Genomic DNA, 117616 nt, shown 5'->3' with positions numbered 1-117616 from the left:
TTATTATTATTATTTTTTTTTTTCTAAAATCCTGTCAAACGTGCACAAACTACTAGCTACTACTAAATATTGTAGAAACATAATTTTCTGTAAAGTTGCTTTGTAACGATTTGTATTGTAAAAAGCGCTATACAAATAAACTTGAATTGAATTGAATTGAATTGTCTGCTAGGCTATATATTTGCTTCTTATTTATTAAATACGGGATTGATAAAACATTGATCAAAATTAAGATACAATTTATACAAAACGAAAATCTTTTAAAAATAGTTTTCTATAAACAAAACTTAATGAAGTCGTCAAAATCTTGTTTTAACAAAAACAGCGCTGTTGCTCCCCATGCAGTCTTTTTTATCCCCTCCATCTCTACGCGCAGATTGAGCTCTTGCGTCATCTTCATGCCAGTTATTCAGCCAATAAAGTGTAGGCCTATGTAGGCTTTTCTTAAAAATGTGTCTAGTACTATATAAATGACAAAAGTTTAATTGGCATTTTTATTTCAAAGGACCCGACCGACCGCGACCTGAATATCATTAAAAACATTTTGCGATGACTCGTAACCGCGGGCAACCGCAGGCACCCGCTCATTTTGGATCAACCCGCGCATCACTGATACACACACACACACACACACACACGTGTGTATATATATATATATATATATATATATATATATATATATATATTATATATTATATATATATATATAATTATTATAATAAATATTCAAATTTTTATGTGTAGCCTATAGTAAAGCCCATTTAAGATTTGTTTTATGAGAATTAAGTCCATTTTAATAATGACCTAAAATAAGCACAACAAAAAATATCCTGATCATGAAAAATAAAATAATAAATAGAGTAAAATCGCAAATAGTAACCAAAAAAAATAAAAAAAAATAAAATAAAAAAAAAATATATATATAAAAATATATATATAAATAACTTATTTTTTTCTTTTCTTTTTTTGGTTTTGGGGTAAATGTCCCTTGATCATTTTCATATGGTTTACCCATGATGAACACTGTTGTTAATTAAATAAAATGTAGAATAATCATGACTTTGTGTGCTGGGACAAAAGTTTATAAACATGGATGTGTTGTTGAGTGTGTTTGTGTTCATGCATGAAGATGAACGTTTGCACTGAAGAGGCTTTTATTTTTACACAGGTAGTTCTGACGGCATGTTGTATGTGAGTAGTTTGATAGTAAAGGACTGTTAAAGACTGGAATGTTAGAATATGTAGATGTACCTGTTGAATGCCACATTAACCTCAGATCAGCGATCCAGTGATCGTGCTTGTAATGTATTACAAAAAAAAACTATTATTATTTTTATTATTATTATTTCTATTTTTCTTTTTTAACTTTTTATTTTATTGCTTTCCATATCATTAACTATTATTTCTAACTTTTCTGTAATTTCTTAAGCATTTATTACAATCTGAAAAATAATTTTGGAGGGTACACATGCAATGTCAGAAAAGGTTGATTATTAAAAAAAAATGCATTAAATAAAAACCAGCAACTGCAAAAAAGAATTTACAAAATAAGATAAATGTCTGTATTTTTGTTCAAAAGTGTGCTAAATCCTTTCCTATGCAAAATATATTGGTGGTTTAGCGAGTTGAGCTTGTTGTGGGCCATGTTGTGTGTTTTTGATACTGACTGAATTTCTCATGCACTGTGTTCTGGTGCATGAGTGTTCTGTCCATGAATGTGTCAATAAACCAGTGGAATTATGGGAGATTATGATGGATGTGGTGTGTCTTGCCTCGCATGTTTGTAGTTCATTCGTTTTTAAATGTTCATGATATGTAATTGTTGTTTGTTTTTGCAAGTTGTTGAAATGATTTTCTGTGGTGGAGGAATGCATATCATAGATTATGCATAGAGTTAACATGAATGGAACCTGATGCCTTTGACGCTTTTCCTGTCAGTTCATGTCTCTGGTCTTCTCATATCTGACTCGAGCATGAGGACCGTAGAGAATCAATTGAGCAGGTTTGGTAAGTGGAGCAATAGGTTGTGACCACTGATGACACTCTTCAGTTTGTCTGGAGAGCTTGTTTCACCGCCTGATCTCATGTGTTTCAGATTGTTTGTGTTGGGAATGGATAGGTTCCTTCAGAATGGACCAGATAACACCAAGAACATGAAGCAACAGTCAACACCTGTATGTAAGTATAAAGTTTGGGACTACTGGTTTATTTCTATTTTGATGTCACTATAAATGTTCACCATTTGTACATTTTTAAAACATGTCCATATGTTTTCATGGCATTAAATGATGATATGTTCATTTGGTGAAAAAATTGCAATAATATCTCACAAGATTACGTTTTTTTATTTATTTATTTATTTATTTATTTTTTTTTTATTTTACACTTTTATCAAAAATTAAATATTACAAAATTTTGACTGTAATTATATGGAAATTTATTAATTTTTATTTTTTTTTTGCCAATTTTTGGTAAAATATTAAAATTTTAACATACAAAAAAAGAAAAACAAAATGTTTTGAGTTGAATGCATAATGTACAGACATTTGAAAACATCATAAAATTTGCCAAAAGACTTCATAAACAAGTGTTTAATGCAGTGAGGGATTTGTCTCTAGTCAAAAAATCCTAAAGGAATGCTAATGGAATCAATCAATATCCTACTGTCAGATACTTATTTGATTCCTTTAGGATTGATACTGAATTAAGATGGGCAAAATTCCGAAAGCCTTTCTGTCAGGCATTGGAATGCAGAATTCCATTGGTTCAGATTCTAAACGAGCCTGATAACAATAATATAATTTTCATACGTCAATCCAGATAAACAACGGCTATTGATTTTATCAAATATTCCTTATAGTGGTTTAAATGTAAATACATATGTACCTTTAAATGTTGGGGTCAGATGCTGTTGAGTGGATAATCTTGGGACCGTTGAGTCTGACCTCAGTGCCTGATAGCATCATTGTTCTGTCTGTCACGCGCCGCAGCAGATCGGCTGTGCAATGGAGGCCAAACAACAGGACAATAGAGAGTGACATATGCTAATAAAAACATATGACATAAACCTGGGCCTCACATCCACACCCAGACTGGAAGAGTCCACAATGAATTTAACACTTAAATCACTCTCAATGTATGCATGTCATTGCATTAGATAAGAGAATGGCAAAAAAAGGGCATGCATTTTACAAAAGAGAACTCACGGGCACACTTTTCAGGAAAAGCAATTCAGAAAAACATGTTGGAAATACTCAAACAATAGATCTAGTTTTGACTCCATGGGCCCTCATTCAAGGTCCCTCAGAACTAGGAACATTAATGTTAATACTTTTCAGAAAAGTTTAATTCATTACCATTAGTTAATGCATTGAGTATCATGAACTAATTTACAGCATTTATTAAAAAGGATCATCTTAATTTAAAAATATACTATTGTTCATTGTTAATTAAATGTTAATATATAATATATTTGAATAATAAAATTGTATTATTTTATTTATTAACTTAGGGTAATGTTAATTTACTTTTAATATATGATAATAATAATACTTTTAATATATGAAAGAAAATTTTTTATGTATAATTAAAAAAAAGTTATGTTAGTAATATTTAATATATTATTTATATATCAAAATAAAAAGCTATTATGTATATCCTTAATAAAATAAATAATAATTTAATAAAATGTGACCCTGGACCACAAAACCGAAATTGATTAATATATCATCTGAAAGCTGAATAAATGCACCTTCCATTGATGTGTGGTTTATTTGGCCGAGATCCAACTATTTGAAAATCTGACTTTTTTTTCTAGATTACACATTCATATTTAACATCTAACCATGCAGAAGCCAATAATGCAGACAGATGTAGGTCACGTGAGCGTTTGGCTTCATTTGCATTTATTCATTTAGCTGACGCTTTTATCCAAAGCAACTTACAATTGCTATATATGTCAGAGGTCACACGCCTCTGGAGCAACTAGAGGTTAAGTGTCTTGCGCAGGGACACATTGGTGTCACACAGTGGATTTGAACCTGGGTCTCTCACACCAAAGTCATGCGTCTTATCCACTGCGTCAACGCCATTACAGAATGAATTCTGTAATCTGACAGAATTCATTCTGTCAGATTACAAATCCATAAACAGCCTTAAATGAGTTCAAATCCAGTTCAGCTCTGTTTTTCTTTCTAGATCTGTCTCTGTATTTTCTCTCTCTGCTTTTGTCATTCATTATTGATGCTCGTTTTTGTGTGAACAGTTTAAAACAAAGCCTTCTGAATGAGTTTTCTCCAAGCGAGAACACAGGGTTAAGTGTCTCAAGCTGTTGGAGTCACAGATGAGATGGTCGTTTTAGCAGAAAGACATATTAAGACGAACACACACATTAACAGACAGGTACAGAAACACTCATGGCAGCTGTGCTGATTTCACAAAGAGGTCAGAGGTCAAGCGACTGAGACTCCCACTCTCTCCATGTCCCCAAAATAACCAAAAGAATCTCTCTCACTTGGATGTATGAAGTCAAATCAACTCAAGTTCACAGGTGTTCAGTCACAGGTGCAGCTCAGCAGTTTACAGAACAACACTTTTGCCATCCTTTTTTCTTCCTTTAAAATAAAGGTCATTTGCTTTCGGATCTTCTACTGATTTTAGGTTTTATTTAAGACAACATCTGAAGCCCATCCAGAACTAGAAGAATTAATGGTAAGTTAAAATCATTAACATTAGTTAATACATTGGATACATAATTGGAATAATTTTTTACAACATTTATTAATCTAGTTCATCTTAATTTAAAAAATATTAAATGCACTGCTGTTCTCTGAAAATTCATAGATGTATTATTCATTTATTACTATATTGTTAATTATATATATATATATATATATAGTTTTTTTAGGATAGTTTTAATTCATAAATTCACACTTCTGCAATTTTGTGTTTGTGCATTTATTGTTATTTTTTTAAATATTGATATTTTAATAAAGTATTTCGTTTTTATTTACAATAATGTTTACAATAATAATTAAAACAAGGTTCATTTCTAAATAAACTGTTGTTTATTGCTAATTTAATTCACAGTTCTATTATTTTTGTTAATCATATATATTATTATTTATATTTTAATAATAAAATATTATTGTTTTATTCTTAGTTATCTATTATTATTATTAGTCATTAATCTAGATGTAAGTTTATTTCTAAATATATTATATTTTATTAATATTTTTTTATTTGATATAATGTTTTTAAGGTGATATTTTATAAATTTGTATAATAACATTACACTGTTCAATTTATTGTTTATATTGTGTGTTTTAATAAAAATATAAAATAGTTTTATTTAGTCATTTACAGTAATGTTCATTTATAAATATACTGTTGTTCATTGCTAATTTACAGTTCTAGTATTTTTGTTAGTATAATTTAATAATGCTATTTTTATTATTAGTTATTAATCTAGGGTAATGTTAATTTATAAATATATATTTTATTAACTTTTTTGTTTTTTTGTATTATCAGTTCTTTGAACTGTCAGTAACTGGACCTAGATTAAACAGAGTACAATTCAGAGTGGAAGCATGTAGAATGAAATTAACTGCACTGTGTTTTAATTAAGTTAGATGATTTTATTAAAACTTATTTTAAGTAATTTTGGAAGCGTATTGACGCCGGCCCCTGATTGAGAACCACTGATCCATCCCGATCCAACATAAGAGTCTCTTCTCTACCTGAAAGTGAAGTTGTGATCATAACTGTGATGGATCTGCCACTAGAGGGATCTGCAGCGTCTGAAGAAACAGACAGTGATTCACTGAGCACTGCTGACAGTGAAGGATGTAATAATACAAATGAATTGATAAAATACATCACTCTGATTTCAAAGATTTCCAGCCAGTACGCTGAGGCTCTGAACTGCCCTTCATTCATTCCGCGTGTGAGTGTGTGTTTTTGCTTTGCAGTGATGGCAGCTGTGTGTGAGACTCCAGTGTGAAGGGAGATGAGCTCTTCAGTTCTTATCAGGCTTTAGTGAAATTCCTCACTCAGCAAATGTGAATGAGACACTCTCAGTGACGCGTCCTCACAGGAATCTCTCTCTCTTTCTCTCTCACACACACACACACACACACACACACACTAACCTACATGGACTGAAGTGTGGAAACACATCACTGATGTTTTACTCACCCACAATCTACAAAGAACAACATTTGTCCACTAAAAGGTCAGTTATTGTTTGCTACGTTACAGAGGTTTTTAAACAAGCTAATATTTACCACAAGCATCAAAATGCATTCTATTCTATTCTACAAGAAAATAAAAACGGAAAGTCGTCAAATGTGAAGTTGTCATGGGGGTGTCTAAAGTCTAGATATGTCAAGTCGGGGCAGGTTGTCACATTTTATATGTTGTGATGTTATACAATTAATGACAGTTTCCATTAACCAGAATAATGTTTTAATATTTTTATTTTACCTTTGTGTTCTTGCTTTTACAAATTTCTTTGGATTATAGTTTTGTTTATTGGTTCATTTGTTATTCGTATAATTTTACTGTTTAAATTTTTCTAAAATGCAATATAATATAAGCCAGACTTTAAATCAATAGTGGGCCCAGCAATTATGGTTTGATCTTGTTTGTAAATTGAAAATATGCATTAAAGAAAAATAAAAATTAAGTTTAGAACTTCAACCAAAACTTCTTTTAAACATCATTGTCCCTTCCATTTTAAAATGTATTAACCTGTTAACTGTCACCCCTACATTTACTTCACTAGATTACAATTAAATCTAATCTAATCTTGACAATCTATATATCGTTGGAAAGGTCTAAGACTCCCAAATATATATATATTACCAATGTTTTTTGTTAAAAATTATGTAGGAAAAGTAATCGATTAATTTATGACAAGAGTGCACCCTCAAAAATCTAAATTATAACTGGAGTTTTGACCTTTGTTTAAAAAAAAAGACTTTGTTGCCTTTTTCTCTTAAAATCTCAAAATTCATCCTTTAAAACCCATTTTAAAATCAGACATTGCATTACCATGTAAATGGTACATCAATATCATGTTACAAAATATTTTCATTCATAAATGAGAAAAATGTAAGTTTGGATCGTGCACTACAAAGTCAATGTTCAAAAATGTGAGTGACAGTTAAGGGGTTAAGTAAAATAAAATAAAAAGATTATAAATGTATAACTCAGTGTATTGTACAAAACAAAAGTGTTCATTAAATGCAATTTAAATATTCATATAAGATTACATGCTAACACATTAAAAAAGCTTACAATTAGAAACATTGCCTTATCAACAAAATAATAATTTTATGGGAATAAAGTCAAAGCATTGGGAGATTAAAGTCTTAAAAAAGTCAAAATTACCAGAACAAAGTAATAGCAATACGAGAAAAGTTAATAATTTAAGACTTTTTACTTTATTCTCAAAGTATTATAACTCTATCACAATGCTATGACTTCTGACATTCTCATATCTGACTTTGAAAAACATCTGTCTGTCTGTCTGTCTGTCTCGTGAATGAAAAGCGGTTGTTCCGGATCCAGTTGTCGCCGTACTCCACTCCAGGTTTTCGCTCCGTCTTTCCTTAAAAGCATTCGGAGTTTAAAGCTGAGAAAAGCACGCCAGTGAGTGGAAGCGGGATCAGAGCGGCAGAGGCGGATCTCAGTGCGGTTCAGCGGGTGTGTGTGTGTGTGTGTGTGTGTCCGGCCAAACGGAGGATGGAGGACGAGCCACGAGAGACCCTGGCCTGACGGAGGAGGAGGAGGGGGTCTTGCTTATTACATGGAACCTGTTTGCGTTTTCCTCCGAAGGTGGATATTATACCTAAACACTACATGACAAAATGCCATTTGCCAAGCGGATCGTGGAGCCCCAGTGGCTGTGCAGACGCACGGACGCGGATGAGGAGGGTCTCCTGCTCCAGGACCTGTGCGCCTTCAGTAATGTGGCTCTGTCCCGGACCCTGCGCCAGCTGTCGGATCTGGCCAAACACGCCTGCTCGCTCTTCCAGGAGCTGGAGCACGAGCTGCTCGCCACAAACCGGCGCGTCTGTGCGCTCCGGGAGAAGATGAGCAGGATCCAGGAGAGCACCGGCGCGCTCGACCCCAAACAGGAGGCAGTGCGTGAGTACCCCGCTCCTGGAGTGCCTTTTGTATCCAAAAATTGATGAAGAGTTCGTTTTCGCAAGGTTTAGTCCTGCGCAGTGGTGATCGATTGCACTTGCGATCTTTGGGCCAGCAGTCCAGATGTTTTACCAATCGGATACATCACACAAACAGCCCTTAAAAAGTTATGTAATGCAAGTAGTTGTTTACCTTGTCTCCTCCAGCGCGCGCGACTGATAGTCTAAAGATGGTTAAAGATCTGGACTTGATTCATGGACTATTCACTTGATCAAAAGTCTCAAAACACGCAGGTTACTCTAAAGGGAGCATGTGGTTATATGGTTTCTAGGTAGACCATCTTGATCAAGCTGTTTTCAACAAGTTCCCAAACACAGCTACTGTAGGGCTGTGAGTCACTGCGGAGATTGTGGTGAAAGTTGGTTTATAGTGAAGGACAGCAGAAGGGGTGTGTGCTCTTCACACCAGATGACACTGGGAAAACATGATTCTTGTTACAGAGTACATCATTTCCATGTTGCATAAGAACAGATTCTGTCATTCAAAAGTGAAACAAGCCTGATGTCTGTGATCCGTGATGACTCGAGGCAGAGCGTGTGCTTCTGTTGGAAGCTGCGCTTAGTTTTGTGTGATATGATGAGATTAATAAGGTTAGGTTGTTTTGTGTATTTGCTGATTTCAAATGGACCTGCAAAAGTGAAAGAGAAAGTCTTTTGTTTTGTTTTGTTTTGAGAGTGTCTTAAAAAGCCTTTTGGATTTATTATAATAATAATATTTATTATTAATATTAATCATGATAGTGTTTTCATAATATTTAATTATAATAATAATTAATTATTATGTTTTAAGTTTTGTATAATTTTATTTATATTTTATTATTTCTTATTTATTTGAAATATATAACAATTTAATAATATTACAACTAATATTAATAATAAGTATGCAATATTTATAATTAAAATATAAAATCGAAAATCTGAAATGATAAAATATTAATGAAATAATACAAAATCTAAAACAATGAAATTAGGTACTACTTATAATTATGATAATAATAATCTTCTTATTCTTCTTATATTTTTTGTTTTGTATTATTGTTTCATATTAATTTTAAATATTTTATATAATAATATATATTTATATTTTGCTTAAGTATGTTTTTTTATAATAATAACAGCAGCAGCAATAACAACAATAATAATAGTAAATATTTTGTATAATATGAAAACCATATTAAACAAAATATTTAACTAAGATAATGCAAAATAAAATTGATATTGTTGTTTTTGTTGTTGTGGTGAAAACATCTGGCACTGTAGAAAAGTCCATAATGTTCTCTTGAAGAGACACCTGATTTTTTAGTTGACAGGATTGAAATAAATATTTCAGAAGAACTGAAAGATTCTATCAAATTATTGTTGTTATTTTTATTGTATTATTTGATTATTTATATAATGTTCAAGATAAATTTAATTGTAATGGATATTTGTTACGGATGTTCTGTCTCATGCTTTTGAATCTCCTGATCTTCAGGGTCATTTTCGGGGAATGTGGTGTTTATGGAATAACACCCAACCTGGCGTGTCCTTCCAGCCCTCCTTCCTTCCCCGTCCCGTCTTTCTTTAGCCACTAATAGTTTGTTTTGCTCTGGGAGGTCTCATTTAAACACTTTCCTCATGAGATCCGTCTCTGTTTTTGACTCATTCAGGGAAGTCTGGCCCAACTGAGAGGATACTGAGCAAAGTTCACAACAATTCATCTTGTGTAATCCAGCTCCCTTTAGACAATCCATAAGGCTGGTATCTCTGCTCCAGCAGTCTGCTTAAATAACTGAATAAGTGCCTGTTTTCAGCCTCTTGTTCCTGTTTAACCTGTCATTTGGAGGTCAAAGGTCACTAATGCACTTCGTCCAGCACTAGTCTGTGGTACCTGTGGGTCATTATGGGTCAGACAGATGGATTCTGTCATTAACCAAATAGATTGGGATCTTTTGTTTGTGTCAGTCTGCTTAAACATGACATCATAATTATGGTTAATCATCAAACCAACCCCATAAAGATTTTTGTCTTGAAAGCTGTCATTTTTGCCAGCAGTTACAACAGACATGATCAGAGAGGAGGCAGAATCATGCAAAAGTTTTAGTTACAATGCCATTTCAAATAATAAAAAATAATAAAATAATAATCCAGACACATTTGTCATGCATTATCAATCAAAAATGTGCAAAATATGCGATTATCAAACTGAAGTGAATAGTATTCAGTAGGTGCACGTTCAGTCAAAATAAAACCAAAATCACAATATGGTTTGGTGTGATTATCAAATCATATTCAAATTTAGTTAAATAAATATATGGCTACGTGTTTCAGAGTAAAACGTGGCACTGAAGAGAAACTTTAAGGACTTGGCTGCAGTTATTCATCAAAATAAAAGTTATTATTATTATAATTATTATTTAGCCATAATGATTGATACATCATCACAAAATTTAAGCCAAATTGTGCAGCCCTACAAACCTGCACTTAAAAAAAACTGCACTTTTTTATTATTCTTATTTGATTTCTTTGTACTTGGTGCACCTTCATGTGTATTTTTTATATTGATTTATCATTGCTCATACTCAAGGTTATAGCTCTGTTTAAATCCTAAGTATTCAACTATAGTGTTTAACTTGAGCCTGTAAGCAGCCGCCCAGATCGTCCTAAAAAACACTAAATCACTCTGACCTTAGCAACGTCCTGGGATCCATCCAAACAGTCTAGCATTGTGGCAATGTTTTATGTTGGCAGTCTCAGCTCATATTTTCTTCAGAAAATGTCAAACTGGTTTCTGAGCTAACAGCTGGTATTGTGAGTATGATGTTGGTTTCTCATATCAGAGGAGCTTTTGAAGTCGGTGTTATTGTTGTGGTAATGATATATTGAATAGATTTATGTACACCCTCTCCCAGCACCATAATTACCCTCCATCAACCCTTTCATAGTGATTGTCTCTTGTGCGCTTTAACAACAGAGCAGCTAATATGAATCTGAATCAGTGCAAATGTGAGTGAGTGTGTGAGTGTGGGTGGAGGGGTGGGGCTTTGGAAGGGCTTGTGGTACTATTGAGAATCAGCATGGCCACATTAGGACCTGTTTACGTTGCTTCTGCTGCACATGCCATGTACGCGAACACAAACATGTGTGTGTGTGTGTGTGTGTGTGTTCATCTCTGTGATATCAGGCATGTTTCTGACACAATTAGGTCAAACACTGTAAACAGTGTATTGCACATGCTCTCTAAGCCCCATTCCTGTTCAACACACTCTTTCTCATAAACGTAAACATGCTCTCATGGTTTCCGCTTATATTGTCTAAATGCTAATAATGGTCCAGTATTGAAAAATTGCAAAGTGGTTAACATGAAACCGCATTTACAATGCATTTAACTTCTCTAATGAGGGTTATTTTTGATGGAAATGTACATACTGAATCATGAGAAGTAGGCTATTTTTTTTCTTTTTTTATGTCATGTGAGAGGGGGAGAACATTTGACAAACATATAATGTTATAATGTGTGATCTGTGTCTGTTTTTTTTTTGTTTAACACACACACATACACACAAACACAATATCTTTATATTTTATTCAAAAAAACGTGCACACACTTTTTTTTTGGAGGAATGGCTGTAAAAATGTCTGAAGTGTCTGTCTGTGTGTGTGTGTGTGTGTGTGTGTGTGTGTGTGAGAGAGAGAGAGAGAGAGAGAGAGAGAAAGAGAGAGAGAGAGAGAATGTTTGTTAGCGTAATAGAAAGACGCATGACTGTGAGGCACTGAAGTGTGTCTGGCTCTTTCAGATTATCATTTCCGTGGTAACGGGACAAAAACTCTAAATGTGGCAGCTCATCCATGACTGTTCACTTCTCAGTTCACTAAAACCTCCTCAGGACATCTAAAACTCCTAATCAGTTTGATTTCAGGGCTAGCTGTTAATAGGGTGCATGTCTTTAACCTTGATGTGCTGTTTGGGGTCTGACAGAGGACCTTGCTGAGAGCCTAGCAGCACTTCGTACTCTGTTTGTGGTATATTTGATAAAATTATCACTTATATGTAATATTTTTTTATTTTTTTTATGTTATAGTATTTTCAGTACTTCCTTTATTTCTTTAATATTATTAATAAACAATGTATTTGTCACAAGGTGACGATCTTTAGGGGCGGAACCAAAATTCGGGAAGTTTGGTTCCGCCCGGAAGTGTTTCCGCCCGGACCGGAAAAACAGAACACCGGAACTTCCGGTAGCGCCGTAAGAAGGAAAATCAGGGAATTCGATGCACCTGTGCCTAGTTAGGGACAGCGGTTGGTGATTGGAGGATACGCTGGACAAGGCAGTACTTAAGGCCAAGTTATTTTACAGTCTGGAAAGCTCTCTTTGGTGTGTGTGAAGCACTGGGTTGTGCCCGTCTTGGTACGCTGCTGGTAGCTGTCTAACTCTCTCTCTCCCTCAGGCTGGAATTGTATGATTGTGAAGACATCGCGAACCTTAAAGGTTGAGAAGTGAACAGATTATACGGCGAACTGAGACGACGTGAAAAAGGGGATTGGAAGTGGCATTGATGTGAGTACTAAGAGCCAGTCGAAAGTGCCCTGTATATTGACCTGGCGTTGTGTAGATCTCTCCAGGAGGAGGAGGGTGGCCCTACCCCTAATATAGTGTGGTGGGAGAGCCGAAGGAATACTTATTGAAGTAGTCGCAACGACGACATCACTAGCTAGGCCGCATATTCCATCGCCAGATCCGAACCAAGCGAAGTGAAGGAAGACGGGTGTCCTTTCCGTACACTGAGTGTGGTGGGTGAGTCTTCGTGCTGTGAAAACCTATAATTTTGACGTGGTGTTGTATATTGCTGTGGGCTGCTGTGTATTGCCGTGTGTCCTGTCAGATAAACCCCCGCCTTCACGCACTTCGGCGTGGGAGGACAAGGAGATTGCTGGTCCTGGCCTAGTTCAGTACAGTATATGTTGTGAGCGTGCTTCAGATCTCCGGAGATAGCACGGTACGCTGTGTCCAGCCCAGAGGTGAAAGCCATCCAAAGCAGAGTAACTGTGTTTTGTGTCTAAGTTGATACCTGTGGAGAGGAAAGGAAAGAGAGTGAGTAACACAAGGAGAAACAGAGGAAACCTGTACTTACAGTGCGCTGTGTTCAGCCCAGAGGTGAGAGCCATTCAAAGCAAACTAACGGTGCTATTGTGCCCAAGTTGATATCTGTGGAGAGAAAAGGAGAGAGAGGGAATAACACGAGGAGGAATAGAGCGAACCCTGTACTTACAGTACGCTGTGTCCAGCCCAGAGGTGAGAGCCATTCAAAGCAAACTAACTGTGCTATTGTGCCCAAGTTGATACCTGTGGAGAGAAAAGGAGAGAGAGTGAATAACACGAGGAGGAATAGAGCGAACCCTGTACTTACAGTACGCTGTGTCCAGCCCAGAGGTGAGAGCCATTCAAAGCAAACTAACTGTGCTATTGTGCCCAAGTTGATACCTGTGGAGAGAAAAGGAGAGAGAGTGGGTAACACGAGGAGAGACTGAGGGAACCTGTACTTACGCCGCTGCCTGTGGAGAAAGAGAAAGCGAGTGAGCACCCAAGGAACGAACTGTGTGAACCAGTACTTACTGTGAGCTGTAATCAGCGAAGAGGTGAGAGCAAAACCAAGCTGAACTAACTGTGCCTGTGTGTCCCAGCCGCTGCCTGTGGAGAAAGAGAAAGCGAGTGAGCACCCAAGGAACGAACTGTGTGAACCAGTACTTACTGTGAGCTGTAATCAGCGAAGAGGTGAGAGCAAAACCAAGCTGAACTAACTGTGCCTGTGTGTCCCAGCCGTTGCCTGTGGAGAAAGAGAAAGAGCGTGAGCACCCAAGGAACGAACTGGGTGAATCAGTACTTACTGTGAGCTGTAATCAGCGAAGAGCTGTTGCCTGTGGAGGAAGAGAAAGAGAGTGGGCACCTCGAGAACGAACTGAGTGAACCAGTACTTACCGTGAGCTGTATTCAGCGAAGAGGAGGAAGAAGGAGGGCGCTACGGATACCTAAGACTCAGGCCGGGGCCCGAGCCCCACGCCCCGGATCCCCGTGGCCCCCTTGCTCCCTGACCTCTTCCCGGCCATAGCCCATCTGGAGGGCCGAGTCAGAGTTTAGTTTTAATTGCCCTTTCCCTATTCCCTAAGCTATTTTTAAATATTTAAATAAAGATTGTTTTATCACTTACTTGTTCTCGTGTTGCTTGGCCATTGGGTCGGGTTTGGGGACCTCCTCGAGGTGGAAGTTGAGAAGGGGTGTGGCTTAGTTAAAGCATAGCCAGCCCCTGGGTGTGACAGATTTGGCGTAGTCGGCAGGGTTTCCACCTCGAGTTGAGTAACCAAGGTCGTCCAATGACCGACAACGCGGGGCTTTCAGCCCAACCCCGTGCCATGCCCGTTTTTATGGGGAGCCCCTGGATTCAAAAATATGGGGGGACAGAATCCGAGGTACGATTGTCTGAATGGAAGGCTCAACTAGAGTACTTGGCCGACCTACAGGGCCTTAGTGCAGCCCAGCGGCTTCAATTTGTGTTAAACTCCCTGGATGGAGAAGCGCGGCGAGAGGTGCATGCCGCCCCCGAAGCCGTTAGAGCCAACGCCCAAACCGTGTTCCAGTTCCTCACTGAACAGTATGGTGACCACACCCCCGTAGCTGTCCTTCGCTCCCAGTTCTTCAATTGTAAGCAGGGCCCCCGCCAACCGATTAGAGCTTTCGCCCTGAGGTTGCGAGAGCAATTCGCCCGACTACAGACCCGTCGGGACCACGGGTTGGGAGATGGAGAGACTCTATTGCGGGACCAGTTTCTTCTGGGGTTGAAGGAGGGTCCGGTGAGACAGAGCCTACGTATCCAGTTTCGAAGGGACCCGGGTCTTACGTTCGAAGATCTGAAGAAAGAGGCACTGGCCCTGGAAGGTGATGAGACTGAGGTGAGTGGTTCCCCAGTGTGTGCGGTTGTCAGTGAAGTAGCACCAGCACAACCCGGAGGCCCTGACTGGAAGCAAGCACTGAAGGCTGAACTTTTGAAAGATGTCCGCGATCAGATGTCTGAACTGTCTAAAGCCCTCGTAGGAGAATTGCGCCAAGGACGGGCGCGGGAGGAACCACGGCCGGCGCCCCGAGACCGAGTGTACTCAGAGGGAGGCCGAGAGCCGTTCAGGCGCCCGAACCACTTTAACCGGCCCCGTTTCGAATGGGACGAGCAAGGGCGACCCATCTGCAACCGCTGTGGCAAACCAGGTCACTATAGCCGCCAGTGTGGGCCCCGCAGGGCGTCAGAAGGGGGTTTTTAGGTCGGCCGGCCACTGTGGGTCGTGTGGCCGGGACCCCTCGAGAAGACCCTGGAAGAGGATATGGCTCTAGGAGCCAGATGATTGGGCGTAGCCCCGTGGCGAAGGTGAGAGTGTGCGGCAAGGAGATTCAATGCCTGGTAGACACAGGCTCCCAAGTGACGTTGTTTGCTGAGAGTTTATCCGAAGAAGTGTTTGGGAAACAAGGGGCACCAGGGGCGGAGGCCCCCTGGCTTACTCTGAAGGGCGCAAACGGCCTCGACATCCCATATATTGGCTACCGATTGACGGACCTAGAGGTTCACGGAGTGATGGTCCCCCAGAAAGGTGTGATTATCGTGCAAGACCATTGTCTGGGTGCACATCGAGCCCTGTTGGGCATGAATGTCCTCGCTGATTGCTGGGAAGAGCTATTTCGGGCTAGGCCCGTATCGAAGATACCACCTGCAGAGAGGCCCAAGTGGGAGTGTGTGGTAGCTGACTGTCGAAGGGTGCAAATGAGCCAAGTCCGCAGGGAACAGGAAGAGGTAGGAAGAGTGATGTGTCGTTTTGCTTTGTCTGTCCCCGCAAAAAGTGAGGCTGTTGTGTGGGCGCGAGTACCGCCCCGAAGAGCGGGCCCAGAAGAGTGGGTGCTGGTGGAGCCCCATGTGGATTGTCCACAAGTGGAAGTGGCACGAGGACTATCGACGGTCCGGCGGGGGAGAGTCCCCGTGAGGATACGGAATGTACATCCATACGCGGTGCAACTACATCGGCACCAACGATTAGCCCGTCTGACAACGGTTACATCCCACCAAGTAAGGGAAGAGAGGGATATTAGTTTTCGTCAGGTGTGCCCCACTGTCATCGAGGTGGCCCTGACACAAGTAGACACCCCATGGGGTGGTATGGAGAGGAGTGTGCCGAGCCACCTGGCGGGTGAGTCGTTACAAGGGGAGGATTTAGAGCAGGCACAGACACAGAAGTTACAGGCCCTCCTTCGGAGATGGCAGCATGTGTTCGCCACCCACGATGAAGACTACGGATGCACCCAGGTGGTACAACATCATATACCTACCGGGGATGCAGGGCCCAGCCGGGAGAGGTATCGCCCAATTCCGCCCACTTTGTATACCGAGGTACGTACACTCCTGCAAGGCATGCTGAAGCAAGGAGTTGTTAGGGAAAGCAGCAGCCCGTGGGCGGCCCCCATAGTGCTGGTGCAAAAGAAGACGGGGGCTTGGAGATTCTGCGTGGACTACCGTAAGCTGAACCTCGTGACTAAGAAAGACGCTTTCCCTTTGCCACGGATCGAAGATTCGCTTGCCAGCCTCACGCAGTCGGCATGGTACTCTACCCTAGATTTGGCCAGTGGCTACTGGCAGGTGCAGGTGGCCGAAGCAGACCGGGAGAAGACTGCCTTTACAACCCCGTTTGGACTATTTGAATGGGACCGGATGCCTTTCGGGCTCTGTAACGCTCCGGCCACCTTCCAGCGGCTGATGCAGCGGTGCTTGGGAGGTCAGTTAATGGAGTCAGTATTAGTTTACCTGGATGATGTGATTGTCTACTCCCCAGATTTTGATTCACACCTGAGGCACCTCGAGGAAGTCTTTCGGGCCATGGAGAAGTACGGATTGAAACTACAGCCCAATAAGTGTCACTTACTACGGAGAGAAGTCAACTTTCTGGGCCACGTGGTCAGTGCGGCTGGAGTGTCCGTAGATCCTGGAAAGGTATCGGCCGTGAAGGACTGGAAGGCCCCGAGGACAGTGAGGCAAGTGCGATCCTTTTTAGGATTTGTGGGATACTATAGGCGTTTCATAAAGGACTTTTCAAAAATTGCTAAACCCCTTAATCAGTTGCTGGTTGGCACAGGTCGTAACCGGGGCCGGGGGTCGCCCAACGTAGACTGGGATGCAAATTGTGAGTCGGCGTTCCAGACATTGAAGCAGGAGCTGCTACAGGCCCCTATCTTGGCATACGCAGATTTCACAAAACCATTCCTTTTGTATACAGATGCCAGCAATCTCGGGCTGGGAGCGGTGTTGGCTCAACGGCAGGACGGAGTTGAGAGGGTCATCGCGTACGCCAGCCGGAGCCTCCACCCAGCCGAGAGGAACGATGCGAACTATAGTTCTTTCAAATTGGAGCTGCTGGCGTTGAAGTGGGCCCTAAGTGAGAAATTTAAAGACTACCTCTGGGGTGCCAAGGTGACGATCATTACAGACAATAACCCATTAGTACACTTACAGACGGCGAAGCTGGGAGCCGTGGAGCAGCGGTGGGTGGCCCAACTGGCCAACTTTGACTATCAACTACAGTACCGACCAGGGCGTGAACACATGAACGCGGACGTCCTCTCAAGGCTGCCCGAAGCGGAAAGCCCCGGAGGGGCCAGCCCGGAGGAGGGCTATATGGTAGGAGCAGTAGAGGCACCAGGCAGCAGACAAGAGGCCGTGCCTGAGAACTGGGGATGGGATCCCCGTCGGTGGAGGGAGAGACAGGCCAGGGATCAAGATGTGCGGCTGGTAAGAGAATGGCTGGAACAGGGCCGACGGCTGACGCCAGCGGAGAGGTTAGCCCAGACGGATACTGGGAGGAGGCTGCTGGGGCAATGGGACAGGCTGGAGCTGAGAGATGGCGTTTTGTGCAGAAGGGTCAGTGACCCGAAGTTGGGCGAAGAAGTACGCCAGATCGTGGTACCCGCAGATGAGGTAACGGCTTTAGTTTCGGCGTACCACAACCAGTTGGGGCATCAGGGACAGGAGAGGACCGTGTCCCTGCTTAGGAGATTCTTCTTTTGGCCCGGGCTAGAGGCATCGGTGCACGCCCTAATTCAAGCTTGCCCGAGATGCATATTGTTTAAGTCCAGACGGGAGGTCCGAGCGCCAATGGTACCCATCCATGCGAAGGCCCCCCTTCATATCATGGCTATGGACTTCTTGACACTGGGCCGACCACGAGATCGCTACCAGAACATCTTGGTAATAACGGATTTGTTCACAAAGTACGCTTGGGCTATCCCCACCCTCGACCAGACTGCAACCACCACCGCTACAGTTTTATGGCGGGCCGTCTTCCAGACGTTCGGATGCCCGGAGTTTCTGCACTCCGATCAAGGAGCCAACTTTGAGTCCAGGGTAATTAGAGAACTATGCCAGTTGTACGGTTGCACGAAAACTCACACCACTTCGTATCATCCTCAGGGGAACGGCGGCTGTGAGAGATTCAATCAGACCCTATTGGGGCTGCTGGGGACCTTGGACCAACAACGGCAGGACGATTGGGTGAGTGCCTTGCCAAACCTCCTACAGGCCTATAACAACAGTATACATAGTACTACGGGTTACGCTCCCACTTACCTGATGTTTGGCAGACACATACGAATGCCTACTGACCTGGTCCTAGGAGTGATAGCCGACCAAGAGGAAGCAAGTGTAACGGAGTGGGTGGGGCGCCATCACCAGCGCTTGCATTTCGCCTACGAGCAGGTGTCGAAAAGGATACAGACGGCAGGAGAGAAAAGTAAGCGGTTGTATGATCGGACTGCTAGAGAAGCCCCTCTACTGCCAGGAGAGAGGGTGTTGGTGAGAGATAATCGGCGGCAGGGGAAGGGGAAACTGAGTGACCGTTGGGAGGCCACCCCTTATGTAGTCTGCCGGCAGCAGAGGCCGGGGCAGCCGGTCTATACCATCCGGCCAGAAGGGAAGTCAGGCCCCGACCGTGTGGTGCACCGGAACATGATTCGCCCATGCCCTAACTACCCTGAAGCCGTGGAAGAAGTCCCCACGGAACCTGTACCAGCGGCCCCCTGGATTGAAGGTTGGGCTGTGGTACCAGGGAGACCCGTGGTGGCACCACCCCCGATCGCCCCGAGAGAACCAGAAGCAGCCCCTGAACAAGCTGAGCCCGATTCACCAGTGAGACGATCCCAGCGAGAGAACCGAGGCCGACCCCCTGCCCGCTATGGGGAGTGGACAGCCCGAGGACGTTCTAGGGACTAGAACGGATTGGCGGGGGAGGATGTCACAAGGTGACGATCTTTAGGGGCGGAACCAAAATTCGGGAAGTTTGGTTCCGCCCGGAAGTGTTTCCGCCCGGACCGGAAAAACAGAACACCGGAACTTCCGGTAGCGCCGTAAGAAGGAAAATCAGGGAATTCGATGCACCTGTGCCTAGTTAGGGACAGCGGTTGGTGATTGGAGGATACGCTGGACAAGGCAGTACTTAAGGCCAAGTTATTTTACAGTCTGGAAAGCTCTCTTTGGTGTGTGTGAAGCACTGGGTTGTGCCCGTCTTGGTACGCTGCTGGTAGCTGTCTAACTCTCTCTCTCCCTCAGGCTGGAATTGTATGATTGTGAAGACATCGCGAACCTTAAAGGTTGAGAAGTGAACAGATTATACGGCGAACTGAGACGACGTGAAAAAGGGGATTGGAAGTGGCATTGATGTGAGTACTAAGAGCCAGTCGAAAGTGCCCTGTATATTGACCTGGCGTTGTGTAGATCTCTCCAGGAGGAGGAGGGTGGCCCTACCCCTAATATAGTGTGGTGGGAGAGCCGAAGGAATACTTATTGAAGTAGTCGCAACGACGACATCACTAGCTAGGCCGCATATTCCATCGCCAGATCCGAACCAAGCGAAGTGAAGGAAGACGGGTGTCCTTTCCGTACACTGAGTGTGGTGGGTGAGTCTTCGTGCTGTGAAAACCTATAATTTTGACGTGGTGTTGTATATTGCTGTGGGCTGCTGTGTATTGCCGTGTGTCCTGTCAGATAAACCCCCGCCTTCACGCACTTCGGCGTGGGAGGACAAGGAGATTGCTGGTCCTGGCCTAGTTCAGTACAGTATATGTTGTGAGCGTGCTTCAGATCTCCGGAGATAGCACGGTACGCTGTGTCCAGCCCAGAGGTGAAAGCCATCCAAAGCAGAGTAACTGTGTTTTGTGTCTAAGTTGATACCTGTGGAGAGGAAAGGAAAGAGAGTGAGTAACACAAGGAGAAACAGAGGAAACCTGTACTTACAGTGCGCTGTGTTCAGCCCAGAGGTGAGAGCCATTCAAAGCAAACTAACGGTGCTATTGTGCCCAAGTTGATATCTGTGGAGAGAAAAGGAGAGAGAGGGAATAACACGAGGAGGAATAGAGCGAACCCTGTACTTACAGTACGCTGTGTCCAGCCCAGAGGTGAGAGCCATTCAAAGCAAACTAACTGTGCTATTGTGCCCAAGTTGATACCTGTGGAGAGAAAAGGAGAGAGAGTGAATAACACGAGGAGGAATAGAGCGAACCCTGTACTTACAGTACGCTGTGTCCAGCCCAGAGGTGAGAGCCATTCAAAGCAAACTAACTGTGCTATTGTGCCCAAGTTGATACCTGTGGAGAGGAAAGGAGAGAGGGAGTGAATAACACGAGGAGGAATAGAGCGAACCCTGTACTTACAGTACGCTGTGTCCAGCCCAGAGGTGAGAGCCATTCAAAGCAAACTAACTGTGCTATTGTGCCCAAGTTGATACCTGTGGAGAGAAAAGGAGAGAGAGTGGGTAACACGAGGAGAGACTGAGGGAACCTGTACTTACGCCGCTGCCTGTGGAGAAAGAGAAAGCGAGTGAGCACCCAAGGAACGAACTGTGTGAACCAGTACTTACTGTGAGCTGTAATCAGCGAAGAGGTGAGAGCAAAACCAAGCTGAACTAACTGTGCCTGTGTGTCCCAGCCGCTGCCTGTGGAGAAAGAGAAAGCGAGTGAGCACCCAAGGAACGAACTGTGTGAACCAGTACTTACTGTGAGCTGTAATCAGCGAAGAGGTGAGAGCAAAACCAAGCTGAACTAACTGTGCCTGTGTGTCCCAGCCGTTGCCTGTGGAGAAAGAGAAAGAGCGTGAGCACCCAAGGAACGAACTGGGTGAATCAGTACTTACTGTGAGCTGTAATCAGCGAAGAGCTGTTGCCTGTGGAGGAAGAGAAAGAGAGTGGGCACCTCGAGAACGAACTGAGTGAACCAGTACTTACCGTGAGCTGTATTCAGCGAAGAGGAGGAAGAAGGAGGGCGCTACGGATACCTAAGACTCAGGCCGGGGCCCGAGCCCCACGCCCCGGATCCCCGTGGCCCCCTTGCTCCCTGACCTCTTCCCGGCCATAGCCCATCTGGAGGGCCGAGTCAGAGTTTAGTTTTAATTGCCCTTTCCCTATTCCCTAAGCTATTTTTAAATATTTAAATAAAGATTGTTTTATCACTTACTTGTTCTCGTGTTGCTTGGCCATTGGGTCGGGTTTGGGGACCTCCTCGAGGTGGAAGTTGAGAAGGGGTGTGGCTTAGTTAAAGCATAGCCAGCCCCTGGGTGTGACATATTATTATTATTTTTATTATTAATTCAATGCCTTGATGACATCAGCTGAATAGAAACATCAGAGATGTGAAAATGTTTGACAAATTATAACATACATCGTTTTTTAGATGTTTAATTTTTTATTTTATTGTGACAAACATTTATTTTTATGTAAGTAACTTTTAAGTAAGTAAATGTGGTTGGTTTTGATGTCATGTTGACTTGATTGTGTGAGAAGAACTTTCCATTATTATTATTAATATTATTTAATTTAATGCAATAAAATATGAATAATGATTAAACATATCATTAAACAGTAGTAGTAGTAGTGGTAGTATTTAAGTATATTTTTTCATATACAGCTTAGGAATCTTTGGGACTTAAAACAGAATGGTGGTTTATTTTGATAATGTACATATGTCAATAATTAAATTCTTCTCTTTCATGCATACACATGCTTTAAGATGCGTCCGTTTTCGTTGATTAGAGCAAGGGCTGAAATTAATGTGTTACCCTCATAGCTAGAGATAAGAGAACATATAAAGAGAGGAGGAAAGTGAGAAGACAGTGTTGCATTCTGCTTTAAAAATAGTGTACATTTTGCAGATACAGTATGTAGTAAGAAGCATGCTCGTGTTCCATGCTTCCCAATCTATCCCATGTCTGCTGTTACAGCTAAGGTGTAGAGAAGAGGCCTTGGTCTTTGGCTGCGGTCTGGGAACACACGTGGTTGGCCATGAGCCATGTTCCAGTTCTGCCTGTCATGTTTTTCTATTTCTTTCCAGTGGAGTCTTATGGTTTGGTTTGTGAAGTGTGCGAAGTTCTGAGGAAAACCTGTTTTAGGAAAACAGTATTTTACACTACCACACAGTCTCTATATTTGCTCCCTGAGGACACTGGCTCCGGCTCGAGCGACTGCGCTGTGGACCTTGATCATTTTCTAGGTGTGTTGATCATGGTAGACTGCAGGGCTGGCAGTCATGCCGTATTACTGGACATTGAGCTCTAGACTGCTTTCACAGTTTGTGTTGAAGAGATTCATACTGAGAGGAACAGTGAACATCAACAAAATGCTATGAGTGGAGGAGTGTGCAGGTGGATTCTTTGAATGTATTGATATCGAGATGTACATGTACAGTGTGTCTGAAGTGGATTATTTTTGAGTTGGGTGCTTCCTTACACACCTCCAGATTCTCCCCCGATCACACACACACCCATTGAACTGTTTTGTTTGGGGGCTGAATCACCTGACGGGGAAGGATGATAACAAACACCTTGTTCTTCCTCCGTTTGCATCATTCTGTTTTCCACTTTGCCTAATCCAACTGTTATTGGACCTCGAATTCTTTTCAGGAGGTGGAGGGCGGGAGGCAGTATTCGCTGTGTTGTCACGCGTCTCTGGGCTAAGAAGCTAAACAAGGAACACAGCTGGCAAATTTGTTATGCAACATTTAGAGTAGGCCAGCGGGCTGCAGGCAACTCTCTCTCTCTCTCTTCAGAGTCTGCATAGTAACAGCCCAGAGGTGAATCTTGTCTAACCTTCTCATTGAGGTCTCAGACTGCAGCTGCACTTGCCTGTTTCTCTTCTCCATCCACAGCAGCTTTCTTCTGCACCTCATCTTCTTCGACCTTTAATCCTCATAAAACATGCAAAAGGAAGTTAAAATGGTCAATATTTACTTACAAACCTGTATGACTTTCTTTACACTGTTGTACACAATCTGTGAATTTCTGAAGAATATTCTGGCAGATCTTGTCAGAATGCTATTAAAAGTAGTCTGTATCACTGTTTCACTACATTCCAACTCTTCTGAAACCATTCAATAGCTTTGTATGACAAACAGACCCAAATTAAAGTTAGTATTCAATAATAATAAAAAAAGTCAGATTTGGGTTGGATTTGGTCTTAAAAATGTATCACTACTGGTCAGATCTGGGTGGGTTAGGTCACAGGGTCTTGTATATGGGCTCATTAATGTGCATAAATATTTTTGCATTGTCTCAAGGGTATTTCTGTTGAGGTTGTCAAGACCCCACTGAGCATTTGATGGATAGGAATGATTGGTTAGAAGTCGTGGGGAAGTCTACTGGGGAAGTCGTGGCCTAATGGTTAGAGAGTCGGACTCGCAATTGGAAGGTTGTGAGTTTGAGTCTCGGGCCGGCAGGAATTGTAGATGGGGGGAGTGCATGTGCACGACTTAGGTGTCCTTGAGCAAGGCATTCAACCCCCAACTGCTCCCCGGGCGCCGCAGCATAAATGGCTGCCCACTGCTCCGGGTGTGTGTTCACAGTGTGTGTGTGTGTTCACTGCTCTGTGTGTGTGCACTTTGGATGGGTTAAATGCAGAGCACGAATTCTGAGTATGGGTCACCATACTTGGCTGAATGTCACGTCACTTTCACTTTTTCACTTTCATTGAGATCTCTTTTTAAAAGTCAGGGTGTTGAATTGGGATTTCCAAAGGCACAATGAATTTTAATTTGGTAAATGCAACAGTTCAGTCTCAGGTTTTGGTCACATGACAGAGTATAACTTTGGCAATGTCCTTGTGATGCACCATTCCCATAAAAGTCCATTTGCAGCATTCTTCTAGAATTAAGCTCTACTAAAATAGTCCTGCCAACTACAATTTGACTTTATCCAGAAGATACAATGTTATCTAGCCTCTTACTTTTAAATACAACTCAGAACTCTAATGCACATTATCTCAGTGACTCTTTATCTTTCCGTTAAAAGCCTCATGCAGGTCTGAATGACTGTGAGCTGATAAAATACAGTTGTTAATTATAGCTGGATATCAAAGACTCGTCTCTTTTATGAGTATTGAGTATGTGTCTGCAGACAGGTCTGATGTACCGCTGCTGGATTTTCTGTTCATGTCTCTCAGGGTTCAGGTCAAACCACTGAGTTTAGGGCCCTGGGGCCTCAGGAGACACCTCCAATGTTCAGCTAAATGCAGGTGTCAAAAAGACACTTCATGTCTGCTTCCGAAAGACAGGTGGAAATGTGTTTGAAAATGATTAGTACATCTTGTTTTTCCTTCGTTGGTTTAATTGCACTGAAATTAAGTGGTAAAATAATCCAAAGGTACTTTGGTAAGAGGTGAATCATAGACTGGCGGTTATTGGCTTTGTGTTACACACACGCACTATGGGTGAACCCAAAGCCATAAGCGTTCTCCGGTAGGATGGTTTTGGTCTTTTAAGGGAAGCCACTGTCTGTTTGATGTGGTTTCAGTGGGTTGTTCAGTCATATCAAGCATTTTAAAACCAGCTGATTTACAGGAAAACACTTTTTACACCTCGGGGAAGCTGAATCCATTTCCAAACCTAAAGTGATGAGGGGTATGACAGGGAAAGAGGTCGAAGGTTAAAGGGAGGCTTTGGGAGTTTTTACACTTTGAGAGTTTTTCGAGCTTGAACAAAGTTTGTGTGTGTGGTATTTTAGAAATACTTAGGGTTTGTACTTTAAAAAACCTCCAAAATATTTTATAGGGTTAGGTGATTTTTGGACATTTTTCAGATATTTGACACTATTTGAACTGTAGTATTGTACTGTAGCTTCCCAGCTTCAGACTTTTCTAGTGGCAAATAATTTCTTCGACCCATTTCAGTCCAGCTTCCGTATACAACATTGCCCTTGTAAAGGTAGTAAATTATTTATTACTCTCTTGTGACACCGGCTCTCTGTCTTTACTTGCGTTACTTGACCTCAGCTCTGCCTTTGATACCATCTCTCATGATTTGCTTATCTCTCGTCTTTCAGCTGTGGGTATATCTGGTACTGCTCTCTCCTGGCTCTCTTCATACATATGTGACAGACATTTACATTTCTGCTCGGGAATTTCGATCCCCTACTGCCCCCCTGAAACAAGGCGTCCTCCTGGGTTCCGGTCTTTGGCCTTTGTTGTTTACTATTTATATTTTACCATTGGGTCAGATACTACAGTGTCATGGCATTAGCTATACGTCAATTCCAAATTGACATAATCTCTGTTTGTGAGCATGATATAAAAGCATTGCTTAACTCTAATTTTCTGAAACTTAATATGGATAAAACTGAGATCATCATTATTGGTACCCCATCACTTACCACCAAAGTTCCTGCTGACTTTACTTGCAATATCACTGGCACTCTAATTGCTCATCTAGTATCGTTAGAAAGCTCATTTATTTATTTATTTATTTATTTATATATAGTGAGTATACAATTTATACAATACAGATTTACCTTTGCAAAAGTTTTCTTTTTAGATAATGGTTAAGCTGTAATTTAATGTAATTTTATAATAAATTGAGTTGTAGTTTTGTGAATGTAGGAGAAAGATGAGTTGTGAAAGTTGGAGTGTGAAGGGGAGTGAGAGCTTTTAAAAGATGAGATGAGATTTTGGAAAAGGCGATAACCTTTTAGGCTAGTCCATGATTTGTTTAGAGTTGATGTTTGGTTATATGTAGACGTATGTCTGTTTAAAGTAGATGTGTTCCCATAGGACAGTTAATGAGATCTCATTTTTCCCTCGACCGGAGTGAGATTAAATGGAGAGTCCTGTAGTGTTTCAGAAAAGATTGGCATGCTCTGTTTTAGAGTGAACCTGCGGATGTACACCCTCTTCCTGTGCGATTCAAAACTGCTGGGCGGAAACTCAACACCTGTTTGTTGTTGTAAGGGTGTGTTTCTTAATTCAAAGGAGGTCACCCAGGTGCCCGTGCAACCCTTGCCTTTCTCTCCTCATACACACATACAGACTGCTGGTGCTAAAATGTTTGAAATGGACAATTCACCAAAATCTGTCATTGCCAAACCAATATGAGTTTCAAAAGCAGATGTTTTAAAGGATGTTCTGAGTATTCTTTTCTGTAGTCAAGTCAAGTAACCTTTAATTATATAGCACTTTAAACAAAACAGATTGTGTCAAAGCAACTGAACAACATTAATTAGGAAAACAGTGTGTCAGTAATACAGAATGACAGTAAAAGGCAGTTCATCATTAAATTCAGTGATGTCATCATCCAGCTCAGTTCTTAACAGACAAAGTAATTGTTGACCAGGACTGTGTGGGTCCAAAAAAATAAAAATAATAATAATAATAAGTAAATTTGTCACTAATATTCCAAGTCATATGAAGCCATATGATATCTTTGTGTGAGGAAAATACTTACATTTTCAAGTAGTTGCTAGCATGTTACTGTTCAGTTATGTGGTTGCTTGAAAGTTTTTGAGTGATTGTTAACATATCATTGTACAGTTATGCAGTAAGGTGTTCTGAGCAGTCATTAGCATCTTGTTGAATGGTTAACTTTTCTTTTTTGAATGTGCATGTCACTGTACAGTTTTCTAAATGGTCGTTAACATCTTGCCATATAGTTAAGCAATTCCCAGGTTGTTTTTAGTAGTTGTTAGCATGTTGCTGTATACCATATTTTCCGGACTATAACTCGCACTTTTTTTCATAGTTTGGCTGGTCCTGCGACTTATAGTCAGGTGCGACTTATTTATCAAAATTAATTTGACATTAACCGAGAGAAATGAACCAAGAGAAAACATTACCGTCTATAGCCGCCAGAGGGCGCTCTATGCTGCTCAGTGCTCCTGTAGTCTACACTGAGAACATAGAGCGCCCTCTCGCGGCTGTAGACGGTAATGTTTTCTCTTGGTTCTTGGTTCTAAATAAATGCGACTTATAGTCCAGTGCGACTTATATGTTTTTTCCCTCGTCATGACTTTTTTTTGGACTGATGCGACTCATACTCAGGTGCGACTTATAGTCCGAAAAATATGGTAGTTATACAGTTTTGAGTGTCTGTTGATGAGTTGCATGCTAAAGTTAACACAGGTTTATTTTAATCACTTAAATTAAGTATGACAATGTATAATTGCAAGAGACAGTCATCTCTGTAAGTTTTTTTGTGATGTTAGGTAACATGATCCATGAGTGTTGCAATCATTCCTCAGTATTTGTATGCATTTTTGAAATTACATGCCACACGCAAGTGTGAAATATCTGATAATTAGGAGTGACGCTCCAGGCTCTGGAATGCCTTTCATTGCTGTCAGGTATTTTTGTCTCTCTGTCTTCTCACTTTGTGTTGTTTCCGTGTGTGTTTTTGTCATGATGACAGCTCATCTCCTGGCAGTTGAGCTCTCCGGGCTTGTTTTACTGAAGAAAGCTGCCTTCTTGGACTGACTGCATGCTGTTGTTCAGGGCTTAATGTCGATGGAGCCCATGTGTAATTTTCCCTCTGAAAAATGACTGTTATGACTTTGGCCTGCATACTCCATCCATGACATCAAAGACATTCCTCCGTCTTACTGTGCTGTTAGATCTGCCCGCCCAACACACACTTACACACACACATGCTTTTCTCTATGATTAGATTGATGAAAATGAGGGATGCGTTCTCAGACGTGTCATTATGAACACTGCTGCTCATAACTCAGACCGGGTCGTGTGTCTCTCTGAGACCTCCAGCAAACCTCTAAATTACTCTACATGTGTTTAATGTCTTCACAGCAGGACCCTCTCCTCTCCCCTCAATACAGTTCAGTGGGAATTAAGACTTTTAAAGGGGCCATGGCCTACACCAGGGATGCTTAGTTCTGTTTCTGGAGATCTACCTACCTGCAGAGTTCAGTTCCAATTCTGCTCCAACACACCTGTCTGTAATTACCAAGCATTACTGAAGATCTTAATGATCTGGTTCAGCTGTTTTTATTTTGCAGGAAGGTATGTAGATCTCCAGATACAGCATTGGGCACAGACAATATTAAGTCCAATTAAAATTTTAGTCAAGGGTTCTCATCTTATCTCGCCTCATCTGATGTCGCATTTCATTTTGTTTCATTTCATTTAATCTAATTTTATCTAACCGCATTCCACTTTATCTTATTGCAGTGCATCTCTCTTGTCTTCTCTTCTCTTCTCTTCTCTTCTCTTCTCTTCTCTTCTCTTCTCTTCTCTTCTCTTCTCTTCTCTTCTCTTCTCTTCTCTTCTCTTCTCTTCTCTTCTCTTGCATCATATCACATCTTGTTTCATTTTCTTGCATCTTGTCTTCTCGTTAAAGTTACATTCCTAACTTGTGTCTCATGAATGGCCGGACGGTGTCTCATGCTGTAAGCGATCTCTGTGGTTGTTCTCTTAGTGGAGTCTGTCTCTCCATGGCAGCGCTGAGAAATGTCTAAAGCAGATTATTCCCATAAAAGCCCTCAGACTCTCCTAACCTCCACGCACCCCTGGAGCCGGCCCACCTGCCCTCGTCTCTCTTTCTCATCGTCTCTCTCCTTCTCATCTTCAAAGGACCTTCAAACAGCGCCGTGACTCTGGCCCAGTCCAGATGAGAATCGAACGGCTCCTCCCTTAAGTTTGGCTTTGTCTCCCTCTCACAATCCTCCCATAACTGTGAGAGATGTTATGTCGCCTACAAAAACACAGCTAGTCATAACCCTGCCCTGCTCGCTGGTTATAGACAGAAGTGAAGACACTTTAAAAGCTAAAACACTCCCATAATGACACAGTAAAACTTTCCATTTTACATTTCCTCAGAATAAGTGCTGGTGAGCACAGCCAGAGAGGCCTGTCATCAGGAACGAGAGAGCAGGAAAGAGCGTGGGATGGATTTTAGAGCTACAAGGAATTCCCATTTCCAGAGTACTTGGGTGAGGGCGATCTGCACTGGCAGACAAGTGTGTGTTAGTAGTGCATCTGATAAAACACACACCCACACTTCCAGCCCATAATATCTCTCTGATGTCATCACATGATAAATGAGATCTTGAACTGTTGACATGGTAACCCTGTGTTTACTGTGCTCCATGACTGTTTGAATCTAAATAACCTGTTCAGTTCTACATTAGAAGGAAAACCTTACGTAAACAACCTAAGCAGGTTTTTAGGTGAATTTTGAGTGTAATATGTGCCCATTATATGTCTCAAATCCCACTAAACCAAGTGGGACCTCACTACCCGTAAACCAGCCCACGGTGCCAGTAAGTGGGTCTCTGGAATAAAGCAAACTCCATTTTTTTTTATCTGAGTTAAAAGCTCATCTTCATAAATCATTTTTATGAGCAAACCAGTGCAGAGGTCGAAAAACAACACCTGTGGAAGTGAGGAGAAAAGAAAGGGAGGGAAAGAGACTCATGCCTTTCTTATATCTTTCTTATCGAAATTTCGAACCTGTTTTTACACCCTATAAATGCCGCAAATATATTAGGATTATAGAGGAATACAGAGCCCCTAAAGTAACTTCTTGCAAAAAAAAATTTATATAAATAATTATTCGGAATGACTATTCTTTTCTTGTTCCTGTTCTCCAGGTAAAATATTTACAATTCCATGAAACAAGATAAATTTCTTTAGAGGCAGCACTGCATAAGATATTAGGACTTCTTATCATTCTTATTTCATAGATCATATCTAGAATATACATATATATTGTCTTACTGCACTGATAAATAAAGAGAAGAATCTGACAGTGCACTTTTGGTTTGCAAGTAGTTTTTTTTTTTTTTTTTTTTTTGAAGATCTTTCAATTGAAGATCTTTCAATATTGAATGCAAACAAAAAATAAATAAGGGGAAAAAAAGATCAAAAACATTTTTGACAGAGTAGATTTACCTAAGGGTCAAGTGTTTATTGATTAGTTGAAAATGTAAAATTCCTCATAGATTTGTGGAATGCCATTGGTCTGCGGTATCTCAAACCCCAGCAGATCAGCGACTGGACAGTCTGCGGTCAGTCACGGCTTTGACAGGCAGTGTGAATATTTGACCGTGGTGTCTCAGATGGCTGGAGACTGAACGCCTGCTCTCAGGAATCAGTTCATATGAATAAACGCTGGCTGCCTGCTAGTCTGAGCCACAATAACATTCCTGTTTTTTCTCTTTCGGTCATTCCTATGTTGTCTGATTATCTGCAGCGCTGTTTGTTCAGCCTGTTTGATCTGACACGCTTTCTTTCACCTCTTGACCCCGTGTGTTGAGTGAACATGTGTCTGCATGCCCATTTTTGACCCACGTTCCTGTCTAGGGTGAATTGAACTCTTTTCTGATTGAGTGTGACTCTGGGCGTTTTGCTGTTGTTGGTTTTGGGTCTGTAATCGGCCCGAAGGCTAAATGTGTGTCTCAAAAGCTCCTGTGCAGGATGTCTGAGATCCTTCCAGACGATTCCACCACTGTGAGATTCAAACTGCCTTGTTTCCACTCAAACAGATGCCAGACCACACGAGTGGATTCGCCTTTCCATAAACACATATGCACTTAGATTACTTTACCCTGTTACAGTCTCATATGTTACAACACATATAAAAAATGAAGCCTCTATTTTAGAGTTATTACAATTTTTTGTACTGTGATATTTTCATGACATTTTTAACCAGGTAGCTGGAATAGTCTGCACACTGGAAATATGCAATCAGACAATATATCTTTTATTTTTCATATGAAAAAGTGTTAAAAGTGCAAGGTGTCTTAAAAACAAACCCAAGAGCAAATGTTGCATCCCATGCTTTCAGGAAGAATGAGTACATCTGCACAGTACATCAAACTCATACTTCAAAATAGCCGGAAATATACTATTTTCCATGACTCCTGTAAGATTAAGATTTATTTGTGCATTCTCAGAAACATTTGCTCTCTCTTTAGCTGTACATTCAGAGCTCCGTTTCTCTTTTTCCAAATCTATCATTCCAGGGCAACCTCTCATTATAAACATATTAGCCTCTGTCTGTATGTCCACTTGTGCCACTTTTGCATTTCAGCAATGTGTGAGTTGAAATCACACATGCACCGTTTCAGTTGAATCCTTTGATCCATGCAGTGATATGGTGGATTTTTGGATATGAAACTAGAGAACGGTCATGCAATGCTTCTCATATGCTCTATAAGACGCATATACACACACATATGTAATCATATGGGAACTTCCAGAGATATCCGAGACACATAATAATGTCACGGATCATCCGTGAAAACTAAACTGTGGATTTCATTCTCTCTCTCTGTCAGTCTGTCTGGCTCATTCACTTTCACACCCTTCAGGAGCTGTTGGGGAATTTATTCTGTAATGATGGATCGCTCTCACACATAAACATACACACAGTCTTATTTTGTTTCTTGTTGCTTTATTTGTTCTCATGTTGGCCGTAACTACCCAAAGTTTCCCTCAAGGCCTCTGAGTTTCCCACAACACCCACTGACCGCAAAGTTCATTTCCTCATTGTTTAATCTTCAGTTAAATTTGGAATTGAAGGAACAGATAAACCCAAAAAAAAGAATTCTGTCATCAACTTCTGCCACTCTGTCTTTTCAGAACTTTCTTTTGTAGAACACAAAAAGAGATCATTTGAAGTATGTTCAAGCTGCTCTTTTTTTGTCTTGTTTTTCAGTGCAAATATCTAAACTTTCATAAATCAAGATGTAATTACTTGAGAAGCAAACTTACATAAGATCTTCGGAACACATTTTAAGATATTTTAGATTTAGTCCAGAAAGGTAATAAAAACATCATCAAAGTAGGCCATGTGACATCAGAGGGTCAGTTAGAATTTGTTGAAGAATCGAAAATACATTTTGGTCCAAATATAATAAAAACTACGACTTTATTCAGCATTGTCTTCTCTTCCGGGTCTGTTGTCAATCCGCGTTCACGACTCCACAGTGATGCTGCTGACGTAAGTCACTGCAGTAGTGATGGGAAGTTCGGTTCTTTTCCACGAACCAGTTCTTTCGGACAGTTCGATTCAATAAACTGGTTGAAAAAATCGTTAATGACGTCATTCGCGATGATTGCCCTTGATTCAAGCCTTCGGTTTACCCACGCTAATAACATTAGCACAGAATCAGTTCAGAATCAATCACCAAAAGAATCAGTTCGGTTCAGATGCGCTCTGTGTCAGTCTGCTTCACGCTGAATCACACATGCGCAGTATCATCAGCTCCTCGATTCTCGAATGGATGCGTCCGACAGAAACGGTTCTCGGTTCAGTGTACTGGTGATTGGAAAACCGATGTTCTGGTTCTTGACTCAAGAACGAGTCAATGTTTTGTTTGTTATCTGTCTCGGCTCAGTTCAGTCAGTGTACTGTTTGAATACATGAATTACTCCGGGATATTGGTTTGTTTTAACTCAGAGGAAGTGTCAGCCACATTAAAAAAGTTAACAGCTTAAGTCATTCGAGGGTTAATGCTTATTGGAGACGCAAACTGTTCCAAACGATTAAGTTCGATTTGATGAACTGGTTCAATCGGTTCACTTAGAAGAACCGGTTAAATCTAATGATTCGTTCGCAAACCGGATATCACAAACTGCTTTGTTTTGAACTCTCTCTCACAACAGACACTGAAGAGGAGACAATGCTGAATAAAGTCGTAGTTTTTGCTATTTTTGCAAATGCTTCAACAAATTCTAACTGACCCTGTGATGTATGGGTCAGTTAGGGACATGGACTACTTTGATGATGTTTTTCTTACCTTTCTGGACATGGACAGTATACCGTTCACACAGTTTCAATGGAGGGACTGAGAGCTCTCGGACTAAATCTAAAATATCTTAAACTGTGTTCCGAAGATAAACGGAGGTCTTACGGGTTTGGAATGACATGACGGTGAGTCATTAATTACATAATTTTTATTTTTGGGTGAACTAACCCTTTAAGTTGATTTTTCTTACCCCAGTGGCAGATGTGTTTTCTCATTTTAAGCACTTTATGTTGATCAGTTTTTCATAAAATAAGTCTAATCTCTCTGATTTCATCACATGATAAATGAGTTATTGAACTGTTGACATGGTAACCCTGTGTTTACTGTGTTCCATGACTGTCATAATTTAAGAATGTTTCAATATTTATACTGAAAAAAAGCCAACATACTAAGGGAGAAACTATTTTAAAACATTATAAAATGATCATAAATTACTTAAAATGACAATTCATTCTAAATCCTCTGTAGCTATATGATAGCTTTGTGTAAAGTACAGTAAATGATGATCTTTTTTTGAGTGAACAAAACTATCTCACTATTTCTACAGAACATGATTAACAAAACTGGGGTGGTTCAATTTATTTCCTTGGAATTCATATGAATTCCACTTAAGGAAGCTTTGCGTTATAAATGCTAGAATATGTCTAAATTCGAACTATAAATTTTAGCTGTTCTTTTACTTTTTTGTGTTTGTTGCTGAGTATCCCAGGTCTTGGAAAGCAAACCCTCAGGACTCTGGCAGTATTGAGTCCACTCTTTTTCCACTTTTAGGAAAAGATCACAGGAAAAGGAGAAGAGGGGAGGGAAAACAAAATGACTCCAGCCACCATGTAGTCCTTTCTATTCCAGACCATTAATACTCTATTAGAGTCATCAAATGTGGTTGTACAGCACCCCAGGGAGTTTGTCCACAAAACATGATGTTAACAGGAATTTTTTTCCTTCTCTTTTTCTCTCTCATTTTCCTGGTTTCTCAAACTTAGGCGCACACAGTTTGGAATGTAACTTGGATATGTTTCTTGAAACCAAAAATCTGAGTTCTACATAAAGGACAGTATAAATATAACTAAAGTAGTTACGTGTGTGTGTGTGTGCGTGTGTGTGTGTGTGTGTGTGTGTTAATAGTGAGAGAGGGACAGAAACAGACCACTGTCATAATCCAAGATGAAGGAAGATGCAGAGTTTCGTTTAATTTGATTGGGCAGACATGTGGATTCTATTTTTTCCGAGCGGAGGAGGACAGCTGGATATCAGTTTTTAATATATGGAGAATGCTTTGAAATGTGTTAGATCATCCATGTTTATTAATCTAGTTAATTTGCTTTGATTCCTCTTGTAGGACAGGAGGAAGCTGTTATGGATGGTGTACCGCAAGAAAATTTCCCAGAGTCAAAGCTCATATCATCTCTGGCATTTAACAAATTGAGCTGCGTGTATCTAAGGTCGAAATATTCTCAATTCGAAAGGCATAATGCGACTTAAGGTGTCACATTCTCAGGTTTGCTGAACGAAAGTGGGCGTTAATGTAAACTATCAGTTTTGTCTTTCAAGTCACCCATTGTCATGACGAAGCAACAATTTAAAGATAATCTTAAATGCTAACATATCTGTTTTAAAGGAATAGCTCACCAAAAAAATTAAAATCGGCTGAAAATTGACAGGATGTACAGGCCAGATGTAGATGAGCTTTTTCTTCATCAGAACAGATTTGGAGAAATTTAGCATCATTTGCTCACCAATGGATCCTTTGCAGTGAATGGGTGCCGTCAGAATGAGAGTCTAAACAGCTGGTAAAGACATCACAATAATCGACAAGCAATCCACATGACTCCAGTACATCAGTTAATGTCTTGAGAAGTGAAAAGCTGCATGTTTGTAAAATATAAATCTAACATTAAGATGTTTTTAACTTCAAACCACTGCTTCTGGCTGTAATAAGAGTTCTCTATCTGTAATATTGCTTGGTGAATAAGTCTCGCCTTGTCTCAGGAGAGGAATATTCACAGAAAAGCAACATTAATAATATAAACTGTTATAGTCAACATTAATAGTCAAAAATTGGGTTTTGATATGAGAGAACAACAGAGGATGGGTGATATTTTGGCTTATGGACTCATCTTTGGAAAAGAATCCAAAGCCATTTGAGCATCTTTCTTCTAACACAAAAGTAGATATTTTGAACAAACAAAAAAAAAAAATCATACCATGAAAGTCAATGTCCGTCCAATGTCTCTTTTTGTGTTCCACAGAAGAAAGAAAGTCATACAGGTTCGGAACGACGTGAGTAAATGATGACAGCATTCATTTATTGGGTGAACTATCTTTTTAAGTGTGCACAAAATTACATTAAATAATAATTCTTCAAAAGCAGCTCAGAGGCAGAGAAATCTTGTTCACATTGTTCGAAATGACTTCCCAGAGCCAGTTTGGCATGAGAAACAAGACTTTGGGCTCCACTGAGGATCAGAACATACGGTTCTCTCTGTCTCTCTCTCTCTCTCTCACACACACACACACACACACGCACAATACAGTTATGAATACATACTGCAAGTCTTGGTTTTGGCTCGGCTGAGCCAGTGTTCATTCACATTATATCCTTGCCTATGGATCTACATCTTGTCTGGAGAGCGATTACAAGACTGAATGAAACCTTGAGGCATTTTTAGCCCTTCCTAGTAGCTTGTGCTCGCCAGTAAGAAGATAATTAAAGTGTTTTTAGACTCTTTCTAATGAGACAAACACCTTGAGGCCCGGCCAATTCAATTCAATGACATTCAGTTCAATTCTGAATTTAAAACAACCATTAGAAAAATAGATTTTAAAATTTGAGATCTTTTAAATGACACATTGTTTGTTGACTTCCATTGTTAGTGCTTAATGGTAAACACATTTTTTATTTGTATAAACTGTGGGATGTCAAATAATTTTCTTGGAATATTCAGCGGCTTATGGTGTATTTAACCCAGGACTGTTCCTGGCAAATATTTTCAGAAGGCAGCTATGAAGGATGTGACAGGACACGAGTGGCGTGACATGCATTGTTGGTGTTTAGCTTAATCATAATAACTTCTATAGACAGATGCAAACCTGTCAGAGGAGAATGACGTTACGCTTACAGCTGTGTGCTATTCATGTGCACGGCCACAAAAGAGATGGAAATGAAAGAGAACCTCACCTCTAGTCATGCGAGGGTATGGAGCTCATGGGTTGGTTATGTAAGGATTAGATTCTCTCACAAGGCATGAATAGTGTAGATACAATGATGTCTAGGCAGCCATTAACATACAGTGATGCATTGACATGCACTAACAGTAATGTTATTTTCATTCTGGATTGCAGCTTTCTGATGGCTCTTGGCCAAGATAAACGCAGTCACCACAGTCAGATAAACAGATGAACGTACATATGTGTCTGCGAGAGACAGCCGGCAGTGATAGCATCCCAGTTGAATGTGTCTAGCTTGGCTGCTCATCAGAAAAAAATCTCAATTCCTGCAGGAAAGTTGAATAAAAACATGGCCACAGTATATCCAGACGTATCACCAAAACTTCTCTGTTTCCTGTACATAAGTGCACTAGACACGCTTTTTTTATTACACACTGTTACGTCCGGTTTGAGCTCCCGGTGACCTGACTCTGTTTTGTGGCTTCTCCTGCCTTTGTTTTCGGGGCTCTGATATTGTTCTTGGAAACAGTGAAACCCTGCTGACTCATTTTCGGGAAAATGTGCGAGAGTGTGTGTATGCTTTTGTCTGTGTGTGCGCATGTTATGTCACAGGCCAGAGTCATTGTTGCTAGCAGACTCAACATCACATGTATTCAGTGAATATGTGTTTGTGGTGGAAGGGGGTTATGTTGTCTGTTTTAGATTAGGAACAGTTGGTGATATGCACTGTCAATTATCAATTAATCAAATTTTAAAATATGTGTACATTCACTTACTATGTAGCACTAAAACTAGCGAGTTAGTTAGTTAGTTAAAACTAACAGTTAGTTGAGTGATCTTGAGTAAATCTAAAAAGTAAGTGACGTTATTGTTACATCAATTTAAAAAAGTTTGTTTCATTGATACTTTTTATGGGAAGTAATGCATAACTAGTGATATTATGTAACTGAAGTAGTGTGCTGTAAATGTAAAAAGTAGCAAAGTTACATTTTTGTTATTTTTATTAAAAGTAACTAATTTATTTTTTTCTTAGGAAGTAACATTGCATTCTCTGGTGTTATGGTGTAAATACAGAAAATAGCATGTTGCAATTCTGCTACTTGTAATGGAAAATAATGCATTTTGTTTCATTTATGCTTTTGTATAGAAATAATGGCAAGTAAAATGGTATAGTGTAAATTCGAAAAGAAACAAATTATGTTTTAGTTACTCCTATGAAAAAGTAACTGCATTTTTGCCATTGATATTTCATTACATTCTCAGGTGTTGAAGTATAAATACTAAAAATGCTGTATTACTGTTACGTCTAATGAAAAGTAAAATTAGTTTCATTGTTGTATAAAAACAATGGGTAACTAAAGTGGTATATTTTAAATATGCAAAGTTACAAGTTACATCATTATGACTCCTATTAAACTAAATGTGTGCCATTGTTGATGTTTTCAGGAACTAACATTTTACATTATTAGGTGTTATGGCGTAAATACTGACAATAACAATAATAAATGTGGCATTACAGTAACTGTAAAAATTTGCTTCATTGTTGCTTTTCTATTGAAATAACAGGTAACTAGAGTGGTATGGTGTAAATTTGAAAAGTAAAAAGTTAGGGTTTTTTTTTACTCCTGTTAAAAAGTAACAATATTTTGCCATTGCTAGTTTTTTCATTAAGTAACATGTTACATTCTCAGGTGTTATGTGTAAATACAGACAATAACGTGACATTAATATTACTTCTAATGAAAAGGAAGACATTTAGTTTTAATTATTGCTCTTTTATTGAATGTAACATGTTACTGTAGATACTCTAGAATTATGGTGTAAATTCTAAAAGTAAATGAGTACTTAAAGTAAATGAAAACGAGATGTTTAACATCTGGGAATAATATTGTCCCCAACTACTGCTAAATAAACCCACAGACTCACTCCTCAGCAAACTCTCACACATTTCTGAACATGTTTCCAGCACTAGCCAGACGGCAGGAAAACCCCTCGACTGTCAGCGCCACAGACGGCTCATGCTGTTGTGAGAGACAGAATCGCAGGAATGAGAGAGACAGAAAGTGGGAGTGAGAGTTTAGAAGGAGAGTTGGCAGGACAGGCATCCTTAAACAAAAGACAGGAGCTCGTGGTTATGCAAGTTTAATTCAAATCAGGTTTTGCGCGGCGGATGTTGTAACCGGCCACATGCGGCCTCTCGAGAAGCGGTGTCCGGCTTCTCTTTCTCTTTGTGGTGGCGAGAGGTCGAGCAGCTGGTAGCCCGAGGAGAAGGACGTGTGAGTGTGACGGTGAAGTTTGGGTTGTCTCAGGGGATTTTAGCTGTTTATTCCCAGGGCTGGAGGGTGTAATTATATACCATAGGAACACATTCATTAATCCAGCGTAAGGGATTTATCAAGATTAGAAACCAACACCGTTTTTTTTTTTTTTTTACAAACCAGAACTCATGCAATTTGTTTGATTGTTTAGCTGATGGAACATTTAAAAAATATGTCTTTCTAATAATTTTTGGTGGACCAAAAACATATTTTTAGAAAAGATGCCAGATCTACATTAAAATCCCTTTGGAAATGTTGACCAATGCATCGGAAGTATTCTTCCAAGGCTCCAACTGTTGCACGACCATGACAGTTGACCTGAGAGTGAAGATTCTGTGATAATAGAAAATAAAACATACATATAACTAATAAAATAACATTTAAATCATAAAATATAAGACAAAATACTCGGGGTGTCCCCGACTAAGGATTTTCATAGTCGAATCGGAATTTTCGAATCTTGCTGATATTTGACTGATAGTCGAGTAATATGTTTGGGGGCGGGGCAAAATACACTGAGTCAAGTCAGACATTCGACTAACATAATTACTGATGTTAACACACAAGGAAAATGTGTAATGAACACCTTGCAGATATAAACAGGGTAAATAATGGAACAGATAGCTAACACTTAACGTCGGCGAATTTTGTATTTTTTTACAATAGTGCTCTCATTGTAACGTTAGCCTAAAACGTTAGCAGTTAATGTTCAGCATTTCTGTTTTGAGCTGCGCGCACTGAAGAAGACCAGTAGAGTGACGCATTTGATAGCAAGTTTTTAATCAATGGGAATAAACTCAGAATTTAATGTAGAATACGCTTCGTTATTTATACAAAATACGTTAATATTAAGACTTCTAGGCTATTTGCAAAAAGGGCCTGAATGCACATGAACATATCTGCGGGGCTCTGAATGTGAACTCCTTTTGTGGACGCGTTCTTCACGAAACAATGTGCAGAAACACGGCAGCTAAACTAAAAATTCATAGCATTTTAGTATAACGGTCTTCTCATTATAATAGTATGTATATATTATCTATCACTTTATCTAATCAATCTAACGATTCTGATATTTTGTTCAACCAGAGTGTAAGTCAGTTTGAAATTTGATAAGTATTAAAGTGAAATGACTCTTTTGTTCAAAGCTACCGATTTTGCCTCCTTTTCCAATAAATCTCTTGTTTCATCTCATCTAATGTTTCTGTCTTCCTAGAACTGCTGTCCTTTCAGAACAGAGAGTGTGTGAGTGGAATTGTGGGAGAATGCAAGAGAAAGTAGCCTCGGGCTAAAGGAAGGCGTGGGGTCCCATCTGTCCCACACAGATGGCCGATGTGTTGGGCTAGCAGAGCAGTTCAACCTGCCTGTCTCTGGGTCGTCTATCATGTCCGATCTGAACTGGGTCTGGTCTGGAATCTAAAGGTTTAATCTGATCTATGAAGGCCTGAATGATGCCAGAGGTCTAGAAAGCATCTGATCATTTACACATTGTGCATACAATGTTTGCCCATTTCGCAAATCTGACTTTCAGCTGTAGTCTTGCTAAATGCACTACTGTTCAAATTTTGGGGTCAGTATTTTTTTTCTTTTTTTTTTAAGTATACTTTTATTAGTATTAGTTAATCAAAAGAGACATTAAAGTCTACTAAAAATAATAAGCTGCACAGTGGTTTTCAACATTGATAATGTTTCTTGAGCGGCAAATCAGCATATTAGAATGAAGTCTGGAGGTATGATGCTGAAAATTCAACTTTGCATCACAAGAATAAATAACATTTTAAAATATATTCAAATAGAATAACATTTGACAATATTACTTATTTTACCATATTTTTTATCAGCCTTGGAGGGCATAAAGTACATTTTTTCCAAACACTTTTGAAAGGTTATTGTTGACAACTAGTAATTTGATTCGAGAAAGTGTAGTACAAGTTTGACATAATCCCATGACCTCACTACTTGTTTATTTGTACGTTCATTTACTTTGTTTGCATGTTTCCACTGAATGAGCGAACAAGTCACATCACGTCGATAACTTAAAATGCTGTTTGACTGAGGAGCGAAACAAATTTCACCGCCTGTCAGGAGCTTCCTTGATGCTGCTGTTGATGTTGGGGCCCGGCCAGAACAATGACTGAACGGCACAATCCTTGACACCAAACACACAAAGACAGGCTGAGGAATGAACTGCAAGTAAAACAGATAAACAGATAAAGGGTGGGAGATTCTTGCCCCCCAAAAAATTGATGTTCCTGAGCCCATTGCTCCAGATAACCTCCTCTCGGCCCCCTGAGCCGGCGGATTACGGTAATAAGTACCTTACAGTTTGATGAGGGTTTGAACAAATGACCTCATTCAATCACAATAGACACCATTATGATAGAGCAGAATTCAAATTGGGGCAACAAGGAGTTTGTGTGTGTGTGTGTGTGTGTGTGTGTGTGTGTGTGTGTGTGTGTGTGTGTGTGTGTGTGTGTGTGTGTGTGTGTGTTTATAATGTATAGAAAAGGGATAGTTCACCCCCCAACAATTTCACCAAACTGTTGATGGTAGCCATTAACTTCCATAGAATGAAAAAGAAATAAGAAATACTACAAAAGTCAATGTCTATCAACAGATATTTGATCAAAATATCAAATATTATCAGCAATATTCTTAAAAATATCTTCTTTTGTGTTAAACAAAACGAAGAAGCTTGGATAAAAGATAAAGAAGCTATCCCTTTAATATAAAAATATATATTAATTAATGTGTATTAATAGAAAATAAACATTTAATATTTAAATGAAGATAATACATACATATACACTATACAATATCATTTTCAATGTTGTTTTTTTATACAAATAAATTAGAATTAATATGTATCAATAGAAAATAAACATTTAATGAACTGAAGGTAAATGTTTGCCAGGTATTATGGAATATGCATTTTTTGGATTTAGTGCAATGATAGTATAAAACCCAATGCTATACATGTTATAAAATATAATATTTTATCTTACATTTTATAGATATATTAAATATTGAAGTACTGTTGTTTAGTTAATTAAAATATATTTTAAATTATACATAAGTAAAAAATATGTATTTTTAATAATATAGTATGGTTATAAAAATACATTTGAATTATGCTAGATAAATATTTGATTAATTCAAGGTAAACAACAAAAACAATAATAATAATAATAATGTTTTTTTTTTATGAAGCACATTCCCAAGCTCAAGTTTGCTCATATTATAATATAATATATAAGATTTTCCAGATGATAATATTAAACACATTTCCATCATTTAATGATTTGGATTTTGTGCAATGATAGTATAAAACCCAAGTATTTAATTATTGTTTTGTATTTATGTTTTATGCTTGCCTTGTTTATTAAACCCCACAAGCTTATTTAATTTCCCTGATTCTTCATTAGTAGCAGCAAGTGCTATTGCACATTGAAACTATGGAGCACAGGTGGATGATGCAGGTTCAGGTCCAGGTTTTGATATGTCCTGATCCCGTTACCACTTCTATCCCCATCATTTCCTGCAGGGGAATCACATTGTCAATGGTTAACAGCTGCAGTACTATTTGTTGACTTTTTCTATTGAGTTTATGCTTGAAGGAAGCAGTCAATCAGCTGTTTCTGTCTTTAATGGGCTCTGCAGTATACAGGTATGGGCGGCCAAGTAGTGGTGACATTTTAGCCAGACCTTTACTTAATAAGCTAAATAATACCTTCTGGGAAATACTGATGTAAGTTAATGAATCATGGACTCTATGAGAAGTGAGGGTCCCTGCCGTCAAGTTGTCTTGAACATGGATTTCAAGGTATCTGTAACAGGGCGTGACATACAATAAGAGATCTCTTCCTGATTATGCCATTTCTCCTGAAATCGCTTCCTTATCAGGCACTTGGATGTAATTCAACAAGTGCTGAAGGAATCGCCTGACTGGCTCCGAACAGTGGCCTTGGAGGCTCGGGTTTCACTTTACACGGAGTCACCTGATCGGCTGAGAACAATCTGTGTGGTAAAACTACTGTGATTTACTGTCCCGGCCAAACTCTGTGTGTGTGTGAATCAACAATCTCTGCTGTGTTTGAAATCAAAACTCCATTACATTGTTTGACAACCAACAGGGTATTTTGTTATGCACTTGTCTTGTCAGAATGTTTTGGAAACTCAGAGTGCAGTAGAACTGATTTTGATTATTCATTTGGCTTTTTAATTCCCTAAACAATGTTTTCTCGCTGGATTGTCTTAATGTTGCTTACGTCCTGATCCTTCAATGACATATAGCATCATTGATGGACAGATCATTTTCTCGTCCGTTGAGTCTAACTATTGATATTAGTGAGCTTTATCTGTTCAGACTGGGTCTGTGTGGAGTAAACAGACATTTTGAAAATGTCCTCAGCACATTTGTGGTTAGCTGGATGTAGCAGAATGCCTTAACTCCTTAGACAGGAAGTTGAGGCAAGACATTTCAAAGTGCTTCTCAGCTAGTCAAGTCTTTTTAAACTGTCCAAAAAATATTTTTATTTTATTTTTTTTAAAGCATTTAAAGAAACTTTTTAAAGTGCAGTTTGTAAAATGTTGTTAACCCAACCTAACTACAACCAAAATGCAACATTTTTATATGCCCCTGCAAGCAATGGATCATTAATACTTTGGTCCATTGGAGGAAAAACAAAGGCTGTTTTAAATGCATGTGTATTTTAAAAGTTAATTTGGTCAACGTTTAGGAGTACTGTAATGAATTAAAACTTCCTATTCATCCGGAAGAAGGAGGCGGGAACCGGCAGACAATCAAAGGACATTTTAATAATACAAATTAAAGACAAAACAGCGCGTCAGCCCCTCACGGCGACTGACGCGCACAAAATAAAAACACAACTAAAAGCCCAGGCCTGGTCCTCTCTCGTCCTTCACTGTCGTCGCTCCAGTTTTATATCCTTCCATCTCCTAAGTGGGACTCGAGACCGGCGGTGGGCCGCAGGTGCCACTGATTTGCCCAATCATTGCCGGCCTCACTCCCTGTTCCCACGTCCCTCGGCCCCGCCCCACTCGCCACAAGTACTTTAGCAAATAAGTAATGTCAAAAACAAAGAAACATGCACTAAAAGCTATGAAAACTTGATTTCATGGCATAACAGGGTTAAAAATTAAGGAAAAACTTTGTGTCTAGCTCCGTGTGACTTGAATTTGTGTGAATCTGTATCATTTTGGCCAAAACAAGAGAGGCTTTAGACTTGCCATCTTGACATCACCATCAATAAATCCCATTATTGACAACCACACACACACACACACACACATCTCATGCTGTTGCTTGTTTCTACTTAGTTTTGAGCCACATTCCCATGATACTGTTGCATTCTGTGTATTGATGCATGCATTGTATTCTTGATCCTCCCTTAAGGCGCATACAGTAACTGACTCCAGTGTGGCCTATCATTTGGGCGTTATCAAATCTGATGCACTAAATGTCACAATAGCTGTAACAACACAACCATATAGTGCACTGAGAGTGTTTGTGTTGAAACAGAACTTGTCTTACAGAAACTGAGTGATGGAATATGTCAATTCAAACTTATTTATTTGTTTGCACATGTTTGAATAGTTTAAAGCTTAAATTGTTGTTTTTAGCAGGTGCTGCTGTTCATGTGAATGAAAGCTGACTCTCCACAAGCAAGTGTTTGTTCAGCTTTGAATACTTCCATCTAAATAAACTAGCCTGTTTTTACTACTCCCCACCGTTTGTGTGAAAAGTGCGGCACTCGGCAAACTGTGTATGCACATAGAATATGGGTTTGCTCATAAATTAATAATTATGTACATTTTTTCTTTCTTTGGTCTTCAGCGAGCTGAGAGAGCTTCTTTATGAACTTCAAATGAACTGCTAATTAATTATCCATATGGCAACACATGCTAAGTAGAGCATTAACAAGTTTCCAGAACTATGAGAACAGAAGTTTATTCATCATTATTGTTTATTTATTATCTTTTCTGTTGACATCTACATAAATAAAAGACTGATGTCAGCACCTGAGAATTGCATACAACATCCCAGACATTTCCTAATGTCTCATGTCCACTCACATTCCTCTTCCATGCCTGCAAGTGCGTATCATTAACTGGTATCAAACCAGTTAAAAGTGCTTTAGCTTTAGCACTGAGCTTACACTCAGTGAGAGCCCTGCATTACTTCCACATATCACTGACCTGATTGTGTTTATGTCTGTTAATTAGATTACCATTAGTGTGCTGCATTAGCGAGGTGTGGGGCTGGTTTTGTAGTGTGTTTATAACCTTCTTCCAGAGAGGTTACTTGTCAGCTAACTGGCCTAATGACTTTATTGGTGGTCTTTACAGCACTGATGGCTTACCCAGCATCTGCTAGACAAGGAGAGAGATAGAAGATCTTTAATGTGCAAACTACATGTTAAATCAATCAGGGAGGAATTTGAAATGAGGCAGTCAACTAGGGTGCATTAGTAGGTGCTTGAATGCTAGCAAGTCTACACTTATTTTCTGTTCTGAAGATATTTGATGTAGTTTTGAGGGATGTTTGTTTGCATATTAATTATTTTTTGTTTGTTTTATACAAAGTGGCATTTCGGTGTGTTTTTAAATGTGAAAATAGTTTGTGATTAGTCAATTTTAGGTTCAGTTACAGTTTATGGGTTTACTTTAACTGTGTCCTAGAGTTTTACATTGTCAGAACAATGAGAAAATTTTGATTTTTTTAGATGTTTCTTATAAAACTTTTTATTTTTTCATCAAAAATCACTTAAATAAGTACATCTCAATTTTAATAGCGTTAAATTTTAATCCTTTTTTATTTACTTTTTTAAGATACATTTTTGGGGTAGGAATTTAGGCTTTTAATTAAATAAACGTTTTCACATATTATATGTACTTTACCTTAATTACAATTTCTCTGTATATTTTACATCTCTACTTATGGTATATTATTTTTCACATGCAATCAGATTTTGCAATACTGCCTAATGGATGTAAAAAAAAAACCAAGCCACATCAGTGAACTAGAATACCAAAGAAACCTGTTTTACTGCATTCGGTTAGTATGCAGTTTATGGTGCATTCAAGTTAGTTCCTGGGAAGTTCGTACTGATAATTTGGGAAGTCATAATGATGTCAGGTGTGTTTAAATAACTTTAGTCGGAGGAAGATGGCGATAAAATTGTGTATAATATTCAACAAGATTTTTTACTCTACATCTACGAAAGGATGCTTAAAAAAATCTGCATCAGGTGTGTTTTAGCTTTTTTTGTTTTTATGCAGTGTATGAAGATACTAGTTGAATAATATATTCTATCCAAATTGTATAATATTATGGTAATTGTATATGCAATTTGGTTTCATTGTAAATGGGGAAAAAAATCCATTAATTTGAACAAATTTACTATTAATACAGAGACTGCATCCATTGCATGCTGACATGCCCCACCCAAACTTTCCCCATGCTTTCCTCAACTTTCCCACTCATAACTGCGTCTTAGTGGTGATGTTTATTAACTCGTAAATATAATCTTAATCTACCATTAATAAGCACCCAGAATTGTTGTGATCTGTGAGTTTTGCATGGGCAAACACCACCCGGAAAACCTGTGAAAACAGGCTGTCTTCAGGATTGCCTCTGTGCATCTCTGAATTGGACGATGGGTTGAGTTCAACTGCCCAAAATGATGTTTTGTTGTTGTTACATGCACAATGTGTTGCCTGGATATACTCTAAAATCAGTGGATGTCGTAATATTTCTATGGAGTCTGACAGCGAGCTCACAAAGCGGCATCCCACATGTTCACCACTGACAGCCAAAACATTGCCTTTGTCTTGATCTTACATGTTAGTGTGGCTTAACATAATCACAGATGCTTAGAGGGGGAATTGTGCTGTTTGGAGCGAGACACTACACTGCGTGTAATATTGCTGATGGCAGATTTTGGGAGAGTTTCTCCCCCTCACTTTCCACATGTTCCCACCCAGCATGTGCCCCTATTGGAGGTCCTGACTTTCCCTGCTCTGTCTCCATGGGAACTAATGACTCCTCCCCTCATGTGGCGGCATGAGCTCTTGTTTGTGCGCGCGTGGCTCTCCGTGCTGAGCTGTAATCTCTGCCTCCTGTTGCGAGCATCTCTCAATGAGATGCTTTGAGCCTGACATCAAGAAGACGGGATGCTTTTACACCACATACATGGAGAATGAGGTGAACGGTTTGCGGAAACTTTCTATGCATTTTGTAACTTGCAAAACCAGCCAAAGGTAAAATGTCAGAGCTCAGAATCAGGGTTATTACAGTTAACTAAAACTAAAACCATAGAAGGAAAAAAAACTGTCATCCCATTCTCTCTGTAATCTCTTTTTGGGGGTCACCGTCTCTTTGTGTCACATCCTTGTAATCTGCTCTGGTTTTCTTTGCTTATCAAGACAAACATGTCTCATTAACACACACACACACACACACACACACACACACACACACACTTAGCTTTGGGTCACAATGGCCTTTGCTGTATTTTTGGGCACAACACGTGACTAAGCATCTTTAAAGAGTCAATCTCATGAATATGTCCAGGTCATATTTCACCCTAAAATCAAATCAAATCAAATTTTAGATCTCAAATCCACAGAAAGAGTAAGATTAAATTCGATGTGAAAATCCTGCCCGAGTCATTTTAGTCAATCCCTGAAATGTGAAGTTAATTTAATCATACATGACATCAGGGGCTGTCGGATCCGTGTACAGTTCATCCTATTTGGCTGAACTTTCTTGCAGATTTTCTCTGAGAAAGTAAGTCAAAATCCGTGCCTCACTGTTCATATACATTCATGCTCGGGGAACTTTCATTTTAATGTCATAAGCCTCTTAACGTCAAAGATTCAAAGGGTTTGAAAAAATAAGAGAAGGAGTGAAAAGAATAAGAATGAAACTTTTATAGATCAGTACCATCATAACTTATGCACTTCAGCAAAACTTCTTAGATGAGGTCAGTCCTTTTGCTTTTTTTTACAGAGCTGAACATAATACTGTCATTTAATGCACTCCACCAAAGCTGAACTTCTTGAGATGTATCAGAAAATCCTCTCAGGAAAGACTCTCAGTTTATTTCATGTCTGATGACACATTCTGATGACGCTCGTCTTCATTTTTTGGCAGTGGACGTCACGGCCCACATGAATATGAACAGTGAATCTCACAGAACATCTCTGATCCTTTTTTGACCCCCCCCCCATCCCCCCCCCCCAAAAAAAAAAGAAAATATCCTTTATAAAGTTTTCTTTTTTTAAATTCTTCAAGATTATTTTATTCTTTTCTTTTTTTTGGACATTATTTTCATGGCAGTTACATAATTCCTCTATATTCCAGTACCATTATTGTCATGCAAAACAAACACCATATATATATTTCTATATATATATATACCATATATATACCATATATATATATAGTAAGTTGTAAAGAGCATTCATATATTATTGTAGTATCTTTATGTGTATTATTTTATTTATTTTTATGACATTTTATTTTAGTTTTCTTATTTATTTTATTAAAAATATATATTTTTAAAGGTTCTCTTAATTTTATTTTAAATAATCTCACAATAAAAATATTTTCTTTGTAAAGATCATAATTTGTTATTTGTTATGAAGTGTGTACATATATTATGGTAGTATTTGGATGTTTATTTTTATTTTATTAAAATTCATATTTTTTATTATTTTATTTATTGTTTTATTAATTTAATTTAATTTTAAATTTTACATTTAATTTTTATTTTTTATTTATTTATTTTTTATTCGAAAAACTACAGGATTTCAGAGAATTGGGGGAGGAAATCATGAAAACGAATATGAAAATAATGTTACAATGTAAAACATTTTCTTTATAATAATAATTGATTTATTACTTGTTATTTTGATGTTTTGTACAGTTTACCTACTTGGATTCTGATCGGGCCCCAGGGAGTCGTGCTGATTATGCAATCCAATCAGATTTCCATTAGAGTTCAGTGGGATGTGATTGATGAGGGGCTCGTTGTGATGTCTTCGGCCTCGCTACATGCTAATGAGATTAGCATTGCTAACATCACTTTCAGTGCTTTCATACATGCTATTCTCTTTCCATCTCTGTCTCTCTCTTACTTTCTTTTCTCTTTCTACACAACAGTCAACTCTAAAAATTCCTCAAAACCATCATCTCCTTTGTTGTGCCTCTTTTTTCTCTCCTGCATTTTCCATTTTTGGCATTATCTTTTATCTCTCACAACACTCACTTTCAATGTAACTCACTTGACTGAAGTGTTCTGCAGTAAATCTCTCTGTCTCTCTCTCTCTCTCTCTCTCTATATATATATATATATATATATATATATATATATATATATATATATATCTGTCTTTATCTGTCTCTGGATCTCTTATTTCTGATCTCATAGCCCGTGGAGTTGTATTACCCACAGAACTCAGTTCCAACAGTGAAAGAAAACAAAACAAGCTGCATTTCTGCTGTATGCAGAATCTAATTTAGCATGACCGAAGCCGCGCTCATTCATTTGAGGCCTAGAATCTCTCCAGCGCTCTCTAGCAAGCACTTATGTGGAACTTGGCCATGATGCTTGTTTTGCTAGAAATAGGGGGACTTTTCTTTACTTGAATTCTTTACTTGGAATTAAATTTTTAAACTTTGCCCAGCCTGACCGTGCCACTTTTAATATATTAATATCTTCCCAACTCACTCTAGAAGAGACCCACACACACCCATCACTCACAAACATGCATCCTCCTCACTCTCTCTCCGTTTAAAAGCTTTTCTGGCTTTGGCATTTTTGCTGAGAACTCATGGTGGCCCACACAAGAAGTCTGTTCCCGTAGAGAAGGAAGTAACAAGCAGGCATTCAATATTTACCCTTCTCTGAATTCTCCTCGAGCGGAGCGCTATGGCTATGAGAGGTGGTTTGCTGTGTGCATGTTTGCAAGGAACAGTTTGTTCAAAATCATTCACTCACAGTCATGATATAAACTTGTATGATTTGTGATTCTTTTGCGAAACACAAAAGCGGAGTTTTGGGTGAACCAACAATACTTCCTTGGTAACTAGCTTGACTATTAACAGCATGACTATGCAGATACTGCAAAATTATATATATATATCAGGTTAATATATATATTTATAGCATGTGAGGTGAAGCGATTTTAAGACCTGCAAACTTTCTTTTGTGTTCTGATAATAGTGTGTAGTGTTGTCAAAAAAAACCCGGTACTTCGGTACCAAGTCGGTACTAAAAAAATTAAAATGTGACTGTAGCAGGTTTCTTTAAGTACCGGTGGTACCGAGGCCCCTCTCAACCCGGTTCTTGGCGCACACAGCGCTATGATTTCTGCGAAGCAGAAAACGCAGACGGAATCTCAAAATCCAGTCATGGTAATGAAACTTACATTTTAATATGGACAATCACGGAATTTGTCAAAGTTAGCATCAATTAATCAAATCAAATCTCCGTATGGACCATTCTTTAAATGTTAAGCCGCAAAAGATGGTTGAAATATGAATCCTGCATGTTCTGCGTGTCTCTGTGTGAATGAATGAATGGCAGAGACGTGCGGGTTTGTTTACTACATAGACTGAGCGTGAAACTTGCAGTAATTTCAGAATCTGCCGTCTCAATGAGGACATAAATACATAAACTACATCACCAGAACTGTTCTGAGTCACTTCACAAGCATTTTACCGTTTCTTCTGAGTAAAACCAGTGTCAAAACAAAAGTAGCCCGTCAAAATAAAAGTTCATTTTTACATAAAGGTATTGTGCTAGATATTACTATTATTTAGTAGAATGTATGTGATACTGCTACTACTGTGGAAAAATGTATAAAACTTTATTTTTTAAAGAAATAAATCACAAATTTTTTTCCATGTTTAAAATTTAAATGTTTACATTTCATTAATTAAAAGACAAATTAAATTTGGGTGAAACTTGTTTACTGTTTTTCATAATTATATTACTTGTAGAAAAACTTTAAATATAATTGTAAATAAGTATAAAGAATGGTATTGGTTGTATTTTTAGTGATACATTTTTTTTTTTTTTACTATTATAATATTTTTGTGTTTTGCTTTGGTACCGAAATTGGTACAGAGAACCGTGGATTTTCACTGGTATCGGTACCGAATACTGAAATTTTGGTACCGTGACAACACTAATAGTGTGTATTTAGAACAAATGCATGTTTGAAAGTATTTTTAGTGTGTTGGTGCATAAAAATAATGAGTGGATTTCCTTCACACAATCTCTGATTCTCTCCCGCTCTTTTTGTCTCTCACAGTTTCATATGTAATCCTCTTTCTTGGTAGATACGCTCCTGAGCGTTCACTGAAGCCAGATATTTGACTTCCATTAGCCTGCAGTGAAAGCTAGAGCACACGTTTACTACTGAAACCACCCACCTTCCAGCTCTTGTTCTCTCTATCTGAATCTAAATCGGTGAGTCTGCTGAATTATCTTAGGCCAAAAGATAATTTAGCAAACCTGAGACTTTTAAACTAATCTAGACTTATCAGATAACTTCTTAAGGAACAGTAGATCCCCACAGCTGGCCTTTCAATGCTTTTAAATCAGTTATAATCACACTATTGTGCGTCAGCTGGCGTCTTCGTCCAAGAACTTTGTTCGTCGAGTTTCCTTATGCTAAATTGTCCGTTTGCAGATCATTGTGCCAGATTACACTAAAACCAGACTGAGGTTCAAAATTCCTTCAAACGTTTCTGTTTTGATGATAAATCAACAGTTTGGGTGAAATAAGATTTGGAAAGTTATCAGGGAGAAAAGCAGACCTATAAACAGACTGGTCTAGTTGCAGGCAAATAAGGTGAAATCAAATTGTAATTGGACTAAACCTCAAAATGTATTTTTTAAAGGTCTGGACAGATGTTTGTCGATGGTCGTTTGAAGGTAGGAGGTTCTTCCAAATTATAAGTGCCCTTGTTAAAACAGCTCATTTTCTTATGAAGGTGGTAGGCATAATTGCAGCCAGAGTCGGACGCTGGCTACCTTGTCTCAACCTGTCACAGTTTAGTCTGGGAGCTTCGCACTGTTGCCGAGTCAGACGGTATGCCACGAGCCAAGCAGGACGCAAACTACGTGCGGGGATGCCAGAGCGGATTCGCTGTCTACTGTGTTGCCAGGCAAGATGTGCCTGGGCTGCCAAGTCCCATTTTTCCCATTTGATAGTGGTGAGAGAGAGTGAGAGAGATTTTTATCACAAAACACACTAGCGTTTAATACTGAAATATGCCAGGGATATAGAAATCTAATCATCTTTTGAAAAAAACTTCACCCAGTTTTTCAATATCTGTTGATTGTAGTAACAGCTGATCCTTTAATACTTCTCCTGTTTGACATTTTTACCCTTGTAAGGAAATGTGCTCTATTTATATGCTGTATATGTAAAATATAATTATTCATTTTGTAAGAGGAGATGAAGAAGTGAAATATGGAATTATATTGCCTTAGTAAATGAAGATTATTTAAGTTTTTAGATTCTGATATTATTTTTATGTCATGTTTTATCCCAAATTCTTATCACTTTTGTATATCTGGACATTTGACATATGATGATGATGATTATATTGTAGTTGCTGTTGTTTAATAAATTATAATTAATTAAATAATCTTATAATTTTTATTGAAATTATAATTGTAATAATCAAACTCCGTAATCTTCGTGAAGAAGGAGGCGGGAACCGGCGGACAATCAAAATGAAACTTTAATAATCAAAATAAACACAAAACAGCGCATCAGCCCCTCGCAGACGACTGATGCGCACAAATAAAAACCAAAACATAAAATAAAGCCCAGGCCATGGTCCTCTCTCGTCCTTCACTGTCGTCGCTCCTGTTTTATATCCTTCCATCTCCTCCGTGGGACTCAAGACCGGTGGGTCGAACAGGTGTCGTTCATTTCCCAATCACTTCACCGGCCTCGCTCGTTCCCATGTCTCTCGGCCCCGCCCCACTCGTCATAATAATAATAATTATTTTTATTCATTTTTATTTATTCTTAGTGATTAGATTACATTTTCATTACTGTATACTTAATTACTATTTATATATATATATATATATATATATATATATATATATATAGTATATAATATATATATATATATATATACACGTTTGTATATGTGTGTGTGTGTGTGTGCATATATATATATATAATATGTTTATATATATGTATTTTTATACATATATAAGAAATCTCATTGTGTGTGTGAGGGTTAATAGGCAGATTGGCTGGGACTAAATAATGAAATCTTTTTGCTCGGAAGGTTCCAGCAGAATGTTCCAGACCCAGTCCATTCAGAACTCTCTCGTCCTCTTTAAAAAAGAGAAAGAGTCAGTCAGATGCAGAAGGCAGTGAAATACTGGCAGTGAGAGTTGGTTTGGAATTGAGAGAGATGTCCCTGACAGACTTTGTGTGTCTGTTAACAGAAGGTTTGGAATAATCTGAGCTCTGATAGACAGACAACACGCACACAAACAATGCAAAATCAGGCCATTGGCTGCCAGCACATGCTTCCCCGTCCAATCACAGCCTGTTTTGATTTGAATTACAATACACATGCTCCATCTGCGTAATCCTCCTTTTGTGTTGTTTTGATTCGCCTGGGTTGTCTTGCATCTGTTTGAACGTCTGTGTTTTAAAACCTAATTTATATCTTTGTTAAGTTCTACATTGTTAAAGTCAACATGATCAGCTTTTAAAAATTCATTTTAATTCCATTATGTGTCATTTTGAGTGAACTGTCCCTTTAAGAAAGTAAATGGTTCTGAAATCATGTTGACCTTAAAGAGTCAGTTGTGCTGTTTTATTTACAGATGTTTCTCTGGTCGTCATTATTTACCTCATTTTTCCTTCAAGTCCATTGGTGAAATCCAAGAAATGAGCAAAGCTGTCATGGTGTCATTGACTCACAAATTAATTCTCTTTTCAGAAGACTTTTCTGTATATGCACTACTTTTAAAAAGGTTTGAGGTTGGTGAGATTTTTTTATGTGTTTGAAAATCTATTTGGCTCACCAAAGCTTCATTTATTTGATCAAAATACAGTGAAATTTTATTACAATTTAAATACAGTGAAATATTACAATTTAAGCAAACTGTATTCTTCTTGAATCTATTTTAAAATGTAATTTATTTCTGTGATCAAAGCTGAATTTTCAGCAATATAACTTCAGTCTTCAGTGTCACATGATCCTTCAGAAATCATTCTAATATGCTGATTTGCTCTTCTGGAAACATGTATTATTATTATTATTAACAGTGTTGAAAACAGTTGTGCTGCTTTAGTTTTACTGAAAACATGACAGCATTTACATGAAAAGCATTTACATGAAAAGGAAAAATTTTGTTGAATAAAATAACTTTTAACAATAGTGAAACTCTTGTTTACAATCTTTCATTCTCTCTTGTCTCTTGTTGTCTTTCGATTTGGGTGTCTCTGTTTTTCTCCCATTAAGCCATTAAGATCACAGGAATTTCTTATTAAGCTATTAAACACTTGGCAGACCTTGGAGTCCCTGAAGTATGTCAGACCTGTTTATTCAGAGCTTGTAATAATAATCACATTTGCAGTTTTTAAGGCAGTGTTAATGAACAGAAGCCAGGCCTGGAGACTTGGGAGAGCTTATTTCTGAAATGATAATCATATGTCATCTGTCTCACCACATCAATAAAAAATTATGAAGGTTTTCATCAAATGATAGCTGGAAATACTATTAAAACGTTATTTCTTATTTTACAGTTCTGCATGGTCTCCAAGTTAAACAAAACACGAGAGGTTTCTTTTTTATATATAGATAAAAATCCAAATGCATATCCAAGCAGTATTGATAAAGCATGATATATAAAACAATTACATATATGTTTAATGTTGCATTCAAATGTAAACCATGTCTGTGCTCATCTCACTTTGATTGCACATTGTCAGATTGTCTAGATAGGCTTTCACAGACACATGTAGCACACGTGTTACGCTCATGCTCATCTGGTTTTAATTTGGTTTAAATGGATTGGGGCAAAGGACATCTGTAATTTTACACTACTAGAGGCATATTAGCCAAACCAGACATTCATTGATGATTGTCACAGTCTCAGTTTGAGTTTGTCATTTTCTGAAATTGGACAAATTATCAGTGCCATTTCTTCAAAAGTTATTCCAAAGGAAAAATGTGTGTGTGAATATGAGGGACGTTCATATTGAGCATGGTGTCAAAGCTTGCGTAACACTACATTTATAGTTTTTATTCCTCTTTCTTATTCCATTACCGACCTCACACCCAGCTCTTTTGACAAAACGTACTGTAGCTCACAGGTGCAACTGATATCACTGGTAAATAAGGGTGTTTCAGCATGTTTACTGTAATGCTGCACCGTTTCTGGTTTCTCTCAGCCGTAGTTGTGCACACTGCAGCATTGTTAGTTTCTCTGTTGGGTCCTTGGTATGTAAATCCTTTTTTCACTGCCACATAGTTTCCATGATAATTCCTCAAGCTCAGCTCTCGTCTAAAGGTGCAGAGCTGAGCAGAAAGACCTTTAAGAGGGTCTAAAGCCAGACAGGTGTGCATTTAGTGGTTTTATTGAACACTCTTCAAAGATTTTGGAGCTGAGTGATTCCACAAATTGATTTCTATATGTTGAGACAGTATGAGAAAAACAGTCTGTTCATGTGAATGCATCATTTTGTGTGGAAAATTATAAATTATACAGTACTGAGACATATTCTCAAATGCAAATACAGTATGTGCTGTATGTAGAAATAAAAATGAAAAATTTTCACTCTTGTGTTCTCTAAAGAAAGAAAGGATCTTAGAACTTTCTGAGTGAACCAAAAAGTAAAAAATAAAAATAAAGAAATGATTATTTTTGCATTCACAATGGCAATGGCCTTGAAAGTGGATTTAGAAAAAAAAAAATCACCACTTTTGTTTCAATAAGGTGTCATTATGCTTTTATTTCAAGTCAAGTCACCTTTATTTATAGCGCTTTATACTGATTGTGTCAAAGCAGCTCTACAGTGTCAAACAGGAAAATAGTGTGTCAATAATGTCAAAGAGGACACAGGTCAGATTGTGCAGGGACTCATCTGGTTCTCGTTGTCTTGTGCTGATGTTTTTTTGAAATTATGCAATGAAATTAAGTGAATATGAACTGCTTTGCACAATGAACATTTGTAAGCAAACCGCACAATAGAATTATTATTATTATAATTTTTTTACTTCAAATACACTTGTGTTTTGTTTCAGAGAAATTCGATTCGCTGGATTATTCCCTAGATTGATAGGGTTTCATTATGCTTTTAATTCACATTTTTTGAAAGTATACAATGAAAATTAAGTGAATATGCATTCATAATGAAAGTTATAAGTGAACTGCACAGCGAATCTGAAGCAAACTCTGCTCAGAGCACACTTTTGTTTCATTATAGAGCAGTATGATTTGCTTAAGATTCGTTTTGAGCTAAAATTCTTATAGTGTGAAATGGACTAAGCGTGAAAACACCTTTAAAACTCCCAAATTCCACAGTCTGGGAGATCCTGTTGTAACACCCTGGAAAACTCATAGAAGCTCCTTAGCAAAACTGCCATGGTAACAGCCAGCTTTGTATATTTAAAATCCCAGACGGCTCTGCACTTTGACTTTGAGAGGTTCATTGAGGACTAAAGAGAGTTTAGCACTGAACCAATCAAAGGTGGGGTTACTTATAACAACGTGGGCGAGATTTAACAGCCCGCGCTGCTTCACCTTGTATGGTAAAATGAAAGTGACTTGAGGTTTTATCTATGGCTTCCCCCTTTGCAAGCATCTAAGAAAACAAGTAAACAAGCTGTGGCCGATCTCGACATTTGACATGCTGAAGAAAAATGATGAGAGGGTAAGTGTGCTTACATAAACACTGGGAGACAAATTCACCATAACTAACTATAGTCCTGTCACATTTTATTTAAAGACCTTTACCTATCTGGTGTGCAGCTACACTTTAAGTCTTTTGCAAATATATATATATAAAAATATATGTTTAGATTCCTGACAGATTTTCACAGCTGTCTGCCTGCTGGAAGGATTTACTGAGGTTTTGTCCAACATTTTGTCCAATTGAATACCAACAGGGAATGAATCGGAGTGGTTGAGAGAGAAAGCGGTTATCTATATAAGGTAAAAAGGATTGGTGTGATTTGAAGATAAAAGTAGAGAAATATGAAAGACAAACACAAGTGAAGTTTCTAGGCTGAGCTTTGATGTTCAAACCTGCAGGGCATTTCTTTTACTTTAGTATGGACTTTAGAAAAATAAATACATTATGTTTAAGCTGAGCCATGGGAAACAAAACAAAGAAATAAATGGGAAGCCTTGTTTTTTTTATTGCATGCATTTTGTCTCAAAGAAGACCGTTATGAGCTTTTTGCAGCTTGCAATTGAAGGGTTAAGAGAATATTTTGACAATACAAATAAAAATAAAATAAAATACAAATACAATAAAACTTATAATAAAAAATTAATTAATTAAATAAATTTTTATTCACAGATGAAGTGAACAGTACCAATGAGCCCCCATCGACATGAAGACAAAAGCATTAAAAAATATCACTCTTAAGCTCATTATTGATTTGAATCAGTCCAAAGACTCAACTGAATCATATTGATTGTTTTCTTAATTTTTAGAGATTCATTTGACTCGTTTAGCGAGATTTTGGACTAATCCAAATCAAAACACAGGGAAACACTTTTTTTTTGTTTTGTTTTTTTATTCACACAGGAAATGAACAGTCCCCCATCGTCGTTAGGACAAAAGACTCAAAATAAGTCCAAAAATTCACTAACTGAATCACATGGAATGATTCCTGAATGTGATTCAGGAATCATTCCATATGATTCATTAAGCGAGTTTTTGTACTGAATCCAAAATATATTGCATCATTACTTTTTATGTCTAACTTGAAATGAAATGAGAACTGTGACTGCATTATGTTGTGTTTAAGGCACATGAGACTTAAATATGTGTAGTTACTCACTAGTTTTACTATATGTAATTGAGAAAACTAATTTTGAACTAATAGATAATGTCAAATACTTTGTTTATTTTGCCAACTATTCTTCCAATATCTCATCTGGTACTAACATAATTATTAATAGAACTGAAACCTTAACCATTCAGTGTTATTCAGTTCCCAAGCAATGCATAAACTGATAATATGTGTGCATTAAATGCAATGTAATTTGCTGTGGATAAGCATCTGCCAAATGCATAAATGTAAATGTTCAATTCCACATGACTACCATCCCTACTTAGAAGTACAGTATGTTTTTCTGTGGTCTTCTGCTGAGAAGGGACGAGATGAGAAACTTTCATGTGCATCCTCATTGGTTAATGTGGGATTTGCTTAGCCTATCAAATCAGAGGCCTGCCTCACATCTCTGTAAGATAACAACAATTGTCTCCATGATGATACTGTTTTTTTCCTGGGGGCTAGACGAGACTGTTCACATCCTGCATGAATGAAAAGTGCTTTTTCCTGATGCATTGCTGAGTTTATCATAGACAAAAAATGTGTATATAATAATGATTTATCATCAAAATGTGTTGTTTATAGCAATTCAGCAGTCTATAAAAAGCCAAAGTTTTGGCTTTGTTTTTATACCATTTGTTGAAGCTGACATTTTGTTTTTTCTGTGGTGAGGGGCTTTTAACTGGGTCGGTGTGTGTGTGATGTCTGTGGAGACTGAGATGTAGAAATGATTCCCAGGAGCCTCTGCGCTGGTGTGTGGCCCATGGTGTGACAAATGATGTCATCCTTACTGTGAGAGAAATGTCATTTGCTTGCGTTCAGGGACAAAGCTCTCTTCCTCAGTCCTGCTGTGAAGAAACGTACATCCTGGTCTTTATAAACAAAAGTATGCTGGGAATACTCTTGGAAGGAACTTCCTAAAGCTGAATGTTTTTGGTGGTTTAATGCTAATCTATCCAAGATCGCTTACCCAAAAATGAAAATTCTCTCATCATTTATTTATCCTCAAGTTGTTCCAATCCTGTGTAAGTTTCTTTTTTTTCTGTTGATCATGAAAAAAGATATTCTGAAGAATGTTGGTAACCAAACAGTTGATGGTAGCCATTGACTGAATATATATATATATTTATTTTATTTTTTTTTTCCTTAAAGGTGCAGGTTGTATGACCTGCCACTAGAAGGCGTACTACCAAAACAATAACAGTCGTGTGGTTTAATGACGCTAAGAAGGAGCGTGGAATGATGGGATTTGTTGTCTTCTACCCAAGCGCTGACGCTGACAATCAGACTATGGATCAGACACTTTTACTATAAAGATACTAATCAAAACAACTCACCTGTCGAGTAAAACACAAGCGAGATCGGCATCTCTCTCTAGTTGAAGTTTGTCGCGAAGCTAGTTCTGCATTTGTCCACGACACTGTTGTCATGTGTTTTCTACGTCAGTAAAGGCGGTAACAAAGGGTAACTAATGTCACTGACAGGCGACTGCACTGCCTCGTGTCACTGTTTAGAATGGGAATTTTCTCATGATTTACAAGTAGTTGAAAACATTAAAGATATTGTCAGTAATCAGCTGGCCAAAATATATAACACTAGCCTAGTGGTTTTTGGATATTTTACTCCAAATATCTTACAAATTGTACCTTTAATCTGTATCTATTATAATAGTTTTTGCACACACTTTGTATTATCATTGTGAATTAAATGTGCTATATGCTGTATATACTGTATACTTGCCTTTCCTTGCAAATATGTCTTTATGTACCATATCTTATTATGTACACTGAATACAAATTATTTTTAAAAGCTACGGTAGAGCAAAAATAAATTACATGAAGGTATAGTTACTTTATTTTTGGGTGATCTATACCTCTAAATATAATGCGCAAGCCATATGGGAAACTTTTACTGTGTTTTCATGGTGCATATGTTTATTTTATTCACTTTATCTCTATCTGTTTTATTTTTAGCACATATAAAATGTAAAACAGACATAGCCATTTTAAACTTAAATGTGCAAAATGGTGTCAATCATTACAATTTTGTTAGCTGTACAAAAATATCCCATTATGCTTTTGATATTGAAAATGGTATTTGTATTTCACAAGAAAAATGCACATACACATTTCTCTGTTGATAAATTAGGTGGATAGAACAAAGCGGGGTTTGATATTACATCAGGGTGAATGAATGATGACAGAATTGTAATTATTTTGGGTGTACTTTCCCTTTAAATAAAAATCCCCCCATTAGATGAGTACCAGTGTTTTACCAGTGTGCCAAAACCTCATTCAAAGTCCTTGACAAACCCCTCCACAGACCCCAGAAATGCTAGTGGCGGCAGATGTATTTAGTTACTCATTTCCATCCTCGTGTTTTAGCAATATTCAACATTAGGGCTCGCAAAAATACCTCCATCCCTTTTAGATGAACATGGTTCCTTTTAGCTGTTGTCCAAATGCCAAACTGTAACTGGAGCACGTGTAGATCCACAAGCACCAGACTCACCCTAATTCCCTCCATGTGCAGCGACTGTACTTCCCCGGCACTGTGCTTTTCTACAGAATACACATAATGTGGTCAATTTCTTAGACCATCAGGATCTCAATGTATTGTAGGAAAGAAGGAGGTCTAATTGAAAGCAGATTACGGATGTGTTTCCTCATCCAAAAGTGTCACCCAATATCTTTGAGATCTGAGTTACGAATCGAAGCGCTTACCTCACCAGGGTGGCAAGGCAGGTGCTTGTTTTTAAGAAGTCTTTTGGGACGTCGGTTTAAACTGTAATCGGACGATATTCCTGGTACGTCCAGCAAAAAAAAAAACATTAAACATACGGGAACAATCAGGATGCTTATTTGCTAAGTACACGTGTGTTTTTAAGAATGCAGTTAAATGGGGTACGCCTGATACAATGCCAATAAAACACACACGTTTACTGACACACCCTCACCCAGAGTCAATCCAGCACGCTCCGAATGTTTTCTTAGCTGGGAAATAAAGGATCTTCAGGGTGGACTGATGAGGTTTGGAATGAGGGGGTTGGACACCATCTTTTCCACCCACGATTTACAGGCAAAAGGCGATCTGACCTTGAGGGAGGGTCACTCAAAGGCCACAGGTCTCGGCATGCAGATGTAGCCACTTGCATTCTTGTGTTCAGGGGTTGGGAACTATCGGGAACTAATGGAGAGCAGATTTAGTGGCTTGCTGTGTTTTTATTGTCCCATAGGTGCCTCTTGGAGAACTCGACTCGTGGACCTGTCAAGCATCCAAACCTGAACTTCCTGAAAATGACTTGTTTTTTGTTTGCTCTCTAGCTCCAAAGCTGATGTAAAACACTTTGTTTCCGTAGAATGCGCTCAGGGACATTTAGAATTGGTAATGAGGTCTTGCGCCCCTCAAACAGTGGTTTTTAATCTGTGCTGTGGTTTAGAGCACTGGATGCATTTCAAAGAAGAGCAGGAGACTCTGGATGGATACAGATTGATGGAATGATTGATCCCACTATGCATTGGTTCTGTTTTCTCTTTAAAAATTACTATTAGATTAATTTAAATTTTAATGTACTTACTTACACTGAAATCTCAATGCAAACAAAATTAGAATTTAAAAGTCTTTAATTCAGTTCTGAAAAAAAAAAAAAATCTAACTTTTGTGTCCTGCATAAACTACCCCTTTAAAAATATTGTTCATCTCATAGTCAGGGCTTAACTTTCTGTTGAATATCACATAAACAGCCCTGATATAAAAATGTGGGGGGAATTCTTCTGATTTTGGGATTGAGAAATACTCTCCTCTTGTTATGTGATATCGTCATGGTGGTCCGGTATGATCCTGACTCTGTGTGTGTGGGCGGGGTCACTGATGTTGTGCAGATCCTGTTAGCATATCTCTTCAGGTTTGTAATGACTGCATGCAGAAGAGGGCTGTGTTATGTTGACCTGCTTCCACTAAAAACACAACGTTCACATTTTCATGATTTTCCTAAAATAAAATAAAATAAAAAAAAGAGGTAAAAGGATGGAGTAGGGAAACTGATGAGATGTCATATTTCATCTGTATTTTAGAGTCAGATGTTTAGTAGTTTAGTGCTAAAAACATTGCACATCTGAAATCCGTCATATTATGAACATGCATGTATTTAATCACGCGTATGACTAGAACTCATAAAATGTGTTGATCTTAAATAGGCAGTACATTTGCATAAGGTAATTAAAAGATGTTTTGGTGTCACATTCTCACATTCTCGAGCCGTTTCCTGCAGGTGGATTGTTTAGGATTATTTTCTGCCCTGTGGCTACAAATCAATACCGTGAGAATCAAGACATCAACATCTCACACCTTTCTCTGTTTTGTTTTGTTTTTCTCACCATTCTGTTATGCTTATTACTGTCATGTTAACATTCCCAATGAAGGAATTCTAGTTAGGTGGTAATACTCACTCTAGTCAGTTTCAAGTGGCTTTCATCTAAACTAATTTATGATAAAGCTTTAGGGGAACTCCGGGTATTAAAACTTGTATTGTGTAATATCATGGAAATAATGTATCTTAATTAGTTTTATTCATTGAATAACACTTCATAAAGACCTGCGTCTTTGTTTTCTCCACTTTAGCCCTAATGACTTTGAGGCTTTTAGTAGACCACAGCTACTCACTAGCTTACAGGTAGTGATGGATATAGGCTTAAACCAAATGCTGTACCATCAGTTTTTCCCCACAAGGAGTCTAAACACCCCAGGATATCGAGTGAGATCCGCAGAGTAACTCCTTCAGGGGCAGCAGTGTCATGACAAGTGTCGGCATCCAGACAGGATGGCATCTAGAGTTTTTTTGTCTCTGCTGTTTGTAACCTCTTTCAGTAGCTGTGGTCTACTAAAAGCCTCAAAGGCATCAGGGCTAAAGTGGAGCTTCTCTTATTGTCCTTTGACTGAAAATTACAACAAAAAGCCGCACAATGTGGCATCATATCAATATTTTATGGATTTCCTTTTTTGGATCTTGAATTTCCATGTTCCCATTGACTTTTGCTGTATAGAAAGAGCAGCTTGAACAAAACATCTTCTTTTGAGCTCCACAATAGAAAGAAAGTCATGTTTTGAATGACATGTGGGTTAATAAGCAGACACAATTTTTATTTTTGGATGTACTATCCCTGTAAAATAATCCTCAGCCGCTCATTGTAATGCTACACATGCTGGTTGAACACTCTAGTGTGTCTCTAACAGAGAAAATATCTTTCTTTATTACCAAGAGGAAAAATTGACCTATATTCTCATAGGCTTAGAGTAGCATGAGGTTGGTCAGTGTGTGTGTGTGTGTGTGTGTGTGAATGACGGGCCGTCTCATTGGCTGTTCCTGCTAATTCTCTCCAACAGCATGACAACACGGAGAGTGATGGAGACAGAGAAACAGAAATGGAGCACTGAATGAGTGTTGTGCTGAAGACAGGGAGGACAGTATTCATACTCTCAGCACATCAGATAATTTTTTAATGAAGGGTCTCAGAGGGTCTCAGGAGACTTAATGGAGCTCTTAGTTGTGTTGCATTTAGGTATTAGAAGACTTGATGTTTGTCTTCTCTTGTGTTGCATTTAAGTAATATCAGATGTTTCTCTTGAAACTACTTAGGTGAAATAAAAACAAGACTGTTATATTGTTAATATAAGAGCTTAGATCAGTTGTGTGTGTGTGTGTGTGTGTGTGTGTGTGTGTGTGTGTGTGTGTGTGTGTGTGTGTGTGTGTGTGTGTGTGTGTGCGTGCGTGCGCGTGCGTGCGTGCGTGCGCGTGCGTGCGTGCGTGCGTGCGTGTGTGTGTGTGTGTACTGGTATATATAGTTTATGAGGACACTTCCTGTGTCCCTAAGGCCTAAAAAAGCATAACAGTGTTTTATGAAACTAAAAAATTGGCAATAGTTTTCTGTAAGGGTTTAGGTGTATGGCGATAGAAAATTCAGTTTGTACAGTATAAAAACCATTACGCCTATGGAGAGTCCCCGTAAACCACATATGTAAGTGTGTGTGTGTGTGTGTGTGTTTGTGTGTGTATGAATTAAGTTTGAAAGAACCCAAATCAAACTTTGATACTCTCGCAGCAAGGCTGTTTTTTAAAACCCCTGTGCACACTTTAGTATCTTATAAAAAAATATGAGCACATATTGAGTTTCTCACATAAATTCTGTCACAGGCAGTGAAGTGCAGTTGACCTGAAATGAATAACCTCACATTAGAGACTCCAGCAGAGGGTATCCCTTTATGGGCTACAAAATAGCAACTTTGTCCTCATGCATTGTCTGGACATAAAGACGCTGAGGGCAAATACTATAGTGCACTGCTCGCATAAATTGGGGATAAGTGCATGTTTCATTCGCCTGGAGCAGCTTTTTAGAGGTTACTTAAACTGAATGCATTTGAGAAATTTTTTATGTCCATACCACAGTGATGGTTAAATAATTTAAGTGCACAATTTGATCTTGCTACAAAAAATAAGATTAATTTAAAAAGGTTTCTAATGCTTACCAAGGCTGCGTTGATTTGATCAAACAGTAATATTGTTATTACAATATAAAATATTATTACAATCTATTTTCTATTTGAATATATTTGAAATTACATCACTTCAGTTTTCAGTGTCACACGATCCTTCAGAAATTATTTCAGAAATGATTTCTTATTATTATCATATTGTTTTTTTTTTGTGGAAACAGTGACACTTTTTTTAATAGAAAGGATTAATAGAAGGATGAATATAAAGTAAAAAAAAACAGGATTTATTTAAGTTAGAAATATTTTGCAACATCACACCTGCCTTTACTGGAACTTTTGATCAATTAAATGCATCCTCACCGAATAAAAGTATTAATTTCTTTTTAAAAGAAATCTTAAATCTTAATTTTCAATAGTACTGTACAGTGTATACACACACGTACATGCTCATTGACTAACTTTCTGTCTCTTTTTCTCTTCCATGTTGTCTCTCCATCAATACTGTCTTGTCATCTTCTCCAGGTAAGTAATCGTTTTTATGATTCAAATCTTATTTTATTTTTGTGTCTAAAGTGAAAAATACAAGTGAATTTTGCTTAAAGTAGTACAGAATCAGTTTGATTTGGTGTTTTTGTTGTTTTGCGCCACAATGTTGGTCATGCTCCTTCAGTTGGTCATACAGAGGGAAACTTTTGCACTTTCGTACCAATTCCTGCAAAACCTGGCTCAAAATACTCTTCAAAGAACCATGATGAATATTATATCTACAAGTTTTTTTAAATACACAGTTTTGAATACAGTATGTAGACCTATACAGATGTGGCCTGAAATCAGACACTATTTACACACTCCCATGCAAGTTGGCAGGAGTGTGCGGGTCTTCTCGTATGTGGCAGTTTCCATGGAGACAACGAGTTAAAAATAACGGCAGAGACGCCTTTCCAGTGCCATTTGCTGGCAGTGTTACCACAGAATGTTATGATGCGCTCAGAGGACGTAACACACACATGCTGTGACGTAGTGTGGGGTGATGAACACAGGAGGGTTCAGTGAGTGTATTTTTAAACCCAGCTGTCTGCGAAAAATGTCTGACCACATTTTCTGATTTAGGACTGTGGAGAAACACTCAAAATGTGCATTCTACACAGACATCCCGGCTTGAACTCTTTTCAGTTTCCAGAGAGAAAATGAAGAATTGTTTAAGTTTTGTGGCTTTAAGATAGAGTGTATAATCATATATATTATGTATGTAATCAAGGAGTAGAGAGCGGGGAACACTGTGTAGGGACCATGTCAATCAGAACACAGTTCATGCATGCAACTCTACTAATGAGCTGGTTGTCTGAATCAGGTTCATTTTAAATAAGAGAGGCATGCAAAATATGTATGGAATGTAGCATATGAATGGAAATGAGAACCACTGGTCTAGACTATTTCACATTATTTGTTTTTGATTGTGTAACATTCTGGATCATTTGTTGCAGCTGATTTGTTGTTCTGAGCACTTCTCCACGTTTGGCTCATTTCTCGGACTGCCAGACGATGGCTTTAGCATGTGTTGTGCCTCCTCTGCTTTGTGCAGTTGGTGACAGTCGGGAATACTGACATGTCCTCAGACGTAGACGGGAGTGGCTGGATTGTGTCGATACAGAAGTACAATGAATATGATGAAATGAAGAGATGTAAAAGCCCACTGGAATGTGTTAATCGAGTCTCTTTCCCCTCACATCCTCATATCTCAACTGGTTTTCACCTTCCCTCAAACCTTGCACCTGCTCGAGCCCCGTGTTTGTGGGCGTGCAGAGAGCTGTTGAGTGACAGCTGTGGGAATTGTCGAAACTGGATGCACTTTTCTGTATGTGTGTGTGTGCGTTTACACAGGGCTCTTATGATCGCACTAGTGAGATGGTTACATAACAGGCACCTTCATGCAAGCTGATTTTGGCCGTCGCTCTGCAGTCTGAAGAACCTGAATCAAAGGGCAGCACACAGATCACGTGTATCTCACACGACCTACGCCAAAAGCTGTTCTTTTCTTCTGTCAACTCGGCTGCTTTTAATGCAATTAACTAAAGTTACGTCTGAACGCTGTGGTGTGTACATAAACTCTTTTGTGCTGAATGATTTGTGGGTTGCAGAATGAGGCTCGTAAAGGGGAAGTGGGAGAGAGTGCTCAGTTTGCCTGTGCTAGTTTTGGAGGGAGAATCACAGGCCGTGTTTTCCAGGCGACCCGTGCTGCACGTGGAGAACACAAGATGATGCCGTATGAGGGAGATGAATGATTTTGTGAGATTAGAGGGGAGTATTGATACATTTTTGGAAGAAGGAACTGTTAGAAGTGAAACGTGACCTTATTAGATGCATTGGCGAACCTCAATAATTGTCTGTTTATTGATAAGATCAGTTCATTTTAATGCTGATCTGTTGACTGGAGAGCATTCGTTTGGCTAGATGAGAAAAAAAGAGAGAACATTATACATTCACAGCTAAATAGGAATATGTGATGTTCGCACTAAAGCTAAACTCGTGAACTGTAAGTGCAGATGCTTTATTTATTTATTTATTCCCATATTCACCAATATTGCTTGCAAATAAGAAAATGATGTTATTATTATTACAATATAACGTTGACCCTATTTAATAATATTTATTGTAAATAATTTATTATATATTTGTTTTTGTCCACATTTAATAATATTGCTCGTGAAAAATAAATATCTAAATAATGATTATTTATTTATGTATTTATTTTGCCTATATTTAGCAATACATATTATATACAACGTTGCTATAATGTAATTTTGTCTTTTTTTAATAATACTGCTTGTAATATATTAACCTCAATCAATTAGTAGTATTGCTAGTAATAAATAAATAAATAAATAAATAAGCAAACTGGCCATTATTTATTTATGCTTTTGTCCCTGTTAAAAAATATTGCATTCATTTATGTTTTTGTCCCTATTAAATAACATTACTTTAAATAATTAACTAATTTATACAATTATTTATTAATTGTTTGTTTGTATTTAATAATATTGCTTGCAGATTTATTTATTTATTTCTTACTGGCGTTTAGCTGTTTAGCAAACTGCTCTGGTCTGCATTGGTGAAAAAAGTTACATGTATTCATTTTAATGATCAGAACGAACAGATCTTCCACAAAGTTGTCATATGTTCCTTATATTGCTGTTCAGAGTTAAGCTAAGCGATGTAGCAATATGGTCTATTAATACAGAATGTGCGAAGCAAATTTATTTGCATTTTACAGCAGTTTGAAAACAGCTCATCCGATCTGAACTTACAGTAAGAACTATAACCTACCACATTTTTCAGTCATGCAGGTTGTTCTTTCATTAAACGCTGGCATGAAGCACATCTTTCCGATAAATCATCACAGATGACATCAGAGAACAGAACAGGCTTTGTGAGGTGGGCTAGTTTGGCACTCGAACCGTCTGATGAAAGATTCATAGTATTATTCTCCTCCTTGTTTGAGTTGGCAGGTCGCTCGTGAGAGTGAATTTCTCCTCCCTGTTTCCAGGATGAGCATGTTTGATCTGCTCTGAGACCAGTGATTTTGTTCCTGTTGTGGTCAGTGTGAGGGTCTCAGGTTGGGTTTGTTCAGTCGAGCAGAAACTTTCCCAGCTCGGGATGGTGAAGTCTCAATCGTGATGTTGTTGTCGGGATCTCTCGGGCTCTCTTTGTAACAGCGGTGTCTTTGTTTGACCGTGATTTTTCAGGGATGAGAAACTCCCAACTGGGTGAGACGGGGACTCCCAAAATTCACAACCCCCCTCTCAAATGTAGAGTAATATACTGCTCCTCTGGCTCACCATCATGGAGGTAAAGTACCATAGTTCTACCATGTTTATTACCCTATCTTCTCATGGTAATAACAAATGCTGTTATTATATCTATAATATAATATCCATGCATATAAAAAGAAAACCAAATAGTATTAAACTTAATTTTCAATAATTAAAATATTGAAATATTGTGAAAAAAAAATTTTTTCTTTGTGACTAGCTGAAATTCATTTAGGTTGAAGTACTAAAATTACTAAAACTAAAACTGAAAAAATAAATAATACTACTAATAAAACTATAATATTTAAACTATACTACTAAATATAATAATAAAATAAAAAATTCTAATACAAAAAAAAGTCATATATTCAATAAAATATTAATAAACATTATAATAGTATATAAATATTACTAAAATAACACTGCTAAAACCATAGTAAAACCTTGGAATAACATGTAAATATATAGGGTACAAACTTTCTGTATCATTCATGTCCCATGATATTTATTGATATGGGACACCAAGGTATTACCAATTATACCATGGTACTTTTTAAAATGAAATAAAATGTATTAAAAATATTTAATAATATAATAATAATAAAATGACAAAAGCACAACAATATTAAAACTAAAATCAATATGCAATAAAAGAAAAAGTAATTCAAAATATTAAAAGAAAATGTAATGTATAAAAATGTACAGAATAATGTAAATGTATAATATAATAATTTTTTAATAATGTTAATAATGTGGTATTGCCATAATTCTTGTTCCATGGTATTTATTTATCCATGGTACCAATTATACTATGGTACTTTTTGTGGCGTGTCTAAAAAAATTGGTATTACCATGATACCATATCCAAAAAACATGATATCAGTATGAACTTACATTACAAAAAGTACTTTGAAAATACTCTGCCACATCACTGTTTTCGGGTATCTTTCATGTCCGTAGCACATGCGCGCAGGATAGCCAACTTGCTAAAGTTGCACAATATTTAGTGTTTTTAGCCAATAGCCAGCATTGCTAATTACTCTGACATAATTCACAATTAATTCACAAAGGACTACTTGCTTAGTCCACCAAAATTTACTGTAATGTCTTGTTGACTTTCTTTTGTAAGTTTTTGATGATTCATTAATGCGTTTCTGCGTTCAGAACAGAATGTTTGTGTTGTTCCAAGCCAAAACTAATGCTTTATTCATTCACGAGGGCTGTTTTTCATGTCCATTGTGTTGGTACGACTACACTGAGATTAGCAAATTGTTCTTGGAGCTTGTAAGACCAAATGGGTTCCTTTCTCTTGGCCTGTTCAACATTTCATGGGTCATAAAAATCATTTTTAAAATGAACTTTTTTTGCAGAGAACACACACTACGAAAAGCGTCGCTCAGATCTAAAAGGCCTTTGATCCCGCCAAACCTGCATCGCTCACAAAACACAGCAGTTACAGGATTGGCAGACAGTCTGCATGAATGGATTTGAAGCAATGACGGAGGTCTGCTCTCAATAACATCTCTCTCTCTCTCCAAAACAAGTCCACCAGACCTCCAGCCAAATGGATCTCCGTCAGCGTCTGTAACTTCTGGTACTTTGACTCAAAGGCCTCTGAAAATCCAGATGTGGGTAGTTTTTTTTAATCTGAGCTGTAAGAAATCACAGTTAGATAACTATATCTGAGACTTAAAAACACATTTCTGCAACATTTTGTTGAGTTAAGTTGTGATATGTAAGTCTAGCAACGTGATATTTAATAACGTATTCCTTTACATAATGTGCTGAACATATTGTTTTCACATCCTTTGATTTGGTTCAGCTTCTATTTTGGGTAGTTAGACCCCCAAACTTCCAGTAATTTGCACCCTGGTCTGGCTGAATTCAGGTGGTGATGAGCTTAATGGTGATTGGATGAAACTCGACCTCTGCTTAGCTGAATTCTCCAGGTCTCCAGCATTGAGCCTAATTACAGAAAAATCAGCATGGCCAGTAGCTGACCTTTCCCCCCGGGTCAGTCTGCCTCAGATCAGAGAGCTCTGCCTCTGTTAGGAGTGCTGTAATGAGGTGGCTGGGGGTCAAAGGTCGAGTCTGTGACTGTAGTGAAGTGAAGTGACGTGTGGCCAAGTGTGGTGACCCATACTCGGAATTTGTGCTCTGCATTTAACCCATCCAAATATATATATATTTATAAAAAATATCGCCGTTAATCTATTCTCAAAGTTGGGTTGGGAGCTGGGTCTATACTAAGCAAGCTATGATGACTTTCACCTTGATATTTTATATAACCGACTGGCTGAGGGCAGCCTAAAAAGATGCTCAGGACAGTTGACGGGCCACTGCTGCGCATCGTCACGAAAGCTTATCTTTTTCACATGTTGTTACGCCTTACCGCGCGTGTCGATTTAAACATTAAAGCATCCAAACACAAGACGCGGAAAAGCTGAACAGAGTAGCTGGTTACTCGCACGCTGTGTTCGGTGCGCAAGAGAGAGAGAGCCGCATATCACGGACAGCGACACTGAACCGGCCGAGCTCTCTTCTGCGAAGTTCTCCTCGAAGTCCCTCCTGCAAATGAACGAACAAATACAAATCGCAGTTTGAACAAACAAAAAGATGTGAAAGAGCCCAATTCAGTACTCGCGGTGCTCTGGTGTTCAGGGCTCACGCAGAGAGAGGCGTCTCAAAACACTTGAACATCAAATTTGCTTCTTTTTGCTCTTGTGCCGACAAATACATACAAAATATGTCAAAATATCCACCTTGGAAATTATGCTCGAAAAAACTGTCAGTTATTTCTTAAGTGAAAGTAAACAGTTGAGGAAAAAATGGGATGCGTTCATCGTCTTTTAAAGTGACCGTGCCTTATTTAGCTACTAAATATATACATACATATACATATATTCCCCCATACACTTTAAAAATGGACACTAAATAAATAAATAAAAATGGTTAAAGGCAACATTATCTATATTTCTAAAATCTAAATAATAATAATAATAAAAAATACAAATTAAGAAAATATTTTTATTATTCTCATGTCAGCAAAAGTATTATTTAAAAAAACTAAACACCACGCAACCAGCATCATATGACGTTATTATATTTTTCTGTGGTGGACTTTTTGTACATTGTATGTGTCCTCTCATTTTTTCAATGTTTTGTCTGCAGTAACATATTGTGGGAACACTTTAGTTTTTTTTTGTTTGGTTCGATTCCCCGGGAACACATGATATGTAAAAATTGATAGCCTGAATGCACTGTGAGTCGCTTTGGATAAAAGCGTCTGCTAAATGCATAAATTTAATTTAATTTAATTTAGTTTAGGGACCAGTTCTCACTTTTAGCTAGTTGCTTATAAGCATACATATTATTAGCATATTGGCTGTTTATTCGTTTTTTTAAAGCATATATTAATACCTTATTCTGCATGACCATATTTTAGATCCCTTAAACTTACAACCTTACTAACTATTAATAAGCAAATTAGAAGTTTATTGAGGCAAAAGTCATAGTTAACAGTTAGTTTATAGTGAGAATTTGTCCCCAGACTGAAGTGTGACCCCGATTGCAAATTAGATATTAATTGTTCATTGTTGAATTGTCAAGGTTTGTTGATGTGAAATGTACCCAGTTATAGAATGAGGCATCTAAATTCACTAAAATATTTATTTTAAGATATACAGTAGTCTGAGATATTATAACCTGGCTGTGGAGTTCTATGACGTTTATTTACCTGTAAATAGGTATTAATCTATACAGCACTAGAGGGCATTATGTCTCATGACAGATCAAACCGTATGATACATGTTACATGCCTAAGTTTAATTAGTGTTAGGGGTTTGATCACATCACTAACTGTAAGTGTGAGCAATAGTACCAGCAAACTGCAGTCATGAACTCTGAAGATGGAAAATATTCATGAGTAAACCGCAGCACATAGCAATACATCACAGCTGGATAAACAAGAGTTCTGCGTCTGAACTTTAGCGAACGCTGCTCGTTTGACTCCTTCTGTCAGCCTTTGAAGAGTGTTTTTCTCAGGGACTCTAGGGTTTGTGTTCACTTCTGAAATTAGACAGCTGCTCTGAGGGTCTGCACCACGTTGTGCCTTTTTAAAGAAAAAAACTATTGTTTGTTTGTTTTTTTTTGTTTGTTTTTTTGAGAATGTGAAAGTGTCCAGCAGACCTGTTCTTTTCAGGGGGTTTGGTGAGTTTTGAAGACTGTGAATGGATCTCTGAGTTTGGTAAAGTTTCTTCAAGGGGCTGAGTTTGAGTTTGTTTTCTTCAGATCCGGCTCTGCTGTGTGTGTGTGTGTGTGTGTGTGTGTGTGTGTGTGTGTGTGTGTGTGTGTGTGTGTGTGTGTGTGTGTGTGTGTGTGTGTGTGTGAGAGAGAGAAAGAGAGCAACTTTAAAATGGCCATCTGCCAGGCTTTTACTGTTATGGATGCCAGACCCTGTCAAATGATCAGACTGAATTTTGCCTGTCAGACAAAAGAATGGGTGGAGAAAATGTCATTAAATTACATTATAGGTGGGGCCTGAGCCACATGTAGAGATCAAAATATCACAGAGATTTGATGGTTGCCAGTAAGCAACCACCTAACAACCACCCAGACCACCTTAGCAACCACATAACAACACCCTGGTACAGGGTTATTATACACTTCACTCAGAAAATGCTCGTAAATTTCACGAATAAATAAACAGAAATGACTAGTAACATTGAATTTGACATTACATTTTGAAGTAGAATAACTGAAAATGTATTTTTTCCAATAATCTTTTTTTAATCCGTGTTTTTTATTTTTGTATTTTTTTGTATTTTTTTTGCAGTGCAGTTTGCTAAAACTTCAACTAAAGCCATGAAAAACACTTTTCTTGAAATAAAATAAAGTATTCAAAAAATCTTGAACTAGTAGTAAAGGCAACATTTCTATTTTTTCTCAATTCTCATTTGGTTTTACTTGATGTAGTAAAATATTCAAACTAAAACTGAAAAAAATAAACTAATAATAGTAATAAAAATTTTTTTACTATCTCAGCAATTCTAAAATAACTGTGGTGATAAAAGCAAAATTCTCCAAACACTTTCTAAAATACCAAACTCTTATACTTTTCATGTTGGCAAAGCACACACATTTTAAAGCAAGTTGATGCTAATGCACTTTGACCCTTCTGACCGAGACGTCTAATGAAGTTAATTTCTGCCAGAGTTCGGTTTGCAGTCTTACAGGCACTGGTTTGGAAAGTAAATGTCTTGTGAACCACATCACTTGGTTTTTAATGATTTGGGATGGGCGTCCCGCTAATGTAAACAAGACGTTGTGGATATACTGTATAGTTTAATCCAGTCAGTGCTACACATAGTTTTGGTCTAATTCATTCTTACGGAGCACACAAATACCATCCATGTGTGCTCTTGGCTTTAGCTAAACCACTGCAATTCAGCGCTGGATAGGAGAACCAGGTCCGCCGATCAAGTGTTAGTTTAAGACAGTGGAGAAAAGACATCCTGTGCTTCCCCTTTGGGAGATTTCAATCACAGATGGGAAATTTAATCAACTTTGCTTCAGTAATATTTTGAAAAGAATCTACCTAAAATACTGTTTTAAACTTTTATGCATTGTAGAATTCATGGAATGCATTATATTGTATGGTACAAATGCATACTTAAAAAATAGTATGCAGCAAAGATCTTGTTGTCTTATAGACATTCTCTCTCATATATATATATATATATATATATATATATATATATATATATATATATATATATATATATATATATATATATATATATATATATATAAAACATTTTTTATTTTATTTATTTTTTAATAAAAGTTGTAATCTTCAGGAAGGTAGACCTGAAGGCGTGTAATGACTGTGATGATGACTGTAGTTTTTACCTGCGGGGCAGCGGCGGCTGTAGCGGTCATGGACGCAGCTGACAGACTCAGGCTTTATAAGACCTACAATCACATTCCAGGATGATCTTTGAGCTCCACCTACTTGGACCAGATCAAAGATCTTCATCACAGAGGAAGGAGAAAACGATCAGGAGAAAGACAGAGGGAATTACAGGGAAAGCTTTTCTTCCTGTGCTGAGATCATGGTGGAGATATTCAATAAAAGAGGTAGAAACTATGGCTATATATGGCAAGTGCTTAAATTTAAAGTACAGGTGTGCATTAACAAACCTCAGTACTTAATTTAAGAATGAAGGTAACTCAGCAAAATTATAGCTGACTCATTAGATGTGTTATTTTTTGGACGTCTGCCTGCTGTCTGAGACTAAAACTCCTCCCTTTCCTCCTTCTCATTCATTCAGTCTTACTTTTTTCTTCAGTGTGTCTGTGTATGTGGTTTCGATGAATCATTTATCACCATCCTGGAACGAAAAACTACATTTAGTACCCAGCTAATACAACTATATTTTAATACAAATTTTGTGCTAAAATCTATGAAGAAACATCCCTCTAAATAATTTATAAACCATATTATACTTCCAACCAGGTCGTATATTCACCATTGCCAACATATATTTGACATGGTTATGTTTAAAAATATAGTTTTTATATATAAGATAAAATATGATTTATACAAATTTAAATATGTAACTTGATTTTGATTAAAAGTTACAGTAAAGGCATTTATAATGTAAAAATTGTTACTATTTCAAACAATTGCTTTTCTTTTTAACTTTGAACTTTCTTTTGAAAAAAAAAAAAAAAAGATAATGGTTTCCACAAAAATATTAAGCAGCATGACTGGTTAACATGATTGGGTAACATTGATAATATTAAGAAATGTTTCTTAAGCAGCAAGGAACTTTGGACTTCTAAACACACATGCATGCACTTCCTTCTTTACAAATACTGCCTCTTTTGTCCCAGGTGTAAACTGCTCTGTAAGGTCTTTGTGAGTTTAAACACTGTTCTTGTGGTCTTACTTCAGCATTTGGTCATGATGGCGCCAAGGTCAGCAGAGGCTGAGAGTGAGTCGGATTAGAGGAGATTAAGATGGAGGCTTGTATTTCTATCTCTCTGTCACTCTCTTTCTCTATAATTGTGTGTGTAATCAGCACAAAATAAGTGTCCTTGTCTTTTTGAGAAATGTATCAATGCCTTGTATATGAAGTCTCCTCTCATTTAGTCAGCAATACTTTTGCAATTGAGACTCCGGAGGAAAATGTCATTGCACTTTTATAGCTCAGGAGAAATGTATTAACTTGGTTTTTAGATGTTTCTTCTGAAATCTTATGGGTTAGTAATCATAAAATGAATGTGGATTGCTTTTTTTATGTGAAAAAAATCATATTGAAATATTTTTAAAGTATATTTGAATTCATATTGAAATCTTTAAATTTTGATTGCAGATTTTGGTGTCTTGACAAACCTAAATACAGTTTGAGATCTGGAAGGCCTCCAACTTTCAGACATTATTGATCTCTTCTGAAACACACATGTGAGATTACTGGGGTCTTTTGCTCAAGGAAAGCAGAAGTGTCCATTTGATCTTGAATTAATCTTACTGCTATCTAGGAGAAAGGAGGAGACACTAAGGTGATGTTATTTATATTTGTTCTGTCATATGTTCTAGATTAAAGATTTGGTTTGTAGCAGTTTACCATCTGCCTCCTCGCTGAATCTTCTACACCACCATGACAAACCAGTGATTGGTGTACCAGATAACATAACACACAGACCTGTATATGAGTCTGTTAATACACTAGCCACAATTAGTAAATACCACCCATTTACAATAGTAACAGCGATTTCCACCTTGATTTTTGTCTGAAAACAATAGGTTGTAAATTGCATACTGGTTCATTCAAACCATTAAGAAGATTGAGTCCTTGTTTTATGGGTCGTTTCACAGGTGGCTCTTTAAAGTATTGTCAGTAGACAGGATACAGTTTCTTTAGTCTGGTGCCCAGGAAAAAGTCACAGATGTAATTGCTTTGTTTAGGGAAAATGTTGTGAATGGGGGTATCCTGATGAAAAGACTATATCCCGAACACCTCTGTCCTTTGGACAAACAGGTAGTCTTGCCCTTTAACTTGGACCACTGGTTAAGCAAGAAGTTGACATGTTACATTGTACAATCAAATAGAGAGTTTTAAAAGAGCCCGAGTGTTTGCAAGCATTGGAATGTCAACTTGGTAATCATTTTCTCTGCATATTAAATTTCTTTGATATTGATTCATAGTTGCTTTGGATTGCCATTCATTGTGAATCAAACACGCATACATAAGCCTGTGCAACTCACAGCATTAACTGTCCAGTGTCCCACTGGCAGCAATGTGGATTAATGACCCTGTGCTTCCTCCCTTTGGATCGCTCCAGTGAAGCATAAAGGGATTATAGCAGCCCAAGTTGTGGCTGGACTGAACCATGTGCACTGTCTATGGGGGGTAAAGGACATCTAGGGTAACAAGGTGGAGACTGAGGGGGGTGGGGTGTTGCAGATGTTGCAGCAAAGCTAAGCTGAAAGTAGCCTGAGGTCACAGTCAGTCAGTCAGTCAGTCAGAGAGAGAGAGAGAGAGAGTGTGTGCTGTGATTCCATGGTTGTGATGAACAAGCCTCAGGGGGCTGAAGAAAGTCAAATGAAAACACAAGAAAAAAATGAGAGGAAAGATAGAGACATGCTCATCCCTTGCTGACCAGCTTGGCTGAGACGCTGTATTATAGTCATGGCTCTTGGATGCTGTATGCCATTGGGGTCTAAAGGTACAGTAGATGTTTCCTGTCATAGTGACCTCTTAAATTGCGCTTTGTAGCTTCTAATGGCTTCTTATGTTTTAGAGTTAATCAATAACTGTCAAACCTTGTTTTGCAATATTTTGCCTGGATGTAGTTTGATTTATAGCCTAGAAACTATGACTTAGGTGAATTCATGTCCTTTGAATTTTGCAAAATATACTTTTGCATCATATTTACTATGTAAAATATGCATTACTTTTCCTCTTTGGGAGCTCAATGAACTTATTAACTGGAATGTATGGTTGTGATGATGTGTACTTGGAAGATTTGCTGAATTGGCACTCTTTAGTTCTTTATGCACTTCTGTAGGTAAACCCAAACATTTGATTTGTGGTAATACAAAATGTGCTCTGACCCAAGAGGAGGGGCGGGAAGGAGGTCTTCAGCAAGGTGTGGTGTCATTGAAATTAATGGCTAACATTTGGAGGGCTAGACTTTCCCACGTCAGAAGGTGTAGGTGTTTGGATTGGGGAATGTCAGCGGTCTGGGCTTGGCTCAGGGTTCATGTCTCAACCAGTGGATGATGATTAGAGGATGACTGTAGGCTGGTTAAAATCACTGCCAGTGACCAAATTTCTATACATTTGCTTGCAAGTAGGCTGTAACAGGGATGCGTGATATATTGGTTTGGGTGAAATTGGATAATTAACTGTGCATCAACCATTTAATATCCATTATTGAATTGTATTGATGTTTTTGAATTATTCATCAAAAAATGTGAATGTGTAATAAAAAGATGTTATAAGTTCATCCCTACTGTGGTCAGCTTTGCTGATTTTCAACCAGCTTTGTATGTCCCATTTTATTTGTCAAATAGTTGCAAATCACTGACCCTTTTCAGGGTTAAAGGTTATAAAGGTTAGATTCTGCACCCTTGATATTTACAGGAAAGGAGCTGAGATTAAGATGTTGCTGAGAACACTATGAAATCCAACATTCTTATTACATAAAATGTTCAGAAAAAAATGTTCCGTTGTAGTTGAAGTATGTATTAAATTTCCAATATGAAAATCATTTGATGTTTTGGAATATCTGCCATGAGTCTATGCCAATGCCTCCAACTTCTACTTAGCTTTCCATCTGTGGTTTTAATAATTTTATTTTTTTGCATGTTCAATCTATGGATAACATGATGGAAGAATAGCACTGAATTTGTAAAGATAGCAAAGAAAACAGGGAAAAGGATCATGAAAGGAAAAGGTTCAGTGATAAAGCCTGTTCTGTTTACCATATCCACTTTTCATGCCAAAATAAGCCTGTTGGCTTATCTCAGATGATACCATCAGTAGACAAGTGGTCTCCATGAACCATTTCTATTGTTTTTAGGTGCTGTTTACTGATGTCTTTGGAGAGCAGATAGAGGCATTGTAGATGGCCTGTATTGGTCACCTTTGAGATTTCTCTTGATTTGTGTTGACAAGGGGGAATTCACTAAGAATTTATCGTGCCCGTTGATAGCAATGCTTTTTTGTATGTTATCTTTGTTGTTTAATGATTGGTTCTCTAAATAAATTAATGGCTTTATGGCCAGTTCTAAAGCTCAATATCTAATATGTAATTATAATTCTATGAAAAACTGCTGCCATGATCACCTGGAAAATGTGCAACCCTTTTTGTACTGAAATGCTGTGTTCCGGAGTAGTAAAATGTACCCCTTTTGTACCCCTGAGGTTATTGAGCTGTGGAGGGACAAAAAGACAGAGCTGTTATTCTAGTTACAGATCACTGCTGGGTTACTCTTTACCCCATGCTGCTAAACAACTAACAACCAAACAGCTCTATTAGGAAGAGAGCTCCCAGCCCCCTTTTCCAGCACATCTCCCCCGTCTTAGATTAGCTGACTGACTGAACTTGAGAAATTCTGCATGATCTAATGTTGCTTGGCAGAAAAATTCAATTTCTATGATATATTTTCAGTCTAATACACAAAAGAATGAGATTGAAAAAAATCAGCAAGTAGGACCTATACATCTCAACATGAGAATCAATACGAAACAAATATCGGATGCAATAACGTGCTGGAATAAAACAATACATTTCTATGGATGCTTCCAAATAGATGCAAACATTCGCACACCGAAACATAATGTTTTTTTTTTTTGCATCCATGCCGAAAAATCTTTTCAGTTTCGCAAAGCAAAAACACGGGCCATCCAATAAGATTTGAGCTAGGATCACATGACCGGAGCAGCTGATGTTGCTTAAAAGGGTGAGAGTGGTGGCGCTGTTTTGAAAACCAGTGTAAACAAACATCGAAGAAGAGTATCCAGGATAAGAGAAGAGTGGATCCTGACTTCTTGCTATCGCTGCCTGGTTTCTTTATACAGAATAAAATTTCTAATATTTCTCCACTGAATTATGTAATCACAGCAGAGCACCATCCGTTTTCTTCCACATGCGCAAGTGTTATGAGTCAGAAGGCGTTCAGCTCGTGGTATTTTTTATAGCAGTACAGGATGTTTATGACAAATATTAGCATTGTAGCTTTGTTAAACATACAAATAGTGCACTCGGTGTGAATGCAGCAATTCGCCTCGCTTTTTCACATCGCGCAGTTTGGAAAGGCCTTACAGTAATAAAAATGATAATGTGCATATTAAATTAGATTTGTGAAATCTAAAGTTTAGCATGCCTGGAATACAAGTGCTACCTACTAAACAATTCATTCAGGGATAAAAGTTTTTCTCAGACACTGATGAAAATTTGCCATTGCATGGTGTTTAGTTGCATGGTATGAGTTTCTTGGTACGGTCTAGGACATCAATGGTGGTTTTCTTGTTGATGCTGAGTTGAAGAGCTGCAGGGGCTTAAGGGCTGAGATACTGAGATGCTACCATGATCACCATGGTTGACTGGAGCCATGTCTGTCTGGATAAAGACGGTCACGAAGGGCATTAGTTCAGCCCTCAGTGGGGGGTCTCCCCTTGGGGAGCATACTTGGAAACCCCATGTTTTCCCTCACACTGAGTGCCCAGTTTCCATCCCTTCACCCTACTTACCATTCAGAGTCTTCACAGAGTCAGCTTGGACAAATAGATTGGAGCATTTCGTCCCAAGATTAGAAGGGCGCCACTGTAAATAAACATCCAACTAGGGTGAATTCCAGTAAAACAAGCTACAATTTCACATCATCCATACTGGCAAGTAGAATTAAACAGTGGAAACTGACATACTCTTGGAGAATTGTCAGATTAGTTCCTCAAACACTGGTCACTAAGCATCTTTTCAAGGTCACTGAGGATGTTTGGCATAATGAAGCTTGTTATCAGAGGTTAGATCTTTTGACTTGACTTGTGATCCCTCAGAGACTAGTCGAGTTTGACTCATTTCATGGGAAATGAGATTGTGACAGATTTGGAAGAAATGTAGAGTATACATAGAATACAGTAATGTGCAGTCAGTCTGTGGAATAAGTAAGATCATTTTTTTTTATTTTTATAAATTACTACTTTGATTTAGCAATGATGCATTAAATTGATCAAAAATGTCAGCAAAGATGGTTATAATGTTTCAAAAGATTTCTGTTTCCACTAAATGCTGCTCGTTTAAACTTTCTATTCATCAAAGTGTCCTGTAAACAAAATGCATCATGGTTTTCACAAGAATATGAAGCAGTAAACACTTTTCAACACTGATAATAATAATAAATGTTTCTTGAGCAGCAAATCAGCATTTTAGAATGATTCCTGAAGGATTACGAGACACTGAAGACTGGAGTAATGATGCTGAAAATTCAGCTTTGCATCACAGAAATTAATTACATTTTAACGTATTTTCATATAGAAAACAATGCTTTTAAATTATAATAATATTTTACAATATTACTGTTTTTACTGTATTTTTAATGCCATAACTGCAGCTTGGGTGAGCCGAAAAGATTTTCAAAAACATAAAAAACTCTTACCAACCCATGGACGTTAAAATCTATGGAAACATTCCATTCCACAAAAGGTTCTTTATACTGGGGAAAGGTTCTTCGGATTATTAAATCTGCTTCACAATGAGGTAAAAAAAATGGTTCTTTTAAGAACTGATCACTGAAAGGATCTTTGGAGAGACCAAAAATAGTTCCTTTATGGTTTTGCTGTGAAAACCCCCATTTGAAACCTTTATTATTAATAGTGATATTGAATTCTTTAGTTGCTGTATGGAGGAAGGTTCTTGATGTTATGTTCTTCATATAGCTGTATTGGTTCTAGAGGACTAGTCTGGCCCCCCCGGGTTCCTTGAAGCAGGTTTTTCTCTGAACCAGGTTCTCCTATGACATGTGAACTAGTTTCTGGAAGCTTTATTTTTCACAGTGAAAGGTAGCGAATACATCTGAGAGATGGTTCATCTTAACAGTTAGGTGCCTTTGATCAAGACCCAGAGCTAGTCCAGGACTCCAGTCCAGCACGCTTCCAGATAGATATTCCCCTTAAATGAAACCTTTGAATCTAGTCCCAGATGGGAGAAATCCTCACATGGCAAAAATGAGAGGAATAATCTGGCAAAGTTACAAAGGAAAGCAGGGTTGGTGTGCAGAAGAGGCTGAATGAATCCAGGACGACACAGAGCAGGTACCGGAGGAAATGCTTAGCAGACGCCACTCGTCTGCTGTAAACAAGGTCCATGATGCATTATCTCAGAAGAGGTCTGTCAAATAGGTTTTGTTAGGGTGATGTCATGCTGTTTAGGTGAGGAGAAGAGCGGTCTGCAGTCAATGGATCAACTTTAAATGTGATGGTTGTGGTTTTTGGGATAATAATTAATTTGGTCACAAACTTTTAAATACTGAAAAACAAAATGTATTGTAGTTTGGAGTCAGTAAGTTTTATTTTGTATTTTTTTATGTTTTAAAAGAAGACTTTCCTGCTCACCAAGACTGCATTTATTTGAAATTATTATAAAAAAATATAGAAAAACAGTAATATTGTGAAATATTGTAAAATAACTGTTTTCTATTTTATTCCCGTGATCATTTTCATCATCATTACTCCAGTCTTTAGTGTCACACCATCCTTCAGAAATGATTTTAATGTGCTTATTTGCTGCTCAAGACACATTTCTGATTATAATCAATGTTGACAACAATTGTGTGTGTTTTTTCCAGGATTGTTTAATGAATAGAAATTAAAAATATAAACAGCATTTATTTGAAATATAAATCTTTTGTAACATTACAAATGTCCCTACCATCAATTTTGATCAATTGATTAATACAAGAATTCATTTATTTTAAAATTTACACCAAACTTTCAAAATTGCTCGTGAATTAGTTGTTGGAAAATAACAAGCAACAATAATAATTACTTTTGGATGAAAGCATTGGATATTTACATCTAAATGTAAATGCTCGCATTAAATTGTTTTACTTTATTGAACATTTATAGACTTCATAGAAAACATTTCTTTATTGTTTGCATCATAAAAGACTACTTTGCTGTAAAGTGTGCAAAATATTGAATATTGAATGTGTGTGTGTGTGTGTGTGTGTGTGTGTGTGTGTGTGTGTGTGTGTGTGTGTGTGTGTGTGTGTGTGTGTGTGTGTGTGTGTTAGTCTTAGAGGGGCACACAAAGAGATAACACGGACACAGAGTTGTGCTCTATTGAGTTTGTGACCTAGATTGCTCTGCATTAAACCTGTGTGTGCTAATAACGGCAAGGGAAGAGAAGCTGTAAGTCTATTCACTCGCATTCACATAATAAAAAGTGATTCGAGGAGGCTGATTCGACTACCAATCTAACAGTCGAATATTTGCGGGGTGTTATTGATTATGCCATTTTTACTATATGGGGATCTCAAATGTCTGATTTCACATAGAACTATAGTTAACATCCTATTATGATAAAGCTGTAAGAATCTGAAAAGAAAGAAGCTTCAAACAAATATTTTAAAGTGTGTGAATAAATCCAACCATCCCTATAGATTTGTTTCACTTTCCATAATCCGTGACCGACAGAGGAGCATCTTGGCGGCAGGGATTTAAAACTTTACCAACACTCAAACAGGCAGACACAGGCAGAGACTGGATTTTTATCTAACAGGTAGGGTACAAGTGATTTCAAAACATTTCAGCCGGTGTATATCATGGATATATGATTTACCTGATATAAGATGCATTTGGTTCTGAGTCAAGTGCTTCATTGCAGTACTATGGTGATATCTCTTCAGTGCGAGCAGGTCAAACTACAATGCAGAATATTTATAACTATGACTGGGACTGTTATATACATACTATTATAATGAGAAGACCATTATACTAAAATGCTATGAATTTTTAGTTTAGCTGCCGTGTTTCTGCACATTGTTTCGTGAAGAACGCGTCCACAAAAGGAGTTCACATTCAGAGCCCCGCAGATATGTTCATGTGCATTCAGGCCCTTTTTGCAAATAGCCTAGACGTCTTAATATTAACGGTATGTTGTATAAATAACGAAGCGTATTCTACATTAAATCATGAGTTTATTCCCATTGATTATAAACTTGCTATCAAATGCGTCACTCTACTGGTCTTCTTCAGCGCGCGCAGCTCAAAACAGAAATGCTGAACATTAACTGCTAACGTTTTAGGCTAACGTTATAATGAGAGCACTATTGTAAAAAATAATAATAATAATTGTTAATTGTTATGGTTTGTATTTTGCCCCGCCCCCAAACATATGATTCGACTATCAGTAGAATATCGGCAAGATTCGAACGTAGCCTAGTCGGGGACACACCTATATGTACCAAAAATATATATATAAAATAATAAATTAGCCTACTACTTTTTATTTATAATTTAATTTTAAAATGTATAGATAGATAGATAGATAGATAGATAGATAGATAGATAGATAGATAGATAGATAGATGCAAGCCCTTTATTTTATTGACTGACTCCCTCAGTGACCTGTGCTGGGGTGTAGAAGTTTGGTTTAGGCTCATGAATCAGGTGTTTGGCTCCATTAACACCTTTTGTCTCTCACACAGTGATGCATTAGCTGCTGACAGATTGCAGCATTGTTTTGCGAATGTTGGGCTACTGGATCATCCACTGAGTTTATTTGCTTTTCACACCAGTTGCAGCTTCTCTGAGCATTTGAGGAAGTCATTAGATCACGTTTAGTTTTTGGCTACTGGGTTAAAGGTCTCATTCTGAGAGACTAGGTCTACATTCTTAACCATGCAGCTCATATCAGCTGAAGAATATTGTTTCGCAGATTATCTTGGTAAAGTTTATATAATCAAGAGGAGGTGTGATGAAGCATAAATCTGACAAAATTTAGTGAGGTTTGTACTAAAATATGTTTTCTGGACTAAGAATATAGGTTTAATTTTTTTCTGGAAAACAATTTGTCTTAAAGATGTCAACATAAGTGATCAAATGTATAGATACTGATGTACAAATTATTTGTTTGTATTTTATCTGCAGCGTTATCTAATCTGGACATTGAGAGCAAACTGAGTGGACATTATCAGGCTCCATGGCACCTGCAGAGGAATGTGTTCCTGCCGTCGACTCGGCCAGCGTGCGTGGAAGAGCTGCATCGAAACGCCAAACAGAGCCTGCGGGCGCTGTACAGAGGTTAGACACGGTTACACATCAAAACTGATCAGTTATTAATCAATGAACGAACACCTTCTGTGGTCATCAAAGTAAAGTTGTTCGCGCGAGCCAAAATCCTCCATTCATTGGCAGTGAACACTGCCCTCTAGAGGAGGAAGATGGAAACATCAAATCGAAATAATCTGATTTGTTCTAAACTAAAAGACCAGTGTTATTTTAGTATTATTAACATACTGTTATAGTATTTCTTAAAAAGAAATAAATTTTTTATATGTTCATTTTAAATGTAAAGTTTTAGTAATGTTGTTAAGTTTGTAGTAATTTAGTACTTATATATATTTTATTTCAATAAGCTGCCAAGGAAACAATACTATTTTTCTAAATCTGATATTTATATTTATTTTAACAATTTAATTTCAACGTTTTCATTTAAGGGAAGTATTTTTATTAGTTTTAATTTGTTAACAATAACAACACTGTAAATGAAAGTGTATTTTGTCAAGTGCTTTTTTTTTCATTTTTATTAGTGTCGTTTTTTAATAGTTATACATGGCTTTAGTTTATTTTTATTTCAGTTTTAATTTGAGTAATTTCATTGCTTTATTTTATTTCAGTTGTTTACTACCTTTACTATCTTTTAAGACCTTTAAGATTAAGTTTGTTTCTTTAATCTGATATTTATATTTTATTTTATTTCATCTTCGTTTTAAAAAAACTAATTATTTTTAACAGTTTTAGTTTTAAGTCAACAATAACAACACTATAACTGACAGGATATTATGTTCATATAATTATATATATAATTATACTATCATATAGAATTTTACTTTTGTAATTTTAAGCGCCTTTTTATCACAATTTTTTATATATATATATATATATATATATATATATATATATATATATATATATATATATATATATATATATATATATAATGTATACATATATAGAATTATTTTATTTCAGTTAGTTTTTTATATATTTTTCTTTCATTTAATTTTTTATATTTTATGTAAGCTATATAATAGTTTTAGATTTCATTTTAATTTAAGTTAACAATAACACTGTCAATGACAGGATAGAACTATTAAAACTATAATAATAATAATAATATGAAAATTTAAATTCTTAAAACAGAATGTATGTGTAATGCACATAAGCAGTGAGAAAAACAGCAAAAGAATGTCAAATGGCAAAAAAACGTTCCACATGCTATGATACATTAAATAATTCAGTCTTTAAATCTTCACTTTACACATCAATTAAAAATTTCAAAATGTAATAACCAAAAAGAACCAAAAGTAAACCAAATGAAAAAAGGACAAAGATTTATTATGATGATGATTTCATATAACTCACAATATGCTATTTCTACATGCTAGTGGTGCTTGCAGGCATCACTGTTATTATAATGCTCTCAGTTAAGGTTAGTGATTTGAACAAACCCCAACAGAAATTATTCAACTTCAGTGTAACTCATCCAGCACTGTTTGTGCTCCAGACATGATTTATTCCTAAAAACCTGTGTCTAACTGATAGAAAGAACTGACAGATTTCTCTACTCATCAGACCAGCAACAGAGGCAGGAGGTCAGCGAGAGAGAGCGCAGGGTGACCATTTCCATCTCCATGGCTCCGCCAATGCCCACCTACCCATCGCCCCACATGCACTGCAGACGCCAGCAGAGAGAGAGACACCTCAGCACGGTAAACATCCTATGTGTATTACTAGACCTCTGATCTAGAGACATTTCTTGTAGACAGAGTGTTGTGACAGAGTATGTCTATGTGTTTAGGAAAGGACAGAGAGAGACATAGAAACTCAGACAACACAAGCACAGGTAAACACACATCTGTGTGTCACACTGAACCTCGTCTGACCCGCTTGCACTGCATGGACATCTTTGACTTTAGCTGAATGAATCCATCCTTGTTTTCCTTTATTTTTATATTTTTGTCTTGTGAAAAAGTAGTACACTTAGCATGCTTTTCAAGAAGTACTTATTACACAAATAATATGCGTTAAAAGCATACTTAAGTGCAAACTGAATGTAATGTTTTAAGTTTCAATTCTAAATTGAATATATAAGCTTTTCATTCATGTATGGTTTGTTAGGATAGGACAATATTTGTCCGAGATACTACTATTTGAAAATCTGGAATCTTAGGGTGCAAAAAAAATAATCTAAATACTGAGAAAATTGTCTTTACAATTGTCCAAATTAAGTTCTTAGCAATGCATATTTTAAGTTTTAAGATTTTACATGTTTACGGTAAGAAATTTCCAAAATATCTTCATGGAACATGATCTTTACTTAATATCCTAATGATTTTTGGCATAAAAGAAAAATAGATAATTTTGACACATACAATGTTTTTTTGGCTATTGCTAAAAATATACCCCAGCAACTTAAGACTAGTTTTATGGTCCATGGTCACATTTGTAATGATGAAATTGCAGTTTAGTACATTTAAATTTAATTGTTATATTAACCTTTTAATTGTCACCCCCCTTTCTGTAATTCATAAATGCTTTGGAAGACAGACCTAAGGTTGGCATTTCAAAAAATGAAAGTGTAAAATAAATCTACGTTTACTGTAAAGAAAATGTACTGTACTAAAAATGTTTTTTTATAAAATAAATATTTAACAAAATATAAAAAAATCAAAGGCACATAATTAATTTATGTTCCTTTGAGATTTTGTTTAGGCACTATACCAATAATAGTCACTAGGTGGCACCCAAACTCCACTAAACTTTTAAAATGCATTTTATGTGATGGTAATGAATGTGATAGGAAGCAAAAGCAGTGTGAACATATATTTATTGACGACAAATATGGTGAACACAAACTCCGTGAAGACAATGATGAACTCCGTGGGTGATGATGTTATCTCTCGGCTGGGTGGCGCAGTGGCTTGATGGCTGGTGATGACGTGGCGTGAATCTCCCGTGATGAATACAATCCAGTGACGATCAACGGCGAAATAAACAATCCAACACGAACAAGACCAAGACAACCCAACAAGACAGTCCAACATCCGGAACAACTATCAGACAAGGAAGGAGGGAATGAGGTGAGTATATGTAGCTGACGGTAATGTGAGACACCTGGTGCGGGGACTGATTAGCAGCTGATTCCAATGAGCATGATGTAACCACATGAAAGACACCAAATCACAGGACCTGAGAACACAGCCGATCCATGCACCGTGACAGTACCCCCTCTCTTAGGAACGTCCCCTGACGTTCCCAGCCTCCTGTACCTGTTGATTGAAATCATCAATAAGAGAGTGATCCAATATATCTCTAGCAGGAACCCAACTTCTCTCCTCCGGACCGTAACCTTCCCAGTCCACCAAGTACTGGAATCCGCGTCCCCTCCGTCTAGAGTCCAGAATACGATTGACCGAATAGGTTGGTTCCCCGTCTACGAGCCGCGGCGGCGGGGGAACCGGAGCAGGCGGATTAATACGAGCAAAAAATACAGGTTTAATTTTTGATACATGGAACACGGGATGAATCCTCCTGTACGCTGGAGGAAGATTGAGGCGGACTGCCACCGGACTAATGATCTTGGTGACAGTTTATGAATTTGGGAGCAAGTTTATTAGCAACGGATCGGAGAGGAATGTTCTTGGTAGAAAGCCACACTTTGGAACCAACGACGTATACGGGAGGCCTCGACCGGTGGCGATCGGCTTTGGCCTTGGTGCGCGCTCCCACCTGGACCAGAGTCTCACGGGCTCTGGTCCATGTGCGACGGCACCTCTGGACGAAGGCGTGAGCGGAAGGGACCGCGACTTCGGATTCCAGACTGGGAAAAATAGGTGGCTGGTACCCTATACTACATTCAAATGGGGACAGGCCCGTGGCAGACACTGGTAAGGAATTGTGTGCGTACTCCACCATCGACAGCTGCTGACACCAGGAGGAAGGATTTCGAGCGACCATACATCGTAGTGTTCTCTCCAAATCTTGGTTGGCTCTCTCAGTTTGCCCATTGCTTTGAGGATGGAACCCCGAAGAGAGACTAACAGTGGCCCCCAGAAGTTTACAAAACTCTCGCCAAAATTTGGACACAAACTGGGGTCCTCTGTCAGAGACCACGTCTATCGGGAGGCCATGTAACCGAAAGACGTGATCAATGACTGTTACCGCTGTCTCCTTGGCTGAAGGTAATTTGGGCAAGGGGATGAAATGAACCGCCTTCGAGAACCGGTCCACCACGGTCAAAACTACCGTGTTACCCAGAGAGGGTGGGAGGGCGGTGACAAAATCTAGCGCAATGTGGGACCAGGGTCTCGAAGGGATGGGCAGCGGTTGTAGGACCCCATCTGGGGGTCTGTTAGAAGTCTTACCAGTGGCACAAACTGAGCAAGCCAAAACAAAACTGCGAACATCACGAGCCATGAGTGGCCACCAAAATCTTTGCTTGACCAAATGTAAGGTGCGACTTACCCCTGGATGACATGCCACATTGGAACAATGACCCCATTGGATAACTTCGGACCGAAGACTTTCTGGCACAAACAAACGGTTAGGTGGGCAACCGGCCGGAGGCGTTACCCCATGTAAGGCTGTCTTTACCTTCGATTCGACCTCCCAACTGAGAGTAGAAACAATAAGTGTCTCAGAAAAAATACTCTCGGGAGTGGACGGGCGATCGGAGCGGTCAAAAATTCGAGATAAAGAATCGGGTTTGATGTTTTTGGAACCCGGGCGGTACGAAAGTGTAAAATCAAAACGTCCGAAAAAAGTGCCCACCTAGCCTGCCTAGAGTTTAGTCTTTTGGCAGTTCTGATGTATTCTAGATTCTTATGATCGGTCCAAACCATGAAGGGTACCCCTGACCCCTCCAACCAATGACGCCATTCCTCCAATGCCAGCTTGACTGCCAACAGCTCTCTGTTACCAATATCGTAATTTGACTCTGCTGGCGACAAACGATGAGAGAAAAACGCGCAGGGATGCATCTTGTCGTCCGAGGGTGAGCGCTGTGAAAGCACCGCACCTACCCCCACCTCTGACGCGTCGACCTCTACCACGAACTGACGTGACGGATCAGGGGTAACAAGGATGGGGGCCGAAACAAAGCGGCGTTTGAGGTTGGCAAACGCAGCTTCCGCTGCGTCTGACCACCTGAACGCCGTTCTGGGAGAGGTCAAGGCAGTCAGAGGCGCGGCTAGTTGGCTGTAATTGCGAATAAAACGCCGGTAAAAATTGGCGAACCCCAGAAACCTTTGTAGGGCCTTACGGGAATCTGGACTTGGCCAATCTACCACAGCCTTGATCTTCTCGGGATCCATGCGCATACCCTCGGCTGACACGATGTACCCTAGAAAAGGAACAGACTGTGCATGAAAGTCGCATTTCTCCGCCTTGACAAAAAGCCCATTCTCTAACAGCCTCTGAAGCACTCGTCTGACGTGTTGAACATGTTCCTGGAGAGAAGAAGAAAAAATCAATATGTCGTCCAGGTAGACATATATGAACTGATCGACCATATCTCTCAACACATCATTAACGAGTGCCTGAAAGACACCTGGGGAGTTGGACAAGCCGAAGGGCATGACCAAGTACTCAAAGTGCCCCCTGGGGGTATTAAAGGCAGTCTTCCATTCATCTCCCCTCCTGATGCGAACCAAATGATAAGCGTTTCTTAAGTCCAATTTAGTGAAGATCGATGCTCCCTGCAACCTCTCGAAGGCTGAAGATATCAACGGCAAAGGATAAGTATTCTTTATCGTGATATTATTCAGCCCTCGGTAATCAATACAAGGTCGCAGAGATCCATCTTTCTTCCCCACAAAAAAGAACCCTGCCCCCGCTGGAGAAGAGGAGGATCGAATGAACCCGGCTGCTAGAGAATCAGAAATGTATTTCTCCATAGCCTCTCTCTCAGGAATAGAAAGTGAGTATAACTTGCCCTTAGGCGGAGACGTACCTGGCAGTAATTCTATAGCACAGTCATAGGGACGATGAGGAGGGAGAGAAGCAGCCCGAGACTTACTGAACACTTCCTTCAGGTCGAGGTACTCCGCGGGCACGTTACACAGATCCGCCGCCTTCTCCTGCAACACAGACTCAGATACAGACGGACAGGCAGACACAAGACAAGACTCATGACATTTAATGCTCCACTCAGACACCGATTTCAGCTACATATCAATCCGGGGGTTGTGTTTGATGAGCCAGGGATGTCCTAAGACCACGGGTGCGTGGGATGAGTCCAGGATGTAAAAGGAGATGCTCTCACGGTGGTTACCAGATACCGTGAGAGTGATGGGTTCCGTGATGGTGGTGATGGTGGGAAGCGTCTGACCATTGAGTGCGTGGACTGCAATAGAACTGGTGAGGGGGAGGAGGGGAACATGATTTTGATGCGCAAAAGTAGAATCCATAAAGTTACCTTCAGCCCCTGAATCCAAAAGTGCAGTGCAGTGCAGGTCCAGACGATGCCATCTAAGCCTGACTGGGAGGAGCGTGGAGGTAGATCTGAACGAGGACTTGATAGCGGAGATCCCACCCGACAGTAGCCCCTTCCTTACTGCCGGGCTGGCCCTTTTACCGGGCAGCTAAAGGCGAAATGTCCCGCCGCCCCGCAGTACAGGCAAAGGGCGTGAGATCTCCGCCTCTCCCTCTCCGCCCGAGTCAACCGAGCTCGACCCACCTGCATGGGCTCGTGATCCTGGAATGGGCCGACCGCGTCGTTGCCACTGGCTCGAACTGGAGGTCCCTCCCCAGGGGAAAACCGAGCGGTTAAACACCACCGCTCGGTTCGGGAGAGTCGAGCGTCTACCCGTAGTGCCAGATCGATGAGGCCGTTGAGATCAGCGGGTAGATCCAGGGCGTTGATCTCACGTTGGACACGGTCAGCCAGCCCATGCAGGAACATGTCCCACTGCGCCTCCTCGTTCCATCGGCACTCCGCCGCCAGGGTGCGAAACTCGATAGAAAAGTCTGAGACGGATCTCTCCCCCTGTTTGAGATCCGTCAAACGCCGCGCGGCCTCTCTTCCAGTGGCCGCGCAGTCAAACACCCGCTTCATCTCGGCGGAGAGCGCCGAGAACGAGGCACAACACGGATCTTGGTTCTCCCATACCGCCGTGCCCCACAGTGCCGCCTTCCCCGTTAACAGTGTGAGCGCGAACGCCACTTTGCTTACCTCACTGGTAAACGTGCGAGGTTGCAATGAAAAGTGCATGGAGCATCTAGTGAGGAAAGCCCGGCAGAAGTTTGGCTCACCGCTGTAAAGCTCTGGTGGGGGAAGGCAGGGTTCAGGTGACTGGGCAGCCCCGGATGGTTCCTGGTGGGCGGGCGGCATGGGTGGTGGGGTTGGCGCAGTGGGTTGTTGCCAGTTCTGCATCCGCTGGGTGCGCTCAGATACCTGCGCCACAAGAGCTCGGATCGCTGTTCCCGTATCCGCCGAGCTCTTCTCCTGGGTCTCCAGCCGAGAGATGCAGGAACGTAAAGCCTCCTCAGCCGTGAGTGGGGTGGAGCCTGCTGCTTCCATAAGTGGTCTGATAGTTCTGTGATGGTAATGAATGTGATAGGAAGCAAAAGCAGTGTGAACATATATTTATTGACGACAAATACGGTGAACACAAACTCCGTGAAGACAATGATGAACTCCGTGGGTGATGATGTTATCTCTCGGCTGGGTGGCGCAGTGGCTTGATGGCTGGTGATGACGTGGCGTGAATCTCCCGTGATGAATACAATCCAGTGACGATCAACGGCGAAATAAACAATCCAACACGAACAAGACCAAGACAACCCAACAAGACAGTCCAACATCCGGAACAACTATCAGACAAGGAAGGAGAGAATGAGGTGAGTATATGTAGCTGACGGTAATGTGAGACACCTGGTGCGGGGACTGATTAGCAGCTGATTCCAATGAGCATGATGTAACCACATGAAAGACACCAAATCACAGGACCTGAGAACACAGCCGATCCATGCACCGTGACATTTTACTGTCACAAACCTTACTGTTTTACATTTCTGTCCCAATATTATTTTGTTTTGTTTATAAAATACTCCAGTAAATATTGTAATACTTGACACTACCCACTAGGGGGATGGGCCTACTAAAATATTCTAATGTACTATTTTCATGGTAATCCAATGTTCAATTTCAACATGGTTTTCACATGATGAATTTTGAGTCTTTAAGATTTGAATGGTAACTAATTTAGAATGATTAATAAAATATGTGATAGGAATAAAAAGGTAATAAAAAAGAGCACCAGACAGTTCCAGTTCTCACTATTAATTAACTATTAACTACAATTTTTGCCTCAATAAAGTCCTTATTACTGCTTAAAGTTAAATAGTTCATAAGGTAGTTGTTAGGCTTAGGTATTGGGTAGGATTAGGGATGCAGAATATTGGCTTTAGAAGTACTAAAAACTGCCAATATACTAGTATATTGCATGCTAATAAGCAACTAGATAGTAGAGCAAATTGGTCCCTAATCTAAAGTGTAACCATAAAAAGATTATTAAAACATGAAGATTTAAAAAGTACTTTTAATTAAATCTTCCCACTTGACTATTAGAAAGTTCCCTTTTTAAAAGTACACAAGTGTTTTAAGAAATATATGAAAGTGTAGTCTTTAAGTAAACTTATTATAAGTACACTTTTATTTCATTAATATTATATTTTCTGCAAGTACGGCTGCTTAGAAATATACTTTTAGGATTTTACACTACAAGTGCACATTCAATACAATTAAGCACACTTCTTTGCATCCTTGCAAAACATGTTATCAACATGCATGTACTTAACAGTAATTTAGAGATGATTTTTACTTTTCTTTGCACTGATGTTCATAAAATCATGATGTTTTAGATTTAGATTTATTCATTTTCAGTCTCATAGTCTGTATAAATGATTCATTGTGAATAAAGCAGATGCAGGTAAACAACTACGTACAGTATATTAGCTAAGTTACCAGTTTCTCTTTCTTTTTTTATTTTCTTTACCCTTGCAAAAGTAATCATTTCAGTCAAATGATTATTTAATGAGTATTTTGATCCAGCTGATCTAAAAGAAAACAGGCAGTGTCTCTCTGGATGTCTTCCTTTAAGGACATTAAGCACTTATTTGTGCCAGGCCAGTCATTAGGAAAATAACTCCTCTTTTGCAGCTAACCATGCAGCCATGTGGACAAACAACCTTAATTTTTTTGTTAAACCTCCTATAATAACATTATTTATTTCAGGATGTTCATGGGTTGCTGACAAGAGTTCATTCAGTTGCATTGGATTATAAATCTTTACAGTACACCGTGACTTAAAGGAATAGTTCAGCCAAAAATGAACATTAGCTGGAAATGAACTCACCCCCAGGTCCTCCAAGATGTAGATGAGTTTTTTTTTTCTTCATTAGAAGACCGGAATTTAGCATTACATAACTTGCTCACCGTTGGATCTGAATGTGTGGCATCGGAACGAGAGTCCAAACAGCTGTTAAAAAACATCCACACCACTCCAGTCTGTCAGTTAACATCTTAAGAAAAACTGTGTATTTGGAAGAAAAAAATCCTACATTAAAGCATTCTAACTTGAAATTGTCACTTCTGGTCAAACTGTTGCTTCAGAATCCATAATAATAACTCTGTATGTGAATTGGGTGTTGTAAATGTTTCTGCGATGCAGAATTGAGGACAACTTCTTGATTATATATAATCAACTAAATCTATGTTCTAAGTCTATGTAATAAATGAATCACGTCTGTTCTTTAAGTTTGTTCTTCCAGTTCCAATATGAAAGCAGATGCACCCTCATTGTGTTCATAGCTGTGTTCATATTCATCCTCATATTCATATGTCCATCCTTGTGTTTGTATGTGTTGTAGTTCCAAAGCACCCGGTCCTCCTCCCCTACTGAGTGTTGTCATTTTTCCCCGTGGAGCAGAAAGGTATTTTACCCCCCAAACATCTCCTAAATCCTACATTCATGCTGATTTGGAAACAGTTTTACATCCCTAATCAAATCATAATCATGGGATGAGGCCAAAACGGTTTCCAGATCAGTGGTTTATCATAAAGTCTTTCATAAATCAGATTTGGTTTGGTAGAATCTTCAAGACATGACAGTGTTAAAGTTGTTTTATTATAAATGTTTAATCAGATTCTGAAAGTAAACCAAATCTTAACAGGGCTCTTTTGTGTTTGTCTAACATCTAGAATTCTTTCATTTCTGACCTTTAGCATACACTAACATTCAAAAACCACTATTTTTATTGACTATCCTTCTATTCACAATAGAATCCTGAAAAACTTTGCATCACAAGAATAAATTGCTGTTTAAGTAATATTTTAAAATGTATTCAAATAGAAAACAGATATTTTAAGTTGTTATAATATTTCATGATATTGTTTTTACTTTATTTTTGGTCAAATAAATGTCACCTTGGTGAACATAAGAGACTTCTTTTAGAAACAAAAAAAAATTATGCAGACACCAAACATTTGATCAGTAGTGTATTTTTCCACAGCGTATAAAAGCATACACCCTGTCATCCATATATGTCAAATAAAATGTGTAAATTTGATCTATTTTGTTAATAACATATAGAAATTTGTTTCCATGATTTTGCAAATCCAAGGAACTTTGAATTATCTTCATTATCTTTGGCCTCGTTTCTGACACTGGTAATGCTGTAAAAATCAACACTTGGACAATCTAATAAAACACTGCCCATCTCATAGCCTCTCCAGAATTAAAATCCTGAAATACTATGTGAGGAATGTCTACGGGAAACTTACACTCACGGAAGTGCGCAAGGCTGAGGTTTCCTAATGACAGGGTTTCCAGGGTAGAGCTGCTGTCTGACTGTGTGTGTGTGTGTGTGTGTGTGTGTGTGTGTGTGTGTGTGTGTGTGTGTGTGTGTGTGTGTGTGTGTGTGTGTGTCAGAAAAAATAATTGACCATCAAAAAATAATTGACGATTTTTTTTTTTCACTTGCTATTGCAAGATTGCCAAAAGTTCTATTTTGGACCCTAGACACAGGTCTTGTAGACATACTATAAGTTTCACTTGCTCTGGTTTCCTCATGCTCCTTTACGCTCTATGTTTCTCTCTTTCTGGTGTAGAACTTCATGAATGGCATTCTTTCATTCCCCTGATGTCTCGTTTCTTTGCTAATCAAAATAGCTTTTGAACATGAGCCAGATGGAGAAATCAAACCGTCTCAAATTTGGCTCTTTCCCAGCCCCCTCCTCTCCTGCCCATTTTGGCTCCATACACTCCTTTTTTTCTTTTCTGCTTTGATCCTGTGTTTTCCAAAACTCCACTTCACCCCTTGCCCCTCATTTCAGCACGGGCAAACAAAACGGTCATAAACTCCCTTTGATTCTGTCCGTCTGTTTTCGTGGTGCTTCACTCTTTTTCTTTTCGTCCTCCTCTGGTTTTTAGAGAAGTTTCCGTGGTAACACTTTTTTTTGGGGCTGCTGTTTTTTGTGGGATCCTCATTGGCTGGCTGGTAAAGGGACACACAAAGACTCAATATCACAGCTCGCTTTAACACTGTGCATGTTCATATATGTCTGGGTGACAGCCACTAAACACTCCAGACCTCTTTAGTTAACACTCTTTAAACTCCATAAGGTAAGTTAACTGATTAGATTAACTGCTAACTATCTGACAGGATTTCGGAAGTGTAACAAACTGGTGCAGTGGATGGCAGCTGAAAAGTAGGAATTGAACTTGCATTGTGTTGTTTGCGTCATGTAGATATGCTATTGTTTCATTTCTAACTTTTTTCCTGAAACTGTTCACTAATGCATCTCCATTGTCATTTGCTTCGCATGTTTCAATGCTTCTTTATGCATGTGCATGTAGCTTTTACAACTAAAAAATTTATTATGTTATTCCAGTATATCCACAGACCTCATGAAATGAAAATGGATTTTTCTGGGTTTTAGTCTATAACTCTTAACACTGAAGTCATCAACAGTATAATGTATGCAAGCACACTGCTAAAAGCTAAATTTAAGTATAGCCTACATACGCGTTGAAAAATTTTCTTTTTCAGAATAAAATGGACCAAAAGCAATATTGACATTCTTAAATTTTAGTCCATTTTCTGTAACCACTGATTAGCAAAAATCCCTAGCAAATCACGACTGTGACGTAAACAAAGACCATTGGCTATTTATACAAAAAAAAGGCCCAACATTGTGTTTCAATTGAAAATAAATAAACTTAGAAGCATAAACCGCAATTATCAAGTGAGTTTTAAAGATTAAAGCAAGTGAAACCATCATTGATTTGTTAGATACATCTATAAGAGTTTTCCCAACCTCACTGACCTCATATTCTTCACTGTAATCATGTTCTTCTAGGTTGTTCCTCCAGTGGATTCAGATTCAGAGGTGGTGGCTCTGGGCCACTGGCCGAAGAGCCCAATCCCAAACGTGCCCTCAACGCTGGACAAACAGACCAACTGGGCTGGAATCTTACCACTGCCCACGCCAGAAGAGAAAATGAAGACGGACTCTCAAGTCATCACCTCATGCATCGTTCCCATTAACGTAACAGGTAAAAGCCCCCTAGTGTTTGCTGTTGATAATGCATGCTGAGTCAGGACTATGACACTTAAATGGTAATTCATAGCACCATATCATTTTAGATTATATGTATTAGATTAGCAAGCACATTATCTCATATTTCTATGTGAATATATATTAACTAATGACCTGTTAAGCATTATATAATGTTTGTTAAGGATTTATTAATGAAAGTTATTATAAAATGTTACCGAACAGTCTATGTTGTATGTTGTATCTCATAAAAATCTAACTGAGAGCATCAGCATCTTGACCAAAGTTCTCCTCTGGCATCAGTTAAAAGAAAGATTACCTTGTGAGAACGCTGAATTTTGCGTGTATTGTTTTCAGAGGAGGGCGCCAATGCTACTTCTCCCTCAGCGATATCAGCTTTCCTAAGTGAGAGATCTTTTTACATGTCCATTAAGTTTTCCCCTTCAGTATCAGTGCCACTTCATTCCTAACCATCTCCATCTAGAATAATGTGCGGAGAAAGAGAAAGAGAGAGAGAGAGAGAGAGAGAGAGAGAGAGGGGGTTGCCATCTCAGCCATATTAACTCTTTTATTTTGGCCTTTGTAGCTTTCTAATTTAATGAAAAAAGCAGTTTCGATACTCACATTACTAGCCTGTGCTACTATAAGTTAGCACTAAGTGGTTACAAACTTAAAAAATTAACAGTTAGTAATCCTGAAACATATGAGGCTTAAGTAAATGGGTGTTTTTTTTTAGTAAGGTTTTTTAGTTTCTAGTTTTAAAAGGCAAATTATGATTGCTTTAGACTCTTGCAATTTTAGACTTTTAGACCTTTCTCTAATTTACACAAAACAGGTCAGCAAAATGCTTGAAAGACAGAGAGCATTTCAAGGCAATAAAAAAGAGCATGGACTGCTTCACTGTTTAGTGCTGTTAGTTGAAGGTTGAATGATCAGATCCTCTTTATTCCATGACATGTGATTAATTTTTTAACAAAGATGAAACATGGTTTTGAGAGGTATCCTTTTTCAAGTTGTCAGAAGGGCCCAAACTGAAGAATCAGCCATTAGAATAATGACAGCATTAGAAACACTGGAAAGTAGGTTAAATCTGCAAGTCATGAAATTTGAAACAAAAAAGTTCTTAGTTGTAATAGTAACTTACTTTGTGCCAAGAAATGCAAAGAGTCAAGAAAGCATTTTGTGCATGCTAATCAGTTGCATTAAAATTACAAAGAGGCCACCTATATCTACTCCAGGCTTGACTGGAATGGGATTTTTGAGGTGCGTGTCAGCAAGAATTGTGTCAAAGACAGTGTTGACTGGAAATTTCACATCATGGGCACAGTGGTATAATTGGTGCTCAAAGGGCCAAGCCTGCAATCACATGAGAGTCATGATGCATGACACTGGACAAACATCAAAACAAATAGAGCAGACTGCAGTATAGTGAGTAAGGCTGGGGTTGGGTAGGATAGTTATACTCCCATTTTCAACCCTGTTTCCTGTTTTTATCTGTTCTGATGTCCTGAATCTGTTGCTCCTTTCACCTTGCATGAAATTGCATACTGTCCGATGTATTTTTGTGTCTGTTTAAATATTTTAACACGACTGGAAACTATCTTTTTGTGTTGCATTTATTATTTTTTAATACATGCTCTTTTTTTTCTTCTGAGATGTGTTGTTAACCTTGTAAAATGATGCATAATTTGTGTAAAAAGTCAGACTTTTTTATATGTGATGCAGTATGTGAAAGTACTGTTATATATTATAAAATATTATAGTAAATATATAACATTTTAAATATTTTTCAATGGTATATATATAATATTGTTAAATAATATAAAAAAATTTTTATTCAGAAACATTTTCATTAAAAGAGCTTATCATTATTATGACTAAAATATCATATTTAGCATGAAAATATCAGTGGTTTATGAGTGTGAGAAACAGGGGAGGGATAAGTAGAAAAAAGTGGCTTGCACCCAACAGCCTCTCACATGTCTGGTGCTCTTTGCAGGGGTTGGGTACGACAGAGAGGCCAGTGTGCGCTTCTCACTAGTCCATTCGCAATCAGTGCTACAACGGCGAAGGAAGCTAAGGAGACGGAAAACGATCACTGGCCTTCCCAGACAAGTGCAGCAGGATTTTGGTGTGTGAAGCTGTAACATTCTCCCATTACGCTTTAGGTTTTCATTACTTGTTTATTTAAAGTATAGAACAAGGCATATAATAAGAGTAAATGGCATGTATAAAACATACATTTATTATTGAAAAAAATCTTTAATCACTTTTTAGATTCTGACGAATCTCCAGTGGCCAGAGAACGTACCGTGATAGTCCACACCAGCCCTGAAATTTGTCAAGAGGATCTCATGCTTTCTCGCCTCAACACCAAGGACTCTGGTTGCCAGACAGAAGAATTCCTGATTGTTGGGGCTGCACCCTCATGTAGACGGATCAGAGCACAAAGGGGACAGGGCGTGACTGTGTCACTGTCCCATTCCACGGGCAACATATCTTCTCTGCCTGACAACTCTGACACAATGCTCACCTCTTCAGTAGGCTCCCGTCTGCGTTCCCGAAGTCTCCCGCGTGAGGGAGGGCGACTGTTGGATGAAGACCATGATCTCAGTGATGAGGATGATGAGGAGGAGGACGAGGAAGAACTGTACCCATTTGAGTCAGAGGACTTCCTACCAGTCCCAGGGGAACATATTCTAAAAGATGATGAAGAAAGCACTGATGACCAGGCAATCCCAGAGGGTCAGCATAACAGTTTGAAATTCAAGCAGCATGCTAGAAGTACTGAGCATGACTGGATGGAGAGGGGTCAATCCCATCTGCCTCGGAAAGCTGACATGGGTAGCTGTGAGATTTCTTCCAGTTCTGATACGTTCAGTAGCCCCATTCACTCCGTTTCAAATGCTGGCATGCTGACTAGTCAGATGGACCACAAAGAGGATCACCAGTCGTCAAGTGGCAATTGGAGTGGCAGTAGTTCTACATGTCCCTCCCAGACATCAGAGACCATTCCACCTGCAGCCTCACCCCCCCTTACTGGATCATCCCACTGTGATTCAGAACTATCATTGAATGCAGCTACCAATACTAATGATGATTCTACAGGCTTCATTATTGATCCATATCCTGGAGACCGATCACAAGGCCTCCGTAGCCATAGGACAGGTTCATTCACTTCCACTGCGACTGATATGCTTGATGATGCGGGAGTCAGCACTGCTAGTGAGGGTGAGTGGAGCTATCCACACTACAGGCACAACATGTCTTGCCACCCTGACTTTAGTCCTGAATACTCTAGGGCAGAGAATATCCTAGAATGTCCCAGTTTTGCCAGCATAGCCACTTTTGAAAGTTTAATAGATAGGCCACCTTCTGAAAAAGCTGACACCACCTCACACTTTTCTGTAGATGCTGAGGGCTACTATACATCCATGCACTTTGACTGTGGTCTTAAAGGTAGCAAAAGCTTCACATATAACTATGCATCTGTAGACCGGCAGCAGGCAGAATATGGTCATCAAACAAACACACTTGGGAGACGCAATCTCTCTCTAAGGAAACCAAAGGTGAAGCCATTCCCACCAAAACGCAACTCATCCTTGAAGAAAATAAGCAGCCATGTTGGACCTGCATCTGACAAGAATGAACCAAAGATTGCTGGTGGTCTGAACAAATCTATGTCTTCCGGTGATAGAACGCAGCATGTGGGGTTAGATGGAGGCTCCTCGAGTCAGCTGGAGAGTAAGGATCCACTGGGGGCTTGGGGTGTTAAGAGTTCTACAGAGATACCAGAAGTTGTTTTGTTTGGCTCCACAGAAACACATTCCTTCAAGGAAGAGGGAGCTGTCCAGTCAGACTATGCAGATCTCTGGCTTCTTAATGACTTGAAATCCAATGATCCTTACAGATCATTGTCAAATTCCAGCACAGCTACGGGTACCACTGTCATCGAATGCATCAAGTCACAGGAGAGCTCTGAATCCCAGACTTCCCAGTCAGGATCTAGGGCCACCACTCCTTCACTACCATCAATGGAAAGTGAATTTAGATTGCCTTCACCCGAAAAGCTGGTAGGTCTAGCATCACCTTCCAGTGGCTACTCAAGTCAGTCAGAGACACCAACATCATCTCTTCAACTGGCTTTCTTCCCAAACACTCACCAAAAGTCCCCTAATGTTGGGAAAAGGAAACCCAAAGTCCCAGAGAGGAAGTCCTCACTTGCTCCTTTACAGCAGAACTCATCCAAAAGGGACTTGGAGTTACCTATCATACCCCCCTCCCACCTTGACCTAAGTGCCCTTCCCGATGTCAGCAAGCCTTCAATTCACAAAAAACAGATGCACATCCTCCAGCAGAGCAAAAAAAAGGCAGCAGCTTCAGCAGAAACCAAAAGTGAGAGTCTGGCAACTTCGGTTTCAAGTGATGAGCTGGCAGTCACTAGTCCATTGGCCATCACTCCTACGGTGCTTCGTTCAGTTCAGCTACGTTCAGTTGGCAAATCTGGAGAAGGGAGCCACGATCAACCTATAACTGATATTTCCACTAGACCTAAGTGTCCCACTGTGAATATCATTACCCCACCTACTCAGAATAAACCCAATGAAACTAGGAAGCCTCCACCCTATAGACCCCTTCTCACAGAAACCTCCTCTCAGGACGATTGTGAATCACTGTTTACCCCAGTAGATGGACTAGCAAGCCATTTTGGTTCAAGAAATAGATATGACCGATTAGCCCCATCACCTCTTTGGAGCAGGACTGCTTTTAAGGCCCAATCCGAGCAGTTGAATATGGATGAAGTGAAATTTGAGAATTCTCGAGAAGTTGCAGAAGAGGTGAGCACCTCAAATATTTTTTTTGCCCAGAGTGGTCTGGAAGTAGAGCAAATTCAGCCATTGAAATCTCAGCCAAATGAGGGAGGCCCTGGTCAGAATGGTCTAGCAAAAAGGTCAGAGAGTCTTGACCAAGTGCCTGATATTGTCAAGCAAAGATCAGAGACATTGCAAGCTTATCCAATCAATGGTGCTGGAGAAGAATCTGTAACATCAGATGTTCCAACCAGAAGTGCCTCACAGGAATATGCAGAGGAAGGGTCAACACCAGACACGGAGGACTATTTTAGCAAAGGTATGTTTGTGTAATATTTCTATTACTATGTAAACTAGCTGCCATGTTGTGTAATGATTTAGAAATGTTGAATTAGAATGAGTTTCAAAGTTTCTATTTCAGAGTCCACACCAAGCGATCCAACTCTGTCCCCGCTGACAGATGAATCCAAAACCGAGGACGATAGCGCTTTTCTTTCACCAAGTAAAAGTCGCACAACAGAGGATCTCTTTGCCATGATTCACAGGTGTGTTTCAAGTTTATCTGGTATATTTTTTATTATTATGGTATGTATATGGTATATTATGGTATACATTTTGATATATTGATCATCTGAAAAAGTACTGAAAATCGCAAAATACTTCTTGTGTCTTGTTTTGTGTTTTGCAATCTCAGGTCAAAACGAAAAATGCTGGGCAGGAAAGATTCTGGAGAAATGTCAGTGCGGAACCGTTCAGCCATTGTTTCTGGGAATGGCTCTGCTACTAATCCTGCAACCTCGCCAAGTACCCCAAACATGCCTGTAAGTCCATCTACTCAAACTGTGGCTCAGAGAACCCCAGGTCCAATTTATAGGAGTGCCAAAAAGTCCAGTACCTCGAATGAAGAGTTCAAATTGCTGCTGCTGAAAAAGGGAAGTCGCTCCGACTCCAGTTATCGAATGTCAGCTATAGAGATCTTAAAGAGTCCCATTGCAACCAAAAGCCCCGGTGAGCTCCTGATGGAGGGTTCTAGACCATTTGAGGAGCCACTCTCTCCTTTACAACAGCAACTTCCAGAGGGAACTCCCGAGCAAATGCCTAGCCCCTTTCCAAAATCTTATGCTGAGGGCTTTTCCACAAAAGCTTTTCCCACATCTGCCTCAACTAGACAAGGCCGGTCAAGGATGCCACCAGCTGCAAATAGCAGCCGCTACAGTACACGCAGTCGGCTGTACACTGCCCCCATGCAGGCCATATCAGAAGGGGAAACAGAAAGCTCAGATGGAAGCCCACACGATGACCGTTCCTCCTGAAAAATGAATCTTTGACTTTTAGCATCAGTCTATACACATTCTTTGACATCAAGTCAATAATTTTGGGCACCTGGCATACTCAATTCTGTTCTTAAGAAGACTGTAAACAAACTACGTAGTGTCTCTACTCTTTTGTATCAAGAAGGACAAAACATTCTGATAATTTTCAGTAGTGGTGTTCTAATAACGTCCATGAGCATATTTATTTAATTTGAACACTTTGTGTATCTTTCATTTTAGAATGAGAGTGGAGAAAACTACATAAAAAAACCCATCACTTTGTAATTATTCACAGTGAATCAATTGCAGATGTTGTTTGTCACACACATTTAGCATTGTCTAGAAAGATAAAAACAGTACTGTACTACGGTAAATGTGAAAATGGGTCCAGATGGTTTTAAAAGAATCTTTCTTGTACCTTGAACACAAACTTTTCATGGCAGACAGCTTGGGACAATCAAAAAGTGGCCTTTTGTATAGTTAGCTGTAGCATAAATGGGCTAAGAACTTTTGAGTTAGCCTGTAACTGGATCTTACTGGGCAAGAAATGTAGCTTTGTTGGAATATTCTGATGGCCAACCACTATTTTGCACTCCTTTTGATACTGAGGAAAATGTCAGACATTTTAAAGAATTCGTACAAAAATGCCACAAAAAAAGTGACGTGAAAATAAATATCTCTATATAGACTATTATTTAAAAAGAAAATGTATTTTTAATGAGAATAAAGTAATAGACTCTGGAAAATTGTGTCCTTATTTGGAATTTTTAAGATATTGAGCTTTTTAATGCGACGTCTAATAAATTTTAAAGCAATGCTGCAATTAATCACAGTCCTTTCATTCAATATGTAGATTTTTTAAAGCACATTTCTTAAAAAATCAACCCATTGTTTCTATATCAAAAAATTAAGAAAAACAACAACAGATACGACACGTGCACTAGATGTATTCTGTGAATACTGTACCAGTCATTCCTGATATATTAATGATTCTGCACATTGTGAAATGATTTTTTGTTATTGATCACTGACCCACACAGCAGGTCTAATAACTGTGCAAGCATTTTGCAGCCAACTTGAAATTATGCCTCTACCGCAGTAGTTGTAGCTTTTATATATTTCACTGTAATAGATCAAATGAACTGCATGCAATAAAAGTTTAGAGAGGAGCCAATATTGGTACACCATTTTCTTAAGCGTATCAAGGAATTTGCTTCACCAAGATGACAGATTTGTGAGGCCATGGGCTGTTTTTGGTCAAAAATCTGATTAAAACACTTGACAAACTTTTTCAAAACATGTATATTTAGTTAACAGACTATGGCAGAATAATATTGTAGAAGGATAAGTAGAAGTTTTTAGAAGGGTGTCGTGGAAGTGCTTTCGGTCAGGAGGCTTTTGCAGTTTGTGTTGCTTTGGGTTTGAATTTGCGATGTTGATAGGGCAATAAGGAAAGTTATGAGAAGGACTTAAAGTTGGGTATAGTCCTTGAAACTGATGGAGAACATATTCTTTTCTCAATGCTGTTGCTGTTTGTTGCACAGACAGTAAAATATCCAAAGAAAGACTACAGAGATGTAGAGTCACGTCAGATTGAGAGACAGAGCAAGTCTGAAGTAAGAGGGTTTGCGTCATGATAGTTATATAAAGACTTTTTTTTTTGCTGGAGTAACAAATACATCTGTGTGTGAGAGGATGTGCTGAAAAGGATGCAAATCAAAGAAAAGAGGTTGTAAAAAAGGTTGCAAAGGACAGATGAAAAAACATGGACTTGCACTACTCCTTTGGTTATCGTTTTTCTCAGCTTCTTTTTTTAAATCAATTTCCAAGAACCACCTCATGTTTTTCATTTTGGTACTAAAGCGAAAGGATTATTAGTATCTTGCTGTCTTTTATGAAATATTGGGCTTTGATAAATTTATGACTGCAGATTTATTTATGAATTTATGGTTTTTCTTTTCAGAGGTTAATCTTTAGCGGGAAAACACTGGTTTTAAAAGACAGATGAATTTAATGCAGAAAATAAAACCACTTATAAATAATATAAAATATATTAATGGCATAAGCTACTCTGTTAACAATCCCTTGAAACCTAATGGTGTCCAGTGACGTATTTGGCAATTTTCTCCTTTTTACCATTGACCTTCTGGTGTGTTTGCAATTTACCTTGCTTGGTGAGATTTAGTCTTTGGATTATTTACTAGACCAGGTATTTGAGCTGTCCTCAACTATTTGACCACTAACAACTAACTAGCTTTGATGTTTTGACAAAGGGGAAAACACACATTTACAAACCTGAGCAATCTTAATTTGATGCGAATCTAAAAGGAGGTGAAGACTTTCACTATCCATCTCCAAGACAGAGGTAAATGATTTTCTAAGCTACCATTCTAACATTGAAAAGTCTAACCTTAAAAGTTGCACTGATGTTTAGTATGTTGTAAAGGGTTTCACATTGTCTATTGCTGTACCTAAGGCTATTTAAACAGGAATAGTTAACACACAACAAAAGCAATTACGAATTAAAATATCTTATTGTTAAAGTTAAAGCATGCTTGGTGAATGGTAACATGCAAAGATCTGTGTACCAAAGGATTTCAGAGTTGGACAAACACTTGCTGTACTGAACACACACAGTTACGTGACGTCTCTTCTGGTACTAGACTGAAGACTTCAAGCAACTAAAATGATTTTAGTTTTTTTTTTTTTTTTTTTTTTACAAATGTGTAAATAGAATACCTTTTAAAATAGTTTCCAGGGTGATTCTTATGTAAAATGTTTTCAAAGTTTACATTAAGCTTTTGTATATTTTTGATCTGTTCAACACTTTGAGTCTTGTATTTATTTTTTAGTACATTTTGTGGAAAGTCCCATTGTAAAATGTCTCTAAAACTGTTTGCCAGTTTAGTAAATGTGCATAGAAGAGGCCAATAAATGTGACTGCTTTAAACACGTAAACATCTCTCTCTATGTGTGTGTGTGTGTTTGCTCTTGTTTTTGTGACATATCAGGACACAACTCTGTATAATGACATGGGTATGACACAGGTATTACAAGGAGAGGGTGACTTATGAGGACATAACCCATGTCCCCATTTTTTAAAATGCATATAAATCATACAAAATGATTTTTTTTTTTGAGAAAGTAAAAATGCACAAAGTTTCCTGTGGGGGTTAGGGTTAGGTGTAGGGTTGGTGAAGGGCGATAGAATATATGGTTTCTACAGTATATAAACCATTACGCCTTTGGGATGTCCCCACTTTTCACAAAAACAAAAATGTGTGTGTGTGGGTGTGTGTGCGTAAATGTTCATTTATAAAGATAGATGATAATGCTGAACTGGGTGAAGTATGGTAAATAGTGCCACATTTTAAGTCAGAATATTATATGAAATATAAAGCTCAAGGATGCAATGGTTTTAATAGAGTTTGAGATGTTGCAGTGGAATATGTGTAATGTGTAAACTAGAATATGAACACAGCAAGTACCTGCTCCACTTTGACAGGTGTTTTCATAGTTTTTAGTTTTGAAACTAAACGTTGTTGTTATTTGGTTATTTAGAAAACTGAGAGCCAACAATTATTTTTTTATTGATTGATATGAACTTTTATTGATTGGCATAGATCTCCAAGCACATGCAAATTGGGATAAGTACCTCGAAAAGCATCACACTGCGTATCACTCAAACATAAGACAACAGTTTGACTCGGTCATTGCTTAGGAATGTCTTACCCATAGTTAATGGTTTTGTATTTTGTAATATGAGGTTCTTCAGCACACGGGGCAGTGGGTTCTGGAACTTGATTTTGACTTTCAGATCTCTGCCCAGCACAGCACAGCATCACATACAGGCTGAGAGAGAAAATAACACACAGCAGGTAGAGTCTCGATATATAGCGAGTCATGCGAACTCACAGTGATGATGAGGTCTGGTGTGTGCAGTCTGAAGCTGTTTGTTTAGTCTCAGTGACCCGTCCAGAGAGAGTGAGCATCAGTGCCACAAAACCCAGCAGATGTCCTCATATACTGCAGCGTCCACTCCAGAGACTGGACTATAGAGCCAAAAGATTCATACCTGAACTTTAAGAATGTTAAGTACACAACTCTGTATCAGTGTTATTTTAGTATTATTACTATAATATTACAGAATTTATACAACTTTTTATTAAAAATATTTTATAAAGATATTAGTTTTATTTTTTAGTTTTTGTGTTTTTGCCAATTTATTTGTTTTTAAAAGAAATTATTTCAGTTGTTTTAATAATTTTAGTACTTAAATGATAATTAGACATGTTGCCCTGGCAACTTACAAAAATATGTTTGTTAAGTGTATGTTTTTCATCTAATATTATTATTAATAACAATAATAACTGTTTAAAAATATCATCTGAATTATTGGTTTAGTTTTATATATATTTAGTTATATATATATATATTGTATAGTACAGACCAAAAGTTTGGAAACATTACTATTTTTAATGTTTTTGAAAGAAGTTTCTTCTGCTCATCAAGCCTGCATTTATTTATAAAAAAATGTAATATTGTGATATATTATTACAATTTAAAATAATTGTTTTTAAATTTATTATACTTTAAATTATTATTTCTGTGATGCAAAGCTGAATTTTTAGGAATATTTAGCTTAATATTTTTTCAAAACATGTGATACTTTTTAGGATACTTTGATGAATAAAAAAAAAGAAGCTATTTTTTTTTAAATATAAATATTTTGTAATAACAATATACACTACTGGTCAGTAATTTACTTTTTTTTTTTTTTATAAAATAAATACTTTTTTTAGGCAAGGATGTGTTAAATTGATAAAAAGTGATAGTAAAGAAAATATATTATTAGAATATATATTATTAGAAATGTTTTTTTTATTTTGAATAAATGCAGTTCTTTTTAACCTTTTATTCATCAAATATATTAGACAGCAGAACTGTTTCCAACACTCAATAATAAATCAGAATATTAGAATGATTTCTAAATGATCATGTGATAGACTCGATGTTACATGTGACACTGAAGGCTGGAGTAATGATGCTGAAAATTCAGCTTTGCATCACAGGAATAAATTTTTTTTTTTAAGTATATTCAAATAAAAAACTATTATTTTAAGTTGTAATAATATTTCACAATATTACTGTTTTTTCTGTATTTTTGATCAAATAAATGCAGGCTTGATGAGCAGAAGAAACTTCTTTCAAAAACATTAAAAATAGTAATGTTTCCAAACTTTTGGTCTGTACTGTATATATATATATATATATATTAGTAATTTTATACACTCAATGAGTATACACTCATTGTACTGAATATATCTATTTTAGATGTAACAGTGTATTGGGGACTATTGCAAACTATGATTTTAAGCTTCCATTATCCCTCAACCTCATATGACTTGAGCTCAAGGAGTGTCTGGTCCCTTTTCACCAGGGCCTTTTGGACTCCGTGGTAGTACAAGGCTGCCACCTGTCTGTACAGAGAGAGACTACGAGGAGACATGCACTTGTTCTTCAGAATGATGGAAACCACTGCATGTTGACTTCAATGATCACATACTCAGTGTTGGACAGTGAGTATACGGACTATTTGGAGCCATTGCGACAGGCTGTTTCTACAGCAATTCGCGCCCCGTCTGAACTGAATTTATAAAACCTATAAAATAATAAATAAAATGTTTTGTTTTTTTTGGGATGTCATGCATAAAACATCCCTACTTTCCTTAAATATTACTAAAAACACATCTGCCACTGTGACACGACTAACTTGTCAGAAAATTAGCTAATCAGATTTCAAAGAAGTCTATAATAATATAATGAAATGCTTAATTTTATATTAACAGCATATAAAATTGTATATTTTGTCAAGAATACATGGCTACTTTTGATTAGCCATCATTGGAAAAAGAACCTTTTCCCTCACAGAATGGTGTAGTTAATGACATCTTCCAGCAGATGCTAACTCTGCATGCTAACCAGTCAAACCTAATAGAGAAACCACAACATTTGGCTTTAGTGACTGGAGTGATCAATAATGATATGGCCCTCTATATACTGGTATTTTCTATATGTACAGCTCAGACTGCTGTGATGTGTAGGTTTTCCCCTTCTGAGGGTTTGTAAAAGTGTGTGATGTCTTGATCTGAGCTGATAGGGTGCTGATGCAGTGACCTACTGTCAAAAAATATAATATCACATTTAACAATAATACAAAATAAAAGCATTTTTGCCTGTGGTCTCAGACATTTTTTTGGACTTGTTTTGTCTTTCTAAATGTAATATATTGTTAGCCCGTTTCTTTATGTTGTCAGAATGCATCTAGCTGGGTAGCAAGATGGCATCTAACGAAAAAGGCCTTAACTGACATAGTCTCATCTCCAACTACATCTCAGCGCTGGAGAGTGTGAAGAACTTCCGATGAGAGAGAGTTTAGTGTTTAGGATGAGTCTCTCAAGGTAATTGTAACAGCTTATTTAAATACTGCATCAGCACACATTTTCAACATAAAAACACAGAGGTATTAAAGATGGAATGTGTTGTAAATGGCTCCAGTGACTGATGTAATCTTATGAAAAGTTTACCTACATGGCTAACACAATGTCTCATTTACAGTAATTCTTCAGCTTCCTAAAGACACACCAAACACCACATTTGTTTAACACTTAGTAATATCATTACAGACATATACAATTTTAAATAAGCCATGCCAGTGATATCATTTGCTAAATTTATTCATTAAGTAAATTCCTTTATTCCATTTAAATTACTATACACACAGACACACACAATATATGTATGTATATGTGGGTGTATATGAGATTTGCATGGGATAACATATTGGGGGACATTAATATGAACTTGCTCGATATATGATCAACAGTAGTCATTAAGATTTTTTTTAACAACAGACCGCATTCAGACATTTTTATATCAGGTATTGTACAGAAGGGCCATTGATGTGTTGCAATATAATGAAACTACTGAGAATATTGTTAGAATATTTGCATTTGTGTGTGCATGCAAACAACCCTGGAAAAAATTAAGAGACCACTCCAAAATTTTAGATTCTCTGGTTTTACTATTTATTGGTATGTGTTTGAGTTAAATTAATTTTTGTTTTATTCAATAAACTACTGACACTATGTCTCCCAAATTCTAAATAAACACATTAGCACAAAGCATTTGTTTGCAGAAAATGATAACTGGTCAAAATAACGAAAACGTGTTTTCAGACCTCAAATAACAGATTAACATAACAGAAAAATGTAACCATTGTAATATTATTACCATTATTGAACTGTATAGGAATTCTCAGTCTTTGGTAACTCAAGCCTAATATTCATGTTTAATATATTGCTTGTTAAGTCAAAAGGCTTCACTCTATCAGTCAGTCAGTAACATTTCATCATCAGTCTGTTAAATTGAATTAAAAAAAAAACAAACAAAAAAAAAAACATGTGAAGCAAATGAATTTATAAAGCCCCTGAATGGTCCAATCCTTTGGGCAAATAGTCACATATTGTTTAATACAGTAAGGGCACGCACACCGGTTTAGATTATGTGCTTAAATACAACAAGTTTACATTATTTACATTATGTGTGTGTGTGTGTGTGTGTGTGTGTGTTACACACTGCATCCATTAATGCTTCCAATTAATTTGTGGTATTTTATAGTTTTAACTTTACTATTTTTCTATAATGTGTGTACAAACCTAAAGTTAACTGTAACATACTATTACAAGTCTAATATTTTAATATTAAGGTAAAAATCATACTTTAAACAGGTTACAGATATATACAGTAGATATCACGTGTGCATACTTTCAGAAGTTCTTATTTTTCACTTTTTATTTATTTGTACTTTTAGCCTTATTTTTCCAGCTTCATTTAAAGATTAATTTCAATTCTTGACAGAAGAACCTGAGGACTGTAACTCACAGTCCAACATAATCACATCTTTCTGTCAGTCAGTTGTAATGGCTGTTGATCACAGCCCGACGTGCAGCACACACACTTCCACTTATTGACAGGGAATGAGACAAACTCTTCATTTCCACAACGTCTCCAGGATTCACAGTCATCCTGGATGACGGTCTTGACCGCATGACCATGGCATGATGTCAGGTTGCTGCAAGGATTGTGCTGACAAACCAGCTTGATGCAGCCGTACACCTGCTTTCCACACGCTCTGCTGTATTTACAGTCATCCTGGATGACCACAGCATGTCACACAGCTGCAAGGCTTCTTGAGAACAGGTACAGAAACTTCACCTTGCTGCAGTCGTCCGACTTCACTCTTAAAGATGGGAAACGGCCGACTTTACAGCACATCTTCATCTCCATCCGTCCACAGCTCGGAGCAGGAGAATTTTATTTTTCATGAGAGGGCAGATCCGTGATTAGAATGCGTCTAACTTATTTAAAACTTAAATACAGCAGTGCAATCTTTATAGTGTTACATATGATTGTTTCACTTTTTTCATTTAGCATTAGATTTTACAGCTTGTAGCGTAAGTGAAAAAGTGAGTCATTTTAGTGATAATGGGAGAGGAGGTTTGACAAGTAATAATAATACACCTCATTTGTCATCTAAGAGAATTAATCAGACAGATTAATAAAATTGCATCCGATTTAATCAGACAAGCATGATATAAAGTAGATGTTTTATAAAATCCCTTTATGACACAAACAAGATGCAACATTGCATTAAAGCAGCAATTGTGGGAAGTCGTGGCCTAATGGTTAGAGATTTGGACTTGTAATCTAAAGGTTGTGAGCTCGAGTCTTGGGCTGGCAGGAATTGTAGGTGGGGGGACTGAATGTACAGTACAGTGCTCTCTCCACCTTCAATACCACGACTGAGGTGCCCTTGAGCAAGGCACTGAACCCCCGACTGCTCCCTGGGTGCCACAGCATAAATGGCTGCCCACTACTCTGGGTGTGCGCACTTTGGATGGGTTAAGAAAATCAAACCTTTTTTTTTTATGACAGACAAAAGTTTCAGAGGCAATGTGTAAACATGATTGGCACAACATAAGGTCGTATTTATTTTTCAATGTGCAAAAATTTCAAATAAAAATGTGCAATGGCCTTAAGTATGTGTATAGTTTTTTAGACACCTTAATCATTTGAGTTATTAAATGATCATGCTTTGGCACTGCATTAACCATTGCATAATATTAAGATTCAATATGTGCTGTTCATTAAACTGCTTTTAATTACTTCTCATTAAACGTCCTTTCCCATTGTGAGAAATAATGACACTCACATTCTCCTGCCCTGAGCTGTGGACGGGTGGAGATGAAGATGTGAATATATACCGGGCTGCTGAGGAGAGAAACATCCGAGTGAGAGAAGAGCTGTTACTAGCAAGACTTGCTTAGAGTACAATAAATCAAGACTGAAAAGGACTGAACACATGTAAGTATTTATCATCTATTACTTTTTATTTTTAAAGATAATTTATCTTAGTAAGCCAGTCATATTTTTTCTTACCCTTCATCCTCTCTCAATCTCTCTTTTCTATTGTTTCAGCTCACACCATGTCTTGTAATAAGTCTTCCATCAACAACTGCTGTAAAGTCGGCCGTTTCCCATCTTTAAGAGTGAAGTCGGACGACTGCAGCAAGGTGAAGTCTCTGTACCTGTTCTCAAGAAGCCTTGCAGCTGTGTGACATGCTGTGGTCGTGAGGCTGTTGTCGTCCAGGATGACTGTAAATACAGCAGAGCGTGTGGAAAGCAGGTGTACGGCTGCATCAAGCTGGTTTGTCAGCACAATCCTTGCAGCAACCTGACATCATGCCATGGTCATGTGGTCAAGACCGTCATCCAGGATGACTGTGAATCCTGGAGACGTTGTGGAAATTAAGAGTTTGTCTCATTCCCTGTCAATAAGTGGAAGTGTGTGTGCTGCACGTCGGGCTGTGATCAACAGCCATTACAACTGACTGACAGAAATATGTGATTATGTTGGACTGTGAGTTACAGTCCTCAGGTTCTTCTGTTATGGTTGAGTTTGATCATTCTCAAGAAATCTCAAATAGAAAATAACAGCATTAAAAAGAAAAACATGACTGAATGGTTTATTTCTGCAGAAAGTTGAAAGACTTCGCTGAAAGAATGTGGTACTCCGATAGCACTAGTCTGGACAAAAATGCACAAATAAATTTTAGTGCAATTTTCTCAGAATTCTGATTTTGGAATTCTCAGTTTACATTTCACCAATAAGAATTATTTTCTCTCAGAATTATACAAATTCTAATGTTTTTCTTCAATTGATTTTCCACCACAAAGGTATTTGCAGCTTTTTTTTGTTTGTTTTTTACAATTCTGAATTTTTTTTCTGTTACAAGTTTAGATCTTTTTTACTTTTTTCCTTAGAATTGCAAGAAAAAGATATAAATTCAGAATTGCAAAATCAAAAGTCAGAAAGCTAAGATATTTACCATCAATTAATTCGTTTTTTCCTTAACAAACGGACTGAATCAAGATAAAAATCTGGGCCCGGTTCCCCGATAACGTTCACTCTTAGCGCGCTAAGAAGACATCGAAAGATATATCTTACCAAAGTTGTTGATGTTTCTAAGTGTGTTCCCCGAAGTGTCCCTTAGGAAGCTTCTTAGCACGTGGCCTCTTAAGTCCGACGTTACAAGAGCGCTGTCCAAAGTCAGGGTGCTGAATTAGTTGGCATCGATTGCTCATGAATCGATTTTCCACTTTACGCGAAGGTGCATTACAGCGTTAAGAAAGACAACACGTTCTATGCTAATGAAACATTCCTCAAATTATTACAGTAACATTTATTTTAACATAGTTTAAGTTATCAGTAGAATATAGACTATAAATTAAATTATCAAATGGTCAGTAATATGTTCACACGATAGGCTATGTTGTGACGGTTAGACGAACCGGGTATCCCTCGCTAATCATCCACCCTCCTTATCCCGTTGTGCCGCTTTTTGACATGGGTTTAACGACTTATGAAAATTATATAACACTTTTATATTAATGGTAAGGTACTTTACAATCAGAATTGATTGGCAAGCAGCTGCAGTTACTTCTGTTTAATGCGGTATTGATTGCAATTGGTTTATGTTTTTAATAAAAAAACAACCTATCTACAATGAACAGAGAGAGAGAGAATTAGATACAAAATATGCTGGGGAAGCAACTTAAACAAGGGCACCAAGCTTCTCGTCAGGGAACTTGAAGTTTTGCTGGACCTTGCCACCAAGTCGAAGATCACACTCCTATGGTCCACTATAACCTGCATGTTTATGGTCGCGTATCCCTTTCCCGATATTTCCTCCTGATCAATCACTGATGGATTGGTGATAGGGATGAGTGTGCCATCCACCAGGATGTAATCCCCGGCATGGCGCAGAAAGGCGTTGGTGACAGTGTGGACACACCTCCACACCGAGGTCTTGATTAGGCCGTTGCCCTCTCCCACGACCTCGATGAATCTCTCTGTAGCAAAATAAATAAATCATAATAATTTAAAAAAAAAAACGTAGCGCTGGGCTTCAGGGCTTAAAGCAGAATTCCGCCGCGTTAGCCTGGCCAGCGCAGGTCTGGGAAGGTCCAGCTGCTCCACAATGAGTTGTCTTCGGAGGGGATTTTTTTTTTCTAATATAGCCAGGTCAGGCAAAATGTCAAAAGGGCTTAAGTTTTGCCGAATAAAAAAACTGACATGGACTAAACGGCTCTGAGTCCGGCTCCGTCTTTGATTCAATACAAGGACATGTTGGATCTCTGCTATAGTTGGTCGCTTACTGGACACCACCATGCTTACCCATTTAAAGATCTTAGCCATTTAGAGCCAAATTGTTTGCCAGATTTTAATTATCAAAAAAATGATTGCCAATTCGCTTTAATTACGAAAAAGCCTATAGGCTAATTACCACCTTATTAGTTCTGTAACCACATAAAGTCAACTTCATAAATAGGCCTGTATCCATTGCGAACATAATTTATTATGAGTCTTAAAAAATAACAGAAAATCATTGTTGAGCCACCAAATTGTCAACATACCATAGTTTGACTTGTACTTCGCTGCGCTGGTTTCTAAAGACTGCTGTACAGTAGCGTCATGAGCTCAAATAACGCTAAGAGAGAGCTACGAATGGTCCAGACCAACCTTACGAAAGTATGACTTACAGAAGATCTACTTAGCGTACGAACGTGTCGGGAACCGTGCCATAAGGTTAAGAGAGAGGTTAAGGAATAGGTTAAGAACTACTTAGCGATAAGAACGTTTTGGGGAACCGGGCCCAAAACATTACACTTCAGTTATTCTGATGCATTTTATTTTGTCAAACTAAATGGAAAACAATCCGTGTGTTGCATAAAATTAATTATAAATAAGGAGATAAAAAGCTATATAGTCAACCAACCTGTCAAAATTACCTCAGATTAAACACCAAACAGGCTCTTTTATCACTCTGACCACAAGCCTTGTGTTACGCTCCATGCGTATTGTTTTCATTGATCTGTGCACGTCGGTGTATTGAGCACCTGTCGGTTGTTGTGCTCATTATCTTCTCTTTGTCTCAAGTTTACGCGCGTTTCCACCGAGTGGTACGGTACGGTACGGGTCGGTACCCTTTTATTTGCGTTTCCACTGCCAAAAGTTGAGAATGGTACCAAAAAGCCGAACCGTACCGTACCACTTTTTGGGTACCCTTCCGTTGGGGTACCTAGCACAGTGGAACGGTACTAAAGGGTGGAGCTAGACTCACTGCAGAACGTTGATTGGTTGACAGAGAATCGTCATTTGCGCGTGCCGCAAGGGGAAAGACACAACACACGAGGCGCCATTTTTAAATTACAACAACGTCGCAACAATGTCGCCGCGCAGCATAATAACTTTACCGTGGTCGACCCAGGAGGTGCAGACCTTCTTGGGTATCATCGGTGAAGAAAGGGTGCAAAGGGAACTCGATGGCATGGTGAGAAACGAAAAGGTTTTTCAGCATGTTTCTGAGAGGATGGCTGTCGAGGGTTACCAGCGGACGTCCGAGCAGTGCCGCATTAAATGCAAGAAACTGCGGAGTGACTATCGTAAGGTGAAAGACCACAACAGCCGGAGTGGTGTTCACAGAAAAAATTGGAAGTGGCTAGAAATGATGGACGCCATCTACGGGCACAGACCGGCGAGTTTGGGACGAGAAGGAGGCATCGATACGGCTACCTCGTTGCTGGAGTCGATGATGGAGCCTCCCGGTAAGTTTGTAATTGTGAAATATAACGTTAGTATACATCGATCACGGGAAAGCTTACGTTCAATGCACAACTTTTGTGCAAGTCTGTTGTTTGTCTGTCAGCCAGCCAGTGTGGTATCAACCGATCATTTGCAAGCTAGCAAAACGCTAACGTTAGTTTATTAGCCTGTGGTGGACGGAGTACATGTCCAGTAACGTTACTTGTAGCCTACAGATACCCTAATAAAATACAACTGTTTTATTACTAAACATATTCTACTAAATATATATTAAAGAGAGATGGGTCCAATGATATAGCTTAAGGAAAGAGTAAGAACTCCGTCTGAAAACTATTATGAAATATCAGAGCAAGGTGAAAATGTCCACATTCAATAGGCTTAAACAGTACAGTAATGTTGTGGGGTAAAAAGTACAATATTATGCTTTGGAATGTAGTGCAATAAAAGTTACTCTTATAAAATTATAGATACTTGAAAAAAAAAATACTTATGTACATTATACAAAGTAAAAATGCTTTGTTTGGCTACCCACTCAGTCCTACTACGTTGTATGTTCTGTATTTATCTCAACCGCATTGTTGCCGTTTGTGTTATTAACGTGACTTTTGTAAATTTTCAGTTGAGCATCCTAGCTGTCAGGAGGAAATGGAGGCACTTGATGAGATTTCCACCCTTGAAAGCTCAAGTTCGCCTGCCAGGACATCAACCCCGACACCACCACCAGAATCTGCTCCATCAACTTCGAGTGAACCTCGGCGTATTACAATCGGTAAGACATGAACACCAGAGTGAAAAGAAATGTATAATACTGTAATAATATATACTAGAGGTGTAACAATATATCGTGCCATAATATATTTCGCAATACAAAAGCGCAACAATACGTATTGTGGATGTTGACAATATGTATCATGGATAGTTCTCCCAAAATAAAAATTACTGTATGAGAAAAAATTCATGTTTTCAGAGTGTCAGTACTACATTAAATTACTATATAATGTTGCTTATGATGTATACTAATGCAATGGGGGAATATTTGTGGGTCCTCATAATGGCAAATGTCTTATTACCAGAACGTTAAGAATATTCGTCTAAAATAATTCAGTATTTTCAGCTTCAGAATCATGAATATTTTTATTCTGTTGTCACCATTGTCCTTGGGTTACAAGCACCAAGTCCAAGCCTATCCATTTAAACCCACAATGTAATATCCAAGTTTTCATTTTAATCGACAATAAAAAAATTTTTTTACCTTTTATCA

At 38.3% G+C, this 117616-nt stretch overlaps 1 protein-coding gene across 6 annotated transcripts; it reads left to right on the top strand.

The window, feature by feature from the left end:
• Window positions 1-7709: 7709 nt before the first annotated feature.
• LOC132129723 (actin remodeling regulator NHS-like) lies at window positions 7710-103245 on the top strand. Of its 6 annotated transcripts, XM_059541415.1 has the most exons (11): window positions 7710-8151; window positions 84310-84462; window positions 86017-86153; window positions 86243-86287; window positions 94315-94377; window positions 96806-97001; window positions 97361-97408; window positions 99003-99134; window positions 99281-102133; window positions 102236-102359; window positions 102509-103245. In XM_059541415.1, exons 1-11 carry the CDS (start codon window positions 7872-7874, stop codon window positions 103125-103127), a joined length of 4650 nt encoding a protein of 1549 aa, XP_059397398.1. In that variant the 5' UTR covers window positions 7710-7871; the 3' UTR covers window positions 103128-103245. The 6 variants fall into 6 exon arrangements, with proteins under 6 accessions (XP_059397398.1, XP_059397399.1, XP_059397401.1 ...); XM_059541416.1 differs by lacking the exon at window positions 86243-86287; XM_059541418.1 differs by lacking the exon at window positions 94315-94377.
• Window positions 103246-117616: the final 14371 nt, after the last annotated feature.

This window comes from Carassius carassius, chromosome 46, assembly GCF_963082965.1.
Source record: "Carassius carassius chromosome 46, fCarCar2.1, whole genome shotgun sequence".
Lineage (NCBI taxonomy): Eukaryota > Metazoa > Chordata > Actinopteri > Cypriniformes > Cyprinidae > Carassius > Carassius carassius.
This window is presented reverse-complemented; position numbering and strand designations above follow the sequence as displayed.

What these genes read in the sequence shown, in the direction of transcription:
- LOC132129723 (XM_059541415.1), top strand. Translation starts at nt 7,872, where the DNA reads ATGCCATTTGCCAAGCGGATCGTGGAGCCCCAGTGGCTGTGCAGACGC. An exon ending in CCTGCGGGCGCTGTACAGAG is followed by an intron (nt 84,463 to 86,016) that starts GTTAGACACGGT and finishes TCTACTCATCAG; the next exon opens with ACCAGCAACAGAGGCAGGAG. An exon ending in GGAGGACTATTTTAGCAAAG is followed by an intron (nt 102,134 to 102,235) that starts GTATGTTTGTGT and finishes TTTCTATTTCAG; the next exon opens with AGTCCACACCAAGCGATCCA.